General features: G+C 37.3%; 10 protein-coding genes, 1 long non-coding RNA gene, 1 other non-coding gene and 2 pseudogenes across 15 annotated transcripts; 4 read left to right on the forward strand and 10 right to left on the reverse strand.

Annotated features, from left to right (window-relative positions):
- The first annotated feature begins 24,279 nt into the window (after positions 1–24,279).
- Positions 24,280–25,186, forward strand: LOC147507711 (uncharacterized). The gene is made up of 3 exons (XM_086596401.1): positions 24,280–24,379; positions 24,478–24,673; positions 24,820–25,186. Exons 1-3 carry the CDS (start codon positions 24,280–24,282, stop codon positions 25,184–25,186), a joined length of 663 nt encoding a protein of 220 aa, XP_086452527.1.
- A 5,833-nt stretch (positions 25,187–31,019) lies between these two features.
- On the reverse strand, positions 31,020–37,750 carry LOC147507712 (putative polygalacturonase At3g15720). Its single transcript, XM_086596403.1, has 10 exons — positions 37,442–37,750; positions 33,020–33,166; positions 32,781–32,915; positions 32,497–32,661; positions 32,329–32,349; positions 32,028–32,235; positions 31,815–31,896; positions 31,621–31,726; positions 31,420–31,536; positions 31,020–31,302 (listed from the first exon to the last, which is right to left on the reverse strand). Exons 1-10 carry the CDS (start codon positions 37,748–37,750, stop codon positions 31,075–31,077), a joined length of 1,518 nt encoding a protein of 505 aa, XP_086452529.1. The 3' UTR covers positions 31,020–31,074.
- A 1,148-nt stretch (positions 37,751–38,898) lies between these two features.
- Positions 38,899–40,087, reverse strand: LOC147507713 (uncharacterized). Its single transcript, XR_015216219.1, has 2 exons — positions 39,721–40,087; positions 38,899–39,358 (listed from the first exon to the last, which is right to left on the reverse strand). It is a non-coding gene; the product is annotated as an uncharacterized LOC147507713 (long non-coding RNA).
- Positions 40,088–40,130: 43 nt separating this feature from the next.
- TRNAP-AGG (transfer RNA proline (anticodon AGG)) lies at positions 40,131–40,202 on the reverse strand. The gene has a single exon. It is a non-coding gene; the product is annotated as a tRNA-Pro (tRNA).
- Positions 40,203–51,699: 11,497 nt separating this feature from the next.
- LOC147507715 (SPX domain-containing protein 1-like) lies at positions 51,700–54,470 on the reverse strand. Its single transcript, XM_086600412.1, has 3 exons — positions 53,912–54,470; positions 53,618–53,744; positions 51,700–52,277 (listed from the first exon to the last, which is right to left on the reverse strand). Exons 1-3 carry the CDS (start codon positions 54,203–54,205, stop codon positions 51,865–51,867), a joined length of 834 nt encoding a protein of 277 aa, XP_086456538.1. The 5' UTR covers positions 54,206–54,470; the 3' UTR covers positions 51,700–51,864.
- A 3,821-nt stretch (positions 54,471–58,291) lies between these two features.
- On the reverse strand, positions 58,292–60,034 carry LOC147507716 (kinesin-like protein KIN-14I). Its single transcript, XM_086600413.1, has 3 exons — positions 59,592–60,034; positions 59,193–59,431; positions 58,292–59,079 (listed from the first exon to the last, which is right to left on the reverse strand). Exons 1-3 carry the CDS (start codon positions 59,700–59,702, stop codon positions 58,650–58,652), a joined length of 780 nt encoding a protein of 259 aa, XP_086456539.1. The 5' UTR covers positions 59,703–60,034; the 3' UTR covers positions 58,292–58,649.
- Positions 60,035–60,592: 558 nt separating this feature from the next.
- LOC147507717 (COP9 signalosome complex subunit 5b-like) lies at positions 60,593–62,057 on the reverse strand (annotated as a pseudogene). Its single transcript, XR_015217753.1, has 4 exons — positions 61,962–62,057; positions 61,597–61,795; positions 61,174–61,515; positions 60,593–61,036 (listed from the first exon to the last, which is right to left on the reverse strand). The product of XR_015217753.1 is annotated as a COP9 signalosome complex subunit 5b-like (transcript).
- A 7,879-nt stretch (positions 62,058–69,936) lies between these two features.
- LOC147507718 (uncharacterized) lies at positions 69,937–71,639 on the reverse strand. The gene is made up of 5 exons (XM_086596408.1): positions 71,583–71,639; positions 71,445–71,504; positions 71,295–71,363; positions 70,173–70,393; positions 69,937–70,084 (listed from the first exon to the last, which is right to left on the reverse strand). The coding sequence occupies exons 1-5, from the start codon at positions 71,637–71,639 to the stop codon at positions 69,937–69,939; spliced, it is 555 nt and encodes a 184-aa protein (XP_086452534.1).
- Positions 71,640–71,743: 104 nt separating this feature from the next.
- Positions 71,744–73,341, reverse strand: LOC147507719 (uncharacterized). The gene is made up of 5 exons (XM_086596409.1): positions 73,229–73,341; positions 73,067–73,126; positions 72,076–72,333; positions 71,917–71,979; positions 71,744–71,836 (listed from the first exon to the last, which is right to left on the reverse strand). Exons 1-5 carry the CDS (start codon positions 73,307–73,309, stop codon positions 71,744–71,746), a joined length of 555 nt encoding a protein of 184 aa, XP_086452535.1. The 5' UTR covers positions 73,310–73,341.
- Positions 73,342–73,350: 9 nt separating this feature from the next.
- On the reverse strand, positions 73,351–81,924 carry LOC147507720 (uncharacterized). Its single transcript, XM_086596412.1, has 5 exons — positions 81,744–81,924; positions 76,772–77,080; positions 76,461–76,673; positions 76,250–76,342; positions 73,351–73,578 (listed from the first exon to the last, which is right to left on the reverse strand). Exons 2-5 carry the CDS (start codon positions 77,072–77,074, stop codon positions 73,351–73,353), a joined length of 837 nt encoding a protein of 278 aa, XP_086452538.1. The 5' UTR covers positions 77,075–77,080; positions 81,744–81,924.
- LOC147507721 (protein NRT1/ PTR FAMILY 4.6 pseudogene) lies at positions 81,591–83,877 on the forward strand (annotated as a pseudogene).
- A 5,915-nt stretch (positions 83,878–89,792) lies between these two features.
- LOC147507722 (RNA-dependent RNA polymerase 6-like) lies at positions 89,793–95,776 on the forward strand. The gene is given in 4 exon segments (XM_086600414.1): positions 89,793–89,930; positions 90,298–93,101; positions 94,602–95,442; positions 95,445–95,776. Coding segments are annotated over 3 exon segments (3,609 nt in total). The 5' UTR covers positions 89,793–89,930; positions 90,298–90,371; the 3' UTR covers positions 95,483–95,776.
- A 3,249-nt stretch (positions 95,777–99,025) lies between these two features.
- Positions 99,026–101,549, reverse strand: LOC147507723 (uncharacterized). The gene is made up of 5 exons (XM_086600415.1): positions 101,421–101,549; positions 101,223–101,336; positions 100,508–100,587; positions 99,669–99,793; positions 99,026–99,325 (listed from the first exon to the last, which is right to left on the reverse strand). The coding sequence occupies exons 1-5, from the start codon at positions 101,471–101,473 to the stop codon at positions 99,254–99,256; spliced, it is 444 nt and encodes a 147-aa protein (XP_086456541.1). The 5' UTR covers positions 101,474–101,549; the 3' UTR covers positions 99,026–99,253.
- A 119-nt stretch (positions 101,550–101,668) lies between these two features.
- On the forward strand, positions 101,669–105,650 carry LOC147507724 (uncharacterized). Of its 3 annotated transcripts, XM_086600416.1 has the most exons (9): positions 101,669–102,006; positions 102,317–102,409; positions 102,731–102,835; positions 103,007–103,159; positions 103,246–103,344; positions 103,460–103,588; positions 103,862–104,038; positions 104,250–104,366; positions 105,196–105,650. In XM_086600416.1, the coding sequence occupies exons 1-9, from the start codon at positions 101,719–101,721 to the stop codon at positions 105,358–105,360; spliced, it is 1,326 nt and encodes a 441-aa protein (XP_086456542.1). In that variant the 5' UTR covers positions 101,669–101,718; the 3' UTR covers positions 105,361–105,650. The 3 variants fall into 3 exon arrangements, with proteins under 3 accessions (XP_086456542.1, XP_086456544.1, XP_086456543.1); XM_086600418.1 differs by lacking the exon at positions 103,862–104,038; XM_086600417.1 differs by lacking the exon at positions 102,731–102,835.
- The last annotated feature ends 38,529 nt before the right edge of the window (positions 105,651–144,179 follow it).

A 144,179-nucleotide genomic window follows, 5' to 3' on the forward strand; every position in this document is an offset into this window, starting at 1 on the left:
GCAGTGTCAGCGTCAAAAGCAGCCTCGGAGCCTTCTGGGCTGCCCCTCTAGAGAAGTTGCTTTAAACCCCATCCCCCTATAAGAGGTCGAATTGCTTCTACAGCTAACCCGCTACCTCTCTAAGAAATCTGAGTACTTAACATTTTCGATCCCATATCGAGGAAGTGAGCCAAAAATGAGCCATCAATTCCTAGCCCAAGCCCAAAGGCAATAGTGACCGGGCTCTACATGTGTAAGGAGATGCTTACACAAAACTAACGTAACCTAACTCTACTTTTGTTTTTCTTTCTCCCGCTATATTCTCAACATGTCGGGCTTAATATCAAGAGTGGATAAAAGCGAGTAGTCCCCTCGGGTCATCGTTAGTAGTTGAATAATCCTCTTCCTTAGCTGAGTCAAGACTTAATGGACCAAAGAAAGTGCACCAAAGATTTCACATCGCAGTCTAAGCATATTATTGGCCTAACAAACTAGTTTGCAATCTTCATGCTCATCTGGTCCAGATTGTCAAAAGACACGGGAAGTATTAACATTAAGAGAACAACCGAAAAGGATAGCTAATTGACTATTAAAGCTTTCGTAGGGTTGACCTTGTTTATGGACTCAAATATCGACAAAAATTCTTAAGATAGACCCCTGGGCCTCATCAGAGAGCCGAAATATATGATTCTCGTCCTCGATAAACAATTTTAACACAACGGCTTAAGAGCAGAATTTTTTTAAGTCACTACTGACCAATACTCACATATAGACACGTTCCAACATTCAATCCAATGGTGTGCACAGAAAAGAAAATGAAAGAATGGGAATGAAGGTATCAAGGGAAATACAAAGGAGGTGTAAGAGTAAGCATCTTTCACATGCATCATGCCTGTCAAAAGAACTATTGTTTGCAAATTAGAAAAAGATTTAAGTACCGAAACGTAGACTCAAAAACAAAACTTTGATCAGATTAATTTTGAATAGCATCCAAAACATCACACAATTTCTCAAACTAAGTTATCGCAAGAGATAAACTAAAATTAAATAAAAACGAAAAACAATATTACCTTTATTTTCTTGCTCGCGAGAGAGAGACAACTGGAAAGGGAACTGGGACGGAGAATGAGAGACCATTGGGTGGGAGTGCGCGCGTGGTGTTAGAACGCCAGTGAGAATTAGTTGGGACTTGGGAGGAAGAATGGTGAGGTCTCTTCAATTACTTCACCGCTCTTTTTTTTTTTTTTTTTTTTTTTTTTTTTTTTTTAACCCCAAGTGTTCTTTTATTTTTAGGTTTAATAAGTTAATTCTTTTTGGGAGAGAACTAAAAATATACCCGCACGCCCGACTTTCAATTTCGTGACATAAGGCAATTACTAGTGTCACTTATTTATTTCGATAATTTGTTAATTTTGTTTTTGATTTTTTTACACCCAGAAGTGACACAACAAGTCAAACCACTAGTGTCATGTTCAAATAATGGGACACATAAAATAAAATTATTTGTGTCACTTTTCCTAGAAGCAACACATTAGCCCTCATTCCATAAAAAAGTGACACATCAAAACTTTGTGTGTCACTTTGTTTTAATAAGTGACACTAGACCAAAAAAATAAGTGACATAAAAAGCCCTTCTTTTAGTAGTGATTATTATTTGAGGTTAGTTCAGTGCAATTGCATCCACTTTATGATTTCCCGTTAGTTATTCATTAAGGTTAATTCAGTACAGTTACATCCAGTTTTCGATGTTTCGTTAATTAGTCTTTGAGATTAGTTCATAGCATTTGCATCCAAATTCCAATCACCCATTAATTACTTTTTGAGGTTAGTTCAATACATCTGCATCCAGTTTCTGATTTCCCGTTAATTGTTGGTTAGTTCGATAGTTTATAATTTCTATACAATTTGCATACATGTAAGAGTCTGTTTTTATAAACTCACTTTCGTTTTGGGTTCCTAATTATTCGTAATTACTCATGTGAGAAGGCTAAAAAAATGGACATTTATGCTTTGATTGAGGTCAATGCGATGTAGTTACATCCGACTTCCGATTTCTAGTTAACTATTTTTTTAGGTTATTTCAATGCATTTGCATCCAATTTCTGATTTCCCACTACTTAATCTTTGATTTTAGTTTAATCGATTGCATCCAGTTTTGGTTTTCCATTAATTATTCTTTGAGGTTAGTTCAATGCGCTTGTATCCAACTTCCTCGATTTTATGTTAATTGTTTCTCGAGGTTAGTTCAATGCATTTGCATCAAGTTTCTGATTTACCGTTAATTATTTTTTTAGGTTAGTTCAATGCAGTTACATCAAATTTATATTTTCCCGTTAATTATTAATTTAGGTTAGTTCAGTGCAATTTCATCCATTTTTCAATGTTTCGTTAATGAGTCCTTGAGATTAGTTCATCAGATTTGGATCCGGTTTTCGATTTCCCATTAATAACTCTTTTAAAGTTAGTTCAATACATCTGATCTAGTTTCGATTATTTATACGCCGAGGTTAGTTCGATACAATTATATCCGGTTTCTGATTTCCCGCTAACTATTCTTTGAGGTTTTTCAATACATTTGCATTTAATTTTTGATTTCCCACCAATTATTCTATGAGGTTAGTTCAATGCAGTTACATTCGGTTTTTTATTTTATGTTAATTATTTTTTGAGTAAAGTTCAATGCATTTGCATCCAGTTTCCGGTTTCCCATTAATTATTATTTGAGGTTTGTTTGATGTATTTGCATACCGTTTCCGATTTTTCGTTAAATATTTTTCAAGGATTTGCATCCAATTCCTAATTTCCCGTTAATTATTCTTTGTCGTTAGTTTAATGCAATTTGTATAAAGTTTCCGATTTCCCGTTAATCACTCTTTGAGCTCAGTTATGTATTTGAATCCAATTTCTAATTTCCTTATAATTATCCAATATGGTGTGTAATACCAATTTCTACTGATCCATCTGTAGTGTCATTGCAAACATGACATAAAAAGTAAATTATGCTTAATTTACTATGTGAGATCATCGAAGATTATCCAGTTCCCAATTTCTCGCTAATTATTCTTTAAATTATGCATGGCTCACTATGTGGAATTTTTAAAGATTATCTACGAACGGGTGTTGTTATATTAATTATTCTGAAAAGTATTTGCAAATATGCAGAACTATTATATATATTAACATTATATTAATCACTCAACCAGATTTCTTATAACGTGAAAATCTCACTCTCCATTAAAAAAAAATGAACTCACCTTTGATAAAACTCTTCAACTTCATTTTGTTGTTTAATAATAGAAGTTTGATTGAAGTTTTGTGATATTGCCTAATAAGGCGAAGTTCATGTTCATATATATTGGACTACTTTGAATAGCAAGGAGTTCCCAATCATACGGAAAGAGATAAGATAAACACCATTTTAAGTGTAAAACTATACTTATCGAGATATTCCCACAACATATAACCCAACACTACTACAGAATGACACATATACCACGGTCAATAAGAACGTTTATACCACGGTTCTTTAAAAAACCGTGGGAAATACTTATATACCACGGCGGAAATTTCTTTGGTTATTGGTTTACTAGTATATGTCACAGCTTAGATGAAAACCGTGGGATAAGTAAGTTGGGCCATATACCATGGTTAGTTTTTTCCAAAGATGAGAGTACTCCACATCCCCACTACCTTAAAACATACAAGTGGTATATAAATTTTTCACTTTCTATCTGTGGTTTATGACTTTATGCCAAATAGTCAAATACGCTGAAAAAAAAAAATACAAGATCTTAAACTCATTCAAATTGATTCCCGCTATTCTCTCGGTCTCTCCCCACAACTTCTACAGTTCTAATGACTCTTAGGATTCCCCAATAAGTGAGAAACCCACCGTCACTACACCATCACTACACCATAAGGGCCATTTTGTAACAGGGCAAAATTTTCATTTGTAACAAATATATCCGTTACTACCTTTCTAACGGATATAACTGTGGAGCTTTTTGGTTTCCGTTAGTATATTTCAATTTATTTTTTCAATTATTATCAAAGCAGTATTTTAATATTTTGTAACAGTGGTGTCCGTTAGGAAACAACTAAAATAATAGCCAAAAGGGTATATTCGAACTAACGGACTAAATTAAATTAAATAGAAAAAAAATTGTGCTTTTGGTCTTTATTTTCCATTTTCCATTCGTGGTCTCCTCATTCAAACCCTCACGAGGAAGAAGGAAATAAACCAGGTATGCTTTCTCTCTCACTCTCTCACTCTCCGATCTCCTTTTTTTTTTTCTTCTACCCAAACCCCATCTAGCAAATTTATAAGTGTTTTTAACTCTCGCTCCAAACTTCATGTATCTATCAATTCTTATCTACTTTACATTCTTATCTCATCCAAAACCTTTGAGTTCAATTAGTATTTAACTTCCTTTTATTACTATTATTACTAAACTACTCCTACGTTTAATTTCAACGGTCTAATCCTAGTATCGCTTATTCCATCGCACGCATCGTCAAATCAACTTTCAGATTGTTATGTCATGAGTTTGGTACGGTTTTCGCAATCAATTTCTTTTGCAATTTTATTTATGTGCATCTTTTATTTTTTCTGTGCATTTTCGCCATCTTTTTATTTAACTACGTCATCAAGTCCCCGTGATACATTTATTTGACATTATTTCGTTTAGATAATTCGTTTTTAATTTTTCCCGAGTATCTATTTTCCTATCGTTACGCTCACACCACACTTTGTTATACATTCTTTTACTTTTTTTTTATTCCAAGTTTTCCTTGAATTTTTCTTCTTCTTTGCCATGTGAACTTTGTTCGCATGACAAAGAGGGGGTGGTGTTTCGACCCCATCTTACGTGGCAAACGTCCATTAGTAGGGGTCTCTATTTTATTCATTTAATCAATAGGGCTAAAGCCCAATTTGCAATACCATGGATCAATGTATAGGCCCATTAACTCATGTGTCTAAGGCTGAACCTTAGCCACATGGCTTGCCACTAATGTACATTGATTTATGTCCAGATTCATTTCTTATCAAAAAGATAATTATCAGTTGAGAGTTATATAGTCTATCACAATTACTCAAGCTACAAGATTACTTAAGCTACAAGGACTCTCTACTCTACCTATATAAATATCACATTATTTTTCATAAGGAACTACGTGGAAACTTGCTCCCTAGAGAATAGATCTTGGAGGGGCATTAGGCAGCCATTATCTTGGTTTCGGCCATCTCCCCAACATCAAATTCCTCTCGCTTCTTAGTGTTTTTCTTTACCATTGCTCTCACGTTGGTTGAAGCGGTTTATTGCCTAAAACACATACATTGAAAAGAAATTTTTGATAGCATTGATATTGAGTTGATCTTACAACGCTTTTAAGATGAAGAAGGATAAATAAAAAGAAGGCCGAGGACAACTATGAACAAGTACTTGTTTAGATTTGATTATTATTATTTTTCTAATACATTAATATATATATATATATATATATATATATATATATATATATATATATATATATATATATATTATTATTATTTGTATGCTTGGTTTTTTTCTGGGCCGGGCTCACCCTCACTTCTTACTTTCCTCGGCTCGCCATCAGATCCATCGGGATGTGGTGCATCGTTTCCCGAGACCACCCATTCCTAGACACAACCCTCATAGGGGTCGAGTAGAATATCACCTACCAACATCACCAGTTTGCTATACAAATTAGCAACTCTCCCCATACAACCACACACTGCATCAAGCCAAACAATTTTCTCCACGATATCTCTCCCACCAACAAACCACCATCTCTCGGTAACCTAAACAATTCTCCACCAACTAATACAAACTTCCACCAACATAACCACAACGCCACTTCTTATTCTTCCTTATCTCTCAAAAGAAATACAAATAACCTACTACAAAAACTACTTCACCAACACCTCAACACTTACTACACTACAAGTCCAAGAATTTCTATTAATAACCATACACAATGCCAAAACAAAATGAGTATAGAAGAAACACAACAAAAAATGACAACAATTTTTGGCAAAATTTCACCAAGTACGCAAATGACAATGATATGACTTCAAATACCACTTTATATAGGCAAGCTCACTGCCTCCCAGCCCTCATATCCATATCAGCCTCAATGGCCACGATCTCCACAAAATTTATGCAAAATCTCAACCGCATATGTCAAGTCCAACTTTCTCGATCTCCATATCTCAACATACCATCTACGGATCTCCCTTTTCCAATGACAGCTCACCGCCTCTTGAGTGACACCTTGCAACTTGGCTTGATAACTCAAGTCTAACGTAACTTCTGCATTTAACAACTGCAAGTTTCGAAGTGACAGTTACACTTCTCAAAAACAGCAATTTCTAAGAATGACCAGATACAACTCACCCACAAATATGGCAAGACTCCAAGGTTACTTTTTTTACTAACATTCCTTATGCTTACAAGCTACATGATATGCAGATCACATGAAAACAAGACAACAAAAGGCAAGATGCAAATTCAAAGTAACAATCAATCTAAAGGCATCCTACAACGAGCCCCACTGGGCCTCCCCAAGTGGAAAATGACTCGCTATTTCTACCACGAAAAAAGAAAGACGAGCAACACAAGACATACTCTATTGTATTAGGTTACTTAGAGCCACATCATTCAAAAATCATCACCAAACACTTGTTACACAACAACTTCAAGGCGACACGAGCCCCGCCTCACCATCACCTACATCTTTCGCTGCCTCCTCGCCAATCGCGTCAGTCGCTTCCACTACTTCCACTACCTGGACAACAACCACAGTCAAGGCTCCAACACTTGTCCCTTCAATTAGTGCATCAACATCCACCATAACTTTCCCCTTCCATGCATCAGAGCCCACATCTACCACAACCGCAAAAAACATTTTCGCCTCACCACCGCGGTTGCCTTCTTCATAATCATCAATACTCGCATCATCACCACATTTTGGGAAATGGCCGCAATTTCTGCACCAGGTGCCACCACTAGTTTCCCATTCGCAAGATAACCAACTAGACGATTCCACTTCGAAGTATGCCTATTCATCAGCCTCTGATACTTCGATCTGCACATCTTCATTCACAAACTCCAGGTTCTTCCTTAAATGCTCCAACTCTAGTCGTTGCCCATCATACATCTTCCTTAATTATGCATGTAACATCTTTTTAGTATTGCGTTGAAAATTTACTCCAGCCAAATCTTTTAACGCATGCATCTTCGCTGCCTCAACCGCATGCATGTCCCCACGCACAGTGTTATTCACAACATCCACCTCCTCAAGACGCGCCCTCAAATCAGCAATCTCAGCAAATTTCGACTGCATCTCCATATCGGATGAAAATGAAATCGACGCTAACACATCCAGCTGCTGCACAGTTAGTATATTCTACACCAGTACAACAAGTCAAGACACAGTCAACTACAAAGGCACATCCAAAATGACTTATGAAGACAGACAAATGATTTATATTTACCCGATAAGCGCTCACCAAACTCTGCTCCCACAGTTCTACAGCCGTCATTCCCTCCACCAGCTTGCGATCGACCTCCAACATCATCGAGTCCACCAAGCCTCTCGCCATGGGCACTCGATTATAGGCCTCATTCGTGCGCCACACTCGACTCACCATTCGACAGTCCACGAAGGTAGCCTCCCCCACATAATCATCCTCTTTTTATCTTTTAAGACTGCCATCGGGTCCGGTTAGGCCCGACCGCCCTACCACTAGTTGACACACAACCCTTATCAACCACCTTTTTCGCAAGCACAGTCAAAGCCACACTCACACCACCCCTATCATCACTCGGCACCAAAACCCCTAGATCACTCGCCCTAGTCGGTATAGACACCTCACTACCACTCACCACAGCCCCCCAACCGGATCTCCTGCTTTGCCAGATCCCTTTCCTTCAATCAAATCAACCACCTTCCTTTCTCTGAGCTTTGAAAAGTCGGACCCCGATTTTAACTTCTTACGACCACATTTGGACAACTCAGCTCCATCTATGCCCTTCCTTTAGTCCCCAACTCCCCATCCATATCTTCGGATGAGTCCCTTATCAAACTAACTGACCCCCTGCAGCAACTCCTTGCACGATCCTTTTTCTCGTCCCTCTTCTCACGAGCGAGAATCGACTCCCGCTGGTCAAAATACTCTGCGATCGTTGTCAACAAAATTTTTTTCTCCTCCCTCCCCAAACTAGCAAACCATCTATCCTACCACTCCACTCTGCAAGTGGAACTGTGTGCCTTGGAATATCTACAAAACACATACAAATAAACCTATATCAGAAACCTTTAATCTCACACAAAAACACACACCAATTTCAAACCCCACCTGCTCTTACCTCCATTATTACAACGACAACAGTGTAACACACTACCTGGTTCACAATACAACCCTGTAATCAGAACCAGATGCTCCTACCAAGCCTCCCGGTTCGGTAACACCATCAACTCTGACGCCCCCGCCCTCAAGCTCAGTGCACACGTCATCACTGTCATATTTTTCGACCAAGTAACCCTACTTCAGAGTTAGAATACTCCATACATATTTGTCATATTCTTCACATACATATACTCCATAATATCCTTCAAAGTAATACCATAACCCTACTTCTCATTCAATATATCAAAAACCTTCAGATACCTTCAGCTGTTACTCGTAAATTGGCATAGACTCTTCTTACAAAAATTTAAAAAATCAATTGTCAAATTTGTAAAAGGTATCCTCAATCCCGCCTGTATTTGGCTAGTACTCACTATTATTGTCTGCATTGGCAATTAGGTACTTTCGGTGAGTCCTACAAGCTGGAAAATCCCTTCGCAAGGCAGCAATCACTCTAAACTTCAACTTTTCTAACCCCATAATTTTCCTCATTGTTTGCTCTAACGACTCCACACTTCTCGAGCTGCAATGCACTTTACCAGCCAGCGAAGTACCCACAACTCCCTGGTTACCGCTCGTGCGACTGCCAGATTCAGTCCTTTCCTCACTACTCCCACTACCCTCCTCCCGGTTCGATGACGACTCCTCCATATCCAACAATTCTTTCGCACAAACACTACTCCCAAACTTCACCAGCAACAACACATCTTCCAGACAAACACTTTCCTCCGCACTCACAACCTTTTCTTCTCCTACATAAAAATGTCATCTAACAATCCCTACACACAATTACAACAAAAAAGAACCTCTCATTTTCCTCACCAATTAAACAACATAACTTTTTCCCTTCCTAACATAAACAAAAGACACAATTCAAACCAGAAAAACAATACCAACAATACTAAGAAGTCCAAAGTGTACATTGTACCGTAAAGATCACAATGCTCCAAAATCTGCTCTTAACGACCTTCAGTGCAATCCTCTCTATTGGTCTTCCGAAGTTTTTCTTCAACTTTACACAAACAACAACAAAACATTTTTTCCACCAACTCTTTCTACTTATATATCACACCCAGCCACTCCCCAACCGTCCAATCCCCAAAACCGCTATAGCCTTGTCAATGTTCCACAAAATGCGACTTTTTGCTTACCCTCTTTTAAGCACCAGTTTTTTCATATCATCATCCCAATCAACGATCCACACATTTTTCATCCAATACCCATCCGTCATTACTACAGATACAACACCTACCCCATGCTTTGTCTGCCACGTACCCACCTTGAGCTCCACAACCGTCTCTTCATACACAAAACAATCATAACCATAGTAGTTATTAGCCCATTCAGCCCACCTCACTTTTCGTAACTGTCACATCACGTGCCTTCAGTTATCTTTTTTTTCTTTTTCTCGTCAACATGCTCTTTTCAATGACATGCTAACGAGAGAGGGCTCTGTAAGGGACATCCTACCAGTCACATGATGTGCACATGCAATGACTCCCCCAATATAATGCGACCCCCAGACGTATGAACGCCCATCACACTTGCATACTCAACAGCCCAGTGACTTGTCACTCGACTTTATCTCGTGACATCATCACCTACTACTATCATCATTATCAACTTTATCTTTAAGCCAATTACCCGCCGTAATACATGCACCATTACAACCATCTACCATCATTATGGAGAACATCACCATTACACTTTATGCCAACTCAGATAGACCTAAACACCTACAACTGCTATCCGTGTGCCTCTCAAAGACACATGTCATTCATCACGACCGCACATTTGTACTCATTAGTACACGTGTTACACCGATGCCCACTCCTAATGACTATAAAACCTACCATCTAAAAACTACGTGTGGCTTGATTCTAGTCTCCCTAACACTGTGCTGGATACGTAAGCATCTTCTTACTCATGAAGAGCAGTCATTAATGTAAGGGTTAGTTAGACTTACCCCCGTTTTCAAAAATATTAGTGATACCCCCCCAATTGCAAGATCCAACGGTTACGAGATGATTTTTTTTTCAGATGAAGAAATCTGACCGTTGGATCACTCAAATGGGGGGGGGGGGGTATTACTAATATTTTTGAAAACGGGGGAGTAACACTAATTGCAACTAGTAATGGCGGGGGGGGGGGGGGGTAAGTCTAACTAACCCTTAATGTAAATGAGTGTTTTAGTTCACCTTTACATACAAGGTTGGAGGGAGAATGCGGGTTGAATATGGTAAAGACGTAGTTCGTTGATGAGCGAACTGCCTACGTATCTTCTCTTGATTTTGGGGGGAGAGAAGAATCAGGTCTTACGTAATTCATGTAGGTGGTATTTATAAACATAGGGAGGTGTAGATCCACGAGACACATGCACTGACATGTACATATGTAGGGTGGAGATTGAGAATGAGTGTTAGGTTGGTTTTGGTAGGAATTATGTGATGATTGAGAGTGGGTGCAGTAGTTCATATATCACGGTGATTGAAAGTACATGTATGGCTTTGGTGATGATTACATCTGGATAGGGGATGATGTCATCACTCGAAGCGTTCTGCTTGAGGTCGTCTATTCAACTTGAGGTATTCTAGAGCAAGCTGAAGTGTACCACTTACATGAAGCGAGCTGCTTACGAATCGACCTTAGAGGTCAATGATATGAGTTCGTTATGATCTCTGCTTATGCTTAATGCGTGCTTAATATTTCTCAGTAAGAATATTACTCCCTTACACAGCCCCCTCTCAGTAGATTGTGTTGTACATTGAAGCAATATGCTGAGAGAAAATAGTAGTACGTGTTGAGCATGAGTAGAGGAGTGGGCTGGTGTGAACGGAACTGACTATCGTACCGTAAGGACCCCCGACTCGTGTTGTATGACGACTTGATGTGAGGTGAAAGTTGACACGTGGTTGGCACGTGACATAATCATAGCAGTTGGTGAGGAAACGTGCTACCGCATTTTCAGAAATCTTGAAAAGACAGGTCCTTGAGACACGTGTGCGGGCTAGGGCGTAGGTTGTAATCATAACGCCTTGGGAATTGAACGGGCGGTTGCACAAAATCAAATTTGGGAGAACTGAAAAGCTATTTTATGTTTTCTTTTTCAACAAAACTGTAGGCTAGGGTTGCTCAGGTGAGTGCTTTCGCTACCACTGCTTTTCCATTTTCAGTTTTCTTTCTGCTTGTGCAAGTGTTGTGTGTCTAATAGGTAGGTCGGTGTCAGGTTTTATTGCTTAGGTTTGGGTATTTGATAAGAAGAAAACACAAAAATGTCTGACTCTGACGACACGCGATCGAAAGAGGTTCAGGAAGTATCTTTAAGTTGTGGTGAATATGAGGAAAATAACGAAGAGTCGATGGGTTTTAGAAGTCTTTCTAAGTATGGTGAGGGTGAAGTTAGGGAAGATGAAGGTAGGACCATATCTGGCTCTGTGGGTGTTGTAGCTAGCACTTCGGGTCATGATGAGGGATCGTCCTCGAGTAGGTTGCCCCCTAGGATGGTGGATTGACTTGCAGTGAGTGTGTTCCCCGAACTGAGGGTAGCTTATGGGATAGAGGTAAACGACCTGGAGATATACGAACCAGGGCCGAGCGAAAATGTGCAGAGTGAGGAATACAACCCTCCGAACGGTGGGATAACTGAGAGCGCATATGCGAATACCATTCTCGAAGCTGGTTTGTGACTTTTTAGCTCACTATTGGATATCCCCTTGTCAGTTTGTTGGTAACACTTGGCGGCTGTTCAAGGTGTTCGATCTACTGAATGCTAGTGGTGAATACCACATAGGGGTATCTAACATTACTGGGCACTTCGTTGTAAAGCGATCTAGTAATTTCAATTTTAGCTTGCAAACTTTGACGAAGCGTTCCAGTGTGATGGATATGGTGTAAGCAACGAGGCTTGGAAAAAGAGGTCGTTCTTGTTAGTTGGAAACTACTGTGCTAGAGGATGTAGGTTGCAAACTAGGGTTTGCAATATCTCCGGTGGGTGGGAATGTATTGCTCATATTGTTTTGATGGTTGGGTTACTGTTATTTTAACTGACTCATGTTTTTTGTTCTGTTTGTCGCGTTTGCTGTAAAGACACGGACTAACTGGAAGGAGATAGAGAGGTTCGCAAGGTTGACTCGGGCCCAGAAACAAGCGAAACTGCCTGGAGTTGCTCATTTCTTTGTGGAGAAAGGAGGTCCAGTGATCAGGGAGAAAAGGAGAGATCAAAAGAAAAGGGCTCGAGGTCAAGCTAGTGAAAAAGTGATGGAGAAACGAAAGAGCGATTTGGTGACGAGGGAGGATAGGAATTGAGGTCGCACTGGTCCGAAGCGATCTACTGGAGGTGCTGGTGTGTCTGGGTAGGTGAGTTTAGTGGTTCGCTTGTGGAGCTGGTGGAGGTAGTCTTCAAGCCTCGCGATCGGAGCAGCTCGTTGAAGAGGAAGGCTGATGCGCCTGAGCAAGACGCTGCCAAAGCTATCAAGGCTGCGAGGCATGTGCTTGGGGATAGCTCTGGTGCTGGGAACGTGTCTGGTGGGGAACGAGCTAGTAGTTATGCACTGCGCAGTTCCAGGTCAAGGCCTACAACACTCATGGACCTGGTGAACTTTGGGGTCGCTCAGAGTCCGCCGGCAGCGTTCTAAGTGCCCAGCCCGCCAGCGAAGTTTAAGGGCCCTAGCAAGGTGAGTGGGAAATATGTTGTGGCTAGTGAAGATTTGGAGTCCCAAGTGGTGTATTTGGATGATCAGGGGGTACGTTGGATTGTGAAGTTTAACCGACCGCGCAACTTCAGGTCGAGTAAGGTTTCAACGAGTCTGCTTGAGCACATAGCTTTGGATGGAAACTGCAAAGAACTGGATGCCAAGGGGCTTGCTGATAACCTGAGGCGAATGGACATAACGCAGTGTTTGGTAAATGGGATTCAATAAACTTGGTTTGGCTGTTTAGTTATGATAATGTTGCGAAATGATTACTGTTGTATGTGTGTTAATGCAGCTTGTGAGCGGGTACCAAAAGCTGAAGGAGATCGCCCAGTTCACTGAATCGGATAGAGAAACTATGATGAAATTGAAGGACGAGCTGAAGAATGTTTAGGACGCATCTGGCATGGAACGCAAGGAGCTTGAGGAGTTGAAGAAAGTGCATCAGGCTCTTAATTTGGCAAAGATGCTGAAGGATACTGAGGCGGAGGATGCCAAGATAAAATTGCATGTTGCTGAGGAGAGACTTGCTGCATCGGATGCAGAAATTATAAGGTTGACTCGCTATGCTGAGTACTTCCGGGACGTTGCTCAGGATGCTACCAAGCAATATGACGTTCTGGACAGTGACTTCCTCGAGCTAGAAGCAGATTATAAAGCTTACATATAGGAGCATGAACGTGGGGTTCCCAGTACATCCCAACAATAACTGTACTGAGAGATGCATGTGATGCTCCTCCTTTTTTGGTGGTACCTGCTCAAGAGGTCGTTAAATCTCGAACTGAAGATGCTGTGTCAGACGTGTTTGTGAATGTGGGTGCAGATGGTCTCTCAATTGTGGTGGAGGGTGGTGATGCGGAGGTTGAAGTAGATCCCTCAGCTGCTGAAAATGTTTCTAGCCTTCCTGGACTTGGAGAGTTGTGAGGGTATTATTTGGTTCGATATTTGTAAGTTGTGATACAATATAAATTTGGTTTCGGGGTAACCTGGGCGGTTCGCTTTTCTTGTTTTATGTTTGTCAACACACTGAACGACCTGGTGCCCTGTATTGGTCTGAGGTGCCAATGTGATGATGAATGGTGGTTAGTCGAGCTAGATTTCCTGAGTAAACTCAGCAACTTGGCTAAGATGCGAGTCGTGGTCTGGGTTTGTCCGACTAGTTCTTCTTTTTGCTTATATGCCATGTTTGTTATTTGCTTCTCTGTTCTCTTTATCTCCCGCATGATTGAATGTATGAGTATTGATATTGTTGTATTTGTTTAGTTGCGTAGGCAACTCCTTATAAGAGTGGGTGAAGTTAAATAACTTGTGGTCATGAGTGAGCGTCCTGTCCTTTATTTGTCTTTAGCGTTGTAGGTCGCGTTTAACGAGAATTAGTGACTCTGTACGAACTGTGTATATAGTAGGACGTGTGTTGTGTCTTTCATTTTGGAGAGTTGAAGTACTTCTGCACGTGCGTGACACGTGTAGGAATATGAGCGGTTGGAGATGTGCAATGATGGCTGCCAGGTGGCCTGACGTTTGGCGTCTCGATGTCATTATGACGTGCCTAGGGAAGGGGCGTTACATGAACATAATAGGAATGTGACTAGAATTTGAAGAGCATTTGCTCGTCTTCGTCTGCAAGCTTCTCGGTTCTTTTCCAAAGTTCTTGCGTTTCTTCCTTTGTTAATCAGCTCAGGTACGTGCTCTTCCTTGTTGGGTTTCCATTTGAACTAGAAGGTTTTAATCTTCTGTTAGTTCATTGATTGTTAGTTGTGTTTGCTAAGTTTGCTATGGCTCGGAGACGTGAAACTGCTGCTGGTAATGAAGGTGTGAGGAAAGCCTCTCCCCTTGTGATGGAAGAGATGAGATTCCACCCTCATCGCCATGATGACCATGGCAAAAGGAAAGTTGTTGCTTCAGAAGCTAAGGGTAACAAGCGACCTAAAAGTGCAGGTTACCCGACTAGTGGCATTGTGTTCAGGTCTCCCCATTGGAAGGATGAGGCCGATCTGGCTGTTGAGGAACATAGCGGCCAGGGTCAAGGCCACAATGTTGCTGGTGAGAGTTCGACCCAGCGTCCCGGGGACGTAGGGAGCGAATTCTTCTATGTGGGGAAGACGGGAAAGAAGCGTGTTGTGAAACGTTCTGATTGCAGCTTCCACTCAGCACCCATAGCGACCAGCCTTCTGAAAGGGATCGTACTGGATGGTGATAAGGCAGAAGTTGAAGACGAAGATATGGGGACGCTGTTAGGGACCATGAATATGGCTTGTTGTTTGGTGAGCTTTTCATCTGTTATGGTTTCCTTTTGCTTAATGGGCGACTCTAATTTTGGTACTTCACCTGTAGTTTCTTGCGGGGTACGACAAGCTGAAGAACGCTGTGCAACATGCTAGTATTGATGTCAACACGCAAGTCGAGCTGGGATGTATGCGAGCTGCATGGGGAGTTGACAAGAAGAAACTGGAAGTAATGACCAAAAAGTACCGGGACGCTGCTGATGAGAAGTCTGTGCTAGTTAACGCGATGAAGGATCTACAGGGAAAGCCGGCTGAAGTTACGGAGTATGCCAAGCAATGTCAGGGGGTTGCGTGCAAAGCACAAAATGCGTACGATGTGGCTTGTATCCAATATGCTGAACTATATGAGAAGTATTTCCAGTTGAAAGAGGCGTGTGATTGTGGGGCTCAGGGTACGGGTATGCACGTGGTGTTGAGAGATGTAAGGCACACTCCCTCGACCAGTGCTGCCCCAAAGGATAAACATGTTGTTGCTGCTCCTTGATGGTGATTTCCAATCTTGTCTTTGTAAGTAATGAAAATTTGTGAGTACTTTGTCTGTTCTCCTCTCTGTATGAAAGTTAAACAATAGCCGAAGTTCTCGGGCTTGCCCGAAGTTCACTTTTGGTACAAAGAGACGCAAATGAACCGGTTTTCACGAAAGTGGCAATTCGACATTTTACAAAAATTGTAAGAAATACCGATCTAGATTTCCTGAGTAGACCCCACAGATCGGTGGATTCGTGAACTGATTTCCTGGCGTTGGTCGGGCAGTTCCAGTGATGAATGTGTATGGAATGCATGTTTTTGCTTATTCTCGATTGCTTGTAGCTAGTTTTTCGCATATAATGCTTATGGTATATAGTGGCTAAGAAGTCTAAGAGCTAGCTTAAGGACGTGCTTTGCTTGTAGATAATGTTTTTATATGTAAGTTGCTTACCCGTAAGAACCGTATAGGTTGTGGACCCTGGTAGCTTAGGTGAACGTGCTAGCTTACTATGGCGTAAGGCTCGCTGAGAGCGTTCTCGTTAAGTTGATCCTAAAGTTAAAGGTATTCAACTGAGGAGAATTTGAGAGGCTATAAAGCCTGTGAGCTCAAGAGAGCAAGAGGCTCGCAGAGAGCGTAGTGCGTGTGTAAGCGTACCGCTCACTAAGAGCGTTTTGACTGAGTTGATCGTAGAAGTATAGGTCCTCAACTTAGTGAGAATCGGAGATACTCTGGAGCCTATAAGCTCAAGAGAGCGTGCTGCTCGCGGAGAGCGAGTTAGCTTATGAAAGTGTATTGCTCACTGAGAGCGTTCTCACTGAGTTAATCTTAGAAGTATAGGTCCTCAACTAGTGAGAATTGGAGAGGCTATGGAGCCTGTAAGCTCAAGAGAGCGTGCTGCACGCGGAGAGCGAGTTAGCTTATGAAAGCGTACTACTCACTGAGAGCATTCTCACTGAGTTGATCCTAGAAGTATAGGTCCTTAACTAGTGAGAATTGGAGAGGCTCTGGAGCCTGTAAGCTCAAGAGAGCGTGCTGCTCGCGGAGAGCGGGTTAGCTTATGAAAGCCGTCATCGCCATCGAGAGCGTTCTCACTAAGTTGATCCTAGAAGTATAGGTCCTCAACTAGTGAGAATTGTAGAGGCTCTGGAGCCTGTAAGCTCAAGAGAGCGTGCTGCTCGCGGAGAGCGGGTTAGCTTATGAAAGCGTACTGCTCACTGAAAGCATTCTCACTGAGTTGATCCTAGAAGTATAGGTCCTCAACTAGTGAGAATTGGAGAGGCTCTAGAGCCTGTAAGCTCAAGAGAGTGTGTTGCTCGCGGAGAGCGGGTTGCTCGCGGAGAGCGGGTTAGCTTATGAAAGCGTACTGCTCACTGAGAGCGTCGAAACTCAAGACAATGCTAGAAGTATGCTTATACTAGTAGTGTTCTCATTGCGAGTTCAATACTTTATCGACGAGATTAGGTAGAGTAGGTTGTAATACATAAGTTAACTAAACTTGAATTTACAGTAAAAAAAAAACATGGAATATACAACAATGTATTTTTATTGATAAAATTTCTTTAACAAATAGGTGTTCCAAGGCATGGCAATGATTTCCCCTATTGGGTTTTGATCCAGTACGCTCCATTGCCTACAACTCGTTCCACTATGTATGAACCTTCCCATGTTGGTGCTAGTTTGGAGTCATCTTAAGTCTTTTTCAGAACTAGATCACCAGGTTGAAAAGATCGAGGATGTACTCGCTTGTTGTAGGACTTCTTCAGAGTTTGTTGGTAAGATGCCACTCTGATGGTGGCTAGGTCGCGTTGTTCTTCCAGCAAATCGACCTCTCGTGCTAGGACGGAATCATTGTGTCCAGACTCGATGAGTTCTGATCAAGTCGTAGTAACTGTCAGTTCGGTGGGGATAACGACTTCTGTGCCATAGCATAAGGAGAATGGAGATTCACCTATGATGGAGCAAGCTGTGGTGCGATGAGCCTACAAAATGTTCTCTAACTGATTTGGCCATTGGCTTTTGTTATTTTCAATCTTTTTCTTCAGATTTTCTAAGACTGCTTTGTTGCTAGCATATGCTTGGCCATTGTTTTGAGCGTACTGAGGAGTGGAGAATGCATGAACGATCTTCCACTTGGCCAGAAACTCCTTGACTATTTTCCCCTTGAATTGGGAACCATTGTCTATCACCAATGTGTGCGGCAAGCCGAATATGGTAATGATATGAGTCCAGATAAAGTTTCTGATGTGAGATTCCTTAACATGAGCTAAAGGAATTGTTTCGACCCATTTAGTGAAGTAATCAGTTGCAACTAAGACGAAGCGAAAATCGGTACTCTTTTATGGGATGAACGGTCCCATGATGTCCATGCCCCACATGTGAAATGGCCAAGGGCTCGCAATGTTGATCAACTCACGAGCTGGTTGTATGATGTTATGGCCAAAGGTTTGACATTTGACACACTTGAGAACATATGTTTTGGCGTCGATCTGCATTTGAGGCCAAAAGTATTCTTGGGAGATTGTTTTGTGATCCAAAGAGCTACCGCCAGCATGGTTTCCGCACTCTCCCTCATAAATTTCAGCAAAAAATAATTGGCCTTGTTCTGGGCTTATGCACCTCAAATGAGGTCTGCCAGCAGATTTTCAGAATAACTTGTTATTAACCAAGCAATAACGGTGAGCCTGATATGGCATTTGTCTGGCTCTGGCATGCTCTTCAGGGAGTGTACCGTGCTGAATGTATTCTATGATGGGCTGCATCCATGTTCGACTCATCTGATCCTCATAGAGTGGGCACAGGTCGCTGATCTCTAAAACATGCTCAGCTTGGTAAGCAGGTCGGTCAACTACTTCAATGAGTAACTGTCTAGGGGCGCAATTCGGTGTTTGGGTAGCCAAGTAAGCTAAACTGTCCGCATGACGATTTTTGTCGCGCAAAAAATGATGTATGGTGGTTTTCTTAAAAGCCGGAAGTAACTGATAAATAACTTGAAGGTATTTAGAAAAGTTACCTTCGTGGGTCTGGCGAATGACCAGTTGCGAGTCACTAAAGACGTAGAGCTCTTGTACACTGAGTTACAACGCCATGCGAAGCCCCATGATTAACGCCTCATACTCCGCTTCATTATTGGAAGTCGCGAAGTCGATGCGAATTGATTTCTCCATCATTGCTCCATCTGGGGATACTAAGACAACTCCGATTCCACTTCCTCCAGGGTTGCTAGATCCATCTACAAAGAGAGACCAGACGGCCTTGTCATTCTTCTTTGTGGATGGAATATCTGTTTCTGGTTCCTAATTTAGGTCGTCGACAGGGAAGTCTGCTAGGAAATCTGCAATGACTTATCCTTTCTATAAGGTACGTGGGACGAACTCGATATGGTGCTCCCCGAGCTCTTCGGCCCATACTGTCATGCGAGTTGTCTTGTTCTCCTTATGAAGGTTTTTCTTCAACGGAAAGCCGGTGAGTACTTTGATTGGATATGCTTGAAAGTAAGGCCTGCACTTTCTTGTAGAATATAACAATGCGAGTATTGCTCTTTCAATGTAAGAGTAATTCTTTTCAACTGGAGTGAGAGTCTTACTTGTAAAATAGATCGGTTTCTCTGAGTTGTTTTCCTCTTTGAAAAGAACCGAACTGATGGCAAAGTCTGATATTGCTAGATACAGCCCCAGCGTTTCGCCATCTGTTGGTTTTGCCAGGATGGGAGGTGTAGTCAGGTACTCTTTGAGGGTGGAGAACGCTTGGTGGCACTGATCGTTCCACGAGAACTACTCACCTTTTTTAAGAAGTTGCAAGAACGGTTGGCATTTGTCTGATGCCCTGGATATGAATCGGTTTAGTGATGCAACCATTCCTGATAGCTTTTATATTTGCTTCTTCATCTGTGGATCGGGCATGTCCAAGAACGCTCTGATTTGGTCTGGGTTAGCTTCGATCCCTCTTTGTGATACTTGGTACCCTAGAAACTTCCCTGAGGACGCTCCAAAAAGGCACTTTTATGGATTCAACTTTATTCTAGTTCGGCGTAACCTGAAGAACGCTTTCTCAAGATGAGTGAGGTAGTCACCTGCTTTCTTGCTCTTGACAACCATGTCGTCGATATAGACTTCCATGATATCCCCTAACATGTCCTGGAATATGTCAGTGACCATCCGTTGATAAGTCGCTCCAGCGTTCTTGAGGCCGAACAGGAAGACGTTGTAACAGTAAATTCCTTGTTCAGTGATGAATGATGTTTTCTCTTAGTCTTCTTCAGCGAGTGGGATTTGATTGTATCCACTGTATGCATCTATAAATGACAGGAGCTCGTGGCCATAGGTCTGGTCCACAGGTCGGTCAATTCTAGGCAAAGGGAAGCTATTTTTAGGTGTTTCTTGGTTAACATTGGTGAAGTCAACGCAAAGACGAACTGTGCCATTCTTTTTTGGAACTGCTAGTATGTTAGCGATCCAGTCTGGGTAATCGACCTTTCTAATGAAACCAACTTGCTTGAGTTTTTCGACCTCATCATTGATTGCTTTTTGAAATCTCAGAGATAACCTTCTAGGTCGCTGACGAACTAGCCTAACATTAGGATTTACATTTAGTCTATAACATGCAATATTAGGATCTATACCGGTACATTGATATACCACTGCTTTAAAACATCTTTATTCATTGCCCCATTGCTAAAAAGCTTACAAGATGAGCCTAAGTGTAGGGTCTAAGTTAGCCCCTACATATACTGAACTTAGGGTCATCATCTTCATTCCTAAGTTCACTTGCTCTCATGCGTAGGTTGGGATGTCGCCTTTGACGATGATGCGTCTTCCGGGGATTGATTTTGGCGACGCTTTGCCATTCTCGAGGGACAATGGATTTGGCGTACCGGGTTGGAGTGACCTCTATGGCGGCGACAACAGGGACTGAAGTGGCCTTTGTGGTCATGACAACAGGGGCTGGAGTGACCTCTGGAATCTGTATCTGTTGTATAACGCATGATGGAGCGACCTCTTGGGTCGTGACAGGTGGAGCAACTACTACTAGAGCGACCTCTGGGGTCTTGACTGGTGGAGCAACAAATGCTGGAGCGACCTCTGAGGTCCTGACTGGTGGAGCAACGACTTCTGGAGCGACCTATGGGGTCGTGACTGGTGGATTGACAAATGCTGGAGCGACTTGTAGGGTATGTACAGACAAATAAATCTTCTTGCTGGATCCCCCAGCGCTCTATTTTGGTAGGGCTGTCAACGGGCCGGACCTGAATAGGACACACCTAGGTCCAGGCCCGACCCAAATCATATTTGATATTTTGAGTCCAAGCCCGGCCTAAGTCCTATTGGGCAAGTTCGGATTTGGGCCAGGCCTAGGTCCGTTAGCAATACATGGGAACTATTATTTTGTCTAAAATTTAATCAAATTTGTAAGTGGGAAGAATCGAACCCACAACTCTTGTGTGGCAGGCACAATACTAACCAATATGGCTTCCAATTTTCTATGTCAACTTCTAATAAATGTAATAGATATATTAAGGGTTATTTAGGGATTGGTCCTACTTATTTAGGGGTATTTAGGGATAGGTCCTAAAATTATCGATTATTAGGGATTGGTCCTACTTCTATCGATTGACCTTGAGTCATCTCAGTTGACCGTGGTCAACCCATTTTATAATAATAAAATTTTCGTTTTTTTATCAAAATGGCCAAACTACCCTTCAGCGTGCTTGACACGCTACATTATATTGAATTGTTTGTGAACACCACGTGTCGAACAGTGAGGAATGAAATTATGTAAGCCTTTCGATCATTTCGTATTCGTATCTCGAGGAAATAAGTGAGATAGAGGGGGAAAAATCTACACACTCCCCCCATTTTGTCCACTTACGAATCTTAGTTACAATAGTTCGTCTTCACTCACGAATCTTAGTCTTAATCTTCTCCATTATAAATGATAACTTGAAGATCTCTCTTGTTTGCTACCAAACGCTTAACCTTCACTCACGAATCTTAGAAAGAAACTTCAACTGTAATTGTTTGCTTTGAAAAAACTTCAACTGGAAATGTTTGAAAAACTTCAACTGAAATTGTGAGTGTTAGCTAGCTGGTCGTCGAATTTTGTTCGTGGACATCTCTCTTGTGGTAGTCGTGGATTTTTTTGGAGTTGCTCATTGTAAGTCAGTTCAAACTTTGTACGTTTACATGTCAAAACATGTGTTTTTAAAGTGAAAAGCATGGATCTTTAGGATTGTTTAAAAAATCGTGTTTTATTCCATTATTTGTTTGTATTGATTGAACCCTATGTTTAAAAACATTTTTGTAAGAAGATTGTTGTGTGGGTGGTTGGGTGGATATATATGCATGTATTTTGTTCTTAGGGTACTCTTTGTTATTGCATGTTCTTAAAAGTAGGACTATTTTATTGTGATAAGTGTATAATGTCAAGATTTTTGTTGCTTTGTTATGTCCAAGTACTATTATGAACTATGGCCAAGACTGGTGCTAGGTGTAAAACAGTTTGTTGTACATTATGGGGGTTCTTGGGGACAACTACCCCAGGAAGATTTAAGGGTAGTGATTACAAAGGTGGTAGGAGAAGCAGACTATGGAATTTGATGGGGATGAATTTCGTATGTTTGATTTGAAAAAGGATGTGCAAAACTTGGTTGGTGTGGGAGTTGAATTTCAAATGGCAAGTATCATTCAAGGGTATATTTGCGGGTTAACAAAAGATGAACACCTATTACATATGTGGCATGAGCTTAAACCCGATAGAGACAAAAAATACCACGTATGTCTTTCCCGGCCCAACAACTTCTAAACCCACTAGAGCTCCTATAATCCCCACCACCGCCCGACTGTGATCTCCACCAATGAAGTCACCAAGAAAGGCCCAACCAAGAAAAAGCCCAACCAAGAAGGCCCAACCAAGAAAAGCTCAACCAAGAAAGGCCCACCCAGTTAAGTCCACACCAGTAAAAGCCCACCCATTACCCACTACCCCCAAAAAGAAAAGTGTCCAAGTAAGTGCTAGTGTTAGAAAATCCCCTAGATTTACTCCCACCACTCCTATACCACCACCAAGTCCTATACCACCACCAACTCCTATACCACCACCAAGTCCCATACCACCACCACCAAGTAAGACTATCACCACTTCTCAGACTTCCAACAACCCCCAACAAAAGTATAAAAATGGGTGAGGCGGGTTAGAGTTAGAAGATCCCCCAGGGAACCCAAATTCCCTGTATACAACCAAAGTTCTTCAAATAATGTCCAACCTCTTGAGAAACCCCTTACTGAGAAACCCCTTAGTGTGAAACCCTCTACTTTGCGGAAACCCCTACCAAAAGCAAGAAAAACCTTTAAGAAGGTCGTAATTTCTTGAAGTTGAAACCACTTGTAGGCCCTAATGGAGAGACTTTGATGTTGGACCTTGTGTCTTCTTCTGATGATGAAGTAGAGAAAATAGTTGAAGTTGAGCATGTTGTGGAAGTTGCTGAACCTGAAGTTGCTGAACCTGAAGTTGCTTACACTGTCAATGATGTTGTGGATGATTGGGAACATGTATTGGGTTCACTTGATCCAGAAACATTTGATGAGGTTACTTTAGGTGAGACTTTTACAGATGGTGATGGTGATGCATTAGATGACAAGGATAGAAGTGATGATGGAGGTGACAAGATGTATGAATATGGTTATAGTTTTGGACCAGTTTTTGGTACTGTCACAAATAATGATGAGTGGAGTGTTGAAGATGAGGATGAAGAAGATTACAACTACAATCCTTCAGATAGTGACTACTCAGTATGTGGTACTGATGATGAGGCCTTGGATGACATGGAGCCAATGGAGGAAGAAGTACAAAATTTAGAAGAAGAGATACAAGGTAGTGACTCTAGTGTTGTTGTGAGGGTCAGTACAAACATATTTGAGGCAGGAGGAGATGGCTAAACTTGCGGGACCAAAAGTTGAGAATGTTTTTGTGTGACTTGAAGCCTAAACTGTCTTGGCCATGATTGAGGCTTGTAGGGATTTTTTCATAAATTTGGCAATTAGAAAGAAGTTTAGCTATAGACATCTGAAGAATGACAAGGAGAGGCTCATTTTAGAATGTAAAGATTTCAATTGTCGATTGGAAAGTAAGTGCCTCTGTTACCAAAAAGAGACAATCACACATTCATTCTTAGGAAGTTTTGGACCAAAGATACATGTGAGGTGATGATGAAAACAAGTATGCACAGGCTACATCACCATGGGTAGCTAAAACACTTGTTGACAAAATGAGAGATCATCCCGATTACAAACCAAAGGGATATACAGAAAGAGATTTTTTTTGTGAGTTTGGAGTTAGTATATCTTATTGGACTGCCTGGTCTAGTAGAGTTTTGATGCTAGAAAAAAATTAATGGAAATTATGAAGTTGGGTATCAAGTAGTCCCAAATGTGTGTAGCGGATAGAGAAGTCAATCCTGGTAGCCTTGCTAAATGGTTTGTGAAAGATAGCAATCGGACATTTGTTGGTGTAGTCATTGCATTCAAGGGTTCCTTTGGATGGGTGGGTGAGGTGTAGACCCGATGATTGGGCTTGATGGCTGTTTTCTCAAAGGTAAGTATGGTGGGTGTTGTTTGACTGCTATAGGACTGGATGCCATGAATGGGCTTTTCCCTATTGGTTTTTATGTGTGCAAAGGTGAGAACAAAGATACATGGAGGCTTTTTTTGTCTGAATTGAAGCCACATCTCATCAAGCACAAGGAAAAGTTGACATTCATTAGTGACAGGCAGAAGGGATTGGTACCAGCTGTTGCAGAATACTTCCCAGATTCTAATCACAGGTTGTTGTTTTAACTTATACATGCATTTTGTTATAAATCTCATCAAGCCATATCTAATGTTTCAGACATGTGTATTTCTTGTTGCAATGTTGTTTCAGACTTTGTTATAATGTTGTTTTAACTTGTACATGTATTTCTTGTTGCAGATTTTGTTTCAGACATATGTATAAAAATTTTAAAGCTAAGTTTCCTGGTGAATTATGGGAGAGTCTTGCTTGGGAAGCTGCAATGACATACAAGCTACCAGAATTGACTAGGATCTTAGGAACCATAAACAAAACTGATAGTGCAGCATTGGATTGGTTAGATAATGAGCCAAGGGAGTGTTGGGCTAGAGCACACTTTGATTGGACATCAAAGTGTGATGAGTTGACTAACAATTTCAGTGAGTCTTTCAACTCATGGATTTTGAAAATAAGAGATAAACCTTTGGTCCAGTTTATAGACATGTATAACCTGCTTTTGTTGAAGTCCATCTATGATAGGAGAATGTTGTCAATGAAGTCTTTTTGAACATGGTGTTGTTCCAAATGTTTTGTACATGATTAAGAAGAGAGAGGAGAGGTATAACAATTATGAGATCAGAGGTGTAACTGAGACTCAGTATTTAGCAATAAGCCACCTAACTGGGAAGAAGTATAATGTGGAAATCCAAAAGCAAGAATGCTCTTGCATTGAGTGCAAATGTCGGGAGTGCCCCTGTGTGCATGCGATTCGATTACTTTCAGTCAAGGGAGGGAACCATGGTCTAGGTAAATCACTTGTGTCTATACTTGTGTCTATATGTGCATTCTCTTGGGGTACTTTCTTTACATTTTTTTTCATTATATGGCAGGTATTGTAGTCCTTATTTTAGTGCTGAGGCCTTCAAAGCAACTTATGCAAGTTATTTGTATCCACTTGATAATATAGAGGATTGGCGAGAAATAGTGAGTGATGCCCCTTTCCTAATACTTTTGTTATTTAGCAATTTATTTATTTTATTTGTATGTAATTTGTAATGTATTTTTCTTAACGGACCTTGGACAAAGAATTGGTATGCGCCTGCCTCGAAGTCTCCCACACAACCGGGAAGACCAAGAACCAAGAGAATTAGGGCAGATGATGAAATGCCCAAGTCAAAAAAAGAAATGTGCAAATTGTCAAGAAGAAGGTCACAATTCCGGATCATGTGATGCAAGGAAAAAAGGAGAATTTGGCAAGAAGAAGAAAAGAAAAGGTATCCTTCAATGTCTAATGATACTCATGATGTCATAATTGGTTATAATGTGATTGTGATGTATCCTTCAATGTCTAATGATACTCATGATGTCACAGCAGCCCAAGTGCAAGATGGACTGCAAGATGGACCTCAGATGCAACAACAAGCTCCTCCAATGCAAGAAGATGCACCTCCAATGCAAAGAAAGAAAAGGGAAGAAAAGTAAGCGGTATGTTAGTTGAATATTGAAAGCAAAATGCATGAGTATGGTTAGTGCATGACTGCATAAACCTTACCTTATGCAAACACTAATTCAATAAGTGAGCAGGTGCCCAAACAGAGCAAGAAGTAAGTCAGCAACAGCCACCACCCCAAGTACAACAACAACAAGAGGCACCAAAGACAAGGTGGGGAAGGAGAGGGGGAGGGAAAGGAAGAGGAGCCCGGTGCAGAAGCAACTCCAGTGCAAGAACCACAAGCAGAACAACCCCAGGCAGGGAGGTAGAGGAAGAGGAGCCCTAGTGCAAGAGGTAGCTCAAAGGTGCAAGAACCACAAGCTCCAAAAGGGTGGGGAGGAGAGGAAGACCAAGAGGAGAGGTAAGAAGGAAGAGGGAGGGAATGGAAGGGGAAGGGGTAGAGAATTCTCTGGCTTGTATGGCTTGTTGTTTGGTGATGACAATGTAGAAACTCCATCAACTCCTCCAGTGAATGCAAATCGAGAGAGCGGGGAGAGCCACTTACACAATAGTTGGTTTTGAATCATTTTGGGATTGTCGGTGAATATTTGTCCATATTTTGTTGTTTGGGTTGTTTTTGTGTTACATATACTTGAGAAATGGTCTATATGATGTTGTTCATTTTGGGTCAGGTTTATGTATGTGTCCATATATATCTTTTGATTGTTATCAGATGCTGACATTGTTTTGGTACCCTTGTGAATATTGTCTGAGTGACATTGCTGAGTTTAAGATTTAGATTTGAATTGTTGTAGGTAAATCTATATTTCATAACCAAGAACTTTTATTTCATAACCAAGAACCTTTATTTGAATCCTTTTCAATGAGGCCTTACATCAGATAGAACCTCACTTGGGATACCCTATTCAATAACACAACAACACTCATTGCCACACGCATTACAATCTAGGACAAGTGTAGTCTTGTTTTCAGTAGGCAGCATAGGTTGGTTGCAGTCAATGTATTGCATCTCCCTACTAAAACATCCAACCCAGTCGCATTGCAACCACATTCCAATGACTTTGCCTGTTGTTTTATCCCAACTCTTGAACAAATACATGATCCCCTTGCAATTATCCTCCCTGCATCTCCTATTAAGGTAGGGACAAGTTGGAGCAGTGTGGCCTTTTTGCTCACATAGCTGACAGATCTGTCAATAAACCAAGTTAAAAAAAAGTTAGAATTTGATACAACATAGAATTAGTCTTTTAGGATTTAACCCCTCCTGTATTTGAGTTAATTAGGCTTTCATCCTACTTTTCTGCCATTAAAGGAGTTTCAATTTAAGTTCGTGAAATACTTTTGGTGAATTTACCATTTAAGTTGATTTCATACCTTTGGTACAATGAAAGTTTGAGCGGGGAGCTCCACCCATGTTTTGCTTCCAAGTGTTCGGGTTGTTGAGTGAAAGAGTGTGAGTGTTGAGCGCCTTCTCTTATAGTACAAACAAAGAGACAACTTCCAACGACTCTATAATTTTGGCCATTGGATCAAATGCTTGATTTTTGACACGTGGCCATTTTAAACGTCTCTCTCTAAAGTCACATGCAAAGCACATGTGAAGGGTAGTTTGGCCATTTTGATAAAAAATGAAAATTTTATTATTATAAAATGGGTTGACCACGGTCAACTGAGACGACTCAAGGTCAATCGATAGAAGTAGGACCAATCCCTAATAATCGATAATTTTAGGACCTATCCCTAAATACCCCTAAATAAGTAGGACCAATCCCTAAATAACCCATATATTAATAACATTAAATATAAAACACATAAACTATTATAAATTTCGGGCCGGACCATTATCGGATCGAACATAGGTATGTCCAGACCTGGCCCAATAATCTTATCGGGCTAAATTTAAAGTCTAAGTCCTTATCTTATCGATTCGGATTCAATCGGGCTTCAGACTTGTCCCGACCCATTGACAGCCCTATGTTTTGGTGCTTTGGCTCTGACCTCCGCGACCAAGTCTTTGGCCATTATCTAACTGGTGGGCTCGTTCCTTGTGCCGATGGGTGAGTCGGCGATCTTATTCGCTGAGAGGATTTGGTTGCAATGATAAGCCTCGAGCTAATTGCTTCGAAGCTCCATCATGCCCCTAGGGCCAAAAAATTGGAGTACTTGATGCAGCGTGGATGGTATGGCTTGCATTTGACGAATCCAACGTTGTCCTAGAATGGCATTGTAGGACGACTTGATGTCTAGAACGCTAAAGCGCGTATTGAAGTTGACTTTGTCCTCTCTAGATCCCACAAAAACTGGGAGTATGATGTCACCGATTGGGTTAGTTCTGGAACCGTTGAACCCGTAGAGAGGAGCGATGGGGTCTATGAAGACCGACTTGGGTAAATTCATCTCTTGAATAGTATGGTAGAACAGAATGTCACATGAACTACCGGGATCTATCAAAACACGCTTGACTGTCCAGTCGCTGATTTTGACGTGGACTACTAGTGCGTCATTGTGTGGGAGGCAAACCTTGTTGAGGTCGGCCTCCGTAAAAGTGATATCACCTGAACTGCAACCGGAACTGCGTGGGGCAGGTGCGGCCTGGGAAGAAAAATGGTAAACTTCTTGAAGGGGGCCTACACGCCGTCTTTTCTCTTTGGATGATGTTACTGAATCATCTGGAAACGTTATCATGTGAATGGTTCTGTCATTGTCTCGATCTGACGAATGCTGACGACGCTCGTGGCGGGAGCGATCTCTTGGTCGTCCTCTGCTACGGGAGCGAGCTTGGACATTGTGACGATCATGGCGAGGTGGAGATTAACTGCGCACTCTGCGAGCCATGAGTTTATGGCGCAGATAGCTATCAGTGATGTTGGTGTACTGTTTGATATGCCCTGCTTCAATGAGGTCCTGGAGGTAATGCTTTAGTCCCCAACATGTGTCAGTCTTGTGACATTTTGCTCTGTGGAATGCGCAATAAGGCTTGTTTAGTCGATCTGCTGGTGCATACATCAGGTCGGTAGTATGCAGCCCGCTTGATCTTGTCCAATATATAACTGGGAGATCGTGTGAGGACAGCGAACTCGCAGTTGTTGTTGGTTCGGTTCCGCGGCTACTATTCCTGCGATTTGGACTGCTTTTTAGTAGGTGGAACGTCATCAGAGATCGCTGCAACTTCCTGTTCTTCTGTTAGGCCGTGATGTTTCAGAGCTTCTTGCAACTTAATGTATTTGTCTATGCGAGCGTATAGCTCAGACAACGTTTCTGGACGCTCTTTCATCAACGACCTAGAGAGGTCTGTGTTGCGTACTCGACAGGCGTTGGAGAATGCCAGTGTGGCAAAGGACTCTTTGAGACCACTGGCAAAGGACTCTTTGAGACCACTTTCCATGCATAGCAATTCGGCTTTGAACCGTCCTAGGAATTGGCGAATGGTTTCATTTTCGCCAAATGAGAGCTGGAAGAGTGAATCAAGATCAACTTTTTTACGTCTATTGTGGACGTACTGACTAGTGAACAGATCGGTGAGTTGCTCAAAGGTCTTTATCGAGTCTGACTCGAGTGAAAAGAACCAATCGAGCGCGCCGTCTTTGAAACTGGCAGGAAAGAGACGACAATGAAGATGATCGAACTCTGGTGCACTGTAGAGTGCAATGCTTTGAATGTAGCAAGCCACGTGTTGACCAGGGCACGTGCTGCCATCGTACATCGAAAAATATGGCTGGTCGAAATCTTGAGGAGAGGGTTTACTGAGTACCTCAGCAGTGAATGGGGATGCGCGGTACGTCTTGAGCATTTTCTGAACGATCTGGGTTGCGTCTTTTCGTACTGCACTCTGGCCGATCCTTTGCGACCGTTCGTTAATCTGTTAATTAACTTCGTTGATGCCATTCTCAGCGACGTTACCAACTGGTTACTGTTGTGCGTCTACTTGTGCACGTAGAGCAGCATTTTCTTGCCTGAAAGGGGAAATGCTCTCATTCGTTAAACCTAGCTGGTTTGCATGGCTTTGAACTTGAGCTTCGAGGCTTGCCATGCTTCGTGGGCTTGAGGTTTTTGGTTTTTGTGAAGGTGGTTTCTCAAGTAATCGAGACCACAGACGGCGCCAATGTGAAAGAGTGTTTAGTTCACCTTTACATACAAGGTTGGAGGGAGAATGGGGGTTGAATATGGTAAAGACAGAGTTCGTTGATGAGCGAACTGCCTACGTATCTTCTCTTGATTCTGGGGGGAGAGAAGAATCAGTCTGACGTAGTTCATGTAGGTGGTATTTATAGACATAGGGAGGTGTAGATCCACGAGACACGTGCACTAACATGTATATATGTAGGGTGGAGATTGAGAATGAGTGTTAGGTTGGTTTTGGTAGTAATTGTGTGATGATTGGGAGTGGGTGCAGTAGTTCATATATCACGGTGATTGGAAGTACAGGTATGGCTCTGGTGATGATTACATCTGGATAGGGGATGATGTCATCACTCGAAGCGTTCTGCTTGAGGTCGTCTATTCGACTTGAGGTATTCTGGAGCGAGCTGAAGTGTACCACCTACATAAAGCGAGCTGCTTACGAATTGACCTTGGAGGTCAATGATATGAGTTCGTTACGATCTCTGCTTATGCTTAATGCGTGCTTAATATTCCTCAATGAGAATATTACTCCCTTACAATTAACACTAAACAAAACCATCATCTCTTTATTATTCCAACTTAAGAGTTAAGAACGAACCCTTACTTTTTGGTGTAAATTTAGACATTTACAATGAACATTTCATTTGCATACATTGATGAATTTATATGGAATGTCAAACAGAGACTAATTCATATACTAAGCTTGTTCTCGAGATCCCACTCGTGAACAAAGAAAAAATAATTTCTCATGGGGAATAGGGTAAACAACTACTTTTACTTTTCTTATGATTGAAATTGCGATGGATAGTATACATCAGTTAAATTATCTAATGCTATTGCCTTTGGTAAACAAAAAGACTGAGCTTCAATTTTGCACCCAGCTAGTTGTCGAGACAAGGCACGTCTGGGTTAACATCTGTAGATGTTCCTTTGACATTTAAACAATAAGCCTTCACTTCGTTAGATTCAGGGGTCTTTAAGTGAACTTGTCTTAGATGAATATCCGTGCAGGCAACAGTTTCACTGCAAGCCAGTTTAATTGCGGTTTTGCTACTTGAAGTCCCCTGAAAATTAATGAACTTTACATCGCTCACTTCTACCGCAGATGTCTGTTTAATCATCCAAAACAATGTATGGGATTAGTAAGTACGTTAGATTCAAAAAGATAAAAAATCTTTGTTATTGTGATTGTAACTTGTAAGACAAAATTGAATTATCGAACTTACATTATTCCCACAATTATGGTTGCCGTTGCAATAGTATTGATCAATGACAATAGGATTATCAGTCGAGTCTATTATTATGTCTTCAAATGTGATACTCTTAGCAAAACCAGATCCACCCTACACATTGTAAGAAAAATTAGAGTTAAATGTAAAAAAGTACTAGTACAAGTAAACTTAAAGAATGCAGTACATCACACTCACCTGCCATGTTTTAATCCTCGCTCCGTACATCGTACTACGCAAGGTGCAATTAGAGACATGAATTTGCTCAACAGCAGCAGAGTCGTGTTTGCCTAAGCTTCCAACACTGAGATACAGTAACATACTCGTTAACTGATACTTTCCAAAGGAACTATATGGCAGATACTAGATGGTAATAGTAATCGATGACACACCTTATCCCATGACCCGGACCACAAAAAACTTTACTAATATTAACGTTAGAGGTGGCAGTTCCAATCGAGATGCAATCATCTCCTGTGTATATAATTGCACAAGTTAATACAAAAATGAGATTAAAAATATATGTAAACAGTATACTATTTCAGTAATATCAATATAATAATAATATTAATTTTAAAGCTAGAGATGTCGTATCATATAATTACCTGTTCCGATGACTGAGTTTGTAATTTCAACATTTTTGCAACGTTGGAAATGTATACCATCAGTGTTGGGACTGTCTTCAGGGGCACTTATCTCGACATTAGATATTTTCACTCCATTACATTTATTTAGGACAACATGCATCCCTTGGCTGTTAACAAATTTTAATCCATTGATTTGGAAGTCATCACAGCCATTGACTCCAACAGCCTGATAAATTAATAACAAAAGTGATTAAGCATTGCAACTTTTTTTGTTCCAATAGAGAGTTGAAAATGTATTATAAGTTGGTACGATACTTACCGTGGGTGCTGAAGAGCATTTCTGCAGGTAAAATAGAAAGGAAAAAAAAAAAAAAATTACGTCTAAATTTTTTATTTTTTTTCGATAATCAATTACGTCTAAATTTTTGAAACGAAGGAAATTAATTAATTCAAATGATATGTGAGCATTATAACAAGATCTATTTACTGCTTCACTTTTGCATTCCCACCAAGATGAACCTTGTCCATCAATTTTGCCGGACCCCGACCCATTGATAGTAAGCCCCTTGATTGAGTCGAATAAGATCCAAGTTTCTACATGTTTGCTTTCCCACGATGAAATTTCAGAGGGCGCCAATATATGTCCTAAAATCTGCACAGCCAGTAACTTATAATAAGTAAAAACTTGTACCAATAATGATGTATGTGCGGAAATAAATATTTTAACCTTCTACATGTAAACACAGATTGCAGGATGAACTCCTCAAATACCTGAACATTAATACTATCAGACTCGCAGGGGCCTTCAAAATTTGTTGAACTCAATAAAAAAGATTTGTGTGACGGTATTATCAAAGTCGAAGGAGTTAGCGATCTGCATGCTTTATCCCATGCTTTCAAAAATGCCTGTTGAATACTAGTTTAAAATAATTGAACATAACACGTAATAGTATTGGTTTTAACCCGTGTACAAAAAAGATGAATAAATGATATAGGGATTATAGGCTAACTTGTGAATCATCAGTTTCGCCATCTCCAACAGCTTCAAAATCCATAACATTGACATGACTCGCCGAAGTTTCATCCAAGTAATTCCTTGGCATTCGGGTCCATCCAAATTGAGCACAACATAACAAGAGAGATAGAATAAAGAACTCCTACACACACAGGCACACGTTATTATGAGCTTATAAATCAGATATTCAACTAAATGATTGTTGTTATATAGATACATGTCTATACACACACCTTCAAGTCCATGAAAGCCTCTGCAGATTACAATAGTACACTTTCTTCTTCTTCTTCTTTTATGAAAAAAAAATAAAAAGGTGCACTTTCAACTAGTCCCAGACAAGAAGTTTGGTTATGGTGAAATTTTTACACAAAGTGTGTGATTATTTATTTGCAAAATGTGAAGTTAAATATAGTAAGAAAATATCAGATTATCAACTAACATATCTGCACTAAAGCATTCTTTATATAATTACGTTTGGCAGCTTTTAAATGGAACCTTTTCAGTTAAATCGTCTGGCAACTTTTAGTTCCTATATCTTTACCAAAAAAAAAAAACTTGGCTCCCATATGGAAATTTAGACACCAACATTCCTTTAACGTAGTAGAATACCCAATGGATTTTATTTTTTTTAGTGGGCTTTTAAAGTTTTAATAAAATCTAAACCTCTTTATATTTATATGCAAAGCCAAATAAGTCACAAACTTCCAACAGCCAGTGTGATGATACTGTGAAAATTGTGAATAGGGTTGTCAATGGTTTCGATAGCCTGATAACCGATCCGAACCAAACCGATAAAAAACGGTTTGGATTTTGATAATTTAGTTTGCTTTCTACCGACCCAAATCGAACCGAACCGATAAGATATTGGTTTGCTTTTGGGTTTGCTCTCCACCGAACTGATATGAACCCGAACTGATAAGATAGCATTTTAGTAATATTTATGATTAATTTTGTATATGTTTATTAATTGTGTGGTTAAAATTAATTAATTTAATTTAAAAATTAATTAATTTTATTGTTTTCGGTTCAGGTCAGTTCGGATTCGGTTTGTAATATATTTTATCGGTTTGGTTTTGGGTTCCCAATTTTCTTATTGGTTTGGGTTCAAATTTTCCAAAACTTGATCCAAACCGATCCATTGATATCCCTAAGTGTGAATAGCGAGCACATTATCATCACACTAGTGTGCTCGCCATTCAACTGAAAGTCAGATTGCAGGTACCCACTTAACAACAAGTTGTACTCAATAATCATCTTGTTAATGGTAAAAAAAAAACCCTAGTCATACAAGGCCATAAATAAGAAGGGATGGGCTTTTGCTTTTGCTTTTCTTTTTAATTTTGAATAGGGGATTATGTTTTTGTCTTTCCTTATTTGTTGTAAAAGAATTAAGGATTTTAAAAGACAAATATCAAACTAAAAAGGAAGCCAGGGAAATAAACAATTGTGCCATATGCGGCATATAGGTCGTCTGAATAATTATTCCGCAATCAAATCTTCTCAATTTGGTATAGAGCCATAATTAGAGGCATACTCAAGTTAGTTACTAAAGTGTGACATAGCTTTTTACGGAAATACTTTGATAGTTGAAAATTTAGAAGATTGTAATATCCAATTCAACAGTTAAACCTGTTATTAACCTACTATTATTAATTACCTGCAATGAGTTTTGGGCTACTGTGAGTGTGGAAACAATCTTGGGCTACTGCGAGGTTAGGCTTCGATCCAGAGTTTGCACATTTCTATAGGTGAAGGCCGTGAAGCCCAGAAATGCTGCCCAATATAAAGCGAAATCGTCCTAACGGACCCTTCAACTGGGCTTTAGCAACCTGAGGTTAATCTGCCCAAAATTATCTTTCCGCATTGGAGTCCAATATTTTAATGGTCCTGTATTCTACACCCACCGAATTTGATTGGGCAGCCTCCAATTCAAGCCCAACAAAAACACACACCTCAATACATAAGGGTTACAAGTTTTTTGGAACCGTTCTAATCGGTATCATCTCTCTCGCGAGTTTTGAAACAAAAAAACTCAACTTTTTTTTTACTCTCTTGCTCTTATCTCTTACAATTGTGGTTAAATAAACTTTTGTAATATGTCTCAACACATAGGTAGATTTGGATTAGTTTAAATCGTCTACAAGCAAAATGAGTTATTATGATTTGTGAAGACTTAGGTGGTTTGATAAACATCGAAAAATGTTTCAATACATTATATAAAGCCACGAATGACAAATTTTGGTTGGTTTCAGATCATCCACGATCAGAACGAGTTATTGTGATGGGGGTGGGTTGACTTCATTCTCCGTGTCAACATCTCCTCTAGTTCCCCACAAAGTTACAAAATTATTGTAATCTTGTTGAATGTGGAATGGATCTTCTTGGCACTAGGGATTTTGAAATTAGAAGAGGAGTACGTGGAAGATTTGGAGTTTGTGTTGTGTTATTTTGGTGAGTGCAAGGTTGTTTGGAAGTACCAAACCGAATTATTGTTTGAAAAAGCCCCAAACGACCTAGTGAGATCGTTTTCAATTAAGGTGCCCCAAACGACTCAATGAGATCGTTTCGAATATGACCCAAATAACACAGTAAGGTCGTTTTTAAGGTGCCCCAAACGACTCAGTGAGGTCGTTTTGTATATGGCCCAAACGACATAGTGAGGTCGTTTGAATATTTTTATTTTATTTTTTGAATATTCTTTGTACATTAGTGAGGTCGTTTTGTATATTAATACAAGATTTTGAGTTATTTGAATTGTGCATGGAAGGATCGTTTTGAATGATTTGAGAGTTATGTTGAGTGTTTGAAGCTAGGTTACATAGACACGCCATATTTTGGGGAAAAAAAAATCCGATACGAATTATTTGATTTGATTAAACTTATTATAGTTACTTATTATTATTATTATTATTATTATTATTATTTAGTTTGTGTTTGGTGTTTATGTATAAGAAAAGTGGAATTTGTGTTTGGAATTGATCGTTTAATCAGGGATATGAAAGTGACCAAAAAACAAAATGAACTTCTCAATTTTTGTAGTCCAAACGACTCAGCCATGTGGTCTTAGAGACTGCCCAAACGACCCCGTCATATCGTCTAGCTAAAAACCCGAGAGCTTTGTCTCAAATGACACGCACAAATCGTTTGAGTGTACACTCAAACGACATGGCGAGATCGTTTGAATATACATTCAAATGACCCGGTGGTTTCAATATGGCGAGACCAGTTGGACTTGGTTGTTGGGCTTGAGTTGGAGACTGCCCAATACAAAACATTTTTTTTTAGAAAATGACAAACTTGTAATATATATATATATATATATATTACATCAGTACCCTTTTTTTTTTTTTTTTTTGGGGTTCCCATGCAATTTCATCAGTGCCCAATTAAACTACCTATATTAAACTTGGATATGGATGCAATTCAAGTAATTTGATGCATTAGTGCATTACACATGTAGACCTCCTTAAATAAATGGGTTAAGTAGTATTACCCCCCACTAGATAAGCCAATTAGGATCCCCCCCCCCCCCCAAACGACATAGTGAGGTCGTTTGAATATTTTTATTTTATTTTTTGAATATTCTTTGTACATTAGTGAGGTCGTTTTGTATATTAATACAAGATTTTGAGTTATTTGAATTGTGCATGGAAGGATCGTTTTGAATGATTTGAGAGTTATGTTGAGTGTTTGAAGCTAGGTTACATAGACACGCCATATTTTGGGGAAAAAAAATCTGATACGAATTATTTGATTTGATTAAACTTATTATAGTTACTTATTATTATTATTATTATTATTATTATTATTATTATTTAGTTTGTGTTTGGTGTTTATGTATAAGAAAAGTGGAATTTGTGTTTGGAATTGATCGTTTAATCAGGGATATGAAAGTGACCAAAAAACAAAATGAACTTCTCAATTTTTGTAGTCCAAACGACTTAGCCATGTGGTCTTAGAGACTGCCCAAACGACCCCGTCATATTGTCTAAAAACCCGAGAGCTTTGTCTCAAACGACAAGCACAAATCGTTTGAGTGTACACTCAAACGACATGGCGAGACCGTTTGAATATACATTCAAATGACCCGGTGGTTTCAATATGGCGAGACCAGTTGGACTTGGTTGTTGGGCTTGGGTTGGAGACTGCCCAATACAAAACATTTTTTTTTAGAAAATGTCAAATTTGTAGTATATATATTACATCAGTACCCAATTTTTTATTTTATTTTTTTTTATTTTTTTTTATTTTTGGTTGGCAAGCGGGGTTTTTAACGAGGTCCCCTACCCCTTTATTGATAATCAAACTATAACTCGAGTCACTTACATCTTGTGTACTTTTTTCCACTAGCATCCTCAATTACAATATTCCTAACTTCTAATGAGAATGAGCTAGGATCTAAGTTCAAAACACTTACTGCAGGTACATTTGATGCTAATACATCTGCCAGTCTATTAGATTCTCTAAAAACATGAATTAACTCAAAATACTCTAATTCTTGAATCATCCATTGGATCTCATCCATAATCTGATTGGCTTGCCAAGGGTGGCTTCCTTTACTTTTGACAAAGGACACCACATTCGATGAGTCTGTCTGTGCTTGCAGCCTTTTTATGTTTTTCCCCCTTGCTATTTTTAGCCCTTGATGCAGCCCCTGTAGTTCTATTAAAGCTATAGAATGGTACTTTGATTTTCCATGGCCGCAACAATTACCTCTCTGTATCATCTCGAACCACTGCAGCCCATCCTCCTATCAAGCCTTGTATCGTTCCATCGAGTTTAGAATGTAACGCATACCACTTCCAAACTGTTCCATTTGCGATATTGTATCTCCTCCTTCCTTATTTGGTGCTTGCATTCCAAGTCTCCATGAATTTCATCTCTCCGGTCCTTCCTTCATCTTGTACCTTGTTCCTTGTATCTTGATTTTTACATCTCCAATGATTCCATGAATGAGCTCTTGTGATTGTCTGGTCTTTGATTCTTAAAGATTCTATTGTTCCTTTCTTGCCATATCCGAGAAGAATGCATTCACCATCGCTTTTAGTGAGTCTTGTTGCCCACCTTTCCCCCATTACTTGTTCAAAGACCCCTTTGGAGCTCCTCCCCGCCATGTAAATGCAGTTTGCCTTCTATAACTGCGAAGTATAAGATATTTTGCCATATATACAGGGAGAAATTACAATAGAAGAATAAGTGTTACTCTGTTTCATCCTCTTTCCAACAGAGAACACATGCAATTTCATCAGTGCCCAATTAAACTACCTATATTAAACTTGGATATGGATGCAATTCAAGTAATTTGATGCATTAGTGCATTACACATGTAGACCTCCTTAAATAAATGGGTTAAGTAGTATTACCCCCACTAGATGAGCCAATTAGGATCCCCAAAAAAACACATGGTTAATTTGGTTTGACTATTAACTTTTAAGTCAAATAACTGAAAATGACACAATTGCCCCCACCTAATTAAAATTGAACATTTGTTTTTTCAAAATAATGAGAGCATTTATATAATTTTCAGTTGCTTGACTTGAAATTTAACGGTCAATCCAAATTGACCGTTAAAATCATATGATAATATACTTGGTATAACAAAAACAAGAAAAATCATATTGTTGCCTTGTTGGTAATCATTCATAAGATCATGTAATCACGTATAATACACAGTTGGTTTAGAATACTTTTCTAAACCAATTGTGTATTATATGTGATTACATGATGTTATGAATGATTACCAACAAGGCAACAATATAATTTTTCTTGTTTTTGTTATACCGAGTATATTATCGTATGATAGGGGAAGTTGATTGCAAATCTTTAGAATAATCGAAAAAAAAAAAAAAGATTGCAAATCTTTAGAATAAGACAGAGGCATTGAACTCTTCTTTGGTTTGACTACTTTTTTTTTTTTTTCGATAAATTGGTTTGGCTATCTAACCTTACAAAGACATGAAGAAGAGTACACTGGTCATTTAATCAACTCAACTACTAAAGTACTGAACTAACAAAGAACTAACAAAGAACTAAATTATGGTCTTGTCGCGAACCTACTAGTCAGCTACTACATTGAAGAGATCATTGACTGACTATTACAAAAATCAAATCCAAACCACACTCCATAAGGTATAAATGTGTTGTAATAAAATGTTGCTGGCTGAGAATAATAACCGTTGATCGTCACGGACTCTGGTTTCCAACCGTCAGATCCCATCCTCAGAAGATATAGGTAACAAATGTTGTACATACATGGTCCAGATATCTGGTAAGTATCTGTGGAACATCGCTCAAATGCCCTCGAGTATGGATCATCTAGTCTTGGCACATAGACCTGCTCAACATGGACAAAAGGTTAAAAAGTGATTTGATCAACATAGGCCGGTGTGTTTGATTGATCGGAATCATCGGATAACTTTTTGTTTCTTTTTTTGGCAGTTGGGATTAATTTTCTTTTCGAGAACATAGATTTTCTAGCATTGTTTACACATACTAATTCAATTTAAATATACAAGCCAGACAATCGTCAAACAAGAAAGAAGAGACCCACAGTCTAGTGTTCTTCAGTAATTTGGTTACGTTATTATGCCAGTTCCATAAACCTTACAAACTTGATGATGAACCAAGAATCAATAATCAGTTACTTAAATAGGTTTGACTTAGATTATCAAATTCAGGTCTAAAATTACTACCAACCTGATAACCATAAGCGTCACCAAATGCAAGACCGATCATGTCCCGAGTGAATCTTGTGGAAGAACAGCTTGTTGTTATGCGTACTGTGTATGAACATCTACTTCCAACTTGAGTGTTTTGAACTGTTTTCAAAGATTTGAGTATTTGAGGTTGTGGGTTGATAGAATTACTAGCTTGAGTGACGATGAAAAGCAAGGCAAAAATCAATAGAACTGATGCTACTTTGAGTTTCACCATATCTTTTGGATCTTGGTTAGCAGATTAGTTTGAATCGTGAAACCTTTTGATTATGTAGTCGGCAAGAGGGTTGTGGTAGCTGAGGAAATTGCAACCTTTCACCATCATAAATTTTTGGCCCATTGATGACAACTTTTAAAATAAGTATATGGGGCTTCAAAACATAAAAGGCTGGGGCATTCCGAGAATTGAACTCGGGACCTCTTGCACCCTAAGCAAGAATCATACCACTAGACCAAATGCCCAATTTGCTAGTATTCAACAAATTATTAATGACAATAACGAATACTATTAAGTGCAGATTTAACAATTACCACTATTTATATCCACCCTTTTTTAAGGCTTAAAGAGTTGAGGAATAACATTTATTTTATGATTTTTTTTAAAAAATAAATGATATAGTAGAATTAGTTAAAAGAGTAAGTTTTGTTTATCACACTTTTTATACTATAGTTTATACTACACTCCTCTACAAAATGAGTTAAGTGTTAATAAGTTGTGGTTATGATCTACTAACCTTAGATAACATCCCTATAAAAACTCATCTCATTTGAAAATATCTAACCTAGTTAAATATCTTTGTCAACTTTGATTTTTTTTTAACAACTCAAATTTTTCGATTTTGCAATAATCTTTTGATAGAGTTAAACATTATCAAATGAGTTAAAATTTTGTAGAGATGATCTACTTGGTTAGTTGAACACATCTACAAAAAACTAGATTATAATTCATGTTATAGACAAAATTATGTGGTATGGTATAAAAAGTGTGGTATACGAAACCTACTCGTTAGTTAAAATATTGTAAGAAATGTTTGGATCTACAAGGGTTTGTGCTCCCCACAAGCAGAGCGGATCGGCTCTGAGCAAGTGCGGTAGCACAGGTCCCCATTTATCAAAAGACCCCGAAATTTTAATTACTAACTTAGAGCATCTCTAGGTGGTGGTTGTCACACCCCGAATTTCGACAGAATTCGAAAAAAACATTATTTGTTCCCGACTCTTCGATCTCCGAGGTGTGACACACTCTCCACTCCCAAAAACCCATAAACAGTTTAAAATATGCGGATAATTAAAAACCAATAAAAATTTTAACTTAAACAACAGTCATCTTCATTACCAAAAACAATTTACAAATGAAAATGCAAATAATCTTATCTCAACTGAAAATCTATATCACCTCGAGGAAAAACAAAACTTATATCGAGATAACGCCTAACGCTTAAAACCACAAGCAAAGAACCAATCTTCTTCATCACTAAACCTGTCAAGACTTATCAACTATGTTCATTTAATGAACACACCCGATAAGCAAACATGCAAATCGGGTCAGCATTATAAACAATGCTGGTGTGAGTAGCCCTAAAATACAACATATAATATATATATATATATATATATACACAAACCATACGGCAGTTAGTTCCTCCATCGAGGCGCCTTAACTTTCAACGACTAATATAACATCCTTAAGAATAATAATTAAGGCAGGTAGTTCCTCCACTGAGGCGCCTTAACTTCCCACTAACCACACAACAAACTATACACATAATAAATAAGGCATGTAGTTCCTCCATCGAAATTTTAGGTTCAACTAAACAAATAACCAAACAAACATATTATATAATGCATTCTCATTTCATGCTCAATCACAGAGTGGGTCGCTCTCGCCCAAGTAATTAGTTTGACCCACCCCTTCGCAAAACCATATATGATCATCTATCTACGGATACATCATTAACAAACATATTACCATAATTATATTAATTAAGGTTTTCTTTATGCGTGTCCCTAAAATCACGCCGTTATCTATGTCTTACCTAGTTTCCTGGTTACCACAATCGCTACCCCGAACATGTACATCCACATGCCTCCCCCTTACATAATGAACCACTCGGCGTAACCACCTCGGCGGGATGCCGCGACACCGTAAATCCTCACACGGAAGCAATTATGTAAGTAATGCCACTATTCGCATAAAATATTAGCGATCATCGTTCTATTTTGCTTAACGGAATAATCCAGCCACTATTCGGCTACGCCAGAGGGCCATTCAAATTTTTTATCGAACTTTCGTATGGTCGCCCAAGGCCATTCAGATTAATCAAACGCCAGGGGGGCCACCGAAGGCCATTCAGATTGGCGAAACGCCGGAAGGGCCAATCACATGAGTTGTGGTAGTCGGGGTTCTAGGATTTTCGTTATGTAATTTATTCAGGTGTCATACATTAATGACTCATAAACATTCCACTATATCACGTGCAGGTCAATTACCTTATTGCCCTAAGCCATAATATTTAGAAATATCTCAATTATATCTCATAACCACTTTCATACTTTCACGTGCCAATATATTATTTGACTACACCACACTCCAGGTAAGCAAATATTCACCAATACTATGCTACCTCATAGTAGCATCTCACATATAAAATAATAGAGTATTTATACATTTATGTCTCTAAAACTATTCCATTTAATATATATATCCCAACATATTATCTCATGTCACAATGCTTCAACGTATCACATACATTTTTATTATAACGTATTAGGAATATAATATCTCATAATATCTCAATATCGTCATGTGTCAAAAATACACAACATCAAGGTCAAATCTTTCTTAGATAATGACCACCAAATTATACAAGCTTCCACAGCATTTTATTACTATATGTGTCCATATAATATACACACAAAACGTAGACAAATAAAGCGGTCAGTCCACAATCAAAGCCCAATATATATATGCTTTTACACACTACTCACGTCAAATCTAAATTAGATAATGACCAACCAAGTTATATAATATCGACAATATTTTATATAATCAAATATGTGAAAAACTAGAAAAGTCAACATTCCACAGTCAACGGTCAACAGTCAAAGTCAACGGTCAAAGGTCAAAGGTCAACACCTCATGGTCAAGGTCAAACTCAACATGTCAGGGTCAAAGTCAAAGTCAACCGTCAAAGTCAACGGTCGATTGTCAAAGCCAAACTGTCATCGTCAAAGTCAACATATCATGGTCAAAGTCAACATGTCATGGTCAAAGTCAAACTATCCTGGTCAAAGTCAAACTGTCGTTTCCGTGTTCGACAGGTCCAGGGTCATAGCCATGGTTCATGGCTAAGGTCAAAGGTGCATGGCTAATGGGCTCATGACCAAGGTTATGGTTCGGACCCAACTGGCCAAGCCCAAACCTTAGAACCCAAAAGTCTAAAACCAATTTATTAATTTTACCCGACCCAATTGGGATCAATGTTAAGTCCTATGGACTGGCCCCAAACAATATTAGAAACTGGCCCAAAAACGTTAACTTAAACTGGGCCCAAACTAAACTTAATTAAACTGGTCCAAAGATTACAAAACAAATAGAAAAGGGCCCAACCACCATCAAAATTTCGGCCAAGCCACTAATAGAATTTGGGCCCAAACCAAACACTTAAACATTTCGGCCCAACAATCTAAACCGGCCCAAACAAAAACCAACAAGCAAAGCCCATGAGAAACCGACCCAGGCCCAAGCCCAGCCGGTCATCTCCTTCCTCCAGCAGCCACCAACCACCCAAAAATCCGGCCACCACAATTCCAATCGACCACCTAATTAAACTAATCGGTTTTAATCCTTGCAAAAACCCCTACAACTTTGTCAAACACAAAATCCCCTAATCATTCAATCCCAATTCTTCCAAACTAGATCTAGAAATTCGCAACCGCCATTAATGGCTTCCTGGAGCTCTCCACCACTCTCAAACTCCCCCCCCCTTTACCACCATTCATCAAACCCCAAACAACACTAACCAAAATAGTTCAAAACATTGAAAAATAAAGACAAAAATCGCATCTTTCAGTAACACAGTAAACGCGATCGGCGCCATTAAAGCTTCCCTCAAAGCTTTGGCAGCACCTCCGTCCAGCCCACAACCACCAACATTTCCATCATACCTCGACAACCAACCATACCACAACAAAAAAGAAAGTTCACACAAGCCAAATATGATTTCGTTCAATCACATGACGCCATTAGCGACTTCTTCAGAGCTTGAACAGCTCATCCAATCACCGACAACCACCCTCCAGTACTTAACCCCTGACCTCCATCAACCAATTATACCGACTAACACACCATACATTCAACCTAAGACAAGTTTAAAAGGCAACAGAGACGATCTCTCTGTTTTGCGCCGCCATTGTCAACTTCTCGGAGCTTCGACAGTTTAAGGCTCAGTTCAACAGTCTTTCAAAATACCGTTTAAACACATTTTAACAACTACAAAACTACCGGACGATTAACAATAACCGAATAAATGAACAGAAAAATCTAGTGAAAACATTGGACAGTACAACGGTTTCTGTATACCGGTGAAGTAGAAAACTAACTACTCACCTGTATGAACAGTTCCTACGAATTTCTCCGAGTCCGAGCTGTCGCGCTCCACCCTCCAGAAATCCAGCTTTCATCTCTGCCTCCATTTTTAATATTCTATTATTCTCTGAACCCTATTTTCTAGAAAAAGTGTTTATATACTTGGGTCCCAAACCCAAGCCCAGCCTTCAGGACTTCGGACCCAAAACCGGGCCCGTATCCCGAGTCCAATCCAAATAATTTTGAAAATAAATAATTTAATTAATTAATTAAATAGAAAAATACGTATTTAAAAATACGGGCGTTACAGTGGTAGTATCACCTGCAAGTTTGAGGGCGAAATTTGAAGAAAGTATCATCAAATTTTGACCAACTCTAGATGGTCGTAAATATCGATCGCAAATTTGTATGTAGGGTCTACCATGTGCGCCATTACCAATGTCAGGTGCTAATGTAGGGTCTACCATACACGCCACTGGTACTGTTGCGCGTCATTACCAATGTTGCGTGCTATCGAGTAAAAAGACGCAGATTTCACAAATTGCTTCATTCTCACCCCACACTCCAAAACTATCTCCAAAACTATTTTATTTTACCATGACTTCTTCTTCATTATTGCAAAAAACTAGTCAACATACCGACGTTGACAGATCAGCTCAACAATCATGTTATTTTGATACACTCGATCAAGAGAGGTGCCAAATTTGCACCTCAAGGAAACACTTTGCATTATCATGCAAATATCTGAATGCAAGGTGTCCTAAAGCACCACATTGCCAAGGTTATATGCTCATATATAGAAGCTATAACGAAGATGGTGAATAAGTAAGATTTTTGAAATGGATGTATGATATATACCCTAGTATGAAATCTATAATACAAAACAACTCAGTTTTTAAGCAAAGTTATAAGGGCTTAAGTGGTGGTTCTGATTTCCTTGGGATTTGTGCTAAAAAAATACTTTAAAAGTCCTATTTAGGGCATCTCCAATGGGGGGTGTAAAATTACACCTCCACCTAGGCTTCACGTAGGTGCCATTAGGATTTTACACCTCTAATTGTATAATATTGTATAGCTTATAAATATCCACACTCTATACTCTCCAATGGAAGAGTGTAAAAAAAAAAAATAGATTTTAAACTCGGACGTCATTCCAAGTGACGTCCCTCTTTAATTTAAACTGGGACGTCACTTGGAGTGACGTCCGAGTTAAAAAATTACTTTAGAATTAGAAAGGGACGTTACTCCAAGTGACGTCCGAAAATTATTTCACTCAGACGTCAGTTTGAGTGTCGCCCGGGTTTTTTATTAACTAATAGCAAGAGGGGGAATTCCCCACCCTCTCTATTTGCTAATACATTATTACCTACGGTATATCACCCCCATTGGAGAGAGTTTTTTGATATTTGGAGTGTAAAATTTCCACTCTATACGGTTTACACCCCCCATTGGAGATACTCTTAGTACTACTAAAAACAACCAGAGCAGTCCTTCCAAATTGAAACTCTTCCTACCAAAAAAGGAAAGCTAAATTAAACCCAACAAAAAAGACTTTTACATGTAAACATTTTATTTCCTTCTCTAAATATGAAATTTGATTCGATCGGTTTCTTATGAAAAGAAAAAACCTTCTTGATCTTCAGGTGTTTCGGAACCTTAAGTAGAAATTGATCAAGGCTTTATTGCCGAAAATAACAGGTTTCACTGGAGATATCCTTCGAACCTTGGCTTTCGCAAACACATGTAATTTGATTTATTAGCGAAAATGTTTGAGCTTGGCCTAAGCCCATGGTAGCTTTTCCCAGAACATGTCTTCCTATCAATCTATAATACAAAACAACTCAGTTTTTAAGCAAAGTTATAAGGGCTTAAGTGGTGGTCCTAATTTCCTCGGGATTTGTACTAAAAATACTTTAAGAGTCATATTTAGTAATACTAGAAACATCCAAAGTAGTCCTTTCGGATTGAAACTCTTCCTACCCAAAAAGGAAAGCTAAATTAAACCCAACAAAAAAACCTTTTACGAGTAAACATTTTATTTATTTATCTAAATATTCGACTACTTACAAAGAAATTTCATTTGATCGGTTTCTTATGAAAAGAAAAAACCTTCTCGATCTTTAGGTGTTTCGGAACCTTAATTGGAAATTGTTCAAGGCTTTATTGCTAAAAATAGCAGGTTTCACTGGAGATATCCTTCGGACCTTGGTTCTGCAAACACATGTAATTTGATCTATTAGCAAAAATGTTTGAGCTTGGCCTGAGCCCATGACAGCTTTTCCCATAACATATCTTCCCATCAATTCAAATACCACGATAGCTCCCAATATTAGGGAGACTATTCCGATGATTTCTAATAGGGTAAGAACTGTTTCACTGATTTGTTCAAGGCTCTATTGCCGCAAACAACGAGTTTCATTGGAGATACCCTTCCACCAATTGGTGATTCAAAGATCGCGGTATGTTTGTGACTGCGTTTTAATTATCAATGTTAGATCATTATTTGGTTTTTATATTTTTTATGTACCAATTCAATCAGACTATAGATGTGTGCGATCATTAGCTACCTAAGCTATCTTAGCTTCGGTTATGCTTTGGCTGAAAGGTTTTAACCATCAAAATTTGCAGTTTTTAAACAAAGTTATAAGGGCTTAAGTGGTGGTCCTGATTTTCTCAAGATTTGTGCTAAAAAATACTTTAAGAGTCCTATTTAGTACTGCTAGAAACAACCAAATCAGTCGTTTCGGATTGAAACTCTTCCTACCCAAAAAGAAAAGCTAAATTAAACCCAACAAAAAAGGCTTTTACGAGTTAACATTTTATTTCCTTCTCTAAATATTCGACTAATTACAAAGAAATTTGATTCGATCAGTTTCTTATGAAAAGAAAAAACCTTCTCGATCTTCAGGTGTTTCGGAACCTTAAGTGGAAATTGTTCAAGGCTTTATTGCCGAAAACAACAGGTTTCACTGGAGATATCCTTCAGACCTTGGCTTCCGCAAACACATGTAATTTGATCTATTAGCAAAAATGTTTGAGCTTGGCCTAAGCCCATGGTAGCTTTTCCCAGAACATGTCTTCCTATCGATTCAAATACCACGATAGTTCCCAATATTAGGGAGACTATTCCGATGATTTCTAATAGGGTAAAAATTGCTTCACTAATTTGTTTAAGGCTCTATTGCCGCAAACAACAGGTTTCATTGGAGATACTCTTCCAGCCAATTGACTGATTTGAGTATCGTGGTATGTTTGTGACAGATTTTTAATTATAAATGTTAGATTATTATTTATTTTTTATATTTTTTAGGTACCAATTCGATCAGACTATAGATGTGTGCGATCAATAGCTACCTAGTTCCAATAGTGACTGGACTGTATGAGCACTTAAAAATTATCGTGTGCCCATATACAAAGTCTCTTCCACCCTTTATGCAACTACCAACTCCCCACACTTCCCATCTAATTCAAGAATAAGCCATTATAGACATTATATTAGTGCTAGAAGTCTTGATTGAATCCTAGCGCGCCCTTCCTATATACTAAAACCCTCCTTGTAATCGAAGGGGCAACGACAATTGACAATCTTTTATAGAAGTCATAAAAAGCCATTTAGTAAAAGTCATATGGAAGGAGCACTCACACATACCTTTGTTGATATTTGATGTGGACGGAGCACTCACACATACCTTTGTTGATATTTGATGTGGACGATCTGTTGAATTGGCAACCAAAACAATTGATAGTAGATAATCACTATAACATGCATGGAGGGGGTTAGGAAATGACATGAGCAAAATATATATGAAGTCATGTCTTGTTTAAACAATAGTGTTGATTGTGTCATGCTCCTGTGGATTACGGACCAGTTCTTGTGTCAACGTTTCCTGTCAATTTGTATCATCACATTAGGATTCAAATCCATCAGATTTCAGAGTACAATTAAAACGAAGTTAAGAAAAACTTGATTTATATAAATGTCATTGATATCACTAAAATGAAATTCAGTGGTATTGACTTTATTAGCGTTTGGGCAATGATTCACCTAAATACACTAATGAAGTCATAAGGGGTGTTGATTGTGGTGGAGGAGAGACTGAACCATGTCGATGACTGCCTACGTATCTAGAGTATTTTATGGAATCAAGTCTTCATGTGCGTAGTTCTTTGTTGAAATGAAATAGGTGAGCAATAAGTGAGGTTTCTTATTGCCTAAGAAATATAGTTTCCATAATAGTCAGAGTATTTTCTTATTGAGTAATAATAGTAGGCTAGCATAGTGGGCACTAAAAGTAGGCCGCACTAGTGGGCAATACAAATCGGCCGCATTAGTGGGCAATGCATGTGGGCACCTTAATAGACACGCAAGTAGGCCATGCTAGTAGGCAGTGCTATTGGGGTGCCCAATGATAGTCGTATGTAGGGGTACGCATAGGTACATATAGGGCTGGTCATGAGACTCGGTGCTCGTGAGTTTTGAGATCGGCTCGTGCTCGCTCATGAAAAAATATGAGTCAAATATGAGTTTAGTTTTAGGCTCGTTTCAAGTTCGAGTAGCTCGCGAGCTACTCGTTATTTTATTATTATTATTTTTTCTATATATCATATATGATACAAAAAATACCCAGGCCCATAAACACATTAACCCATAAGGTAAAACCCTAAAAAATAGTCAAAGCACCAAAACTTAGAGGCGGCTCTCAAAAACTGAGATGTTTTGTGCAGCAAAACTGCAGAAGAAGAGGTATTTGAATAGCACTAGTTGTCGATGTAGGAAAGAGTATGTGAAGCCTAGAGCTCTTCGTTTGTTATACTCGGGTTTGTTATACTCGGGCCATAGCTCATTTCTTGATTGTATCAGTGATTACTCTTGTCTGTAATTTTTGTCAATCTCACATTGGGAGGATTCAAGTACAGAGTGTAATTCAAAGTGATCGGTGTTATTCTTTGTTTGGATTGTAAATTAGCTCTTTTTATTCATGTACAAGTTATATGCAGGCGCAACTTAGTATGTTGTAGTTGTCGGGGACTTTATGAGTCACCGATAATTGATATATCTTTCAATGAATCAGTTTTGAGCAGAATTGTGGTGTTTCATATATGATTTCTCAACTGCGCGTCTTGTGTTTTTTCTCTTTTTGTTTTGGATTCAGTCACGAGCTACGAGTCTCGAGTTCACTCGAGCTCATTTTGTAAAACGAGTCGAGCCGAGTCGAGCTCGAGCTTATTGTAATTCAAAACGAGTCGAGTTTGAGCACAAAGTGGAGCTCGACCTTGAGTTTGAGCTCGGCTCGAACTCGACTCGAAAACTCACGAGCCGAATCTGAGCATGCCAATACTCAGCTCGCTTGACTCAATGACCACCCCTAGGTACATACACTCATAAAGGAGTAATAATACATACTGTAGGCCATTTCAACCTAGAATAAAAATGAAATATAACCCCATACCCCTTGATACACATAAACAAAAAGTTATAAGGAACCAACGACCCATACCCCTTGCTAAAGCAAAAATGACAATCTAATGTATTAGCTCAACCCTTCTTATATGAAAAAAAAAAAACCACACATGTTCATATAGGATGACTCTAGTTATAATACACTGAATATTAGCAGTGTAAAGAAGCAACAATATTATAAATATTTATAGTTTCCTTGAGTGTATTATTAGCAATCCTCGAAAGTGTCATCTCATCCACTACATATAAAAATGTGGCCTCGCGACATAAACAAAAGTAAACCAACCAACCCATTAGTCCAAAGCTCATCCCAGCTTCACTCAAGATATGGGATTTGAAGAAACTTCATCTTAGACTCCAAAGCTTATAACTATTCAGAAAGATTCTTGGTTGTATTTCCGTCAACTGGCACCGCAATCTTAGAATTGGTCTTCTGTTTCTTACTTGGGTTAGCATTATGCTCATTACTTTCTATAACAGTTGAGAGCACAGATGTTATTTTTGGAGTCTTAGGTTCCTGGTTTCCCAACCAAATTCGGAACAACTGAGAGAGTTGCTCCCTTCAAAGTAAAACACAACGTGTTTCCATCAGCAGGGGTAGAACAAACCGATATAAGAAATCCAAAACACTAAGCAGAAGTTCAAATGAATGGAAAACTGAGCGTAACAGTTTGCAAACATCAAATTTCAGTAAACACACAAACACCGAAAAAGAAAAAAAGAAACCAAACGAAGATGCAACAACAACATGGTAATCATAAACCAATCAAAAATCTAAGTTTAAAATTGAAAATGCTTACTTGTTCGATCCAAAAACTTTTCAATGTTGTAATCGATTGTTATCAAACTCGTTTGCACGCGGAAATGAATCTCCAATTTCAGTTCAATCCTCCAAAAATTTTAATCCCTAGAAATTTGGGTTTCGAATCTCGGCTATTTGATGTAGAGATAAATACTGTCAGATGAGAGACATTTTTTTTTAAGTGGGGTGTTTCACGAACAGGGGTTTTGTTTCTGTCAAGAAGAAGAAGAAGAAGGTTAGGTTACGATTAACGAAGGGTTGGGTTATTTTTTTTATTTGATAATTACTAAAATAGCATATGCGTAGAATTGAAATAACGGAAGTAGTTTTATTTTATATTTTTTTCAACACACATAAAAAGACAATTTTGACTTATATTAAATTAGAGAGGACACCAAATTCAGGGTTATTTTGATAAGAAGGCAAATAATTATTGTTCAAGTAGCGACTATTTTAAAATTTTTGCTGACGTGACTCACTATGAGCATCCTGAAAGAACCGTTATTAATGTAGGTAGGATAAGGGCGTGCACACGTGCGCCTGCACCAAGCCGAGTTAGCCCTAGCTTGTAGCTTTTTTGCACCGTTCAAAAGGGGTAAGGACAATGTCTAACACGCCTGAGTAGTTGTTCTAACAGAAATAACATGACATTTATCTCATTGCAGATTCTATCAATGGGGACTCTTGAGATAACTATAAAATGTTAATTCAGATATCCCATTGTATGTGTGTCCATAGGGTAAGATACGACGAGCAAGACATGACGAAGCAATGCCGTTCATTATCGAAAAAGAAGAAGAAGAAGCAATGACATTCTTATCAAACTCTTGATGTAGCACAGAAGCAATGACAGTTTTTTTAACATATCAAATTCTTGATCGATGTAGCTACGACCAGTCAGTCCTTCGTTAATGCAATGGAGTCCACTTTCTGTTTTCCGTCCAGAGTATATTATACCAAACTCTCGAATACAACTTCAGATAATCTTATTCCTTTTCTTGTATGTACGTAGCTTAAATTCAATGATCAAATGTGGTTGAACTTCACAGAATAATACATGAAGAAGCAACAAGTCATTTTTTTAATATGTGCTCACTATATCAGGGAATTGTAATAAACTCAAAACAATTTTTATAAAAGCTGTAGCACTTATACATTTGTATTTATCCGTATCTATAACGTGTCAAGTAAAATTACAAGGGGAACAGCTCAAGGTTAACGTAAAAAACTCTGTTTTTTGCCTAAATAGCATATGCACCGATCATACACGAGACTATTTGGCTACTCTATCTTTAGTCCAAGTATCCTCCAACACACCACTCTGCAATGGTGGCAGCGAAAAGACGCTTACAGTAGAACTTCCACTTCTAATCTCCTTCAAAATTCGCAATGCTGATAGAGCACTCTTCATGTACAAGCTCTCCATGTACTCAATTTCTGCGAATTGCTTGGGTGCACTATTGGTGGTAACAGAATTGGGATCGTCTCCATCTCCATCCCTATCCGCGGTCAGACTTGATGGTTCGTCGATAGGAAAGAGGTGATCGAGCATAATTTCACATTCCTTGATGAGCTTGTAAAGCAGGTCCATAGTGAAGAAAGGTTGTTGCAATACCTTCTGGATGAAGGGCAAGCGAATTAGAGCACCGGTTCTTTTGTCATATTTCTTTAGTATCTTCACCAGACCTGCTTGAAGGTTGTTATCAGTTTGAAGCTCAAAACAGTAGAGTTCTATCAAATAAAACAGTAATAGGTTTTCCCATATGAAATAGTTCTATTGCCTTACTGCCCATTTAGGTTTTTACGAGAATGAAGATTTGAGAGGCCATTTCCATTTTCACGCATTTCAAACAAATCTGTCGAACTGATTTTATTTATTTATTTTAATTTATTTGGCAAGTTCAACAAAAAGATGGGCCAAAATTAAGGTGAGTCATGAAGAGTTCAAAAGATAGCGGATGTGCTGCAATTGCAGAGTTGCTCTCCCGGATTAAACCTCCCATTTCTAATTAAGAAGTCCTAGTCAGTAATCCATGTACCATTACGTACAAGGAATATACGTACAACATGTACCATCATGTACGAGGAACCTGCGCATGGAGGAATAATCCAAGAAGTAACTCTTTAAAAAGGTACATTCAAAATGAATGACTCAATGATAACTTTTTTTTTAAAAAAAAATCTTGGGAGTGAATCTATGTCCCAAAACCTATGTTTACATTGACACAGATAGGTGTGTCCATATCCGACACGGATACGAAGTGTCGACAAAACATCAAACATTGAGGTATATTCCATACAATGTGTCTGATATATGTCTAACACAAACACGTGGATACGTATACGACATGGATTACTTTTGAAATATGGCGTGTCCATATTACATAGCCCAAAACAAGATCTTGTAATTCAGTGGGGGTTCCCTAGACCCTTTTAGAGAGTTGCTTTAGCTCATCATGTATAAACATCTATTATTCTGTAATGTGGATTCAATATGCTATATAAGCTTAATTTTGAAGAAGCGAACTATACACAAGCTTAAACCAACCAACTTACCAATGTCAAACCAAATCTATCAGGACTTAAAAACGTAAAATATCAATTAGATATCATGTATTTGGACCACTCAATTAAGTTATCCCCTTAAGACCACAATCGTGGCAACATACAAGCACCAAACTGTGCCATAGAATGTATTGCTGAATTAGAAATCATTCTTTTACTTAAGTTTCCCTTTTTAAGGTCATAAGGCGGCATAAAAGCTAATGACACATTATGATACCTTAGGTAAGGGTGACAAATCAGGATATCGAATGTCATCAAGAAGTGGAGGACTATTTTACAAGATATGTCCTGTTAGATAAAGTGTATACATCATAGGCTGGTGTGGGGATTCATGACTTTTGAAATGTCGTAGAATATCATTTTGAAACACAATAATTCTTAGTGGTGTCAGCTGTATAGAAAAACAACATGATACACTGATGACATACTGATACTATTTCAGAAAGAAAATAGAACTATACCTGTATAGTTAAAAGCACTATAATTTTCCAACAAAACCATCTCTCCATGAAAATCTACAATTTCTTTTCTTATTCTTATCAACTCGTCACTTGATTCTGTAGCCTCTGCTACACTATCCTGCAACTCCTGCACCCCAACAAATATAGTCCATTAATCCTGACATACTTACAAACATAACAATTACCAGATTAATCAAATCTATATCAATTAAGAAGACCTGATTACCAGCAAAGTTGCACCAAACACTCTTAAGGTGTATTATATCATTAAATGCAAGAAAGAAAGATGTATACCTTCAATCTGATGATGTAATCTTCTTGTTTCTCTTCAAAAAACCCATTGAACTTTTCAAGTTCAGCTTCTAACAACATAATGAAATCAATCTCTTCACTTGACATAACCCTTCCTCCAACTCTCACACCCTCACCATCATTCAGTCGAATTCTTTTATTTGATGATCTATCATCATCACATTTTGGTTCAATAAGTTTCAATCTCTTCTTCAATTCTTTATAAGAAAGAAACTTATCTCTCCATTCAGGTAACGTTTGTTCAATCTGATTGCTCAAACTCTTGCCAAACTTCATACCCACTCTCTAAAGATTGAGAATATGAGAAGAAATGAAGAAATGAAGAAAAATTGAGGTTGTGAGTGCAAGACAGGAAGGGAGAGTGTGGAGTACATATAACGGTCTAGTTAGCTTAGTTTATTGAAGAATATTCCAAATAAGAGTGTTAGAATATCCGCTGAATTTAAACGGATATTTCTGGTTTTATTCCTTTGGTGTGAGTATACGTGAAGAGAGAGAAATAGAGAGGGAAAAGTAAGCGAAACTGTTGAAACTGAAGCTCGGCTTCGGTTTACAAATAGCTAAGTATATAATAAGCTGTTTAACTGCTTTTTGTTTTTAGTGTGAATCAGTTTATGAATCTCTTTTGAATTAGTATATGCTTTGTGTTGACTAAGTGAACCAAGGATTTGACTTAGTTTTTACCTCCTAATTAATTTTATTGTTTAAACATCATTGTCCTATTAAAAAAAGGAAAACTACCGAACTAAGAATTTGTAATAGTACATTTGTACATACAAACAAAAATAAGAAAAACAATTAAAAAAAGGAAAAACTAGATTAAAACTATGTGTTTTTTCTTATGTGATTCACAATATTCATTTGTACTGCATTTTCTTTGACAACATTTTATGCATAAGTTTATGACTCTATGCATAACAGCATAAGTCTTTATGGAAATGCAAAATACTCAATATTCAAGTAGTCATATCATAGATATAACAGAGAAGATTTTTTTAAGCATTTTGATACTTTTTTCTTTTTTTTTTCCCATAAACTCATTTTGATACCTTTTGGAAGTTATAGAAACATTTTTTTTTTTGTCGAAATGTCATGTTTTCCAACTAAATCCGTTACTAAAATTAAATGTAAGTATGAGCCGGCCACACCCATGATTTTCTTTTGATACATCATATCTTGATATATATAATATATGGATCGCTGTCAACGAATAAAGTTTTGCCTAAAATGGCTAACTTCGAGCACCACGTTCCACATAACATCTCTCATCTCAACACGTGTTTGTAAGAATGGAACGGCTGAGCAGATCATTTAACAAAAGAAGAAACCACTTTTAGCTAAGCCGAGCCAAAGAATATACTAAGATATCGTATGATTCGAAAACGACTAAAAGAATATGCTTTTGGCTTTCTCCATTGTTTTGCCCTGCAAGGAAAGCCAGGTGACCACCCTAGTCCCTACTCCCTACTAAGCGTCAATTTGAAATGGATATTTTTTTTACAGTAATGTGCTAACGTCAGTATGTGTGACAAATTACGACATGGCTTTTAACAGGTTGTTGGATTCAATGATAAAATTGTATGACTATTTTGTCCTTTATGTATAGATCCGGATATTTCACAAGAACATTCATGGGTCCTTAATTTGGTATCTAGATTCTAGAAATTCTTAACTTACACTGTTAGGCTAAGTCCAATGGTTTGGTGCGCCATCACTCCAAACCACAATAGCATAGTGTATACAGTTAGCGGTTTAGCGTTTCCCAACCCAATGGTTATTTTCACAACCGCCAATGGCGGATAGATTTTTTTTTTTTTTTTTGGGACTCTCCAACCGCCATTCCCACAGGCGTGTGAGAAAAAAAACTTTTTTTAGGACTCTCAACCGCCAGTGCCTATGGCGGGTAGGATTTTTTTTTTTTTTTTTTTTTTTTTTTTTTTGGGACTCTCCAACCGCTATTCCTACAGGGTGTGTGAAAAAAAAAAAAAAAAAATTAGGACTCTTAACCGCCAGTGCCTATGGCAGGTAGGATTTTTATTTTTTTTGGGGACTCTCCAACCGCCATTCCCACATGCGTGTGGGGAATTTTTTTTTTTTTTTTTTTTTTTTTTTTTTTGGACTCTCCAGCCGCCATTCTCAAAGGCGTGTGGTTTAGATTTCTTTTACCCGCCGCCACTTTGAGTGGCGTGTAGACTTGACGCTATCTCGTTAAAACTGGCGCTATATATAAGTAAACTTATACCGATAGCGTTGGCGGGTTAGCGTTTTGACGCACCATTGGATCAAAATGTCCGTGATATTTGGTGTTTTGCCGCACCATTGGACTTAGGCTTAGAGATGAATTTACTCAATATTTGAGAGTTGGGACCAGCCCTGTATTGGAGAGAGTTATATTAAGCTTTTAGAACATTCAAAACGCATGAGTACGTGGACTAATTCATAATAATCAACTGCATGAATGATTAGAAAAGAAGGAAAAATTATACTTTAGCATATTTTCTTGATATATATAAAAGTTTGTTTATGTCTAAACGACTAATTCAATGATGGTAGGTACTTCGCAGATCATGAGTTTCATGACATTGAGGCTGCCACGAAGTATTTCAGGCGATAACTGATGAGACGTGGTCAATTGCAGCTGTTCATTTTGCTAAATGGTGCCAAGTAAGGTAAGAGCATCTCTAGTTGGTGGTAACATACTTTTTATATTTGAAGAATGTAACCACAGAAATTGGTCGCAAATTTCGACCAACTCTAGATGGTCACAAATTTCGACCAACTCTAAGTGGTCGCAAATTTCGCCCGCAAATTTGATCGTAGGGGCCACCAACCGCTTATTATTAAGACCGGGCGGCCAAGATTAATGGCGTGCTATTGAGTACAAACTCCGACATTTTAAGAAATTGCTTCATTCTCATCCAACACTCCAAAACTATCTCCACAACTATGACTTCTTTTTTATCATTGCAAAAAACTAGCCAACACACCGACGTTGTCGAATCAACTCAACAATCATGTTATTTTGATACACTCGATCAAGAGAGGTGCTAAATTTGCACCTCAAGAAAACACCTTGCGTTATCATGCAAGTATCTGAACAAAAGGTGTCATGAAACACCACATTGTCAAGGTTATTTGCTCATACATATAAGTTGTAACGAAGATGGAGAAGAAGTAAGATTTTTGAAATGTCCAAATGGTATATGTCCCGGTATGGTATATATATATATATATATATATATATATATATATATATATATATATATATATATATATATATATATTTTTTTTTTTTTATGAAGACGGTTTGTTGATATGCGTGTTGTTGTGGAGGATGATCATTGGTATAGGTATTGCCCCTATCTTTGAGATAGCATGTCCAAATGGTTGTGATAGTGTTAGAGAGCTGAAAAAGTTTGAGAACCTTGAAGAAAAAGGTCTTGATCTATTGAAGTGTTTAGTGTGTGGAAAATGTGAGTGGTTAGGTGCTGTAATGGAAAATGTTAAGAGTTGTTAGAGTGTTGTAATATGAGTGGTTAATGTTAATCATTTTATTTTCTATGACTATGTAAAATAATTTTTTTTTTTAATATGAATAAATTTTAATTTTATATAAATATATATTAGTTTAAATTAAACACTACTAAAAAAAGGGCTTATAAGCTCAGCTAAAAGGTGAGATGTTAGAGTTTTTATCTCGGTTTTCTAGGAAAAAACAACCGAGGTAAAATCCACCGAGGTAATAGAGTTCTACAAAACCGAGATAATAAGCTACTAAATTATCTCAGAAGTCTGACATCTTATCTAAATATATTATCTCGGTTTTCTAAATAAAACCGATATTATATAGAATAAAACCGAGATAAATTGTTGATTGAAACCAATTAGTATTTATTGAAACCGAGATAATATCAAAAAATAACCGTGATAAATTCTTTTGGAAAAGGAGATTGTTGGACAACTTTTTATCTCACCCTTTGTCATTTTTTGTTGGTATTGCTTATAATAATTAACCAGAAAATAAAAACCTGTCCCAAACCACCACATTCCCTTTCATATTCATAAACATCAACACCAATTAACAAAAGCAACCCAACATAAATAAATTCTTTGAATAACTTATTTCATAAAGATAAGAAAGAACAATGTCGAACATGAACATAACTTTCAAAAAGTACTAGTGATCAGTCAATTATTTATAGAAACTCAAATATTGTATTAATTACTATTCTTGAACTATAATAAGACATTTTTAACCTTTTCTATATATGCGGGGAAAGGAGACGGATGGTTCTATTTGAATTTCCTACTAAAAAAAAAAATTTGAGAATCCACAACTCCCAAGGTATATATTCACGTCGGTCATCAGCTGTGAAAAGTTATAGGCTCCAAGACTCTCTTCATCAACTTTAGTAAGTGGAGACGAATATCCAAGATGGTCCTGATCCATAAGAGAAACATCATTTCTAACAAACTCATCCTGTACTAACTTCCGAAAGAATGACCAATGTTTATGCTCAATCCAGTTCCATCATTGTACAACAGACTTATGCTAGAGGAGTCTTCAGTCAATCTTTCCTTTGAAAATATATCTGACAGGAAATCCCGAGGGAATCGGTCATTGATGTCAATAAGAATATCTCCACGCTTGGCAACCGAGGACTCAACTTGAGGTGCATCTTTAGTGGAGGCCCCTGCCTGAACAGAATTATTTGATTGCTCAAGAAAGCACTTGTTGAAATTCAGCAAGTCTGCCTCTAGTATTGAGAGATACAGTTGCTGTTATCACGGTTAAAAATACAGCAAATGCCAGTAAAAATACCTCAACAGCGTCAGCAACAGTAGCTGCCATGTCATATGTAATTTCTTCAAAAGTCTCATCCAAGAAAAACACTATTGTTGTAAGCTTTTTCCCAGTCAAAAAAGCTTCAATCTCCTCTCGCCCAGGGATTGTATGCCGAGGTCCAGCCTTAACGGAACGCTTTAAAGCATTCAATGTATTCAATGCAAGGACTTGGACTTCAGAATCAGTATTGACCTCATGAGCTACATAATGAATATACTCTGATAAGTATCCTCCAATATCCTTGCTTGGAGGCATGGAAGATGCACAAAGATGCATGAGCTCCCATGCCTTAATCAAGCATTGCCTGTAGAAATGAAACCAAACATAAATGCAATTATCAGTAATAGTACAAAATCAAGGGAATGTCACCGATGTTATATGACATGAAACCTCATATTGACGAAAAAACATGCTTACTTATCAGGGTTATTTCGTGTTTGCTTTGAGATCTGAGCAAAAAGTTCATCTCGGAGTTCAGGGCGCTTTAATGTTTGCTTATACAATTTTCCAATAACCTCAACTCGTTCTTCTAAACTCATAGGAGCTACTCTATCTGATGAGTCAACTCCCATATACTTCAATATCAGCTGGAACAACTTTATTGCACGATTTATCATATCACTGCTTATTTTAAGTAAAGAAGTCGGAATAGGATCCTGTCAAAAACCCAGCATCAATGCCTGATAAGTTCAATATTGAAGCAAAAGTTCACAATCTAGAATTTTGAAAACAGTAAATTGCTGCTTTTTTCTCCAAACACTTTAATGCCTTGCAGAAATATAACCTTACCTATTCTCACGCTTAACAATATATTACCTTTTGAAAGCATAGCATATCCTCAAAAGTGAACTTTTCCCGAACTTGAGGACCCACAGATCTTTTGGAAAAAAATCCACGCTTGCCTGAAGAATGGATCTGCTTCTGCATACACCTCAGGAAACCTTCTACCTAACAGGGAGAATCAAGCAACAATAGGGTGAAAATGTGGAAACAAACGTTATATGGAGCATATTTGTGTGTTCACTTTTCCGTCAGTGCCCATCTGGACAGGTGACTGAACGGGAGCGCACTTACGGTGTGCCCTAAGATGGGTCATGGAGCATGTGACTAAGACATAAGCGGCTCCACATGCGTTCACCACTGAGATAGAACTCAGTTACTCAACTTAAAAAGAACCGAGCCAACCAGCCCTGGACCTGGTCTAGGGCTGGGTCAACTCAGTCTCCTCAGAATTCAAGATGTCTAGAAGGCTTCTAGGGTCTGAAAGGATAACATATGAAATCGCATCTTTTAGGAAGATAACTTCCATGGCAATGGAGATCCATGTTCCAGAAAGAAAGAGGATCTCTGCCTATACATAGCTGAGCTCTATCATTGATCAACCTCCGGTCGAACCTAAAGCCAGAAATAAAAACTGGGATGTTTTCCATGAAAATAAGAACATCACTGTATACATTCCACCCGAAGTTTGGACAATTACCAAGAACCTCTTGCAGTTCCTTTGCAGTACACGCAGCCTGCACTGGACTGCGCCTCCCAACCAAATATACCTTCCTATAATCATATAATTGAACAACAGCTTGAGTCCTAAGAAGGTAAGTTTAAAAACCACTGTAGTTGCTATTAACAGTGAGAAGAATTACCTGATAGAGCTCGTTTGCAAAGAAGCCAAAACATGATCTGCAATATCTATTTTTGCTAGTTCTGTGGTTGGTCGTAGAAGAATGCGAGCGACATCAAGAGCTACATTACCCTGAAAGTTGAAACAATTTATACATGAATGAGGCACACATACTATATAAGTAAGTTGGTCATTTAAACTGTAGGTGTGGAATGCAAAGTCCACAAACAAAGTCTTGTAGTAACATACCTACACCACTATACAAACACTGGCCTCTTACTACTCTGACTGCCTATTACTATCACGTTCACAAAAAAAAAATCACAATAAAATTGGAAAAGGAAATAAAAAGGTACACCTGTTAGCAATGCACACCAAAGTCTTCAATCTTATTCAAAGGAATAGTCTAATACTCCGAAACAGGTTCAGCTGGAGGCTTGTACCCTTCAGGATAAGTCCTAAAAGCACCAATTTCAACTTTCCCAGCAGAAACAGTCCTCGTTGGATCAATAACAACAGCTAAAAATGGTTCCTGAAATTGCTGATTAAGCATCTGAGTCGAAACATCAATACCAGACAACCAACACCCATATCCCAGATGCGAATGATACCAACCCACAACATTCTCCAGTCGCCCGGCCTAACATAAAAAACAAGTATGTATCTTAAGATTAACCAAATGAGGAAAAGGCAAACAAGTAGTAATCTTTTAATTGGCAAAATATATATATATATATATATATATATATATATATATATATATATATATATATATACCTGTTTATTAGTCTGAATAATCAACCATATACTCATAAGCATCGGCTTGAGCATTAACTCTAGTTCAAAGTCCCTTCAACAGGTAAAGCAAAAGCATCCATAACAATAATAGCTTCCCCATCCGTTTTCCCTTGCATTAAACCCATTATCTCAATATTCCCACCAGATCTCGCATGAACAACCATCTTTAACAAAGCAAGTGCCGATATTTTGACACGTTTGAAATAATGTGGGTCATTTGTCCACGGTTTTTCTTTCTGGAATTTGGTCTGGGCTGATTCGTCGTAGTGGTATATTCGTCGTAGGGAGAAAGCCAGCTCCTGGTACATATGCACAAACAACCTTCAAAACACAAGCGACTTATTAGGAAAAAGTTCAGATATATACATACCTATTGTAGTATAGTATCAAGAGAATCCTCACCCAGTAAATAATTTGTGCATCATGTCCTTGTTCTTTTCATTGTTTAACGTCTTTGCAGCAATATCTCGTTGTTGATCAAGTGAGTTTGAAACTTTTATGAGTAATGTGACAAGTTGCAGACCCACCAAAGAAGCAACCTAACCATAGACACTTGGAGGAGAGCTGCAATGGTTGCACAGGACGTAGATTTATCCTCTTCCTCAAAATCAGAAATAACAAAAAGCAAACAATTCTTGTCATCTCCTTTAGTTTCCTCTCGTTAGATGGTAAACTACAACCACAGCCCGACTAAAGTGATTTATTTGTTAATTTTTCTAAAAACAAGTACGATATCCTTTTCATTGACCAGAAAAAAAAAGGTGTACCATCATGAATTCGGAATAACTTCCAAAAGTCATAATCACGGCAGGGATTCCTACTTTCAAGTCAGTAACTGAATCACCTAATGCAGCAATCACCCCACGTACCGCAAAATGTGTCATTTCAACTCATCAACTGAAGCACCTATTTCAAAGACACCGAGAGGATTAAAAAGTAAAGTGTGTGTAATATTGTAAAAAAACTTTCCGAGTGTGTAATAATCTGAATGCAAAACCCTCAAGTTTGTATAGACAATGTTTTTTTTAATAAGATAAATAAACGAGTATGCACTTGAAGTTCTTGATTGCTTTTCGTGGTTGTGTTTGAGAACCAAGCTCACCAGTTCCATAAGACTAACCATTGGGTATCCGATATTATTGCTTTAGCTAGAAATATATGGTTTTAACACTATACAACACCTCAAAACCAGCATCAAATGGTAGGCGTGAGGACGGTTCTTGGTCCTTTGCCACCAAAATAATGACCGAGCTGAAATTTACCAACACATATTTATGTTAATAAGAAAAAGAATCATTTTAGCAGCCAAATACCTTAGAACGAAAACAAAATTAAAATCATGAGCCAATGTCAATAAAGAATAATATGTACCATGAGGTAGGAATCAAGAAACTTACATCACTAGCATTTACACCAAAGATAAATGACTTTTGAGAAGGACATGATGTGGTTCAATCGGTAATTTTAACAAAGTCGCGCACAATGCTAGTTGCACTTTCGAAAATTGTGGCTCGAGAGTGTGAACAACCCTAGCCAAAGACCAAAACCAAAATAAGTCGACAATCAACCATACAATGCCATAAATGGATTTGAAGCCAAAAGTTGAAATGAAATATCGATGGCATGAAGCAGATTCTAAACTAAAGTGCCATGCTTAACTAACCGATCATAATTAAGCCTCTATGGATAGTATGTCGAACAATATGATGAGACTTTAGAAAGAGAAAAGATAAAGTTGGACAAAGCAAACAAGGTTCAGTGGTTTTACTTACGCTTCTTCTCATAACTTTGGGGGATTTGAATATAAGATTTTTCTATGTTTGAGTATACTTTTCTTGCATTTGGTCTGTTTAGTTCGGTACTTGGTTTTCTTCGTTGGTGTAGGCCAATACTCCATGCCTCTCGGTTAAGTGATCCATAAACATGCACCAGCTCTACGCTCATCTTGTATAAGCTCAAAAGCACCTAGACAAATTAGGAGCAAACGTATCCACAAATCCAGTTATCACCAATTCAACTCTTTTTATAGAGATAGGGATGAAAATATTGAAATGGGTAATTAATATCGAACTCGCACATGAGCATCACCCACAAATTCTTTATGCAAACTGTACTTTTTCCCAAATATAAGTAACACCAATTGTTAGATAGGAGGGTAAATGACTGGTTAAGACCAACAACGCTACATCTGCCTATGGCATCTGAGATTCTTTTCTTTTTCCTCAGAATACCATGAATTACAGAAATACAAGCATCACCAAAATGTCAAGAGACCAAAGAAAAATGGAAAATTAGTTTAGATCATTTATTATTCAACTTATAAAGATGATTTGGGAGGAGAAGGGGATCAAAGTAGGGTAAAAATTAACGCCTATCAAGACAAATGTGTAGCATAGCTCTAGTCTGTAAAATCTGTTGGTATGTATTTGAAAAGTAGATGAAAAAAATGAGAGCACATGCCATAACAATGTCATTATAGCATATGTAAACAATTGAAGTACGCATCTTGAGTTTCAAAAAAAGGTCATATGTAAACATTTCTGGTATCCAACAAAGAAAGATACGACAGATGGAGTAATTAGATCGTGTGAAATTCAAACAATTACAAAACAGAGGCTTGTCGCTAGCAACAGATAAGAAGTAGAAGAGATACTATTATTTACACAATAGCATGCGGATTATGCTGAACCAGAATTCAATTCCTACAAGCTGAATACAAATTTAAAAAATGAAAAGTTTAACGAGTTGACCGTAAACCGATTTCACTTTCGTAAAAGGCATTTCTTGACGTTTGTGCGTAAGAAGTGATATAAGTAAATAACACCACCACCTATGGTATTACCATACCAAGGAACAACGATCGTGCAGCGAGAAAAAGTACAAGTATGCATTCATAAGTGAATAGCAACTAAGCAAAATAAAAGAAAACACACCTTTGGAGCCGGAGTATATGGTCGGAAGCATTGGATAAAGTCCCGGCGACGCCATGTTTATAATCACACCACCGCGCGGATAAAGTCCCGAAGCAGACGCCATGTTTATAAAGCTTCGATTTGATCTATGATTCGATTTGTATTCCTTGCTTGAAAGACAATGCTACAAGACTAATTCCTCTTATTTATCCAAAGTGCATAGGAAGCTAATCTTTGATACAATTACGAAATTCTAGGCGAAAGAAGCAATTACCACCTTGGAAGGCGGTTTCTTGCATAAAACCCACAACAACAGGAAAGCTTTCGTTCGCAAATATGGTCGAGTTCTCAAGAATACGAGAGCCATCTTTGGCGAGAAGACTTGTGTCGAAGTCATCGTGGTGTGCTTAAAAAGGATTTGGCCGATGAAACCATCAATGGATGGGAAGATTGTGCAATACAGACATCGGAGGTGGTATTAGACATTGAACATTTCGATATTCAAGAATAATCAATTAATCATTGTGGCTTGGGATATTTGAGGTTTCCCAAGCTTGGGATATTATTTGAGGTTTCACATCTAAATATCCCCAAATGGATTTCAATGTCTCATTGGAAAGGTAAAATAAAAGTCCGCGAGTGGGTATTTCGGAAAAGGGACAACAAAGCGAGGCAAAATAATCAATTGTTAGACATCGTATCGGTTCAATTATGATGTTCATCGAAGGCGATAAAACTTCACCTTCAATCATTTAAATTGATAAAGTTTGAAAGAAGAGGTAAATGACACAATAAAAAAGAAAATACATGAACACAAAACCTTACTTTGTCGGTCAAAATCAATGACCATGGCCTCTCCGTATCTTTGAATGAGATCATTAAAATGGCGTTGAACGATTTTAGGCTAGAAATAAAAGATTACTGCATATCATTATAGAAGCACTGTGTTGGAAATACTACAACATTCATATAACAACAAAAATAAATAGTCACATACTGTTTATTCATGATTGACGATTTTGATCCGTGGCTTGTAGCTCAAATCCACGATTTGCTCCCAAAGAAGTGGAATTGACCCTCGAACCTGAAACACATATTCTCAGCATCCGTTATGAAGAGAGGAACCTGAAACTCGATTAGCTCTTCCAAAAAACTCCTGTTCCAAACAAATCGAGGATCAGCCTGGTATGATACCAAACGTTAGCTCCTCAAGCAAATCAATAAATGGTGAATTTATCATGTGTTAGAAGTGAGCACGGATTGTCGGGTTGAATGAAAGAAATTGTGACCGACTATGAGACTGTTGCAATAGACTATACCAACAGACTGTTTCCAAAGTGGTTTCCTTGCCCTTCCTTACGCTAACTTCCTTGTTCACGCAAAGTTGGTAGACATCGAAGCCGCGACACCATCGATCGCTGCAGGTTTGACACAATATACGACGAGAATCTGAACCTAATAAGTGAAAATATTCTCATACTAGTTGCAGTCTACTTTTAAAATACTGCTTAAAGGACTCACTCACTTTAATGTAAAGGTCTGTTTCATATGAATAATACAACCCGGTGTTGATTCCACTTTGTCCTTAATGAGGCTCATAAAGTAAGCCTCATCTCTTTTATGCGAAAAGCGATGCTTTCGCTTCTTATTCAAATAATTGTCCAATCAAACTACGAGAACGATTGAATATAAATGCACACGAGAATCACGATATAAACCTAGACTTTTGTCTCCCCTCTTACGAAAGGGAATTAAACCATGAAGTATGAAGTGGAAGTAAGGAGGCCTTTTTCCACAAATACAAAAGTTCTTACTTCTTGACAAGATGAAAGCCTCAAAATCCCATTGCAGGCCATAAACTTCATAGACATTACTTTCAAAACGCGGAAACCAAGATAAGTGCCAACCTCCTTGCGAGAAGTTATTACAAGTAAATATGTTCTGTACAAAAATATTATTAAAAGTTCTTTTTCAATGACTTCACCAATATGACCCGGGCACATATCACCCCATCCATCTTACTAGCATAATAGCATAAAGAATCTAAAGTAACAATATGGCGAGAGATTGCATTAATGTAAGGCGATAAGAACTATAATAGCACACTAGCCTAGTAGTCTCCCATTATACTATTGCAATTTTTCCCAAGTGGACTACAAGATAAAAATTAACTAATATAAGGAATCCATCCAAACTTACCAGCCAAGATTAGTCTAATTGTTCCAACCACACCATAAATTATAAAACTTTAGTAGTCCCTTTGGAAAGCAATACTCATCCATGTAGTTTTTCTCTAGGACCTTCTTGTACTGGTCCTCTGACAAGGACTTGCATTGCTTCCTGATACGAACACGGACCTGGGAAAATCAAACATCATGTGATCAGAATATAGTATATATAGAGATATCACTAAAGAATTAGGGAAAAGAAGTATGCGGCTGTACTTGGGCAGGAAATTGAGTCTGGTCAGAACCTTTATTTGTCCATGCATGTGGGTTGATGTTTAATCAGCCATGACTAGTTGCCTCGTAAATACAGATTATGCCGCTTATTCACTTCTCTGTCTAACAAATAAAATACAGTTTGAAGTGATCAAATGAACTATTACGAATCTCAGTGACGAGGGTACCAACATCGACTAATGAGCTTGTCAAGAAGCTTTCAAGCGCAGAGTGAAATCAAACTAGCATGACTCCAGCTGCAAGGGTGTGTGCCGACTGGAAGGTCATTGAAGAAATAAAAGGCCTTCAACTTCTATTGCCTAAACCTTGATCATTTCCAACTTCGGATATTCCGACAAACGTAAATACTAAATGTTGTGTAACTTATTGTATGATGGTCCCGGGTCTACCAAGTGCACTTTATTGCAGTTAAGTATTGGTTACTGAATGAAGAGATGCTCATTGTTATCAACTTGAGAATGCTCCAAGTATTGTGTGCAGGTGCACACCTCATGTAAGACTAAGATCGAGGTTAAATCAAAGGAGCTTTGAGGTTCCGGTGTGAGCTTGAACCATGCAAATTATAGGCCACACCTGAAATTTTTTTATGTATAAGTAGACTGTCCCTTTTGAAGCATATGTATTGAATAAATTGAAATTAGAAGTTTGAACAAAGAAACTGAGTCTACAAAACCCTACCTGATACCATCAGCCTCTCGGCGAGTATCGTTAGTTCTATGCACACCACAACTTGTCTTTTACTCTCTCTTTCTTTGACTTCTTGCAGGCAGCTTTCTTAATTCGGACAAGAATCTTGAAGTCTGTCCCTCTTAAAATGCTCAGGCTTGAGGAACTCCTTGAGAATGCTATAAAATGCATATATCCAAGTCAAGTTCACAATGTATGTGTGGTGGACAGAAAAGAAGATGAGGTTTCTGATATCGTTACTCTGTACAAGTGATTTCTCATTTAATCCGAGTCCGTTAGCTGTAGATGGTTAGTTCAAGAGTGCTACAAAACTATATTTTGTCTTTGGAACGAAGAATCCCTCAACCAGAAATGGTTGTGAACAACTTCAAAGAGAACTCGATACTTCTCTTTTAAACAGAAGAATCATTCTACTAGAAACGCCAATGTATTGTGTACACAAGAAGCTTTTTACGTGTTGCCTAACCGTAAAGCTTGGTGGGTTAGGTTTTCTATCCGTCATCATCTCTCTTACCCTTTAAACATCACTTCACCTTCACGCCAAAGCGCATAAGTGTTTAATGAAAAAAATGCTGATTGAAGAGAACTTTCATACTCAGATGATGATAATAGGATCAACTAATGAGCTAGTCTGGAAGCTTCCAAGCGCACAAAAAAGTAGGTACCTCCCACATTGCAATGGTGTACGTGGCTGGAAGATTATTGAAAATATAAGAAGTCTTTTTAAACCGTCATTTTCCAACAATAGGTAATCGAGAACGAAATACCGATGTACCTAAGCCAAAAATTCTCATGGACCCAAAGACACGCGACTTCAAATGCTATCAATATCACGGGCCACATCTCATGCAAGGCGAGATCGGAGGTTAAATTGACGGACTTCCGGGCTCAAGATCGGCTTTGAACCATGCAATTATAGGCAACACCCGAAAAGTTATGCATTAGTATCTTTGCTTTTAATACCAGTCTTTGTGAAGCAAAGAGTAAATTATTAGATTAGGAGGATGCTAGGACTACAACAACATACCTAAGAGGCTGAGACCTCTGCCTGTTTGGTAGTATAGTTCTATGTAGGGCTCCATGAAGCTGAAGGGAGTAGAAGCCATATGGGGTGCGGCAAAGCGCTTTTTCAGTCTTCCTTCACGCCTGGCATAGCTTTCTTGTGCTTTTTTGCAGTCTTCCTCCAAGGAAACAAAAGAGAGAAGAAACTGAGCTGTATCAACATGCCATGTCCATGTAGTATAACGTCCAACAATTTCTTGACATTCCCGCATAGTTTGCATGGACATAGTATAGGATTTCCCTTACCAGCATCACATTGATCATCAAAACAATTAATACAAGCAATACGGCATACATAAATTCCTTACAAGAATTTATTTACTAAGAAAAAAGTCTTATATGTCGAATACGAATAAAAGTAATAACTACGTCAAGTAATAAAAGTAATCACTAGCAAAAAAGGTGATTTCAATAACATTTAACCTAAGAAAACTAATAGAATCTCCAAATCCTTGAAAGCTAGCTATCTCCGGAATCTTCTAACGAAAGTGATGATCCAAAACCTACAAAGCCAAAATGAACACCTTAAAGAGTTTGACTTTATCATTTTTCCATAATAGGTTTGATTGTCGACAAAACAAATGCATACTATTTAGCAAATAATTTCTAAAAAAAAAACAATGTAAGAAAATACTCACCATGCACCAAAAAGTCTGGCTCCCAAATGCCTTTAACCACTTCAAGTTGTACTCAATGAGAATTGTTGAATAAAGTCAAGTAGAACCGAGCGAAGGTCTCTTATTTCATCTTTGGTATATCTTTGCTATCTTCCCCAACTCTTGGATCTAAATTAGAGAAGGAAAGAAAACGTAACTAATATATTATAAGGCATTAATATTCTAATTTAATTATATGACAAAAGAAGTATATATGTGTTTACCTTATTTGTTAAAGATTGAGAAGGATCCCTAAGAAAGTGTCTCATAAACATCATAATGTAGTAGGCACATTCTACACCTCCTGGTTGTTTTGGGCACTACACAAGACAAATAATAAGATTAGTCATACTTACTTGGAAGGAAAAAGTAATAAAAATATATCTGAATTTGCCTTTGTTTACCTTGACCACTTGCCAATTTGGTCCAGCCATCATTCTTTTCCCTCCAGCATAAGTGAAAGCTCTAATAGCACTATAGAAAAAGAAATTAAATTGGGTATACACATATTCATATAAGACCTTGCTGCAAACATTTTGAGATCCAAGCTCACATTGCATTCACTCCGGTGAGGGCACACGCGATTAACACAACATATACTAAAGGAGGATGCTAGCGAGAAGCATCATGTAAGACAATACGAGTTTGAATATGTTTATAATAAAGTCGAGAACTTAAAGGGTTGGTATTTTAAAGGAAAAAGATTATAATCATACAAGAAAATACATGAAACACATAACTTACTTGTCAACAAGAACTTTTATTCTGAATATTGGAGTCGGTTCAGGAAAGAATCCAACCATAAACTTGTTGTGATGATATATCAATAACAATCAATACCCAATGCCTCCTACAATGAAATAAATAGATAATAATTAATCCATAATGTATAGGGTATAGTCATTTAAGTAATAAATATGATTAAGAGACAAACAAAAAACACTTACCCCAAATTGTAAGGAATCAATAGAATTTGATTCCTTTTACATAACCTAATCTGTGTTGCAAATGCTGAATTTTCTCCCCATCATCATTCCCATAGTTTGTGAAGTTAGAAGGATTAGCAAATGTGTATCTTTCTTGAGAACTCATGAAACTCCCATAAAGATATCTAAAAAAATTAAAAATTAAAAATGTTACGATAATTGCATCTACTAATCAAATACAAATGTTTAAAGCAGCATGCAACTTTAGCTCACTTCATGTATGTAGTCATGCAGCTGACACTTAGCCAATCCATTCTGCAAATATCCAACAAATCAGATTTTTCAATGGAAAAATGGCCTAGCTCAATCTCTTCCCCGAAAAGCTCCCTTTCTATAGGGATGACAATATTATCAGACGATTCCATCGTGTTGTCAAGCATATCGCCATATTCTCTGATACTACATTCCATCTCATCAAGTGTTTCCTCCTTTTCCTATGTGAAATAATCAAAATATTGACGGGCATAACATAGATATGGACTTATATCACTAACGCTACTAGAAAAAAAAAAAAAAAAAAAAAAAAAAAAAAAAAAAAAAAAAAAAAACTATACAAAACAAATTGAAATTGAAAACCCAAAGAAATTGAAGAGAATAAAAGGACAAGGGCACAAATTTAACTTGAATAAGCTAATTCACATGGATAGAACTTCACAACTTATTATTATAAACATCATCGCTAAATCTAGAAAGAAAAAAATCAACGCATACTTTCAAATCGATTGAAGTTTAAATAATCTAAAGTCTGCTTAAAACTAGTTGCATCTGCAAAACCATTAGGTTATGAGGATGAAACTTAAGTTAAGTTAAGATCTCAAAAAAAAAAGAAGTTTACAATGCAAAACACTAATATAATTGACACAAATGAAAATGTTAAAAGTGGTTGGAAACTTGTCAAGTATCATTCAACTTTAAAACAAAGATGGGAGTCACTGTGATTTGTTTCGAGAATAGCGGCAAGATAAAACTCAATACTACCCGGGAGGCACAACAACCCGAAGTTTATACAAAATGAAATAACTTTTTCCTCCTAGTCGTCCTAGAACCAATTTAGATTGTTCACCAAACTCTAATAATAATTACGGCACATAGTGTTTGATTACCAATGTACTAGTTTTACTTATTTACTAGATTAACCTATCTAATGCTATGAGTGCAGTGTGAACATTTCCCCGCCTTTCATTGGTACCTTCCTCTATGTGAATTTACTCTTTGTACTGGGGAATGCTAGAAATGAGATTGTTCCTAGAAAAACCAATTCTTCTTTATGCAAAAGTCTATAAATAACAATTAGTAAATATATGGGATTATGATCATATGAAATAAGCTAAATACCTGTGGAGTACTAATTTCAAAGTTAGGCAATGCCTTCTTACTTTTAGCCACAACACCAAAATCTTTTATCTGCATGAGTATAGTAATAAATCTAAGTCATATATTAAAAGTACAAAATGCATATAAAAATACAATAATGTAAACTTTGACCTGTTTGCCTTTGTTATCCTTTCTAGCCTTCTCTGATCCAAGTAAATCATGTTTTTCTTCCTACATGAATAAGGAGAAAAAAAAATTAGTATATGCATGTCAACACCAATAATCATTACTTTTTGTCTAATAGTTTACCACATTGCCGATTATCACAAATTCTTTTTGGCCGCCACACAAAACTATGCCATGCATCCTTAACAAATCTCAAGTCACCAACCGGTACTGGGAGAGGGAGGTCAGGTTTGATTACAGTGTCAATTTGTACTCGAAAATTGGCTTCTCCTAAGGGAATATCATTAATATTTTCTTGAGTCGAAAGTATTCTTGAAAATCGAGCCTTTAGCAACGATGTTGCTTTTCAAAGTCAAAGCCAAACTACACTTCACACCCTACAAAAAAAAATAGTAAATCAATATATCAATATATGTACACTAAAAGTATGAAGTGTTAAGAAGATAAAAATGTTGACCTGTTTATTTGATTTTTTATCGTTGCTAGCCTTCTCGGGTGCATCAAAATCACCATCTCCTTCCTACATAAATAAGTAGGGAAAACAACATAATCAATCAAATGAATGAACAAGTGTAAATCAACCAAATACGTCATTAATCTTTATATGATTCTTTACCACATCGCCAACTATGACAAATTCTTTTGGCCATGCCACAAAGCTGTGCCATGCATCGCTAATAACGCTCAAGTCACCACTTGGTACTGGTATTGGGAGGGGGAGATCAGGTTTCATTATTAAGTCAATCTGTACTCGTACATTGTGTTCTCCCAAAGGAATGTTGTGAACTTTTTCTTCTGGTCCAGTCTTCTTGAAAAGTAAACCTTTAGCAACAATGTTGCCTTTGGATCTCAAAGCCAGAGAACACTTAATAGCCTATAAGAAACATGGATATGAGTTAGAGCTTATGCATATATCGTGATAAGAATTATATCAATTTAAAGGATAAGTACCTTGGGTGTACTGAATTCATGATTGGTCGGAGTCTTCTTCATTTTTGGGATAGCATCTTTCACCTGCATATTTAATAAAAATAAATCAATATATGTACACTAAAAGTACTAAGTGCTAAGTGTTAAGAAGATATCGGTGAAAAACATAAAATGTTGACCTGTTTCCTTGATTTTTTATAGTTTCTAGCCTTCTCGGATGCATCAAAATCACCATCTCCTTCCTACATAAATGAGTGGGGAAAACAACATAATGAATCAAATGAATGAACAAGTGTAAATCAACCAAATACGTCATTAATCTTTCTATGATTCTTTACCACATCGCCGACTATGACAAATTCTTTTGGCCATGCCACAAAGTTGTGCCATGCATCGCTAATACGCTCAAGTCACCACTTGGTACTGGTATTGGGAGGGGAGATCGAGGGTTTCATTATTAAGTCAATCTGTACTTTCGTACATTGTGTTCTCCCAAAGGAATGTTGTGGACTTTTTCTTCCGGGTCCGGTCTTCTTGAAAAGTAAACCTTTAGCAACAATGTTGCCTTTGGATCTCAAAAGCGAGAGAACACTTAATAGCCTATAAGAAACATGGATATGAGTTAGAGCTTATGCATATATCGTGATAAGAATCATATCAATTTAAAGGATAAGTACCTTGGGTGTACTGATTTCAAGATTGGGCAACATCTTGCTAAATGTATCCCCATCTTCTACCTGTATGTTTGACAGATCTAATTAAGTCCCACAAAGAAAAAAGAAAGAAATCGAATGCGTAACACAAACAAGTCATAATCAGATGCAGAACTAAGTTGATACCTGTTGGTTTACTCTATTATCACTTCTACCACTATTAGATCCAACATTCTCAGGTGGTGGCGACTTATGCATCTCTTTCATCCTTAATGCACTTTCCTTTTCTAGAAACCTCACCCTTTTTCTTACGCTTCCATCCTTCTTGCTTTTTCTTCATGTAGTTGGGTCTCAAGCTCCTCTCTATTTCTCTTCCAAGTACGTCTAGGAAGTTTAAAGTATGTTGTTGGAGTTACAAACCTCCCCTCCCCCCTAACTCTACCACTATGCTCTGGGGTTCCTAAAGCCTGAGTAAGTATATCATTCTTTCCCTTAGTTACTAAATTCCCCTCCTTCTCCTTCAGTTTCAATTGAGCCTACATGACAGAATTATGTTAATACATTTCAATATTTTATATATAAAAGTAAAAAGAAATTAACAAAAACTTCAAGAAAACCGACAATTCTTTTCTGCAATTTCCATAGTAGCATCATTCACAAATTCACCATTCTTCTTTTGACAAGCCCTTAGCCATTTGACACTCCGATCATCATGTTCTCTTGAGGGAACCGAACTCTTCTTTCTATTAAACATAAACAAAAACTGTATTAGACTAGAGTATATTCATTGCTACAAACAAGTAACATATAATAGGACCTAGAGTATTGGACAAGAGGTGAGGTGATAAACCTTGAACCTCAGACCACCTAATCGGACATACTAGAATTGATTTGATAACCGGACACAAGAAGAAAGCCTCATGTTGATCCAAAGGTCTCTTGGATTCCTAAGCCTCATCGTTATGTTGTTCGAAAACCTCACAGCAAAGTGAATAGATTTCAAGCTCTAGCAGTAGAAGTGGAACATGATAATGCTAACACTCTTGAAGGACAAACAGAAAATCAAAGGAGCTCACAAGTTCTTTGAATGCAAGAATGCTAGGGAACTTGCTCGATGGTTCACCTTGGGGTTGTTGATGCACCTAGACATGTGGTCGATGCACCTAGTTACGTGGTTGAAGATCGAGTTCAGGTGGCTTTGCACCATAATGATCCTAGTGTGACGAAGCACCACAAGTTGTTAGTGAAATGGATAGAGAGGGAACAGATTGTTGTCTTTCTAGAGTCAATTGAAACAAATATTTTCAGCTAGATTGTTAGAGAAGAAGTTGGTCCCCTGCATCTGATGATGGTGGCACTAGCTCGGAGAGCAAAAGTGAATGAAGAAGCAGATCACATTCTCCACCTTGCGGGCTTACAAGCTGGGATGCCAAATCAAGATGCAGAGCCACCCGATCCTCATAAAGTCAGTGAATTCTTTGCATTGAAATTTGGGCGGACATGATTGATAGTGATCGACAAGAAGCAAGCACAGGTAACAAACACCTTTCTCACAAGGCAAAGAAGAATTACCTTCCCCTTGAGGTCCAAGGCTGGTGGGGAAAATATCTCACCGAGCTCGCTCAATTTACCCAATAAACTCTCTAGTTTCTAATGAAGTGCTTTTATTGGAATCTTAGAGGTATTTCAAATGAAAACCATAAATAGGTGTCTAAGCTAATAAAAGATCATGATCCGACTTCATAGGGATTCTTTGAGCCTTTAGTAGACCCTAATCAGTTTCACTTGCATTTCTTTACAAATCCGGGATCTGATGCTAGCCTTCATGTCAATCAACATCCATCTCAATTGCCAAAATATTTTTTTTTTGTGGAAGAGCAATATACCCCGCACCTAACCTCATTGTCCAATCTCCTCAAAGAAATTACGATTGGAAGTCAATGGTTGTCGATTACAATTGTTCATGCTTATTCTTTGTATCTTGGTAGAAGACAATTATGGAGAGAACTCACTCTCATTAATCGGTCCTAACTTGCCATGGCTATTGATTGGTGATTTCAATACTTACTTAAGCCCTCTTGAAAAGAGGGTGGCCTCTCGCCCTCTAACAGAGCAATGACTGAATCGGACAAGTTATAAATCACAATATGATGCTTGAGGCCCCAAACAAAGGGTATCATTTCACATGGTGCAATAGGCAACCGGGAGGCAGTGAGAACTTTGGGGTAAGCTAGGACAGAGCATTCATGAATATAGCATGGAAAATTTCCAGGTTGGTCATATAAAGTTCTTGGTAGGCTTTGCTCAGATCATTCTCCTCTAGTAGGAAGACAATTTGACTAACAGAAAATTCCTTCATCAGCTGGATGGCATTGAAAGGAGGGCTCAAGACGTTGCAGAAACTAAAAGAGTGGAAGAAAGTAGCAACTGATGTTTGTGTGCTGTGTTGGCAGGAAACTGAAACCGTAGATCATCTCTTTCATACATGTACAGTTGAGCAAACATTATGTAGTATCCGCCGAGGAAGATAGGATTCAGCAGGCCCATGGCCCATATGTGGCAAGAAGAGGTACAATGGGCTGAAAAAATTACACGAGGTAAAGGCAGCATACAAGATAGTCACAGGTTTACATGGAATGCTTTTGTATACGATTGATTGGAAAAACGAAATGACAAGATTTTTCAGAATAAGCAAGTTGGCCTTTGACCGGTTAGTAAACTCAGTGATCGGAGATGTAAGAAGAGGACTACTGGCTCTTAACATAAGAATGGAGCAAGGACCGGAAGCACATAATTTCATGGAAATGTAGGAGATAGAGGCTGGAGTAAAACAGAAAAAGTATGAGTACTGTAAGTGGATGAGAGCAGAGAAGGAGATACACAATCTGAATCTTGTGGGACTCTACAAGGAATAGAGGGAGAATGGGCAGCAGTACTACGTAATGATAGAGCAAGGAATGAGGATGGCATTAACACAAGGAGTAAGTAAGATAGCGGTACAAACAGACTCAACAAATGTTATAGCGTGGCTGAAAAAGAAAACCAAGTACCCATGGGCAGCAGAGAAGATCAGGAAAATTCAAAATATGAAGGAAGAGATGGAGCAATTCAGCATCAACCATGTATATAGAGAAAGTAAAAACCTCGCTTACCGACAAAAAAAAAAAACAAATTAATAACAGAAAATTTAGAAAACTAAATGATTACCATCTCTTCTTCGAGACCAACATAGCCTGATCTACTGAGTCGGTGGTTATACACATTCTTCTTTCTCCTCTCAGATTGCAGCTTGCTATACTCCTTTGAATTCAAAAAGACAACAATAACTAAGTATAGTAGGGGATGAACATACATAACTAACTATCACTATGCAATTTGAATTTCATTCATCCCGAGTTTAAACAATTACTATACATACCTGAAACTCATCCGTCAATCTTGACTTCACAAACTGTTCCCAGTCATTTTGACGAATAAAATCATAAATTTTTGGTGGTTTCTCCAGTAGGCTACGGTCATTTATGTAAGGAGTAACATATTTCCTAGTCAAATTGGTCTTGAAAGTCCTCCATCTTTCCCCAATGGATGATATGACTTTATCCATACAATTTGGATCAATATCAAATATTTGCTAGACATAAAAAAGCATGTAAGACATCAGCTTTAGGAAGAAGAGCAAAAAACAAATTGTTCATAATATAAAGTGCATAGAATTATACGATTACGTACCTGCATTGCTTCCCATAAATCATCTCTCAAAGGTTCTGGTAAATCATGCCAAGTTTCAAATTCACTCAATGGTACCTTGGACCTTGCCAATGCACCTTCCATACCAGCAAGTTTTCTCCGTACTACCCGATTATTTGGCCTTCCTTTTTCATCATAGGCAACTCTAATTTTATTTCCATCCCATTTCTTGTTAAGCTCAATCATTATTGTTGTTCCTCTTTTCGTGTTTCCCTTTTTCGATTTTTCAGTTGCATCGTTCCTTTTTCGGTTGTCATTTGATTGGCCATCTTCTTCTGTACCCATGATAACCTACATGGCAAAAATAAAAATGCACAACACATGTTAAATCTATGTAGAAATTTTAGGGTATGACAGATTAACGGTCAATTTTCTAATTTCGAAGAAAATGGATGATGAATCAACAATCTAAACAAAAATATAGGAAACTAATGCATCCCATAAGCATTTCCAACAGCAAAGGCAGAGACTATCTTTACCAAAAAAAAAAAACAAAGGCAGAGAAGTGCAAAATTAAAAATAAAAAACCTGCTTTAGAATTATGACCAAGCAATGACATGAAAATAACAAGATAAACAAGACAATTGAATATAAACAAAGGCCTGAAAGCTTTATTAGTTTTATTCGGATCATCTCAAGATTCTCCTAAATACGAAAATTCAAGCTACACTATTAGAACTACCATAAAAGAAAAAGAAAATAAAAGATACAATAATCAAATAAATAGAGCTGAAATGTTTCATTTATGGGCTTTTCTTTTCTTTGAAGGCTTGTGAGCAATCCAGATCCCCACAATCTTCCGTCCATACATTGATTGTTCATCGTCATTCACATCCGGAGATTCCATATCCGGAAATACTTCATTGCTAATGTTGTCTCCAATACCATCATCAATGAAGTCATCATCTTCATTCTCATTATCATGATCATAATATCTCTCGAGGAGTTGCTAGGGCAACTGACCATTTAGGATCGATCGATCCGGTACATAGAAAACTTGCTTCACTTGAGAGGCAAAGACGAAAAGAATCAGATTTGTACCCAATTCTACCAAGATCAACCAGTATAAAACCCAAGTCATCTACCTTGATGCCATTCCGATTCTCAACCCAATCACACTTGAATACTGGGAGTTTGAACTTAGTGTAATCAAGCAACCATATTTCGGTAATAACACCATAGTAGCAACTTTCTAAAAAGAGTGGATCTTTATCTCTTGCACTTGTTATCTGCATTCCACTGGCAACTAAACTCACTCCACTATTCTGATTGACTCGTGACGCATCACGATCCTTTGTGGAGAAACGGCAACCATTAATCACATAATTGTGATATTTCAATACATGTATATGAGGACCTTGAGCTATCCAACGTAAGGTTTTGAGACATTGTTACCGGGGATGCTCCTTTCATCCTAAAAACTGTGTTCTTTATAAAATTAGTTACGCTTATTAGAGTAGTAAATAAAAAATTCAAGTTGTTTAGTAACTCACCCTTTTTCTTAACCAATCACTAAAAGTGCTAATATGTGCATCATGTAACCACTTTTGGCTTTTTGATTGGCGGGGATGGTTTTGCCTTAAGTAGTTCATATGCTCCCTACAAATTATGAACACCAACTCTGGTTAGATATGACAGAAAAATTAGAAAAAAAAATTGAACTCCTCAAATGTATTTGAAATGTCATTACTCGATATAAGGTTCAACAACATTTGTATTGTGCAACACATAACCATGTGCTTCCTCTAAGGACTTCCGGTCGACAACTACCAAATCACCACCTGATGGAGGCTTTCCAGAAATAATCTCCTTGGCTGTGTTGCTTTCAACATGTGGAGTACCAACAAAGCACCCAAATCAGATAAAAACTCACTACAAAACTCAATTGCTTCTTCTGCAATATAACATTCAGCAATGCAACCTTCTGGACGATTTCGATTTCTTACATAGCCTTTTAAAACCTTCATGTACCTTAACAAAAAGAAAAGGAATATTGATGGAATTTCCTATATTTAACTTGGTATAATTTGAACTATAAATGATATTCAGCAAACTTACCTCTCAAATGGGTACATCCATCGAAAAGAAAACTGGACCACAAAGTTGGACTTCTCTCACAAGATGTACGGTTAAATGAACCATAATGTCGAAGAAAGATGGTGGAAAGTATTTCTCCAGAAGACATAATGTGATTACCAATTCTTTCTGAGTTTCACGTAATTTCTGCAAATCGACTACTTTCGCACAAATGGCATTGAAGAAGAAGCAGAATCTAATAATTACATATCTCACATGCTTTGGCAACACAGATCTTATTGCCACTGGAAGCAATTGTTGCATCAGCACATGACAATCGTGGGATTTCAGACCACCTAATTTTAAATCTTCCATTGAAACAAGTGGCCTGAAATTAGATGAGTAACCTTCAGGAACTTTTAGCTCATGCAAGGTTTTGCAAACTCGTAATTTCTCCGCTTTTGATAATGTGTAACAAGCTGGTGGCAGGTATGTTCTCAATCCTTTTCTTTCTGGTGCCAATTCCTTTCTCAAACCCATCTCCTTAAGATCACGACGAGAAGCAACCCCATCCTTCGTTTTCCCCTTAATGTTAAGCAAGGTCCCAATAATGCTATCACAAACATTTTTCTCAATATGCATGACATCCAAGTTGTGTCGGAGAAGTAAATGTCTCCAATACACAAGCCCGAAAAAATCGACCTCTTCCTCCAACAACGTGTAACATCATCATGAACAATATTTGCTCTTAACCTTTTTGACTCGTCACTTTTGCCCCAAAAGTTACAAGTGTTTTAACCTTCTTCCGTGATATCGACACCGGTGAGTGGTGTTGGTCGCGGATCGAAACTCACATTTACCATTAAACGCCTTTTTTTTTGCTTTTCGATCACGGATGCTCTTAGGAAGATATCTTACGTGAGCCATGTACACATTCTTCATGCAATGCTTCAATCTGCAAGAAGAATTGTGTGTGTTCACCACATATCGGACAAGCGTAATAGCCTTTAACACAAGCACCGGACAAATTACTAAATGCGGGGAAAATCGTTAATTGTCCATAAGAGAATAGCCTTTAGTGTAAATTTTTGTCGTTGAAAGCATCATAAATCTTAACCCCTTTCTTCCACAATTTTTCAAGTCCTCGATCAAAGGTGCTAAGTATATGTCAATGTCATTTCCAGGTTGATGTGGACCGAAATCAACATTGTCAACATCATAAACTTCCTTTTCATGCACAACCACGGAGGAAGATTATAAGTGACCAATACAACAGGCCAACAACTATATTTACTACTAAGAGAGCTATGTGGGTTGATTCCATCTGCGAAAGTGCTAAGCGAAGGTTTCTTGGTTCGCTCGAACTCGGCCACTTATCATCCACTAGCTTCCATGCGGGTGAGTCTGGCTGGGTGGCGTAGTTGCCCATCAACTTCTCTCTCATTGGCATGCCATGTTAAATTTTTATTTGTCTCTGCTTTGATTGGAACATCTTTTTGAATCTAGGGATCGGTGGAAAATACCACAAAACTTTCTTGAGCGAACCATTACTTTGCTCAATCATATTATCCTTCAACTTATATCTTGAAAGTCCCACGTGGGGCATGTCTTTCTGCCACTAAACCCCCTTCCGATATAGTATGCAATCATTGGGACACGATCTATCTTCTCATATTTCATTCCATACTTTGCCAATGTCTTTTTAACCTCACGCATATTTTTGCAAGTATATTCTCTTCGCTTGGTTGCATGTCTCTCATCATTTGTAACATCTTTGTGAAGCTTTTGTCGGACCACCCACTCTTGGCTTTCAGATTGAACAAGTTAACGATTGGCGATAACTTCGTATACTTTGAACATCCTCTATACAAAGGTTCCTCAAAGCATCTTCAAGCAACTTCTTAATCATTTTCGGGTTACCCGCGATATCGATCTCGTATGCGGCTGAACCAATTTTGTCTGTTTCAATTTGCATGATCCTCTACAGGCTCCCACTCAAAATGATGATGGGAAGGCTCATCTGTATCCATATACGAGGGAGCTGCACTTGTTGTTCTTTCCCCATGCCATGTCCATGTAGTATAACTTTGGCACATGCCATTGAAATACAAATGATTTTTAACGTCGAGTTCCATCAATTTCTTGACATTCCCGCATAGTTTGCATGGACATCGTATAGGATTTCCCTCACCAGCATGGCCCCGTGCAAACTGTAGAAAATTCTGAACCCCTACTTGGAATTCAATAGATAACTTATCCTTGGACATCCAACCCTTATCCATTTTGAAGGTGTCAAAGAGTAATCTGAATGTAAACAGTATTGTTCAGTTAACAAAGTAATCAAAAGGCATTTTTTAATCCCCCACAAATATGCCAGATATGAAATCTAACAAGAACACTACATGACCAGTCTTTATTTCTAATAAAACATTAATAATGCTAACGTATTATATGGTCGGGGTTGCTTTCGATACTAGCTATTTAATACATACGGACAAATAACGAGGTGAACAAACTAGAATTCATGCGTAACCATGTTACTTCTTCATTTTATAGCTTAACTAGGCGTACAAAAACAGGTTTTTCCTCTTTTTTAAGGTAAAACTATATATCAACATCATTGAAAGTAAAACCTATGCTATGAGAATCAAAGTTAACTTACTTGAATTAATAGATATTCGGGCATATACACGATAAAGTAACAATACTTGAATTCAATAGTGCAACATTTTAAGCGAAAGTAACAACTAAAACTATAAATGTATGGACTATTGACCAATAAAAAATGGTTGTACTATCCAAAAACAAAGGTGCATAACAGAAAACATGTTTCCTCACACTCATGTACACAAAACAAAATTGATAAAGTCATATACACATGAACAAAGGTTAACCCAAAAAGATTAAACTTAATCAGATAAAGAAGATAGAAGTGTACCAACTCTAAAAGCAACCCAAGTTGGAGCAAAGCAATCAGGACCTTCTCTTGTCCAATTCGATTCTAACAAGGACTGGGAAGTGATAAAAGATCTGCAAATAAATAAATAAAATGTTTAGCCGCTAATTCACTACTTAGGATATAACAATGGCAATAAACAAGCTGAAAAAACAAGAGTGAACCTATTTACAATTGAGAAAGCATATCAAATGGTTCTACTACCCAAATACAAAATTTCATGACGAAAACCTTGCATTCTCAACTTACGTAAAACCAAGTTGCAAGGGCAGAAGTTTACCCTGAAAGCTAAACTTATGAGGGTTGCAATTTTAACAGATTGCAATAAAGTAACATAGATTGCAAAGCTATGAATTACCAAGCAAAATGAGGTAAACTACCGATATTCCAATGAGAAGATTAATGAAAGCAAACATATTACGAAAGGGTAATCTTCTTTGCTCCCAAATAAGATGTTCATCCCCTCTCCTTTGTCGACTCTCGGTTCCGGTGTTTATCCCCTCCTACCCAGTTCATGTGGGCGTGGCCCTGCTAGAATGCCTACCATTCCACCGTATATCCTATTTCGGATCCATCGACGCCGGACCCGGTAATCACAAATTGGGTTATTCTGATGAGCGATAACATTGGTTGTATGGATTGAAGACAATAAAGGATGGGAATGGGGTTTTGAATCTCAACTGTGACAATATTGCTGTCAATACCTATCTTCCTTGCTGGCTCTACTACTTACAATAATAAGATTCCTACAGGAAGTCCTTTAACAACCATAGCCAAGGTAAGCCTCATTCAAAGCTAGTACTACATCATGTAGTAAGAGTGTAAGACTACAATACCGCCTTTTATTACTAACGTTTGAGATAAAATCGAACAAATCTTGCTCTTCTACTAAGCTCTTACGAAACTATTACCATTTTGTGCATACCATGTTGCTTAAGTTGCATCCTTCTTCAAGTTCTAATGATGCCACACTTCTTTGGAATAGGTGTTACCGCAAGCAACTTCCACAACATGCTTAAGTAGGAGTCCAAGTAATGCAATTGGAAGCATGAACACACACCTAATGTACCCAACACAGGCCACGAAGGGGAAAGAAGAAGAACGAAAGACGAAAGAAAATCTTCAAACTCACTCCCTTACCCAAGGTCTCAAGTTTTTCAAAAAAGCAGGAAAAAACAAGCCTATTTACCAGGTACTAGAATGCACTGTGGAGGATGTAGAAGAGGTTAAAGTATTGGTCAAAATTCTTCCCATCTTTGCTTGCACCATCATGTTTAACTGCTGTCTAGCCCAGCTATCCACCTTCTCTGTGGAACAAGCAGTGACAATGGACACAAAGGTTGGATCCTTGAAGGTTCCACCTGCCTCCCTTCTTGTCTTCCCTATTCTATTCATCATAATCCTCGCGCCGCTCTATGACCATCTCATCATCCCATTTGCTAGGAAAGCAACGAAAACTGAGATGGGAATATCTCACTTGCAACGAATTGGTACTGGGTTGGTACTATCTATCATTGCAATGGCAATCGCAGCTTTGGTTGAAGTCAAGCGAAAGAGGGTGGCTACTCATTCAGGTCTACTTGACTCCAATGATCCATTACCAATCACATTCTTCTAGGTGGCTTTGCAGTACTTGTTTCTTGGTTCAGCTGACTTGTTCACCTTGGCTGGGTTACTGGAATTCTTCTTCACAGAGGCACCTGCAAGAATCAGGTCTTTGGCCATGGCACTGTCATGGGCTTCATTGGCAATGGGGTACTACCTCAAGCTCAGTTCTTGTTTTGGTAGTCAAAGACATCACGAGGTACCTCCAAGAACACACCATGGCTATCCGGTAGCAACTTGAATCATTACCATCTCGGCGGTTCTCTTTGGTTAATGTGTGTCTTAAGTGGATTAAATTTCTTACACTATCTCTTCGGCAAGAAGATGGTACAGGCATAGGTCTCTAGCAAGTATGAACCAACTGGAATTATGCTTAAGATTTACCATTGGGGATGATCTCATAAGTCAAATTTCCATCTCAAATATAAGTTTTCAATTTCTGATTCAAACATTAATTTCTTGGAAGTACTTAAACCGATTACTACCATATAATGAAGATTTTTATGTTTGAAATCCATCATTGATGCTACAATAAAACTATTCTGAAAAAAAAATCAAATGTAAAACTGTTACCGAAATGACAAGTCCTACAAGTAGTTTAGAGTCAAGTTCGGGATCCGCTTCCCCACTTTGTCCGAGCCTATATATAAAAGTATAATCGAGACATTAGAGTTGTCTTGAATATCAAATGAAGGGGTCCGATACTTGCCAAAAAGAACCATAGCCTCATTGTGTGGTCGAAATCCAAGACCACATAAGAAGACTAGGGGTTGTGCAAAAGGTAGCTTTTCGACATTTAAAAGTAGTATTTGACTTTGGGTGGCGAACTCTAAATTCTCGAGGGGGACCCGACCATTTGTACATCAATGCCTCATTGCTTCCACTAGCAGCCAATGTTTCTTAATAATCATGTTATTAGATACAAAGTTAGTTTTCGATCTTATGGAGGGCAACTCGTTAACAAGCTTATCGATAGCACTATTTGTTCTAATACTACGGCCTGGATCTATTCTTAACTCCGGTGGGTGTTACGAAACTGCGAGTTCAAATACCAAGGAAAAGGCACATTTGGAATGGAAATAGAATGAATGATTCTTATTTTAAATAATGAAGACAATCCGGCCCGATGGAATAAGTTCAATTCAGTTAATCGGAAGAATCTGTTTGGTCTCATACTCTCATCGCCTATTTGTGTGCAATCACGTTACCTTAAATAATAACACTAGCTTGATATAGTAGCTTAAATAATAACACTACCTTAAATAATAACACTAGCTTAAATAATAACACTAGCTTGATACAAGAAAAAGCTCGCTATGTACAATAAGGCCTTATCTGAAAAAGATAAGAGTAATACACCTTTCAAAAGCAAATCAAGTTGAGGCAGCAGACCGATTTAACCTCCTCGGATCCAATTTGTTTTAACAAGGAATGAATAGCTGATGTAAAACTGCAAATCAGTTTATAAAGGTTAGGCACTAACTTATTTATACATGAATTTTCAAAAATCGACTAGTTTTGAACACTATATAATCTCCTAGCTTAATCTAGCTAAGATAATTTTAGTACCGAAAACCCGTAAGAGTTGTTAAACCTGGCCGAGTTGAAATGGGTAGTGGAACTTGAATTATTTCGAAGTCGATGCGAGAGGTGAAGAGGGCAAAATACACGGATAGTGGAGAGCTACGAGATAATTTGGATTAAAAAAAATACAATTGAAGAGATATATAGTGGAGATCGGCGAGATAGTTAGCGAGATAGTTGGGATTAAAAATAAACGAAACGGATAGCAAAGAGCGAGATACTTGGGATTAGAATGGCAGTTGCCATTATCATGAGTTCGTGAATGATATCGATATTCCCGATCGAGATAAAGAAAATTTGTAGAGCGGAGTTCAATTTTTTGGACTTCTTTTTTTTTAGATTTTCTGTTTTCTTTAATTTTATTCGAGATATTTGGTATATAGCTATTATATCATTTTAGTGCCGAGATATTTGGTATAATAGCTATTATATCATTTGAGTGCCGAGATATTTGGTTTAATATCAATTATATCAGTTCAATGTGAGATAAATTAAATTTCCTATTATATCAGTTTTAGAATGGTGAGATAAATGAAATTTCCTATTATATCTATTCCACAATGGTGAGATAAATGAAATTTACTATTATATCAGTTCCTATCCACCAGTGGTAAAATCCATATATTTTATCTCGGTTAAGTAAGAGGTGAGATAACAGATTTATACTCATAGTTAGTACCTAAATTACAGGACATATTATCTCATTTACAGGACATATTATCTCTCTTATCAGCAGAACCGAGATAAGGCTAATTTTAGAACCGAGATAAAAACCCTTTTTTTTAGTAGTGAAAATAAAATATAAATTGATTAACATTGTTTATTGATGATTAAAAATAAATATGCATATACGAAATTAAATTACAACAATCAATGTCGGTCACCCCTAATGCTCCATTGATGCTCGACAAGGTCGCTTTTAAGTCTATCATGCATAGTCTTTGATTGAACTCGTCGAGTCCCTTCAATGTAGTGTTTCCGAGTAGGTGGGATCTGTGGTTGCCCTTCTGGATCAGGAATGTACCTCCTCATTTCATAATTTTTATTCTTAGTTCCGATTACCATATTGTGCAATATGATACATGCTCTCATAACGCATACCATTGTCTCCACATGCCATAATTTGCAAGCTTTCTTCAAAATCCCAAATTTAGCTTGCAAAACCCCAAAAGCTCTTTCAATATCTTTTCTTGCAGCTTCTTGCATCGTTGCGAACCACTTCGTCGTTAGAGCATTAGGGTTTGAAATTGTTTGTATAAATGTCGCATAGTCAGGATAGATACCATCAGCTAAATAATAACCCATATTATAGCTATGCTGATTTACATCAAAATAAACAGGTGGAGAAGTACCATTGATCACGTGCTCAAATATCGGCGAGTTGTTCAACACGTTGATGTCATTGTGTGACCCTGGTATCTCAAAGAAATAATACCATATCCACAGGTCTTCGGTTGCAACAACTTCGAGAATAACAGATAGTTTTCCAGAACGACCACTGTAAGCACCTTGCCATCCAGTTTGACAATTATGTCATTCTCAATGCATACAATCAATGCTTCCCAACATACCCGGCCATCCATGTGTGGCAGAATGTGCAAGCAAGCGTTCTGTATCTGCAATATTTAGCCTTCGCAAGTAGACTGAACCGTACAATTTGATAATTGCATCATAGAAATGCCTCAACGCCTGGTTTCCACTTTACTCAGAAATGTATAATTGATCGTCAAGTTGATCAGACACCATGCCATAACCAAGAATACGCAAAGCTACAGCCACCTTGACCAGATGATCTATACCAGGTTTACCAGCATTGTTAACTTTAGGCTGAAAAAACTTAAAATGAGTCTGAATATCGTTGAAGATGTGAAGAAATAAAAAAAAATTCATACGAAAGCGCCGTTTGAAATCCTCTTTCGGAAAGACAGGACGATCGACGAAGTAGTTGTTCTTCAAGATTTCCAAAGTCAGAACATACTTTCTATGTTTAATTTTTTGACCCTTCTTTGAACCACCATGTGGTGCCTTCGGAGCATGGACTTGTGTTTGTGTAAGTACAGCCAAAGTGTGCTTCATAAGGGGCATGATGTTAACAAATTCTTCATCAATACTATCTACCGAGTCTTCCGTTGGAGGAGATGAAGAAGACGACGACGATGAAGATGAAGACAAAGATTGAAGGGGAAAAATCTCATACACTTCATTATCCATTTTTTCGCAATGTGTGTGTTGTTTGTTAAGGATTGATGTGAAATTGTTGAGTTGTTTGATATAAATGTTTGAGTTGAGTGTGTGTAAAATGAAGAAGGAGATGAGTATAGATATAGGATGTAGAAATCCGACCGTTTTTTGCTCGTTGGAGCACGCGACATTAGGAGTGGCGCGCGACAGTACAACTGGCGCGTAGTGGTGCTGGTCAAAGTCAAAAAAGATGTGGGGCGACATTTGCAATGGCTCGCGACAGTACCAATGTCGATTCGCATCCAAATTGCCAAATTTGCGAACAAACAAGTGATGCGACCACGAATGCGACCACCTAGAGATGGTATTTCGGGAAATTCCAACGCATTCCTTCAAATTTGAAGGATGCGACCATAAATACGTCCACCTAGAGATGGTCTAAGGCAATTGGTCGCAAGGAAGTAATATTAATCTTTTAAATGATTCACAAAAAGTGGCACATCAAGACCACAAGAGCCAGCTTCTTAAGGATCAACTAACTCCAATACTAGAATATCTGATTATCGGAATTTTTTCCAAGTCCGAACAAGTTGGAATGTATGACTGTATGATCAGTGTGTATGACCACCAAAGGAAGAAACTGGCGTTGTTTTGTGAGAAGGTCTAAAAAGACTGAGAGATTCCTCTTTCAAGCTCAAATTACTCATCCAGTTATCCCGAACTGCTATATGGATGTCCTAGCTAGTTCATTTGATTCTTCTCCAAAAAAGGTGTATTTTCTTAAACCTTCAAAACATGGAAAAAGAAAAATGGTTTAAAGAGGAAGACATAACTGCTCAAAATTCAGGTTTGGCTTGTTCCTGTAATTTGCTAGTGAGTATTGGTAAGGGAAATTTTTTGCTGAATACAAAATCATCATATATTCACTACTATTATTCTTGTTGTTAACTTGTTAAGCTAATTATTCTTTAATTTTCATTTCCTGTAGGGCAGATTGCAGAAGAATGAATAGCAAATTAATTTGGATGTGCTGCCAAGTGGAAACATCTAAAATAACAAAAACTTTTAGCTTAATAATTGTTTCTTACGAAGAATTAATAAATAATGGAGGTCCATGAGCACGATCGGTAATAGCCTAATAGGTGTTGATAAGTATATGGATAAGCATATTCCATTGTGCTGATTGTGTTGGTGGAACGGGCTCTCTTCTAAAATAATTTAAATCCCAATCTCATAATCCCAACCCTCTTCTTTGTTCCCTGTTTACTGACTTTCACATGTTACAATCTTAGACTATGAAACTATGGATTGATTTATAATAGATCAGGAGAATCAGTCAGATTATGTCAAGAATAATCCTTATTCATAGATTGATACATTGGATAAGTACATTGGAAATTAAGTAAAAACAAAATTTATTATTTTAAAGATTTGTCTCTCAAGGAAGTTCGTAAAATCCATTTATGTGTAAACACAAAACACGTTTGTCTAGTTGTGTGTTCGCAAAACAAAAACAAAAGTGATCAATAGGGCTGGAAATGGAGCGGGTTCAGGTCGGATCAGACTATATCCATGCCCAGATCCATTTTTTCAATACAAAACCAGATCCGGATCCATGACCCAAATGGATCCAAATTGGCATACCATATCCGAACCATTTCTATAAATGGGATAACCCGACCCGACCCGACCCAAATTGCGAACCACAAGTTCTCAATCACCCACATGTCTACAAACACCACATGTCTACAAACAAGACATGTCTACAAACAAGAGAGACCTATTATTATTTGGAAGATATATTAACAAAATTTTATATTTTGGATTCGGATCTAGGAGGATCCGAACCGTTTAGAGTAAAACCATATTTGAATCGAATTAAAATGGATAATCCATATCCGACCCATTTTCTTATTAGGACTCATTATTAAAGTCCAAACCCGTTGAAATGGGTTTGGATCGGTCGGATTCGGTCAAAACACGCGACCATTTCCAGCCCTAGTGATCAACTGAGTGAACTGACTATCCGGGCTTGGTCTGAAGGGCCGATCGGACAGGCCCTCTCATAGTTGTATCTATTCCAATGGGGCCTTTATAAGTCTCTCTATCTTTAAATTTGAGAGACCACTGTAAAAATGGGCTTCCAATGCAGCCCCTATATGGGCTTTTATAGTTACCAACCTGGAAAGATGTATTTATTTCTATCACAATTTTAAAGGATCTGGTCCGTTTCGCAAATACGGCCCATAAGAATTTCAGTTCAAGTAGTCTTTGTTCGAACTCCACATCAGCAACTTTTTTAGTATTTTAAGTTTTTTTTAGACCAAATTTAAAAGGGAAAATGAATTTCGGATGATTGCTACCACAGGACTCGAACGGAGGTCAAACACACTTTCACTATACCAGTTTCACATTAGCTGAAAGCTTATGCCAGATTTACCATTCAATATGAAAGTCTGCATTGTATACACTAAAATATAAGGGTCCTCTCTGTCCCTTGTCTCCTATAAACACTATTTTGAGGGCATGCATCGGTGATGCCCTTAAAGTTCTAAACTCTAAACTTGATATATATCGTATATATGGGGAGTATGGATATGTCGAGACTTGGTCTGAAATCTGAAATAAGGAGTCTTCTCTGAGAAGGCAAGACCGTACAAAAAAAACACTTCCCGCGTGACCCCACTCTCCCACTAACTCACTAATCTTTCATTTATAGACTGAGAGAGATTTTGTTTGATCAATTTTGTAGAAATAAAGATTGATGCAATTTCAACACAAAATGGGAATCTAAGCAAGGTATGACTCGTAACTCTATTCAACTATTTTTTTATCCTAAGTTGCAAATACAATAGCAAAAGTTTTTTTCAATTTGGGTACAAATTTTATAGAAATGAATTTTAAAGTCGTTGTAAGAATAAATGAAGAAAATATTGTATTTCCATAGATGAGGCCCCATCTGATGAATTTCAGTTTCGTATGATAATTAAGAGAAGAAATGTGCTCATCAAGGTCTCAGGAACTCTAATAAAGTTTTTGTTCCTTTCTCATTGTTGATTGCTATATGTTACTTCAGTCTTTAGGTTCTTTATATGTGCGTTCTTGTTGCTAGCCTCCTCTGCCTTTCGAAATATATGTTTAAAATGTGCGTGTATATATATATCAGTCAAATAACAAATGCAGGAATGTGTTTCAAGTGATATTTGCCAATTCAGACAAAAAAGGAACCGTGTTTAGAAAATGGGGTCAGTGGGAAGTGAAAACGAAAAGGAGAGAAAGGAGATGATCGTTACTCAAGTTAGCTTCGGTGGATTTGGTAAGGATGTTGGAGCAAAAGAGCTGGCAGATTTCTTGGAAGATGAAATCGGAGGAATGATTTGGAGGTGTAGATTGAAGAATTCGTGGACCCCACCTGAGTCTCTCCCGAATTTCCAAGTTCAAAACATTGCAGACGTCCAGAAAACAGATGATTATGAGAAGGTAGAGCCCCATGCTTTCGTGCATTTTGCGTCACCCAACTCAGCTACAAAGGCAAAGAATGCTGCCGGTCGGTGTGAGCTCTTTTATAACCGAAATCCTCTGTTGGTGAACTTGGGGTGTGAGCGCTCATTTCACTCTAATCAGAAGAGAAGGAACACAGACCCTTTTAAATTTTCGGAAGTCTGTGCAGAGATTGGAACACTAGCTAGTCTCAATGAGTTTCTAGTTGGTTGGAAGGGACCTGCTTCTGGGGTTGATTTCGTGGTTGATCCATTTGATGGGACCTGTAAGATTCTTTTTACCAAAGAAACTGCTTTCTCATTTAAAAGCACTGCTAAACAGGCTGTATTAAAATGTAACTTTAAGTTGGAATTCTTTATTGGCGAGATCATTGAGGTCAAGCAGTACAAAAACATATCAGCACTGATAATGCTGGTCCAACTTTCTTCAGCCCCTCGTGTGTTCTACCGAACTGCTGATGATGACATCTATGATTCCGTTCCTTTTGATTTGTTGGATGACGAGGATCCCTGGATCAGAGCGACAGATTTTACACCTTTTGGGGTGATTGGTAGGAGTAATTCTTACCTGATCTCTATGTCACCCCGTTGTGGACCTAAACTAAGTAAGGCCATGAAGTATTTCGAAGAACGGAGGGTTCCATGCAGGTCCTTTTTGCAGCTGCTTAAGGTATTAGAAGAACCTTCTGCCCACGTGCCTCCAAATTCTTTCTTTTGTGTTCCATGTGGAGATGATATAAGCTTTGAAGTAATATACATGGTGAATGCAGTCATGCACAAAGGCATCATTAATCAATTCCAATTGTCAGATAAATTCTTTGAATTGCTGAGAAGCCAGTCCAAAGAGGTCAATATCAAAGCACTGACTCACATGTATTGCTATAGGCGCCCAGTGTTTGATGCTTACAAGAGGTTAAAAATTGTTCAAAACTGGCTTCTGAAAAATCCGAAAGGTATTAAGGGCTCCAGGGTTTTAGATCATAACGTTGAAGTTCACAGGTTGATAATAACCCCCACCAGAGCATACTGTCTTCCACCAGAGGTCGAGCTATCTAACAGAGTGCTACGGAAATATAAAGAATCTGTGGATAGATTCTTAAGGGTGACATTTATGGATGAAGGATTTGATCAACTCAATATTAATGTCCTTTCATATTATGTTGCTCCAATTGTGAAGGATATTACATCCAATTCATTTCCCCAGAAAACAGCAGTGTTCAAAAGGGTGAAGACCATTCTATCTGAGGGATTTTACTTGTGTGGCCGGAAGTATTCCTTTCTAGCCTTCTCATCTAATCAGTTAAGAGATCGTTCTGCCTGGTTCTTTGCTGAAGACAAGAAGATTAACGTGACAGATATTAAAAAGTGGATGGGGAAGTTCAAAAACAAAAATGTTGCCAAGTGTGCAGCTCGCATGGGTCAGTGCTTCTCATCCACCTACGAAACAGTTAAGGTTCCAAGTAAAGAGGTCAACTTTGATTTTCCTGATATTGAGAGGAACGACTTCGTGTTTTCAGATGGGATTGGCATATTAACACCCGATCTTGCAGCAGAAGTTGCAGAAAAATTACAATTGACAGAAACCCCTAGTGCCTATCAAATAAGATATGCTGGTTGCAAAGGGGTCATTGCTTCTTGGCCAGGAAAAGATGATGGGATCCGCCTTTACCTGAGACCAAGTATGAATAAATTTGAGTCAAGCCACAATATCATTGAGGTTATTACTTGGACTCGGTTCCAACCAGGCTTCTTAAATAGGCAGGTAGTGACACTCCTATCATCCTTGGGTGTTCCAAATGAAGTATTTTCGAAATTGCAGGATTCCATGGTTCACAATTTAGACCAGATGCTCACTAACCCTGACATTGCTTTGGATGTTATTATCTCATCGTGTGGGGATGAAGGTAACACTGCTGCATTAATGATTAGTGGTGGTTTCAAGCCTCAGATAGAACCTCATCTGAAAGAGGTTATTTCCTGCATCAGAGCATCCCAGCTAGGTGATCTTCTGGACAAGGCCAGAATCTTTGTTTCATCGGCACAATGGTTGATGGGATGCCTGGATGAACTAGGATTGCTTGAACAAGGACAATGCTTCGTCCAAGTCTCAAGCCCATCCTTAGAAGATTGTTTTGTAAAGCATGGGTTCAAGTTATCTGGGCCGAATAGTAATTTAAAAGTGATTAAGGGAACTGTGGTAATGGCTAAGAACCCCTGTCTTCACCCAGGCGATATTCGGGTGCTGGAAGCTGTAGATATCCCTGCCTTGCACCACCTTGTTGATTGTTTGGTTTTCCCTCAAAATGGAGATAGGCCCCATTCGAATGAAGCATCCGGAAGTGACCTGGATGGGGATCTTTACTTTGTGACATGGGATGGAAATCTTATACCTCCAAGCAGGGAAAGCTGGCCTGCAATGGATTATTCTCCTGCAGAAGCCAAAACATTGCCACGTGCAGTCACTTATCAGGTAACAACTTGAACTGGTTGAATGTGTGTGTGTGTGTGTGTGTGTGTTTTTATCAATTCGTTAATGTTAACATATTTGCAGAAACAGTCTAGTTTATGAACAATCCTCTCATCAAGTAGCTTTCTTTTTTTAGAATGAAACATTTTGTTTAAAAGGAGTGATAGGAGATTCTATAAAACTTTTCTGTAAACCGATTGGGCCTTTTGTGTAGTGATTGAAACAAATCTAACGTGCTTATGTTGGATCTTTTGAAATCGTTTTTATTGCTTAGGTAGGCCTCTTTATTCTTTATTAACTTCCCATTTTCTATTTTTCTCTTTGTACTTATGAATTATTTATATGCCATTGTTGTTCCTCTGGCATTCCTCGATAGAATTTTTTTAGCTTACTAGCCTTCTATTATTTGGCAAAATTAGGAATGCTGATCACACATGGAAAGGTTTGGCCCTTTGGCATTGTTTAATTTCTCCAATCAGAGAAATGTATTAAATGAACCTTTTTTTTTAGGGAGGGGTTCTAGGGACATATCTTATCTTAACACGTAAACAAACTCAAAATCGTTAGGGCATTTATAAGTTTTGGATTAGGCTAATTTTTTGTAGATATGATTTCCTAACTATTCTAAACATTGTCACAAATAATTAAAAAAATAAAAAATTTCTAAACTTGCCAAATATAGTATCCAAAATGGTGAAAATGAACGGTCTATAATTAGCCAAATTTTGTAAATTGTTAACTACATTTGGCAAGTTCGGAATTTTTTGATTATTTGTGACAATGTTTAGAATAGTTAGGAGATCATATCTACAAAAAATTAGTCTAATCCAAAACTTATAAATGCCCTAACGATTTTGAGTTTGTTGACGGTTAAGATAAGATATGTCCCTAGAACCCTCCCTTTTTTTAATCTCCAAAGGGTAGGGCTCTTTAGTGTGAGAATTTCTTGATGGAGATGTTTAAGGCACTAGGCAGATCAAGCTTATCAATTCTTTATCATGAACTTGACGGATTTTGTAAATGTTGTAATATATATTCTTAAAATTTGAAAGAGATTACGTAGTTTGGTTGAATTTGATTGATTATCCTATTTAATAAATGACATGTCAAGGACACTTGTAGAAAGGGTGCACCTATTGCTGGTTCCAACTAAATGCCCTAGGTATGGCCTGAATGGAGTGTTTCTCCCACATTCCATACTTTTCTTGCCTCTTATTTATTAAGTTAACTGTTCTTTGTGTAAAAGTAAACTTTGCTTTGTGTAAAGTTGTGGTAGCGATGGGTATGAAAACTACGCGCTGATGTGGATGAAATGTTTTAAGTTATTGTTACTGTCATTATAGTTATCATTTACCGTTATGAAAATTATAATTAACTGCTAGTTTAGAATCCTTAGAAATTTCAGACCTAATATAACTCCCTTGTGTCATAACATCTTGCATGTAGAATTTACTTATACAACAAAACAAGTTAGTATAGCCCTAATGTTTCCTTGTTGAACAGGATATCATTGAATTTTTCAGTAGGAATATGGTGAATGAAAATCTAGGCGTTATATGCAATGCCCATGTGGTTCATGCAGATCAAAGTGAATATGGGGCCATGGATGAGAAATGCATCCAGTTGGCAGAGCTAGCAGCCACTGCCGTAGACTCCCCCAAAACTGGCAAGTTCGTGATTATGCCACACTTGCTCAAACCCAAAATGTATCCAGACTTCATGGGAAAGGAAGATTTTATGTCATACAAGTCGAAGAAGATTTTGGGTGTGCTTTACCGCAAAATTAAGAACGCTTATGAGGAGGAAGTACTGTCATCGTTAGACTCACCTTACGATCCTGAAGGTATTCCATATGACGCAGATATTGAGATAGCTTGTTCTAATGATCTCATTCAAGAAGCCTGGATTCACAAGTGCTCCTATGACGGGAAGTTGAATGCTCTTTTAGGACAGTATAAAGTTCACTCCGAGGCTGAGGTTGTATCTGGGCATGTATGGTCCATGCCAAGATACAACAACAGGAAGCAAAGAGAGCTGAAGGAGAAGCTCAAGAATGCTTACAATGCCCTCAAGAAAGAATTTAAAAACGTTTTTGAAAATGTTAATCCAGATTTACTGGAAGCGCAGGGAGATCAGAAGATTCAAATGTATGAACAGAAGGCATCGGCCTGGTACCAGGTGACATACCATCCTCAGTGGGTGAAGAAGTCTTTAGAGCTGAGAAGGATAGAGGAAGATGATGATAGAGTTCCAGCATTTCTTAGCTTTGCATGGATCCCTGCTGAATACCTGGTTAGGATCAAAATCAGACAGCTGGGCATAGACAATCTCAATACTTGCCAGCCAAAAATTCTCTTGTGAGTTACTTGGCCAGTCACAAATGATTGCAAATGGGAAACTGTTACTACTGTGTTTTCAAGTTATGTCTTTTGTTCTGGCTGCAAGGCCACTCTGCCATTGTTTTCCCCCAGCAGGCACTGCACTTCTCAAAATCCATGGTTGGAAATGAGTGAAAGTGTAACTTTGTTGTGGAGCTGTTTCTGGTGCTCCGACATCAGCTCCTGAAAGATAGTAGAATGTTGAACGTGCTTCTTGGTCATTACTACTGTAATTCTTAAATCCTTACTTCAGAAGTCATGCTGGTAGTGAAGTTTACATTTTCTTTTTTCCCCCTGCTATCAACTTTGTGGACTGCTGGTATGAAATCTGAGTCTAAACTCTTCATAAAATTTGAGCCAAAATTTAATTGCGAGTTATTTCAAACCCAAACTGTGAGCCCTATAGCTGATTCTTATAATACTGACGGGAACTTTGATGCCTCTATGCATTTCCCTATCTCAGTTTGTTTTGTTTTATTTTATTTTGTGTTCTTTTTCTTTTGGTGTTGGTGTTGTTTTTTGAGTCATGGATAATAAATTATAGGGTTAACGAACATTACCCTCCACTAGATGAGCCAATTAGGGTCTTCTCCCCAAATTCACACAAAAAAAACACGGTCAACCCAAGTTGACATTTTTTTTTGTGTAGGGGAGACCCTAATTTCCCCATCTAGTAAGGGGGAAATCCTAGTTGGCTCATCTAGTGGGGGGTAATACTAGTTAACCCTAAATTATACTAAGGAAGAGGACAAGTGTGCTACAAATTGCGCGGCAAGTCCTTGCAAAAGTTTTGAACAATCTTATTGTTTACAAGGAAAAAGATTATTAGTTTGTTGCTGATATTAAGTAACAGTATTCTTGAATTAGTCCTTATATATGTACAACCCTTTCTAAGATAATGTATTGAGTTGTGCCCGGTTGACAGGAAGAGTGAAGAATTAATACGACTGAGTGCTGGTCTTACCTATAAACTGAATTTGGGAAAATTATAACAAAGGATATACAGTGCAGGAACCAGTAGGGAGGAAAAGTGTTTGGATAGAGATATGGAAGAATGCCATTAAAAATGGTGTACTGCCCTCTAAATTCGATGTTACACTTAGGGTATTGCACGTTCACTGCTAAAGTAGAACTCAGAACCATCATCCACTATTAATTCCACGATAGATATGGTTTCCGTTGGTTATGGTTGAGGAAAAAACTATCAGAAGTGCAAATATAGTTTCCATCGATTATCTGAATCACAACATGTACTATATTTCTGCACACTGATACAACTAAATGTCTTTCTTCATAGAGATTCTGTAGAGATGAAAAGGCAAAAAAGGCATATTACTACAAGCTGAAGTTTTTACACATGGATTGTGCCCAAAGAAAGTAAGACTCTGAAATAAGTGTTAATTTACCAATTGCAATGCAGATTACTCCCACTTTCATCCAACTAACAGACAGGCGAAAAGAAATTATATTTTTTGTCCTAGAAATAGAAATTCTTGAACGTACATCAGGTCACCTACATCCTGGAGTTACGACCCACTTCTCTGCTTTATTTGTTCTAGTAACTGCTTTGCATAGTGTGAACATGAATAGAAAGTTGTCGTTGATGCTATCTCGCTGGTGTAGTGATCTGCTTTCCTTCTTGCTTGTGGACACCTTTCAACCCCAAAAAACAAACAACGGGGGAGAAACTAGTAGGACTAGAAGTGGGGGTGAAAAAGAAGCAAAAAAAGAAAGTGAGGCAGCACTGGAGGCATAGAAGTAGTAGTAAGGATAGGTGTAGTTACGCATTGAAGCAGTTGGTAGTGGTGGCGTTGAAACAGAAGGAATTGTCTGATAATTTGGTGAAGGTGGAGGGGGTGACGACTCTGAACTTGACGATGAAGGGGGAGGTGATAAAGGTGGCGGTGGTGGTGGTTGATGATTATGGGTTGATGGAGGTGACGGCGATTTATAGTAAATAACAGGCGGTGAATAAGATGGTGATGATGGTGTCGGTGGTGCTGGTGAGCTTTGAGATGGTGGTGGTGAACAAATGACTGGACAGCTTGTACATTCACTAATACATAGCAAACCTTGTGCAGGTACCTCAAATTGACCTTTTGTCACTTGCCCCAGTAACATTATACCAATAATTCCAATCCTTAGGCATCCAAGCGACCACCTTAATTTTGCGTTCCGGTAGTTCATTTTTGCCGCACTACAGTTTCGAGTATTCACAAACCAATATACCATGCACTAGAAACAGGGAGACAAAACCGAGGGTAGGTTGTAGCACAGGAATGGAAAGTCAGATTCTTATGCTTTTATCCGGGAGACCACCTCGGATTAGAAAATAGAACGAGTCAGACAGCCAGATATTTCCCGGAGATTCTGTAGAAGGCTCCCATGGTCTTGTCTGACAGACACCCAAGTAAAAGAGGAGCTAGTGAGACAGACAAATCTTTTTGAGTTTCACCTAAACGAGCGCGCTTTTCTGTTGGATCAAGAACTAATAATATAAACAAACTATGCGTGAAAACTAGGACTTGATTTGTTTTGCTACTTAAATAGGCACAATGTGAGCCTTCCTTGATGCCTAAGTACACTCGCACCGTCTCTTTTAATAAAGTGTCATTTTGATTCTTCTTTTCATAAAGAGAACAAAGTTCTAGTGGTAGCTGTAAAGAAATGGTTCATATCGTTTTGCCTTTTGAGCTACAAGGAGTGGAGTGATTCTATAAGTTTTCTCCCAAAGTAAAACGAAACTAAAAGTGGATACGGGTAGCACGCAAACATGGACCTTCATTAAGGACCCACATCTTGCGTTGGGTGCTTGTTGGAGGAAGGTAACATCAGCAAGAAAGTATTAGATACTAAAACAATAAAGAGAAGAGGGACATAGAACAACAGCAGTAAACAAATGACTGCTCAAGATTAGCCGCACTAGGGTAATTTGAAGCAAGTAAGATTATCAAAATGTCGCAAGGAACATCTGTATGACGATGACAATCGTAATTATTTCAAAATCCTCAATGAACATTAGTATGGTGATTTAATTCTTCAATTGTTGTCTGACACTAGACAGACCCAAGCGACTAAATATCTGCCACAGTGAGAATCACAGCACCTGTGGCGCGATTTCAATTTGCAAGGAAGGAGTCGGGAATTTTTTTTATTAACTAAGGTAAGCAACACAAAATGTTTCAAAGCTAAGCTAATCTTGTTAAAAAAATGTAGGCATTTCAACCACAGAACATATGTATGAGTTCCTATCCTCTTCAAGGACCAAGCCTAAGCGTGTTTCACACTTTCTATACCTTTTGATACCACTCCCCCAAACACAATCCACCTTTTGTGGACTTTTTACTTGATTACTGCATAAATTCTCTGAATATAATGTTTTTATCTTTGAATGAATACAATCAGGCAATTATCGAAAAAAAGAATTCCTTTTGTTGAAAGTTCCAGGGACTGTGTTTATTATTTATCCATTAAGTAACGCAGCATTCTGTCCTTAACCACTGGTTTTGACCATGCGTACATAATGGTTGGAAGTTGGAACCTTCATAATGAATGCAAGAAACTTATAAACTGGAAAACTGGACCCTTGAAATATTCTCAGCTTCATACAATAAATTTAACACCCTACAGAAAACTTATGTTTACCAAATAAAACAGTTACAATACAGATGCCTTGCCTCGAAAAGGCAATGGGGACAATGGGGAATAAAAGAAAATCCAAGTAACTGAACTGAAATGTGCCTCCGCGGAGCTTTTAAGACAAGCTTGTTGTCCTGTTCAGACATCAGTAGGAGGTTTTAGCCTTATCAATCTTCTGATTCTGTCTTTATCTGTGTTCTCCAGCATTCCCTTCATAATAAAAGAACAGGGGCATTAAGATGATTAGAAAATGTAAGGCTAGAACATCAGGTGATGAATTATCAAGCTTCAACTCTGATCCATATAATGGGCCAACGATAAAGTTAGCACTTTGGATTAAGAAACCGAACTTTAGGCAGTGCACTTTTAAGTATTTTTTACTCTTTTTGTCACAACAATTATTTTGAGGCAGAATGCTATTTTGGATCCAGTTGATGTTACTTTACAATCGTTCCGATTAGAGACCATTTTTTATTTCCAATGAATTCAAGTGCTAATAGTATAACGCTTGGAGACTAAAAACAACAAAAGAGTGGCCTGTTCATCCCATTACCTTCCAGACGATTTCATCCAGGCACAAGCATATCCTTCCATACTTGTCGAGAAACAAACGCTCTGTTGGTGGTTTCCCACATACATCCTTTACCGCAGAGGTTATAACAAAGATCACTTCAGACACTACAGACAACCAATACAGAACAAAGAAATTCACATTAGTAGAGAATGGCCAGCATTGGAATATTAAAGTTCCGATACCAGACCAGTAGATAGCTACAAAGAAAGAAGTGGTAGTAAAACAAATAAGAGCAGATTGTTTAAGGAGATGAATACAAAAGCCAAGGCAAGCCTAGAAGATAGGTGGGGTACATGGATGATCGTTTAACCAGTGGTGCTATCTTATGTTTATAATGAAGTATAACCACCTCAGTGTATAGAGTAGAATTTACAGGTAAACGAGGTATACTAGTTTGATACAAATCCCCTATGGATGGAAATGTGTCTATATTCCAACAATTTTTTCTATCTAACAACATATAAAATAAGATTGTGTGCATCTCTGCTAATATATATTTCAATAAATCAGACTAATAACATTATATTAGCATTTAGCTATGTTACATGGCCACCATGTTTTAAAAATAATCTGTGGCAGATACATAACCATGTGTCTATATCGGAACATATTGTATGTGATATACCTCAATTCTTCATATTTCGCAGTGTCAGAATGTCAGATACTTCGTATCAATGTTGGTTACGGAGACACCTATTCGTGTCATTGTAACTTAGGTATTTAGTGTTGGGCTCCTTGCCTTGCTAAGCTGGCTTCTTTCATCATGAAATACCTCTTAAACAAGCAAATTTTAAATGTCTCAATCGTACATTACTTACAAGCTAGTTCGTCGTAATCATCCTTGCCCACGACATATATGCAAACGTCTCCAAGCACCGTGTAAACAATATAAACTGACCTGAAAAGTGAATTATGTTAAAAGGAATGGTCAAAATATAAATTCTCTAAAACCCAAACCTAGTGCTTTGGAACAAGGTATATAATAGTACAGTCTTTTCAAGTAAGACGTTAGACTGAACATCAAGAAACATTTTCCTCTTTGCACATTATGGCTGAGTTAGGATGAGAAGAACATGCAAATTATGGTAGTCCAAAAGAAGCAATTGTTGACAGAAAACACAACTGCAGGCGGACTGGACTGGTAGTGCAGATTTCGCATAGAGGAACAGGAAATGCTAGTGGTGATGACAACTTCATAACAAGCTGGTGGCATGAACTTATGCACATCAGCAAGTTTCAATTTTTATACTAGAATTATAATGGTACAGATCCTTCCAAAATGCTATCTGTAACCAAAATAATGTCATATAGCATCTCACATACAGCCAATGCGTTCATCACAAAATAGTGAACTCTGATTTTTAAACTGTTTCAAGAATCATCCTATGAACAACAAAACTTTGTACATCAGGAAGTTGTCATGCATATTGAAGCTCATTTTGCTTGGATGTTATCTCTTCACTCATAGAATTAAAAAAAAAAAAAAGATACCAACAACTAAAATTAAAGTCAAAGGGATTACAAATTACGTACTTGTGTGAAGCAACAAAGAGCTCTTCATTTTTGGCACCTTTTAGATTATCCGCTCCCAACTTCACCAAGAAAGACCGCCAATGCAATCGTTCCTCAGATGGAACTCCATGAAATCTACACCATAACATATAAATATTATTACTGTAGTTTCAAGGTTCTAGCTAGTAGATCTAGTTGTGAAAATATAAATGGACGTACCGTTCAACAAGGATGTTGCCTTCCGAATTAGAGAAAAGAACAGCCAGTATCATTTTTTTATTTCTTCAATCTCGAAAGCATGCTTCTTTGGAATATATATTTTGTTTTTGTGACCGTGGGCTTTTTTGTATTGGGCTTTGAGACTAATAATGGGTGCCCGGAACATAACAACCATTCAAACTTACAACTGTTTTAACTACCCTTCTTTTCAAAGTAACAACTAACAGCTACTCGCGCCATGAGTCAAATATAGCTCAAGCCCGAGCCAATTTTTTCATTTTTCTTGATCAATGCAACAATGCTGAAAGGAAAATTTAAGATTTCTCATCGGCTAAGCAGCTTGGTAGTTAATAGATTTGAAAATAAGAAAGAAGAAGAAGAAGTAGAAGTAGATGGTTTGGATTTCCAGATTATGGAAGAAGAGCTTGAAACGTTTCATTTGAAGGAATTAGGAGAATATATAGGAAACGGGTATGAGAATTTCGATATAGAGATTGTGAGTAGATCGATGAAAGAGATTCCGAAGCAGATTTGTGGTCCTGTGATCCTTGATACAAATGACAAACAATCTGAATTGGATTTTTTGGTGAGTTTTTTTATCCAGTTTGGTTCTTGTTTTAGTGATTGTTGAGTTTTTTTGTTTAAATTTGGGAAAAGTTTATCCTTTTAAATTTGTGCTTTATAAGATTGAGAGAAAACTTAACCAAAATAAAAAATGATGATGTACATGAGAAATAATGAATGGAATCGAAATTATCGAATGTTAGGGGTTTCTTCATGTCTTCACAGTTGAGATTGGAAATGTTTGTTTAATTTGTTTTCTAAGTTTGAACTCTCTTGAATTTTAATCTTCACTACGGCGTCTCATTTGCTTACTCTTATCTTTCGTTGGTTAGCTTTCTCAGAAGACTATAAATCTAGAACGACTGCAAAGGATTGCTTCTACTGGTCTTCCTCACGAAGGAGGATTGCGTGCTACAGCTTGGAAGGTTTATTATTACTAGTACTTGTGATTGTATCCACGCATATATATGGTTAGAAACTGTGCAGTTAATAAGTAATAATAGTGAATTGCAGTGGATATTGAATGTCTATTGTATTAGATAGATACCCTCAAGTCACGCAATTTTAGAGTGTTCACTTCTTACTAATTTTCCCTAAATAAAATATATTTCCTATCTGGAGTTACTCCATTTAGTTTGACAGAAACAACTTTTTGTATAAAGATCTGGAAAATTCAATGGCAAGTCTAAACACTGATGTTTGCTGCAACTTCACTGATAGTTGTTTGGTGTTTTTTAAACTAATAGCTACTCTTAGGTTACTTGCCTGCTTCTCAAGACTTGTGGGAAGGAGAATTAGCTGCGAACCGATCAAAATATGCTGCTCTAAAAGATGAGCTTCTCTCTAATCCTGTAAGATTATTACTGCCTTCACATTTAGTGATTTAGATCAGACTAACTTTCTGACTCGACCATTTGTTATTTGCTGGCCTACTTCTCTTAGTTCTCTCTTTACCAATATATAGCTATCTCCAGTAATTCACTATGAATCCCAGTGACCAAGTAAATTTTTAATCTAGACAGTCAGAAGTCACGAGAAGAAAGGATGAGTCTCTGGTTTCCAGTGAGCAAAACAAGGTCTGTGGTGCAGCTGGACTTCTACGGAGGCATGAGATTTTACATTCAGATCACCCTCTCAGTGAGGGAAATACTAGTATCTGGCATCAATATTTTCAGGTAAGAAGATATTTTACCTTGAACTTTCGGAAACCTTATAATATTCATGGCCCTCCCCTACAAACTATGACTGATGTCTGTTTTAGGATGCAGAGATAGGGGAGCAGATAGATCGTGATTTGCAACGCACCCACCCAGGCATGAAGTTCTTTTCAGGAAATTCATCTTTAAGTTGCAGAAACCGGGTAGCTAATCCCAAAATTCTCTTCCATGCCTATTATAAATGTACTTTTATCAGTTTCGATCTACACAAAAATAATATGCACTGAATGATAAATTTGTCGTTGTGTTTGATTACAGCAATCAATGAGAAATGTTCTTCTCCTATTTGCAAAACTAAATCCAGCAATTCGTTATGTGCAAGGAATGAATGAAGTTTTGGCCCCACTGTACCATGTATTTTGCACTGACCCTGATGAGAAAAACGCTGTAAGAGACACTTAGTTACTTAGATTTTCTTTTTATCCATATCAGCTTTATTGTAAATGATGTCAGAAAATCAGCTAGTAAGGTAAGCGCAAATGTTGAGTACTAGTTCTAATCAGAATAATCGTGTCATGCCACTTGCTTCTCATTTTACTTGTGGGCGTATATTCATTTAGAGACCTCATTCATTTATATCAAATGGTTTGCCTTAATTTCAGCTATTTTCATATATATGATCATATGCTAAAATCAAGTTAACTCTGGTCCATCGTGCAGTCGAATGCAGAACCAGACAGTTTTTGTTGTTTTGTGCGACTGTTGAGTGATTCTGTGGATCACTTTTGTGAAGCACTAGATAATAGTTCAGTGGGGATCCACTCTACCCTTTCCCACTTGGCAGAATTATTAAAAAATAACGATGAGGAGTTGTGGCGGCATCTTGATATAAACAAGGTATACGTATAAACTCGTGAGTCATTCAGTAAGAAGTAAAAGGGCAATATAGCTAATGATTGTAGTTTGTAAGATTTTGAAGTTGCTGTAGTACTACAATCTCAACCGAGTTTAATTACCTGCATTAACGGATTTTCTATCAAGCTAAACTCTCTAGTACGAGTCACCATTACAAGTAGAACTCGCAGCTGATTTTCATACTCCTATGCAGGTCAATCCCCAGTTCTACGCATTTAGGTGGATCACATTGCTCCTAACTCAGGAATTTAAGTTCACTTCCATTTTGAGAATATGGGATTCTCTTCTAGGTTCTCCTTCTGGAGTCCAGGTGTATATCTCTTTCATGCATCAATGCCCATTATCTTTGCCAGTTTAATTTATGCCAAAGGGAACACATTTAGGTAGCTGCCCTTGTCCAATTATGGATATGGTCCTTCATACGATATATGTGTACTTCACACTCCTCCTCCCCTTGCGTCCAATTGTGCCTTTCAATAGTATGAAATGATCAAATGAATGGGATTCAAGTTGTGACAGCAGAGGAGATAGTGTTTGTCCTGTATCTTAGTGTATGACCAGTAAATTTTGTGCCTCTACCTAGAGATCGAACTGTCTGTCTTATAGTAGGAGGGTTTGTATATTAGCAAATGTGAACGGTTCTAATAGCGCTTTATTACCAGTGGCATTGGAGAAGTTATCGAATAACATGATTTTTGGTATTCTACTATGAGGACATCTAGGGTGCGCAGGGTGTACTCGTGGGCAGGTTTTTAGGCCTTGGACAGTACTTTGTGGAGCAATACACCAGTATGAGTGGCCTAAATTCAATACACCACTCTCTCTCCTAATGCACACTAGCTTTGCTCTTCTACTATTCTAGGATTTTGATGTATAGGGTCGTTTTAGTTTACATATGTTGAGATTTATAATCCTATATTGGGTGTCTAAAGCATTGCGTTCAAATATACAAATCTTAAGGCCTCTTCACTTATCACCAATTGGAAGATCAGATGTATGTATACTGAATAAGTTGTCCATGACTTGTCAAATGGCTCAAATATCCCCACCAATAATTTATTGCCTGTTTTTTCTTGCTACGGATAATGATACCCTTTTATCGCTTGACTGATTTCGATTTGGTAACATTGTTGGGACAGGAAATGCTGCTCCGAGTCTGTTGCGCAATGCTTCTGAGTATGAGAAGTAGGCTGTTGAGTGGGGATTTCACTGCTAACTTAAATCTTCTCCAGCATTATCCCGAAGTCAACATGGAGTACCTTCTTCAACTAGCTCAGGAGCTCAGTTCAATCACATCCTCATAATAGCCCCTGTATCAACCTTGCATGTGAACACATGGATCAAAATGATTTTTGTTGCGTCAGTCCAAAAAACTAAAGGCCTCCCATTGTGCATGACTTCCGAAATTGGATAAAACTTTACATTTTAGCAAGGGCCGGGCTGCACCAGTAAATACAATCTGTATCAGATATTCAGATCAAATGAGCATTGAGTCAGTTACCAAAAAAGAAAAAGAAAAAGAGCATTAGTCACAAAAATATGAACTGCCCGTGAAAATGACAGTGATTGCTGAAGTGAACACAGTACACTTGAACTTGGCATATTCACGTACCTCTTCCTGGCATAACCTATAATTCCAATATAAGTTCTGTATCTATGTTTCGTATGTCGCGTGTTATTGGTTCATCCGTGATAAAGCCAATGTGGATGTCTTGATCTTTGGCAGTGATTCATCGGTTGAAAGTCTTGTCCTAAAATTTGTAGGGTAGCCAAGGCCCCCCCACTGTATGAGTGTATGTATGATTACCAAAATCTTACTATATCTTATTATTATTATTATATTAGAAAAATATAATAGAATGAACACTATTTTGGTGTAATTTAGTATTTAAAATATTTTTTTTTGGATTTTGTATAGGCAAAATCGTAATTTCATCGTTTATTCTGAAAAAGTTTGAAAACGTTGCCAAACCACGTGCAAAGAGGCCAGCATTTTAGCAAGGACCAAACTTCACCTATAAAACCAAGTACAGTGCAGAGCTGTTAAATTGGGCTACTACAAGGTACCACACAGGCTTTTTCGCTTGCCCAGTCAAATTTGGCACTCCAAAATTAAAAAAGCCAATCCAATCGCATTTTCTATTCTGAAGTGCTAAATGATACAGATGACATAGTTTCTACCGTCTGTCCATTATTTTATAACTTAAGTTGAATTTTTTTTGGACGGACGACACAATTTCTGCCATCCGTCGAAATTTAATACACGGACAGTAGAAACTATGTTGTCCGTCTCCCGAACTTATTATAGCAGCTGCTAGCGAAGATCTTAATTTTAGCTGAGTTTTTTACTCTTTCCAAATTTAATACCCTTTTAGCAGCCCCATTAGAATGATATTTTTGTGGTTGGGGTAGCAGCCTATGTAGCCCCCCATTGGACTTGCTCTAAGATGAATGATGAGCATTAAGTTAGAATATATGGCCTGCTCAGGAAATGACAATTGTTGGTCGCTTAAGTCTTTATATGACTTTTAAAGAGTCCTGCATTGGGCGCCACAGGAATTGGATTGAGCAGCCTCCAGCCTAAACCCAAACAGTGAAGTCCAAAGCAAGCCCAATATACCCCTACCTAAATCGCGCATAACTGGGAATAACCTTTTCAACCGGTATCATCTCTCTCACGTACTCACCAAAAAAACCAAAAACAAACCAAAAACAAAACTTGATTTTGTGCATTCACACACTACACACACTACACCTGCATTAATGGTTAACGAAATAGAGACTCCTTTCTTTGACTTTTACAAAGCCCTAAATGATAGCCCTAAGCCATGCATCATTCTTGCAGACCCAGTGGGGGATTTTTGAATTCTCCCGAATATATTTAATTTGTTACCGGTTTTTCATAGGTTAGACCACGAGAAGCTTTATCAGCATATGTGTAGGATAGAACAAGTTCTTACCATATTTCATCATCCTACCGTAGGTTCAGAACAAATTAAACTTAGGGTGTTTCCTTTCACCCTAGTCGATAAGGCGTCTTGGTTAACTGCCCAAACGCTTAATTCTGTGAACTTATGGGCCAAACTCGTTCAATTGTTCATGGAACAGTTTACCCACCACTGAAGACAGATGAAATGTTTCAAAAAATTTATTTCTTCTGCCAGAATCCTCATGAATCCTTTTCAGAGGCCTGAAATCGTTTCACTGATCTTCTCATCAAGTCCACATCATAACCTTGTGAAAGACACGCTTGTTCGTGTCTTTTTCAAAGGGCTTTTACATCACCATAAAGAGGTTCTTGATATAATAACTGGGGATAGTTTCTTTAGTAAAGGTGCCTCAGAGACTTATAGGTTTTTAGAAGATCAATCTAAGCATCAAAATAACTAGGGGGGTAATGACATCCCCCGCTCCACTAATTCTTCTTCTACAGTTAAGGCTGCCAGTATGTTTGAAGTTAAATCTGATCCCGAGCTTAGAACTCTAATCAAATCTCTCACAAAAAAGGTAGAAGTCATTTCTATTCAACATAAGTTTACTCCTGTCATGAACATAAACTCTCTTTCATGTAATTTTTGTTACGGCCTTGAGTATACCGATTCCTATTGTCCTCTCCTCTATGAACAACCACCCGCACAGCCGGATAATGTTTGCTCCGTAAATAGCGAACCTAACACACCTTGGAGACAACACCCCAACTTCGGTTGGCAGAATAACCAACAAGTTATACCTCCGGGGTTTAATAATCAAAATGTTAGGCTAGCAAACAATTACAACCAAGATCCACCGAGACAAGAACAAGGTAATTATAATAATTATAATACTAATAGAGATATCATTCTGGTTAATAACAACTATCGCGAACCCCACTCGTTAATAATCAACGCGGAGATAGTTCCAGCACACCACCGCGGGCCACTACACCTTCACAACCGAATTGTTTGAAGCCTACATGCAAGCTAACCAACGGATATTACAATCCATATAAAATTCCATACAATAGTTAACCTAAGAAAGCCCAACCGAAAAGGTGTGATTCAGATTAAGCTATACCAAATTCGAAAACGCCAAACACATTCTTTGAAGTAACCGGTAATACTAATAATGATAATTTAACGTAGGTGAGTTAAATGTCATCACCACTCTCCGTTCTGGCAGAGTGGTTGATAACGTCATAACTATGCCTGTTGTTACCCCACTAATGGTCATTATAACTGAAAATTTACTAGATACCGAAGTAGAAACTGAATATCCTACTCCCGTAGAGGTACCAATTAAACCGTAACCTAAGAGGAAAGTGACTAAGGTTAAATCTCTTTTTGATCCTTATGCTAAATATAGAGAGAATCCACCGTTTCTCCAGAGACTAGCAATGTTAAACAGGGATACAAATTTTGACAAGATTAGGAAAGTTTTTAAAAATCTAACAATAAACCTATCTTTTCTTGACGCTATTAAAAAATTACCACAACATGCTAAGTTTCTAAAAGAGTTGTGCACTACTAGGCAGAAAATGAACATTCCAAAAAACGCCTTTTTAACTGAACAGTTTCCTACACTATCTGAACATAATAAAATCGTTAAGTACAAGGACCCTGGTCATCCTATTGTATAATGCACCATAGGGAATACCGACATGACGACTGCGCTATTAGACTTGGGGGCGAGTGTTAACTTACTCCCTTATTATCTTTATAAACAAATAGGTCTACAAGAGATACAACCAACTAAAATGACGTACGACATTGCAATTAGCTGGTCGTTCTTTTAAGTACCCTAAGGGTGTGGTTGAAAACGTGCTGGTTAAAGTTCAAGATTTTTTACTACCCAGCAGACTTCGTTATCCTAGACACAGAAGTTGCTAACGACTCTGTTCCTATTATTTTAGGACGTCTTTTCTTGGCAACTACCAACGCGCTCATAAACTGCCACGATGGTTCAATGTCCATGTCCTTTGGCCATATTTTTGTTGAGATAAATATTTTCAAAATAATGCGACAGTTACTCGATACGACTATCAATGGGGAAGTTAGCATGATCAAGAGTTTAGCTCAAGATTATTTCAACAATACATTTCCAGAGAATCAGATGCACAAATTCCTTTCCTTCGGAAGTTCTGACTTCGATGATGACTCCTACTTAGAGGAAGTCAATGCCCTTTTCAAGTCTACTCCTATCTTAGATCCTTTTATAGCTATATCTTCCGAGTTTGAAGACCTTTTACCTAAACAAGTCTTCATTACTCAAGACGAGGACCCTCCGAAATCCTTTTTACCCATTCTTCCCACCCATGTGCTTAAACATCTTCCTGTTGAGTTGAAATATATCCAGCTTTATTCGGATGGTAGCCATCTGGTGATCATATCTTCTCAGTTATCTGCTGATGAAGAGGCACATTTGATTAGGGTGATTAGGGAACATCGTTCAGCGATCGGTTGGTCCCTATACGACATTAAGGGGATTGACCCTAGTGTATGCACGCATCGCATACATTTGGAGGATAATACGAAGACTTCACGCAAATCTCAGCGTCGCTTGAACCCTGCCATAAAAGAGGTAGTCAGAGAAGAAATCTTACGGTTACTCGATGTGGGTATCATATATCCCATCTCCGATAGCGAATGGGTAATCCCCATTCACGTAGTTCCTAAGAAATCGGGGTTACCGTTGTTCATAATGTTGTGGGTGTATATGTTTCCACATGAGTTCTTATAAAATGGAGGATCTGTATTGATTACAGACGCTTAAACGCTATGACACAAAAGGATCACTTTCCTTTATCTTTTATAGATCGGATGCTCAAACGCCTTTGGTCATGCTTATTATTGTTTTTAGATGGCTTATTCGGCTATTTTCAAATCATTATCGATCCCTAACGACCAAGACAAGACTACCTTCATATTTCCTTTTGGAATATATGCCTATAAACGAATGTCTTTCGGCCTTTGTAATGCTCCCCGGTACCTTCCAAATGTGTATGCTTCATATATTTAGTGACACATGGTGGAGCTTCATGGAAGTTTTCATAGATGATTTTTCTATCTATGGAGACTCTTTCATGAATGCCTGTCTAACCTTTCCAAGGTGTAAACTTGGTGTGAGGAGAATAATTTGGTTTTAAGTTGGAAGAAATGTCATTTTATGGTAAAGAAAAGAATAATGTTAGGTCATATTGTATCTAGTGATGGCATAGAAGTAGATAAGGCCAAATTAGATAAAACAGTATCTCTACCTATACCACGGACTATTTCGTGACATTAGAGCCTTTTAGGCCATCTGAGGTTTTATAGGCGTTTTATCAAGAAATTTTCCAAATTAGATAGGTCTTTAGCTAATCTGTTTTTAAAAGATGTCATATTTGATTTTAATTATGACTGCAAACAAGTTTTTGAAACTTTAAAAGCCGCTTTAACATCTGCACCGATTATATAACCTCCCAATTGGTCTAAACCTTTCGAGCTTATGTGACGCTTAGCGATTATCTGCCATTGGTTTCGTGTTAGGCCAGAAACTAGATGATAAGTCCATTGTTATTTATTATGCTAGTAAAACTTTAAACGATGCTTAAAGAAATTATACTACTACAGAAAAGAAATTTTTAGCTATGGTTTACGCTTTAGATAAGTTTTGCCGTTATTTGATTGGTTCAAAGACCTTAGTCTACACTGACCATGCAGCTTTTAGGTACCTTCTCGCCAAGAAGGATGCTAAACAAAAATTGATTCGTTGGATTCTTCTCAAGAAATTTACCCTATAAATTAAGGATAAGCGATTGGGTCAAAAATGTAGTTGCCGATCACTTATCTAGACCGACCAATGGCGGTGATAGTGATTCCGAAGTTCATACATTTTTTTTTTTTTTTCCTGATGAGCATCTTTATTCTATTTTTTTTACACCTTGGTATGCCGACATTGTGAATTATTTAGCTTCTTATATTTTTCCTGATGTTTGGTCACGAAATGAATGTAAAAGAGTTTTTGCCAGAGTTAAGCTATACTACTGGGATGAGCCCTACCTTTTTAAGTATTGTGCGGATAAGATTATTCGTCGTTATATTCCCTAGTGGGAATATAATGAGGTTTTATCTTTCTGCCATGACAAAGAGTGTGGTGGCTATTTTAGTGGTATGAAAACGGTAGCTAAAGTTCTGCAATGTGGTTTTTATTGGCCTACCCTTTTTAAAGATGCCCAAGTTCACTGCAAGATATGTGTTCATTGCCAACAACTTGGGCGTATCACTAAACATAATATGATGCCTTTAAATCCCATTATGGTTGTAAATTTTTTTGATGTATGGGGACAGTTGTGTTTTTTGTTAAGGAATATATTTTCTGCCGTTTTGGTATCCCTAAAGCTATCATCAGTGATGGTGGAACGCATTTTTGTAATAGAGTTGTTGCTTCTTTAGTTAAGAAGTATGGAGTTACCTATAAGGTGGTTACTCCTTATCATCCCTGGACTAGTGGCCAAGTAGAAATCTCTAATAGTAAAATTAAAAATATTAGAAACAATGTCAATTACGATCGGAAAGATTAGTCTAAGCATCTAAGCGATGCTTTATGGGCATATCGGATGCCTTTTAAAACTCTATAGGAATGTCTCCCCTTTAGACTTGTGTTTGGAAAACCTTGTCATTTACTGTTGAATTGGAGCACCATGCTATGTGGGCTATAACAAGCATTAACTTCAATATTGATGAGGCGGTGTCAAACGCAAATCACAATTAAATGAGCTTGAAGAAATTTGTAGTGATTCCTATGATCTCAAAAAAAGAATTATAAAGCTAACATGAAACGTGTTCATGATAAACAAATTTTGCGTAAAGAGTTTGTGGTTGGTCAAAAGGTTTTGCTTTACAACTCCTGTTTGCATATTTTCCCAAGAAAATTAAAAACCCGTTGGTCTGGTTATTTTATGGTTACTGAAGTCACCCCTTATGGGGCAATCACCTTGGTAAATCTCAAGGACAACAGTACCTTTCAAGTTAATGACCAACGATTAAAATATTTTCATGAGTTAATGTCCCCAGACGTGGAGGATGTCCTTTTACAGGACCTTGTCTATAAGGACTGACCTTTGCTGTTTGGTGTACTTCTTTTCATTTTCATATATTGGAGAGTGCACCATTAAGGTAACGGGCTCTCCTTTGGAGTGTGTATGCATGAAAGTACGGATCCTAAGTCCACATTTAACATAATTCACGCTTTTCACTCTTGCATTTTTTTCTCAGTTTTTAGTCATGTTTCTCTATGGAGTAAGTTATGTCTTTATTGTTTTTATTGTTTTCCTTTATATTAAACTTATTCATAAAAAAATTAAATATATATATATATATATATATATATATATATATATATATATATATATATATATATATATATATATATATATATATATATATATATATATATAGCCACATTCTTATCTTTACATTATAGCCACATTTTTCACATACAAATGAATTAAGGTCTAGTTTCTGATGGAGATGATCTCCCCACCATAAAGATCATTCTCACAAAAAATTATAATATTTGGATATGTCTAACTATGTAAAAATTAGTGTTCATTTTTAGCTTTTTATCTAACGGTCCAAAAATTTTGTGAGCATGTTCTAAGGTTAGATTTCTTTGAATGAGCTGAATTTTTATGAGCATGTTCTCCATGGTGGGGAGATTATATCTACAAAAATTCAGCATTCAATTCAACTTTTAAGTCCACGATTTTGCTTGGATTAATTTATAATGTGGCTAGAATGTGGCTACAGTGAATGTGCCTCTATCCTTCCCCATATATATATATTAAAACCCTATAAACAGTAATCTAGTAAGTCTCGGGAATCTGACTTTAAAAGACCCACGTTTTTAAAACAAATTTTCTAAACTATGTTTTCAAAAAAAAAAAAATTGGGGTGGGGTGTTGGTCTTTCCCTTTCTTGATCACTCAACTTAATATTCTTGTTGTTTATGTTGTTTAGTAAGTAATTTGATTTGGGTTGGCACTATCTATACATTTAGATTTCTTTTGATCACATAACTTATGTCATTCACGACTTCAAGAATTTTCTATCTTCTTATATGTTAACCATGGTTAGATTTGAGTTTTATATAGATCATTGAATTTCATTTTCTATGAAGATCGTTTTCATATAGCTCATTTGCAAAAAATCGGACCGTTAACTTAATCAGGGAATTTTAGTTTTAAAATTTTACGAGGCATAAGACAAGATGGGCATTTTTGAATTTGTTTTGGGCTTGGGCCCAAAAGCGGTTTACGTACACTCATATGACTTCATGACGTGATTTCCAAAAACAAAAAAGAGAAAAACCCTTCTTCATGAAGTTCTTCTTCTCCTCGCCTCCAAGAACACCCAACAAAAAAAAAAAAAAAACCGCGACCTAACCTCCACTCGACCTCACTCCAAATTTCGATAGAGTTTTAATTCACTTTTCTCCACCTTGCATTCACCCTAAATTCAAAATCCAAACCCCAATGGCTCCTCAACCACCAAAGATTCTTCCAGAACAGGTTTTTGCTCAAACATAATTTTCACCCTTTTTCGGTGCCGAAATGGTTATTAGGAAGTGGCATGGATTGTGGTATTCTTAGGAGGATTTTTATCAAACTGATTTGGTGTATGATTTTTATAAGAAGAGGGAGATTGATGGTCGTCATGTTTTGTGAAGGTGAATGGTAGTCGGAGGAATTGACTACTGGTGAGTATTGTCTAAGATTCGGCATTGACCGAAGACCCATTGTACTTCATGATGCGAGGAATCTCGGTTTGGTGGAATTGGTCCATTAATGGCCGGAGACTGTCTTGGAAAGAGTTTACAATGTGAACTTGCATTGTGTTCGTCAGACGTCTCTGAGACGAAATCAGCTGGCTGTGGCTCAGTGAGTTGGTAGAAATATGATTGCCATCACGAAAGTAAGTGACATCAATTTGAATTGTCTGCACATTCTCTGGATCCTCCAGAACAAGAGGTATGAGTTTTTCATCATACCTTTTTCATAAGTGAGATTAGATCGATTGGTAAATTTACCGCAGCCTTCCCTACATTGATTACGAAGGTTATGATGCATTGGGGATGTGTTCCGAAGACTGGTAAGATTAATTTGAAGTTGCATGAAAATTGTAACGCCCGTATTTAAAATACATATTTATTTATTTAAAATTATTTGAATTGGATTTGGGATATGTGGGCCTGATTTCTGGGCCCGAGTCTGTGTTGGGCTTAGGTTTCGAACCCAAGTATATATACATATTTTTCTAGAGAATAGGGTTTTGGAGATAAAAATAAAATAAAAAAAATGGAGGCGGAGATAAAAGCTCGCTTGCTAAAGTGTTGGAGTGCGACGATTTAGACAATAAGGATTCGTGGAGCTTTGGATTAATATGAGTAGGTTAGTTTTCTATTTCACGTCTAACTTTACTGTTAAAGGTTTCTGCTCATGTTTTCGGTTCATTATTCTGTTATTATTATTTGCCATGTAGTTGTTAAAATTGGTTAAACTGTCTTTTGAAACTCTGTTGAGACTCGAAAATCGACATTTGAACTGTCGAAGCTTGATGGGCCGTTAATGGCGTCGCCAAGCCCAAAAGAGAGAATCGATCAGGTCTAGTATTTTGAACTTTCCTGGTTGTGGTTTTGAACCCTTATTGAGGTGGTTATGATCGAATGATGTTAGGTGGTTGTGGTGAAGTGTTGGGAATGTGGTATTGACGTTGGGTTGAGTGAGTTCGAAGCTTGAAGGACGCGTGGCGGCTCACTCAAACATAATCCTGTAAAATATTTTGAACTATTTTTCGATTTGATTGTGTTGGTTGATTTATGATTGATTGTAGGGGGTATGGTTGAGTGTTGTAGAGTGGGGGGTTGAAAGCTTTGAATCCAGCGTTAATGGCGGTCGCGAATTTCAGATCTAGTTTGAGGAAGAGTTTTGATTTAATGATTTTAGGTTTATGCTTTTGTTAAAGTTTAAGTGGTTTTTATGGGGATTAAAACCAGTGGGTTAAAAGGGGAGGGCAGTGGTGGGCCGATTTGGTGGCTAGGTGGAGGGATTTGGTGGTGGGTGATGGAGAAGATGACATTGTTGGTCGGTTTGGGCTTGGGCTTTGGGCCAAAGCCTTTGGTTTTGTTAGTTGGGCCGAAACCTATTAGTATTCTTTGGGCCCATTTCATTTTAAGTTGTGTTGGGCCAGTTCATTTCTTTTTGGTTTGGGGCCAGTTTCTATTTTTATTCTGGGCCGACCCATTTGACTTAAAATGGGTCAAGGTGAGTCTTTAAGGGTTTTAGACTTTTGGGCTTGGGCCAAAACTAACTATTGTTTTCTTTGGGCCAGTTTCTAAGTTGGTTTTGGGGCCGGTTCATATAACTTAATATAGATAAAAAAAATGAGGTCTTTAAATATTTAGATTTTTGGGCTTTGATTGTGGGCTGTGGACTGTTTAATTGTGCTACGTTTTATACTGTAAATTGTATGGACAAATCAAATGATAGAATGTTGTGGAAGCCTGTATAAACTTGGTTGTCATTATCTAGGACCGATGTGACGTTGATATTTTGTATTTTTGACACGTGACAAGAGTGAAATTTTAGGAGATATAATATTCCTAAAACGCTATAAAAATGTTATGCGATAGGTTTGAAGCAATTGTGACATTATATAATATGTTGGGATATATATATTAAATACAATAGTTTTGGAGAAATAAATGTATAAACGCTCCATTATTTTATCTGTGAGATGCTACTAGGAGGTAGTAGAGTATTTGTGGATATTTCTCACGGGATTGTGGCTTAGTACAATAATATATTGGCACGTGAAAGAATGAAAGTAGTTATGAGATATATTGAGATATTTCTAAATATTGTGGCTTAGTGCAATAAGGTATTTGACCTGCACGTGATATAGTGGAATTATTATGAGACATGAATGTCTGACACTTGAATAAATTACGTAACGAAAATCCTAGAACCTAGCTACCACAACTCATGGGATTTGCCTTTGTGATGGGCGTATGTGATATGATTGGCCCTTTTGGAGTTTCAGTGAATCTGAATGGCCCTTTGGGCGTAAATAATTTGATTGGCCCTTATGGCATTTTAGTGAATCTGAATGGCCCTTCTGGCGTAGCCGAATAGTGGTTTGATTATTTCGTTCGCAAAATTAGAACGAGCCGTGCGATATTTTATGTCGTATAATGACAGTACTTACATAATGGCTTCCGTGTGAGGGTTACGGTATGCGATATCCCCGCTTTAGGGTAGCTTTCATATGAGTGGTTCATTATCTGAGGGGAGGCATGTAGATGTACATGTTCGGCGTTGGGAAGCGATTGTGGTAGTCAGGGAAACTAGGTAAGACATAGATACGACATGATTTTAGGGATACACAAAGAAAGTCTTAAATAATATAATTATGGTAATGTGTTGGTTAATGATATATCTTTAGATAGATGATTGTATATGGTTTTGCAGAAGGGTGGGTCAAACTAATTACTTGTGTAGGGATGACTCACTCTGTAATTGAGCATGAAATACGGTAAGTATAGAATATGCTTGGCTGGTCATTAGTTTAGTTAAAACTTAAGGCGCCTCGTGGAGGAACTAAATGCCTTTTTATTATGCGTATGGTTTGTTGTGTGGTTAGTGGGAAGTTAAGGCGCCTCAGTGGAGGAACTATCTGCCTTACTTATTGTAGTTAAGAATGTCGTACTAGTTGTTGGAAGTTAAGGCGTCTCGGTGGAGGAACTAACTGCCTTATGGATTGTGTATGTATATGTATAAGTATATGTTGTATTTTAGGGCTACTCACATCAGCATTGTTTATAATGCTGACCCGATTTGCATGTTTGCTTATCGGATGTGCTCATTAAATGAACATAGTTGATAAGTCTTGATAGGTTTAGTGTTGAAGAATGTTGGTTGCTGTTTGTGGTTTACGTTAGCGTTTCATTTCAAGATAGGTTTTGCTTTCCCTTGAGGTGATATAGATTTTCAGTTGTGAATTTTTGTAATGAAGAGGACTTTTGTTTAAGTTAAAAAATTTATTGGTTTTTAATTATCCGCATATTTAAACTGTTTATGAGTTTTTGAAAGTTGAGAGTGCATATCACACCTCGAAAATCAAAGAGTCGGGAACAAATTTTGTTTTTCCGAATTCTGTCGAAATTCGGGGTGTGACAAAAATGCACGTATCTATCGGGAATGTATTAAGAGGGATTGGCGATTGCCGAAAGATAGACGTTTTGAGACGGTATCGAATGAGGACAACACAATGTGTTTTGACGCTGATGCTTTGGAAAGGGCTACTACGGATGTGGCTCGCATCTCGTTACTTCATCATGGCCTGCGAACTCTCCATACTCAGTATGAGATGATTCGTACAGGCCAACGCTCTCTGAATGACCTATGTGAGTCTATTCAGACTAGGCAGGGTACCGTTCTCAATAACCAAGCTAAGCTGCAGTAGAATATTCAATTGCTCAGTAATAGTCACCAGGACATCCAGGATAACATGGAGACTCTCGTCCAGAGAAATACGGAGCGTTGGGAAGCTATGGATGTCTTGATGGAGCAACATCGTACGTTTCAAGTAGAAATTCTATGACGCCTGCCACCTCATGAGGTTCTTCTTCTGCTGACTCTGGTAGGCATGAGCATCGTCAACGTAGGACGGATGGCTCTGGCCCATCCTCCTCTCGTGGCTAGTTGTTGATTAGATTATTGTTGTTTAGAAAATTTTCCTATTTTTAGTAGAATTTGATTCCCAGTTGTTTAGTTAAGTAGTTAATATTGGATTATGTATTTGGTTGTTATTTAAATTTCAAGTTAATTTAAATTTTGTCTAAGCATGCTATCTATTTTTCATGAATCCCACCTTCCCGATTTGTTTAGGGGTGACATTATTTGTTTAGCATTGTATTTTATCTTATCCACCTGTTTTGGAAGTTAATATTGCAAGGTTGTGAGAATATGGTTTATGTGAGCATGTTGCTAAATATGGTGTAACTAGAATTAGCTATTCTTGGTTTGCATGTGCAACCTCAAGGATTAGAAATTGGATGATTGCTATTTTAATTCCAGCCAAAAAGCTATTGGTTTGATTTTGGAGTCTGCATCTGGTCTGTTTCTATTTTGGATTTAGAAATTTTCTTTTTCCATCATCTTGCCTTAACAATTTGGGCAATTTGTGGAACTTAGATTAAGAAACTAGTCCTCTATAAATCCTTGGTTCACTCTAAATTTAACACCACACCTCTCACCTTACACTTCTCACTTTTACTTTCACTTTCACTTCAGAGCACTTCCAGCACCCGGAGCGCTCCTGCGCCATCTTTTCCCTATACACAGAGCGCACCCGCGCCTTTCCATAGGCTATTTTAAGCATGCCAGTGCCTTCACCTCAACACAACTTCAGTTCTGATTTTTGGGTTCTTCCGCAGTCACTTCCAGGAGTTTCGTAGTGTGTTTGTTTGATATGAAGTCTCCTCAACTCATACTGGAGCAGTCCTTCGAAGATTTGTTCGCGAGTAACACCTATGGGTCTTAGTTCCGCGACTTATTTATACAGGCAGGATGGCAACCTTTAATGGTAAGTGCTGATGGATTTTATTCTGCTGAACTTACTGCTTATTTCTATGATCATTGTAAGTTCTTTTATCGACCGGATGGGGAACAAGTGTTCTTTGTCACCGTTAAGTTGATGATGAAACAATGGACTTAACCAAGTTCTTATTGGCCTTTACTATTGGACTTTTTCTATCTGCTGAAATCCAAAACTCATGGGGCTATTTGGTTGATAATATATATATCTACAATTATGAGTTTTTGCATGAGACCTATGGGGTAGGGATTTTTCGTGTAGAGGACCAAGGGCAATATAACGTATCCCTTGGTAACTTGTCCCTTAACGTGGGAACTGTTATGTTTTTTATCATGCTGAATATCTTAGGGGAATGACGTTTTTCTTCTGCGAATAACGCCACTTGTACGTCTTCCTTGCTCTAGCTGAGGGACATATGCTCTATGACCTTCCCCAGACCTTAGTGTCCAGTTTAACGTGAGCCCATAGTATGAAGCATAAGTGTCTTCTTATGCCTGTCTTGGTTTGCCGCATAATGTTATGTTTCTTTCCTGAGTTATGTACCCGTTTCACGGATTGGGTTGGGGTTCACATTATGAGACCCATCAATTGCATTATACGCTCATTCCGTGCAATGACTTGGCTGGGGTGGAGGTTACAACCTAATTGGGTTGCCCCTTACAACCCATCTGACCAAGTGGCGCTTAACAGGTTAGCAAAGGTAGATGATAAATGGCATAAGGCCTAACAAATTGTCATGGTGTGGCAGGATGCAAAGGAACCTCACTTCTTCCTAGAAAAGGAGGACAACGCTTAAATGATGGATATGAGGTAAGTTTTATTTTTTGTTAGTGTCTGCTTATGTCCCAAGCAATTTAATTTATGTTATTCCCATAACGGGTGAAACTCATATAGAGTTGCGTCTGTTTTTCTTTATCTATACTAGTATGTTTTTAATTTGTTTTGCAGGTGTTCTTAAAATTTCACGCATTTCTATGGTATTTTCTATCATTTTTATTTCCTATCCTTTGAGGACAAAACATGTTTTTGTTTGGGGGTGGCATAGAAACACGTAATTTAAGACACATATTAGGATATATATATATATATATATATAAATATATATATATATATATATATATATATATATATATATATATATATATATATATATATATATAAAATGCACTTGTTTTCTAGTAAAAAAAAAAAAATATAAAAATAATAAGTATTTATACTATGCACTTAGGAATATTGGTATTGTTTCCTTCTCCATGATGATATTAGTCTAAAAGTTTCACGTTAGTTTTTAAATTAGAATAGTTTTTAGAAATTTAGGTTAATATGTAGGTAATAATCATTGCATCTTTCCATAAATATATTGCATGAGCATCTATATTTGTATTAGCAGTAAGTTTATGAAATCTAGGCTAGAGTACTTATTCTACAAATCCTATGAGAATATAGCCTAAAGTCTTATATGAGTGAAATATCTGAGTAATGACACAAGGGAGAAGTTAATTCCGAATAAAGAAATCACATGTCCACTTACTTGATCACTATACCATATCCTAAGCGAGAATTTATACCCTTTTTGGATCAATATAGCCAGAAATTCAAACCTATATGAAATTATTTTCCGTTAGTCTCCCCTTTAAGCCTTTCTTTAGCTTTTCATAAACCACAAATTCTTTACCATTTTACAAAAACAAAACAAAATAAAAATCAACCTACCCATTTTTGAATAAGTCTGGGAATAAAGATGAAATGAAGAAAAGAAAAGAGAAAGACCTGTGGAACACCAAGAATTTGTTAGTTGCTTCAAATAAGAAAAGAAAAGAAAGTTTCCATCCAAGGAAAAGAAAAGAAAAGAAATAAATAAAATAAAAAGTTAGAACTCCAAAAAACATAATCAAAGGAGTCAAAAGCCAAAAGAAAAAGAAAAAAATGGCTAAGGATGGAAACAAAGTGTAGAAGCAAAGTAAGAACAAGGTTTTATCTAGTTACATATTTTGAAGACTATATTATCTCAGATTTATCCTTTTGAATATCTATTTCCTTCATTCTTAAACCATCGCCTAAACCCCGTAACACCTAATAAAGACCTCTAGCTCAATTAGGAATAGATTAGTGTGATAGTAAGTGGCAGATGTGTTTAATCGACTTTGATTTCCTTGTACGTCATTGAGTTTGTAAGGTAAAGTGTGCCCACTGCGCATTAGAGTGAGCGAAACTTGAGTGGAAAAATCAGAGAGTTTTTGTCTTGATATATTTGTGAGGACCTACTTAAGGACGTTATTCCAAAGTTTTATAAACATACATGTTATTGCATTTCATAGCGTAGTTCATTATATATATGTTTATCCGTAGATGATTGATTATTATGCCCGTATTAGTTTAGTTTTCGAATTGATTATTCTGTATTCATTGCTAGTGAGATGTATAGATATCTAAGAATAAATAAGGAAACATTAATTTTATTTCTTAGTCGTTATAGTATAAATGAAGTTTGTGATTACCTTCTCTGAAAAACTCTCACGAGGCTATAACTCGTCCACTAGGGAATTCTTAGTGGTTTAAGGCCTTATTGCATATGGTCGATATATGCAATCACACTCGGTGAAACGAGGTTAGTTAGAACTCCATTTTGGTCACTTATTTTAATTTCTCATATTTGTTTGAGGACAAGCAAAATGTTGTTTGGGGATGGTTTTATATGAGCCTAAAACTATAGTTTTAACCCCTTAATAATATTACATTTAGACCAATTATGTGTATAATAAATAAGAGTTAGTATTGTTTACGTATTTTTGTGTATTTTAGGTACTGGAGTCAAATATGTGAAGAAGTATGTCACTTTTGCAAGAGAAATGAGCAAAGATTGGTTGCTAAGAAGTTATATGATTAAAGGTCAAGATTCAAGGAGAAAAAACCTTTTTTAAAGCCCAGTCAAAGCTGAAAAGTCGAAGTCAACGCTCGCAGAAATAGAGCATAAAAGTCAAAAGAACTTCCGCAGGCCGTATCTTTGGACTCAGACCTCAGAATTAGGCCTATTATATGTCAAAACGACCGACTCGGAAAGAGCTTTCTAAAGGTTTAAGCTCTGACCCAATAAGAGGAGTAAAAATAGACAAAAAATCTGTTGCAGTAATTTCCAACAAAAAATACTTAAGTAATTAGGTTTTGGGCTTGATTTAATGGCCCAAAACATAGCTCCAAAATCCATGCACAAAATTGTAAACTTAGCCCTCTTCTATATAATTAAAGAGGACTAATGCTAAACTCAAATAATCCCTTCTTTAGTTAATAAATTATATAATAAATTAGTTTTCTTCTTAAGTTAAACCCTAGTTTATGTTTTATTAGCCTAATCACCATTAATAAAGCCAAGTTATTTATATTGTTTTAATTATGTCTTCTTCTCTTTATTATGCTTATGATAGCCTCATGATTCATAGCTAAACTTCCATTAGAAGGAGTTGATGAAGCTTTGATGTGTTTGTGTAGAATAAGTTATAGTAATTTGTTCCACTTTAGAAGGTAGTTAATTCACCATGAGAATGAGTTTAAATTCCCTCACATGCTAATTATTATTTGGTAGAGATTGACATGAATAATTAGGGATTAAAAAGATCCAACCTTTATGTGAAAACATAAAGATTATAATTACAACAAATATATACTAGCATATTAAGTTTTAATCAAGGTGGAATTAAATCCCCCTAATACCTCTTTTCTCATTCACATCTTATAATCAAATTGCCATAGTATAAATTAGCATATCATAATTAGCTATTTTTCACCATATTAGTTTAATTCAATTATTGCTCTCGTTGATATTATAGAATTGTTAAGTTAGAGAAACTGTTACGTCAAGTAAATTAGGAGTAGAACGAATTCTTTACTCTGCCATATCGCAAGATAATCGAGAATAAAAACTTTGATATAAAGTAAATACACAAGCTTTTACTTATCCTTAGCATAATTAGTTAAGAGTAGGTAAAACGATAATTTTTACATTTATCAGCCACCGATACCTGTTAGTTTTGTAGGGAGCATCTAACATGAAAACTGTTGGAAAAGTCTGAGTTAACTTAACACCTTTTGGATGGGCCCATAACAACCCCGTTATCTCCTCGGTATTCTCATCCTCTCTCAACTCCTCAAAATAATGTTCTTTTGCTAACAACTCACGCAATCTCTGCAATTGTGTGAGACCGTTCATATCCAATCTTCTCACCTTCTACCTTGTAGTGTAAACTTAGGATATACTAGATATGTTTTCATGATACCTATTTTTGATGAAATCCAAAATTTATTTAGGCTTTATTCCACACTTACTCATCTTTGACAAGTACTCGAACTCTGAAATGGTCAGACGAGTAGCAAATGCATGTCCTTCAAGGGTCTTTGCCAATACATGATTGTGAATACAATTTCTAACTTATATTTTCCAACTATCGACAATGCCGCATTGGAAAACACCTTTTAACTTAAATGAACATCTTGATTTGTTGCTTCCCGACTTTCTCTTATTAGTCCTCTCTTCACCTTTCTTCTTGTGTAACCGATACACACCCGAGCACTCGCAAGCCAAATTCAATCTTGCTACTCGGTTTCCCTTAGCATACTCCGACTTTTCAATTACCACAACCACATTAACTTGTTTTCCTCTAGCGGTTGCCTAACTAATTGCCTCGCTACGTGTATGAAAGACCTAAACACATAAAAAACAACAACTATTATTAATACACTAATAAAATTACATTTAGAAAATAAAAAAAAATGAAATCAATGCTTACTCCATCATACCTCTTTCGTAGTAAATCCTTTTGTAATACTTAAAATCGGTTGACAATCCACGTCATTTGAGTTTGTAGAGGATCGGTTCTCGGATCGCGGCAAATGATCCTACATATAGAATAAAACAAGAGTCTAAAACAATTTGTGTAATGAGGGATTTCAAAGTCACAAAAAAAAATGAACTTCTCACTAAATTTAGTCCAAACGACCCAGCCACATCAGCCAATAGGGTTCCTAAACGACCCAGTCATGTACTTCCATAGAGGGTCCAAACGACCCAGCCATGTTAGTTGCTAGAGTCCCCAAACAACCTATAGGTGTCGTTTGGGCTCGGGCTCTAAATGTTGTTGATTCATTCATTCAAGTGTTTTGCATTCATTCATTCATTCAATCAATCAAGTATTTTGCATTCATTCTAATCAATGCTCTCTTGCAGATTCATTCATTCATTTAATCAATCAAGTGTTTTGTATTCATTCTAATCAAGTGTTACCTCATTATTTAGGTTTGGTTGTCTTTGTCGTCGATGATTTCTCGGCATCTCATTTGCTCGACTAGTCGCATCTTCTATTTCTTCAACTTCTTCACCTTCACCTTTACCATTTTTTGTCACTTCTTCACTTTCTATTGGTTGTTCTTCACCTTTAACATTTCTTTTATTTTCTCTTTCTCTAATTTGTTGTTGCACCTCAAGCATTACTTCAAATGCTTCTTCTTCATCTTCGTGTTCCATTTAGGATTTTGATTGAGTATGAAAATAGTAAAGAGTAAATGAAAAACTTGAGTATTTGATTGAGTATGAAAAAAGGAGTAAGAAGTAAATGAGAAACTTAAGTATTATATATAGAGATATTTGAAATTTTGATATATTTCGAATAATTGATTGAAATATGTTAGTAAACCCTAAACCCCAAACTAGTTTATTATTCACAATTGAAAAAAAAAAATGGAAAATAACAAGTTTAGATATAAAACAAATTATTATTTTAGATTTGGATAATTGAGTGAAATATGTTTGAAATTAAATTTTTTTTTATGTCGGTATAAAATTTGTAAACCCTGAATCCTAAACCTTAAACCCCAAACCCCCAAACTAGTTTATAATCCACAATTTAAAAAGAAAATAAAAAATAACAATATTAGATATAAAACAAATTATTATTTTAAATAATTGAGTGAAATATGTTGGTACGCAATTTGTAAACCCTGAACCCTAAACCCCAAACCCAAAACCCAAAACTAGATTATAATTCACAATTGAAAAAAAAAATGAAAAATAATAAGTTTAGATATAAAACAAATTATTATTTTAGATTTTGGCATGTTTGATTATATTATTTTAGATTTTGTCATGTTTGATTACATGTTTTAACTTAGTTATATAAATATTATGTCATAACACACTACACCAAATTGGCCAAAGAGCGATAAACGACAGTTAATAGCTGTAGTAATTGAACAATGGCCAATGGCCGTCATAGTGTAACTCAAAGTCCGTCATAGCGTGTCTCTGAAAAATTGGGCTCATTCCCGCTGTAGACTTTAGTGAAATATTGAGTTGTCCCGCTTGATTTTTCGAGGCCAACCAAAATTTTTAGAGAAAACTACTCAAAATTTAAGTTCTCGATCTCTCTTCACCTCACTTCGAAAGCTAGGTAAGTTCTTTCTCTCTTCTCCTTCACATCAAGAATTAGGGTTTCAGGTAAATTATCCTTCCCTTCGTATCAAGAACTCGGGTTTCAGGTGATTTCTCATTCTTTTCTCTTTTTTGCTTTCAGTTCTTCATTTGGATCTTGTCTCTGGTGGATTTCTCTTGATAAGGTGTCGAATTAACAGGTAATTTAAACCCATTTTCTTCTTATTTATTTGAGTAATGGCTAGTATTAGTCAAAAAAATAATTTTTTGTTGCTGTTATGGTGCACTCGATTCTAGAAATTGGGCTCTGGACACTTTCTTTAGTGTGCTTTTTGTCTAAAGAAAGACCAATATTATCTTTTGATTCTACTCCAATTTTAGCAACATGTCACTTTTTGGGTGTATTAACTGTTTTTAAAACTTCTTATTTCTCCCTTTTACCCTTTTATTTGTAACTGTCAATTTCTTCTACAAATAAATAATACAAAAATCTAATGTGTGCAGGCTGTACGTGTGTGTGTCAATCGAGGCCACTCATCAAGCAAGGGTGCGTGTGTATTGTTCCAAGATGTACTGCAATCAAATAATACAATTGTCTTATAAAAAAAACTATTTGTTGTTTCACAATTTCACAATTTGAATTACATCAAGCTTAAACATGCTATTCAAAATTATCAGAGATACATTTTAAATTGTTAAAATTGTATTGAAATTAGTTGTAATTAACATACATTTTTTCCATTTTTGAAGTTTTTTCCACCTTGTTTTGGTCTCTCCAGAAATTCATCTCACTTTTAATTAGAATTTTATAGATTTTGGATGAATTTTAATTATTTTGATTAACCGACTACACTTTTGGTAACTAATTTAGTACGTAGTTTTATTTTTGTTGGTAGTTGGCTTATTTAGTTGGGATTGATAAAAGAGGTCAAAATTGTAAAAGTCAGTCTAAAATTTGAGACAGATGTCAAATTTCAGTTTTTATGGAGGAAAAACCAAAAAAAAGTTTGCTATTTCCTATGAACTTAAAAAATTTGTGTCTGTGTACCTATACCCAATTTCCTGGCACCCGATTGCAGTGACGAAATCTCCTGTTCTTCTGGTAATCTCTCTTTTATTTGTTAAGAAATTCATAAAATTTTCATAAGGATTTCTTTTCTTCTTCAATTGTGGGCTGATTATTTGATTTAGGATTGTAGCTAAGTTCAAAGGTATGTTTTTGAATTTGAGTGCTTTCAAAGGTATGTTTAATTTCTATCTGTGTTGTTCTCTCATACTGAAAATCTACACCAAATGGTTCACTTTTATCTAAATCAAGTTTCTCACAATTAAAAACTGGTTATTTCATTGGTGGAGAGAAAAAATTAGTTAAAAATACTACCTTTACTCATAAAAATTCACCAGAATAATTTGTTTTCCGTACACAAAATGTTTATAAAACTAACTTAGATGGTGTTTTATATGTTGAAGTGTCTTTGGTGTTTAGAGTTGGTAGTAAGTTTCTTATGGGAAGTAAAGTTTCATTTGAAGGAACAAAGTAAAGTCGATTTAAGACTAGAAGGCGTAGATTTCTTGTTAGGAGGAATAGAGTGAGCATTAACTTGAATGGCTTTTGGTCGATGATTCTAGAAAGCTTTGTATGGTTGGAACTGGTGTAGGCTATTCAAAAGAAGGTAATTTACTTGATCTTTTACGCCGTTTTAAGCTTAATTATCCGAATAATGGTTGAACGGGTGTAGGCTATTCAAAAGAAAGTAATTTCATTGATCTTTTCCGCCGCCGTTTTTAAGCTTAATTATCTGAATAATGGTTGGGTAGTAGGCTATTCAAAAGAAGGTAATTTACTTGATCTTTCTGCCGTTTTTAAGCTTAATTATCCGAATAATGGTTGGAACTGGTGTAGGCTATTCAAAAGAAGGTAATTTACTTGATCTTTCTGCCATTTTTAAGCTTAATTATCTGAATAATGGTTGGGCGGTGTATGCTATTCAAAAGAAGGTAATTTACTTGATCTTTACATGGGTTTGTAAGCTTAATTATTTGAATAACTTCATTTGTTTTTACTAGTTTGGTTTGTGGGAGTTTAGATAGTGTGGTTAGTGGTGATAGTGTCAATTATTTTGAACCGATATCCGTGTTGGCGTTTTGCCTATAAATTATGATATGTGTATTCACTTGTTGTTAATGATATTGAGAGTGGGTTTTTCGGAGGGTGGTGTTGCAAAAGATTCGATGCTTGGTTTAAGGTCTCGGATAAGTATATGTTCGAACTGTGTAAGTGGTCTCGTGTGTTTGAATTGGAGATATTGCAAGTTGAGGATTCAAACATGTTGTTCTAGTTGAATATCCCCATTCTTCTTCAAGGTTTTATTTTTTTGAAAATTTCCCTATAAATTTATCTCGACGGTCCAGCCAAAAGAAAGCAACATCAACAACACTTCCATCATTAGGCTTCACTTATCGGTATTTGGGAATTGAATTGAATTTGAAGTTAGATATATTGTTTAGACTTGAATTTTTGTTGTTGTTCTATGAATGGCATTATTGTTTTCTGGTAATTCTAACTGTTGCTTGTATAAGTCTACACTTTCAATTTGAATTATTAGCTATGTTTGTTTTCTTTTTCTAATATTAAATGGTTCAAAATTTGGATAGTTCGAATCAATATGATTTGCTTGTTGTTTCCTACTAATGTGATTGAACTTATTAATGTATGTGATTGAATACAATGGTGGACTGATTTGTGAAATGTAGCTCTTCTAGCTAAGCTTAATTTTCTTGTGTTTTATTTGTTGCTTAAGAGTATCTGGAAGCATCCATGAATTTCTTTGTATATAATATAGTATCTATTTTCACAGTGGATCTTAGTGGGGTTATATTGCTTTCTTGCCTGAAAGTGCTTTTTGTCCAAGGTTAAGTGTGTTCTATCACTTTGTTGCTTATGAATTTTGAAGCCTTCATCAAGTTGGTAAAAGTAGGTTTTAGTGTATTTTTGTTTGTGTAGTTAACTGTTTAAGTGGTTATGGCTATATGTAGTGAATGTTTGGGCAATATGGAAATAATGTGTTTAATATATTGTATCATTATCATTGATGAAAATAATTTGTTTGAGGTTTAGTTTAGTGTGTCGTTTGGATTTTGGCAGCGGCGTGGGATTTGAATTCATTATAACTTAACACCAGAAGAATTATGTACAAAGATTTTTCTTTGTGATGCTTTGATTGTAAGAAGTGGGTCTAAAGTTAATAGGGAAGTTTTTGAGTCTAGTGTTGGGAGATTAATATGATAATATTGTCCAGCTTGTGTGTAGCTTTGTTCAATTGTTTGATATGGATTATAAGGCTTGTTGGCTGGACTCTTATACTTGGTATCTGATCACATTGTCATATTTGTTAGACACTTGATTTGTATAAGTTCACATATGCCTTTGTTACCTTCTCTCCTGTTGTAGGTAGGCCCTGATCTTGATATGTTGCGGCTGTATAAACTTATTATTGACTAAAGTTGCGCCTGGGGGTCAACAACTACTAGTGCGCCTGGTTTGGATTCAAATGCCTTGACCTTATTTGTTTCTTAAGCCTCAGCCCATGATACCTATACTTAATGTATTGCTAGATTAAGAAGCACCTTAGGTAAAAGTAGCATGAGGCCCCTCAGGGAGGAAAGTGTGAGTGACTCCATCCCTTGGCCCTCAATTTATGATCCTCTTCATTTGATCAAGTCACATTCATCTCCATGTTGCATCAAGTCACATTCAAACCTTTATGCTCTGAAAGGTTTACTTTCTTATGTGTGAGTCTTTTTCTTGTACTAATGTAAGTTTGATCTTAGGAGTTTAAGAAAGTATAGGTAAGTAGTTGGTGAGGGGTAGATTATATGTCTAGTACATTGGATTTTTTCCTTTTTCTTTCAGTGTTTGGGTTGTTGTAAATGACTTGGTTTTTTTGCTTTAATTCCCTCTTGCTTATATATAAGTTGCCAAGTTTACATGTTCCTTATTGAGTCTACAAGAAGTTATCAACTATAAATATGTAATATTGCTATATATTTGTTATACAACTCCTGATTTTACATTTGAATCTGCTAGTTGGCATGTTTGCCGTATTGAGATTTTCTTATTACTTCATATCTTGTTCATTGCAGACAACAGGTCATTCATTGTCTAAGTGACCAATGATATCACATTCTGTACAAACATGTGAGTTGCAAACCATAAGGGTAGAGTGGTTGCCATTGGAAGAATGTTTGGTGATCGAAATAATGTATATGCGAATGCATATCGGTTCATAGTGGACGAGATTTTGGAATTTAACGTTGAATTGTTCGGTGCTAAAGGACAGACTTTTGGTGACATTGATGTAGGATCTACTATTACATGGCCTAAAGCTTTTACTAATGTAATCTAAATTACTTTTTTAAGTTATCGTCAAGACTTGGTTGTGTACAAAGTTGTTGGATGGGATTTGTTTTGTTGAAGTTCCAAGTATTCAATGGAAATATTTTGATTTGATTCAAGTTCTTGTCTTATATTTTGTTAATGTTCTTTAGTTACAGCCTTATAGTAATATGAATACATGCTTTTCTATCAGGTATAGTAGGAAAAAATAAATGATACTAAATAAATAAATGACAATGAGAACTATTGAAAATTTTCTCCCATAAACGACGGCTAAAGTCTGTGGTTCTATTCTAAATATACATGAGACCAATTTTAAAAGAAACATGAGCTGATGGCCGTCGTTAATTTACAAGTGTTAAAAGTTGTCGTATTTATTTAAACATTACAAGTGCCCCGGGCTGTCGTTTTACAAAAACTACAGTAGTTTTTATTACGGCCCTAACGACAGAATATAGCACATGTTTTTCTTGTAAACGACAGCTATGGGCCGTTGTTTTTTGACTGTTTTTTTGTAGTGACAGATAAAGAGTGCAGAGTGCATGTAATTGTGTTGGTGCAATTAATTGTGTTGTTTCTAACCCAATTTTTTAAATCGAATTTCAATTTTGCTAATTGATACAAAATTAGTCAGTCTAATTAAATAGACTAATCTAAACCTAATTAAACCGCAAGCGCACAGCTATCGTTGAAAATAGTTGCGGCAAAATGTTCGATCCACGAGGGGATTGCTACTTGAACAGTTGAAAGTACTAACTAATTATTTATCCTAATACGACAATGTTGTTTTATAGAAATTTGAATTACTACTCACTAAACTATTTAAACTACGAAAGCTATAAACTAAATAATTAGGTTTTATCAAATAGAGAGAATTCTAGGATTTGTTGAATCCACCTTAGACTTCTGTTTATATTTCTAGGAGTAATTTTAATATTCCAGATTTAATACGAGTAGCACAAGGGAAAGGTAACCCTTGCTTTCTCGAAGATATGATCGTGACAAATCTTAACTAAACATGTATCTTCTAAAAGTTCAGTACTAATGATCAAACTCAAAAGATTACTTTCGTCTTTTCACGTACGAGTAATATCTAAACTTGATACAAACAGTTAAAAGCGGGCTTAATCAATAAGCGGCGAATGTCGAACTATATCGCGTCGTGACATACTATATGAAAGATAAATTCTTGCTATCAAATTACGAACTTAGAAGAATATAATCAATATTAAACCAACTGGAAATTATTAAAATCAATCCTAATATACAAACAGTAATCTAAAGTTTCATCAAAGTCCTAGAGCGGAGTTTAGTTACACATGATAATAGTAGAACTAAAATTAAAGTAAGGTAAAGAAAAACTTCATGTCGAATGATGGGTTCGGCTTGGCCTTCTTCTTCGGCTCCAATTCTTGCTCTTCGCTCTTTTGGCTCCTGTTTTTACGTGTTATGGAGTAGCCTTTTTATTGTTTTAGAGAGGTTTGTTTATATATTGGGCCGGTCACCAAGAGTTTGATTCCAATTAGAAACTTTGAGTTAGGTGGTGACTCGCAATCAAATTGGAAACCTCAAAATTAATTTGCTCACGGCTCTTCATAAGAATCGGGTCTGTTTTCTTTCTCTTTCCGTCTCTTGTCTCCAACTTCGTCCTCCTCCGAAACCCCGAGGCTCTCTCCTGTTTTCGAGATTCGTCGAAGATTTGGTGCAATTTGAATTGGAAAAGGCGTCCTTTCCCTCTGTTAGGTGAGATGGAGAAGGAAAGATATTGGTGTGGGCTTTAATGCATATAGGCTTTGTTATTTGGTTATTGGTTGAATTTGAAAAGCTTGAATGGAGGGATGAGAGATGAGAATGGAAGGCGATCGAGGAGGGAGCGATTCCTATTCATGAGAAATGGGAGAGAAACATAAATCTGCTCTACGGTGCATCTCGGGTGGACTTGAATGGTATGGCCTTTAAGTGTTAAGCTGGTTCGGTCCAACCTTTTAACCCCTCGGTTCGGGCTTTGGTCACTTGGGCTTAATCAAGCTAGGAAATAGAGAAGCCCTCTCTATAGCACAATCGGTCAACTTCCAAAGACTTTTCAACCTGTTTCACGATTCATACCATTTCTGCAAAACCAAGGAAACACACGATAATCAATAGGAAATTATATAAAATAACTGGACTAACTTCATATAAAATTGGCGTGAATATGTAATAATTCTCAAGGCTTATCAAATACCCCAAACTTACATTTTGCTAGTCCTCGAGTAAAACTAAATCTAGACTAATAACAAAAACAAAAATCCTAACTCACTTTCGTAGGAATCACGATTACACTTAGCATGTGTAACAAGCCTTTTAAACCCCTAGGTTACCCCTAGTGGACGAGTTTAGTCTCGTGAGGGTTTTCAGAAACGGTACCCACAAACATTAACAGAGAACAACCAATGGTGATATAATTTTCTCAGAGATAAAAACTTTTTCTAACTGACAAACAAGTTCAATAAACATCAATTACCACAGTTTACATCATTATCACTAAGACACATCACTACTTCCAAAGATAGAAATCATTGACTAATTTCCTAAACCAAAGCGTGTGTGTGTGTTTAGCCAAACTAATACAATCTCCTATCCAAGTAACGGAATTCCTAACTTACTATCCAAAGAATATATCAACCTCAATCCTTACCATTCATACACTCACAAGAAAGTCTCTCTTTTAGATAAGGTTTCAATTTTACCTCTGTATGTAGGGAAATGAGTAAAATAATAGAACATCCCACATACTTAGCCAGAAAAGACAGACTTATAAAATTTCAAAAACAAATTAGTCTCATGGAAAGAACATCAATCACATGTGAAGTGTCGGGTCCTTTACTTTAGCATCCTCTCGCCTATTCTACACTTCATATCATACTTTTGTGATAAGTCTGGATATTAAGACGGGGCTTAGGATAGGTTAACAAGAAAATGGTAAAAAGGAATCAAAAAATTTCTGAGAATAAACTAAAGACCATTTTGTACTTGACCTTCATGGAAAATTTCTTCACTTTGTAGATCACATTACTTGACTTTCTCACTACTTCTGCTCAATGATTTTTTTTTTTTAAATATATATATATATATATATATTTTTTTTTTTATTTTATTTTATTTTCTATTGAATCACTTTGAGCAAAAGGAATGATTTTCTTCATTTGATTTTGGTAAGTTTTCCTTCCGAATCTTCTTTCTTCTAGCTTTCTCCTTAGTCTTTTAGAAATTCTCAGAAATATGGGTAAGGCCAATAATATGGGTTTACACTCCTTATCTAGAGTTGGGTTAAGTATAGTTGGTTTGAGAAGAAAAGGCTTAATATATAAGGCTCAAAAGAGTTAACATGAAAATCCTACTAGGTGGTATAGATAAAGGCTAATTGGCTTACTACTTGACTTATCAGTATGATATTCCACTTCGAATAGACTACAAGACCTAATGGCTATCTCCCCAGTTGATGTCACTTCGTGATTGACCAAAATAAGAAAAAATGAGACCATACAACAAATTTCAGCACAGAAGAATGAATGAGTCAACTTGGACTCTGAATTTACGTAAAAACTCTCCAAGAAATTCAAAGGCTCAAGTCTCACGGGTTAAGTCTCTATATTCCTCTTCTAGTTCACTAGGAAATTAAATTACTCTTCAATTTGACATGTATCAGGTGGCTAATAGTGCATATTCCACTTTGGCTTAGACTTCATCAACAAAATCTATTTCTAGAGGTAGAAAATAGTCTAAAAGCAACAATAACTTCAAAAGTGACTCTTAACTTCATAGATTCCTTGAAAATCAGTAGCTTTAGAAATCAATTTTTTTTTAAAAATTTCTCATCATAGAAAATCACCATTAATCATACCATGTTGGACATTTATTTTTCGCTAAACAAACATTTTGTTTCCACCCCCCAAACTTATCCTAGACATTGTCCTCAATGTTAACATAAATGCGCAATTTAAAAAATAACAACATGGACAAGTAAAAGTATATAAGGAAAGAGATTACCAAGAGTTCGAAAAACGAAAAATAATATCTTTGAGTCTCCTGTAGAAATTAGTACCTCACAAAAAATATAACAATGATAATATAAAAGAGGAACCAGGTTACTACAATGACAAAAATGTGTCACGTGTCTCATCCCATAGAGTTACATGTCTCCAAAAAGGCAGAGAAAAGGTGCTAGAGTGGAATGCATGATACACGTGCACAAAAGACTCAACAAAAATAAAAACATGGGTTGCCTCCCATAAGCGTTACAGTTAACGTCTCTAACAGACGAATGCTTCGCACACCCAATTCTAAGATTAGCACTTTGTCTACCAACTAAACACAAAATAAACGCCCCAAAATTCAAAAAATTTCGACAAAGTCTCCTCTGTATTTTCGACATTTCATAAATATAAAACCTGTCATAACCTAAAAATCACAATAATATGTTTCTCATTAGTTAACCTAAATGGAAACTAGGGGCTAGAATGAAATATTTGGGAACAATGCGAAGCGACTCTTACCAAAGAAGAACAAAACCTAAAAACAACGAAAAACAAAACCTAAACTACGAAAGTAGAAACATACTCATCAGATATCACTCAGATTATGACCTAATAATAATCAAATATTCCAATCTCAAGCAAAAGATCATGTGAAGTTCAATTTAACTCTGTCACCCCCAAACTTGTGCAAAACAACACTTAAACATACCATGTATCACCTAATAAGATATGCCAATGCAGTGCACTATAGGCTAACATAGGACAATGCACTTAACAAATAGTGAAAATGCCATGAGATCTTCGCAAATCTGACAATACTTTCAAGTCATCTTTTCTCACCCAAACGGTACGTACATTAGTTGGAAAGTGTCTAGGGTATGTTTGTTTAAATCTTACTTTTTTTTTCTTAGTATGAGTCATAGGTAGACTATAGGCAGATTCCAAAGAAGAGTTAGGAAGCGAATTAGATGTGACAAACTTACTAGGATGGTCATGAGGTGAAATACCTGATTGTGGAACTTGGTTCACAGAGTTACCCTGGTTTACACTAGTATTAGATTTATACCAAAACTGAAATGCTCGTTTTCTAACCGGACAGTGATACTTAATATGCCCTTCACCACCACAATAATAACAAACAACAAGAGGCCTAAGACGTTCAATATGAGTAGTGGAAGGGCAGTGGTTGAGACACGTTCTAAAGAAGATGGAGCTGACTTAGAACAAGTAATAAGACTATCGTGATCAACTGGAACACTCCCCAACACTTGGGATTTTATCCAAAATTTCAACATCATTACAGGTTTGGAAATGTCATATTCGAAGTGAAATTCTTCTTTAAAAGATCAAAATCAGTTTCAATACATTTTTGCCTTTCCTTGATCATGTCAAACTCACGTTCCAAAGATTTATTCATATCACTAAGAGTTTCATTCTCCGCTTTCAATTTATTAGCAATATGCATAAACTCATTAGCTTTGGAACTCAAAACAATGTTTCCACTCTCAAGAGATAGCATCCGGTCAGACAACTTCTCATTTTCCTCAAGTAATTGTTTATTTTTCTCTAACAACTCAAAATAATCCTTAGCAACTTTCTCATGAAAGTCATTCACTACAACAACACAACTAGGGTCAAAACATGGAGTGGAAGTACTAGAGAGGGGGACGATGGAATTAGGACATGAAGAGTTAACTTCAAGAGTACTATCAAGAGAGAGTTCATCAGATAGAGTATGCACCACCGCTTTTAGTACATCATCATCATCACTATCAGACAACCAAAAATCATCATCCAAAATCGAACTAGCGTCATTATTAGTGCTTAATTGTTTGCTAGCAGTCTCGACCATATTAACCTCATATATATTCTCTAACTCTCCAAGTTGTTTGCTCACATCAAAAACATTAAGCTCGACTGTCATATTACCAAAAGAAACTTTCATGACACCATTCCTACAATTTATAATGGCATTAGCTGTAGCCAGAAATGGTCTACCAAGAATCACAGGAATATTTCCTTTAGAATTTTGGACAGGTTGAGTATCAAGAACCACAAAGTCCACTGGAAAATAAAATTTATCTACTTGAATCAAAACATCTTCAATAACACCACGAGGGATTTTAACGGATCTATCGGCCAAGTTGTAATGTTATCGGAGTGGACTTAAGCTCTCCCAATCCTAATTGCGTATACCACGAATAAGGGAGTAAATTCACACTCGCTCCCCAAATCAACTAAAGCTTGCTCTATCCTATGACTTCCTATAACACATGAAATGGTGGGACAACTGGATCTTTAAACTTAGGTGGAGTTTTGTATTGAATGATTGAGCTTACTTGCTCTGTGAGGAATGCTCTCTTACGCACATGCATCTTACGTTTCCACAAGTACAAAAATCTTTTAAGAACTTGGCATAGGCAGGGAACTTGCTTAATAGCCTCAAGAAATAGAATATTTATATGAACCTTTTTAAAACATCCAAAATTTCATTAGATTGTATTCCTTTTCGTTACTTGAACCAATCTTTGAGGAAAAGGAGCTTTTGGTATATAATGTGGCACGGGGACTAGACTCTACAGGAATAGAAGGTTGCCTAGACGCTTCACTAGCATGAGGACCACTAATATCACTCTCCTCACTTTCACGTTCTCCTAAATCAGACCTAACCTCTACCCTAGGCATCTGACTTTATTATCAACATGTTTACCACTCATAAAGCGTAGCAATCGACTTTTACTTGCTCATGGTGGTGCCGCTTGGCTCAAGTTAGAGCCTACCTCATGTTGACCATTTGGATTAGCTCTTGGTTGACTAGGAAACTTACCCTTGTCCCTCTCATTCAAAATATTAGCAATTTGACCCATTTGAACTTCCAACTTGGCAATGGATTGTGAGTTGAGAACAATTGTTGTTTGACATCTTTTGAAATTGAAAATTGGTGCGTGTTAAGCTGATAAATGGTTTCCTCCATAGGTGAAAGTTTAGGTGGTTGGGGGTACATCTTTGTTGTCTTTGGGTTGGAGTTACTAACTGGACTTCCCTGGTGTATCCCTTTAGACCAAGACAAGTTAGGGTTATTACGCCACCCTTGGTTATAACTATTATTAGAAAATGAGTTATTGCTTGGGTTCTGGTATGTGTTAAAGGCATTGATTTGTGCACCACGCCGAGGCAATTATCAATAACATGATCAAGACTATCGCACAAAAGACAACCAGGGGTCTCAACATTATTAACTTGAGTGGAGATTTTGTCTCCTTTTCTAGCTCAAGAGCCTCAACTCTTCTAACTAAGGCGACTATTTTAGCATTGGCGTCAAAATCCTTATCAGCGTGAAACATAGCATTCTTTATAGTACTACTAGCCACCTTCTTAGGCTCACGACTAGTTTCCATTTCTTTGAACCTTTTCAAGAGCGTCTTTAAAAGCGACCATGCATCATCCACGGTCTTATCACAAAAATCTCCGTACTCATGGTCACCAACCATGGCCTTAGAATTAAAATCAAGGCCCTCATAAAAAAATTTGTACGGTCTACCTTTCTCAAGGCCATGGTTAGGACACTTTGCAAGAGTATGTCTTTGAATCTCTCCATACACTTCCACAACGACTCACCCTCATTTTGGCGAGAAAGATTAAATTACTTTTCTAAAAGCGGTTGCCTTATGATTAGGAAAAAATTCTTTAAGAATACAATGCATAATTTTTTCAGTCGCGATAGAATTAGATGGAAGAGTGTGAAACCAACTCTTCGCTTTCTCCTTCAAGGAAAATGGGAATAACTTCAATTTTATAGCATCGTCACTAAACTGTTGAAGCTTAAGGTCCCCTGAGATATCCTCAAATTCCTTTACGTGAAGATCACGGATCTTCCTCATCCATTCCCCTAAACTTAGGAAGTAGCCCAAGTAGATTGGGCTTTAACTTTCGAAATGATTAGCATTGGTGGTGGAGGAGCGATGCAAGATGGTCGAGTTGTCCTAGTGGGATAGATAAACTCCTTAATGGATCTAGGTACTTGGGCAACAACCCGTTATTATTGCCTCCTTCCATTTTTATTTTTTATTTATTTATTATTATTATTATTATTATTATTATTATTTTAAGACTACATGGGGGCGACACCCCAACAAAAGAAAACTAACTTAATACCTAAGACTATAATTAATGCAAATGATGCACACACACAAATAATATCAAACAATTTTATTTCAAACCAGATTGAATTTTCAATAATGTTTAATATATTTGCTCCTAAACCAAATAACACGATTCGGTTCTTGTGCAAAAGCATCGTCACTCGATCCGTGTCAAAAGGGCTTTCCTAGTGAGCGGGCTAAAACCTGTCCTAATGCAATATGCCTAAGGCTGGTCAAGATGATTTAACCTTCCTAGATGCAAGAAACAATGAAAACAAGCAAAACAAACAAACAAACAAAGTCCAAGCCCACAAAGGAAATAGACGTACCTCTGGCGTGAGCCTTCGAGGGCTTCTTGCGACGCCAGGTGACGACAAACAAGCAACTTCCCAAAAATCCACAAGAAAATCACGACTATCAGCTTTGTAAGAAAAAAAATCTTTGCTTACTGCCTGCGAAAATCAAAATTAGACATGAAAACTAAAAAATAATAAAACTACGACTAAATTTAAACTACGAATCACGATAAATAAAATTTTAAAACTCAATTATACCACTGCAATCCCCGGCAGCGGCGCCAAAAACTTGATACAAAATTAGTCAGTCTAATTAAATAGACTAATCTAAACCTAATTAAACCGCAAGCGCACAACTATCGTTGAAAATAGTTCGCGACAAGCGGTCGATCCACGGGGATTGCTACTTGAACAACCGAAAGTACTAACTAATTATTTATCCTAATCGACAATGTTGTTTTATAGAAATTTGAATTACTACTCACTAAACTATTTAAACTCGAAAGCTATAAACTAAATAATTAGGTTTTATCAAATAAAGAGAATTCTAGAATTTGTTGAATCCACCTTAGACTTACGTTTTATATTTCTAGGAGTAATTTTAATATTCAGGATTTAATCTGAGTAGCACGAGGGAAAGGTAACCCTTGCTTTCTCGAAGATATGATCGTGACAAATCTTAACTAAACATGTATCTTCTAAAAGTTCAGCACTAATGATCAAACTCAAAAGATTACTCATTTTTTTACGGCACGAGTAATATCTAAACTTGATACAAACAGTTAAAACGGGCTTAATCAATAACGACGAATATCGAACTATATCGCATGCGTGACATACTATATGAAAGATAAATTCTTGCTATCAAATTACGAACTTAGAAGAATATAATCAATATTAAACCAACTGGAAATTATTAAAATCAATCCCAATATACAAACAGTAATATAAAGTTTCATCAAAGTCCTAGACATAGTTTAGTTACACATGATAATAGTAGAACTAAAATTAAAGTAAGGTAAAGAAAAACTCATGTCGACAGTAGGTTCGGCTTGGCCTTCTTCTTCTCGCCTCAATTCTTGCTCTTGACTCTTTGGCTCCTCGCTACGTGTTGTGGAGCCGCCTTTTCTTGTTTTGGAGATTTTATATATTGACGGTCACCAAGAGTTTGATTCCAATTAGAAACTTCAGAGTTCGGTGGTGACTCGCAATCAAATTGGAAACCTCAAAATTAATTTGCTCACGGCTCTTCATAAGAATCGGGTCCTGTTTTCTTTCTCTTTCCGTCTCTTGTCTCCAACTCGTCCTCCTCCGAAACCCCCGAGCTCTCTCCTGTTTTTCCGAGATTCGTCTGAAGATTTGGTACGAATTTGAATTGGAAAAGGGTGTCCTTTCCCTCCTGTTCGTGAGATGGAGAAGGAAAGATATTGGTGTGGGCTTTAATGCATATAGGCTTTGTTATTTGGTTATTGGTTCGAATTTGAAAAGCTTGAATGGAGGGATGAGAGATGAGAATGGAAGCCGTCGAGGGGAACGATTCTGTTCGTGAGAAATGGGAGAGAAACATAAGTCTTTGCTTGCTACGGTGCATCTCGGTGGACTTGAATGGTATGGCCTTTAAGTGTTAACTGGTTCGGTCCAACCTTTTAACCCCCGGTTACGGGCTTTGGTCACTTGGGCTTAGTCAAGCTAGGAAATAGAGGCCTCTCTATAGCACAATCAGTCAACTTCAAAGACTTTTCAACTTTGTTCGCATTCATACCATTTCGCAAAAACCAAGGAAACACGATAATCAATAGGAAATTATATAAAATAACTGGACTAACTCATATAAAATTGGGCGTGAATATGTAATAATTCTGCGCTTATCACTAATTCAATTGGAATGTGTTGATAATTGATCATTACTAATTCAATTTTGCATATCATTGTTTAAATAAATTATTGTACAATTATGATCGATTAATCATTTGTATTATAATAAAAGTGTTTAGTGTTTATGTATAAGAAAAATGTAATTGGTGTTTATGTAATCAATTTTTATTAGTTAATCGGGATAATTATTGATTAATAAGGAATTTCCTTGGTTTAGAACTTTTCAATTATTTTAGTCCAAACGGCTTCCCCATGTCGCCCCATAGAAACTCCAAACGTCCCAGCCATACCGCTTGAATGTGATACAAAACGACATGATCAGACCGTTTTATAGAAAAAACAGATAGCTCTGTCTCAAACGATATGGGCAAGCCGTTTGAGTGTACACTCAAACGGCACACTCAGACCGTTCTATGGAGATTCTAGAGAGTCAATTTTCAAACGACAATCTCATACCGCATGGATGTACACTAGAACGATATGGTGGTATCGTTTGAGTGTATATTCAAATAACATGACGAGACCGTTTGAGTATACACTCAAACGACCCGAAAATTTCATTATGGCGAGACGGGTTGAATTGGTTGTTGGGTTTGGATTTTGATGGCAAACTTATAAAATTTCTTTTTTTTTAGATTGTCCAATCTAGGGGTGGGAATTTGGCCCTAACGACCCTAACCCTACGACCCGGCCGACCACAAAGCCCTATAAAGCCCTCACAACTAAAGCCCTCCAGAGTTTAAAATGGGCCGTCGGCCCTAATGCCTTCTAGTAAGGTGGCTGGCTAAGATTCTAAAACATAGGCGACCTAACCAAGCCCTAACCAAGCCCTAACCGCCCCCTGTTTCATACTTTCACTATAAATACACATACCATAATTGTCCAACTCTTTGTTAAATATTTTCAATTAAAATAACATTGTCCTTTGTAATTTATCACTTACACCCAAGTGGTACTTTGCAATAACTTGTTTTATATAACAAAACTTGTCAACTTAGCGGCCATGAAGAACAATGAGCACTAAATTTAATAAAAATAAAGACTTTATTCCTTCGATCATCAAGTCAAAGTCCATAACTTATTATTCTCAATTTCTTTTCTCACTTATTTCTTATAAATTATATTTTTATTCACATCCAAGCCAAGTCTAAAACTAAAGGTTTCCTTCCACACCATTAAAAGCAAAATCTGAGCGGACATTTGTAACATATAAACCAAAAACACCCTTTCGGAAAAATGACATTTGTAATCTCAAACCTTTTCCATCACTTGTTCAAAAGCCAATATTTTCATTTCCATATCAAAGCTTGAATCACTTTTAAATTAGAAGAAAGGTAATATTATATTTGTTTGAATCTATTATAAAAATAATTTATGATATTACAAATAGTTTAACAACTTCCATGACCTTTAAAAAAACTATTATGTTTCTTCTTTATATCTATTACTTATTCCTTTAAAATGATAATATAATTATTTGTCTACATGTATTTTAATGTTAAATGTAATTTTAGTGAGGTTTGAGTCTGAGGAAACAAATTCGAACTCTCGATGTCTTGATTCGTTAGATTGTGGATGCTGCATTTTAAATTTTTGGACTTATCTGGGATTATTACTTAGATTGGTTGGACTTTGAGTTTGTAGATTATCATGCATTTTTTGTAATATAAATGAGTTTTAAAACCGATGTAGTAAAAAAAAAAAATATATAGTCCCAGGCCCTAAAAGCTCGACCCCTAAAAGCCCTTAAATAGGTCGAAGTCGAGGCTTGAGATTTAGACTTGTGACCGGGCCCGGGCCGCCCTATGCCGATTTTTAGGGCGGGCCGACCCGACCCTAATATCTGAAGGGCTTTAAATGTTTAGGGCCGGGCTAGCCCGACCCGGCCCATTGCCCACCCCTAGTCCAATCTAATTTGGTGAGTGCCCAATTATACTACCCTTTTAAAAGGCGAAATACAAGTAATGCTTTACAAACAAGACAAACTTTACTTGCACTCGGCACTAAACTTTACTTGGCTGTGCTGCCTAGGCATAATAGTAGTTTCCAAATATCAGCTCTGTATGTATGTTTTCGTGTGCTGCGTTTTTGGTTCATTCAATACTCGCTTCTTTTCACATAAAGCCGATGTGGATGTTTTGATTTTTGGTAGTGAGACACAGGCTGAAAGTCTTGTCCAAAATTTTGTGGTTGCCAGCAACCATTCTTTGTCATAAGGTAGAACTCCATGGTCAACACCTTTGATGAGTGGCAGTTGAATTATTCACTGCTTCTCGAACATTGCATTAGTCATCACGATCTCAGCGTTCCTTGGCAGTGTATTGGTGCGCCATCTGTGCTATGCGAAAATGAAAGGAATAAAAGGTAATATATATCTATATCAGTGTAGTTAAGGCGCAAAACAGTGCACGAATAAGGCGCAGAGAGGTGCATTTTAGTGCCTCGCCTCACTCAAGGTGCGGGTACACATATAAAATGTGTGTATTTTGTATTATTATTTGTAGTTTTTCTTGTTTTTTGTACACTTTTGACTATATGTGACACTCGATCCAATAGTTATATGGTACAAGAAATTATACAATTTTAATAAATTTTATATTAGGATATATTCGAAATGTGTATTTTTACAAATTTTTATTAAGATGAATAGATTGAGAGAAAGACACAAAGATAAATTAAATGAAGTTTTATGGGTTTCCAAAATTTAAATCATGTGTTATATTTTGTAAATATTTTTTGGCTCAGTTCAATTTGTTTGCTCTTTTAATTTATTAAAGTTGAACTAGATTACTTTGAGAGATACAATTTTCAATTACTATCTAAACAATTCGTGATTTTTATGGGTGTTGCTCAATCGTTGACAAATTTACTATTCTATAGAATTGGTTTTATTATATAACTATGCAAATCAATGATAATTTATATCATATATTTTGTTTTTTCATTTTTTTTTTTAATTATTGCACACCTCACTTAAATAAGACGCATGCAACACCCCGCGCCTACGACACAAAAATAGTGATGCGCCTTAATGCATTCATTACACTGATCTATATTAAACATTCAGTTGTTTAATTAGCCAGTACTTGTTCTTCACTTCTTCCGCAAATTACAAACCATCTTTGCGGGACTCCTTCACAATTTGCACATGGGTAGATCCTCAAAATGCTGGGGTTCTATAATAAGAAATTAATAATAACATTATCCATGCTCTCTGATTTTCTGGTCCCATATCCACATCTAATCGTATCCTTTTGAGATCAATATCCTTTTTGAGATTTTAAAAAAAAAAAAAACGTGATTGCACGACTAGTTGACTAGTAGAGATTTGTTTAGCGCTTTGAAGGTCTATCTGAAATCTGTCGGCAACCAATCCAACCGTATGCACCTATTCAATTCACATGCTTATTATTATGAAGTTAGTGATATGGGGGTGTTCATGGTCCGATTCCTACCGGTTCTTATAGAAACCGCAAACCAAACCATTTTATCGGTTTTCCAATTTTCAAAACCAAACCAAACTGTTGTTAAGTAGAATCGAATATAAAACCGAACCAACTTAACATTTCGGTTGCGGTTTTGTTATTTGGTTCCGGCTAGTCAATGAGCTTGTCACCAAGTTACATATCCAAAATATTTTAGGCCAATTTAAAACCAAACGCAATATATTGAAATTCATTGACTAATTTAAAATTTAAGCAAACAGATTTGATTACACAAATTCACAATTCCACATAAAAAGATGTGTCTATATTCCTTTAAATATCTTAATATATCCTAATTGATAAGATAAATATTTATTGAGCTTAATATAGTTATTCATATTATTTAACTTTACAGATATTAACTATAGACCAATATATATTCAAAGTTATTATAAGGTTTGGTTTCAGTTTTCACTACGAACCAAAGCCTATAAACCAAAGACCAAACCTAACCCACCGGTTCCTAATTTTTATAACCATAAATCTAACCGGAGTTAGTAGAACAGTAAAAATTGTTCGGTTTGGTTCAGTTCGGTTTCACAGTTCCCATTTGTTGTTGAACAGCCCTAAGTCCCTAACTCATATGTAAATAACACATAATTTAAATTGTTATTGGATTACCCAATTTTTAGTTAACGTCACAAGGACAAAAACAGATATATATTTTTAAAATCAGAATGTGACCAACTCAACACTCTCAGGACTTCCAAGTTCAATTTCGTGTTGATCAATTAAGAAGCAAGACATATATCATATCATATTACTTTGGACCTTTCTACACTCGTGAAGTTAACAGACCAGGCACTACGAAATGTCGCAAACAACCCATTTCTTTTTCAAAGATTGGCATCAAAGACGTTGATTTATTTTTTTTCTTCAATAA

This window comes from Coptis chinensis, chromosome 3, assembly GCF_015680905.1.
Source record: "Coptis chinensis isolate HL-2020 chromosome 3, ASM1568090v1, whole genome shotgun sequence".
Taxonomy (NCBI): domain Eukaryota; kingdom Viridiplantae; phylum Streptophyta; class Magnoliopsida; order Ranunculales; family Ranunculaceae; genus Coptis; species Coptis chinensis.

What these genes read in the sequence shown, in the direction of transcription:
- LOC147507711 (XM_086596401.1), top strand. Translation starts at nt 24,280, where the DNA reads ATGTGTGTAGCGGATAGAGAAGTCAATCCTGGTAGCCTTGCTAAATGG. An exon ending in TGTAGTCATTGCATTCAAGG is followed by an intron (nt 24,380 to 24,477) that starts GTTCCTTTGGAT and finishes TGACTGCTATAG; the next exon opens with GACTGGATGCCATGAATGGG. An exon ending in TTCCCAGATTCTAATCACAG is followed by an intron (nt 24,674 to 24,819) that starts GTTGTTGTTTTA and finishes TTCTTGTTGCAG; the next exon opens with ATTTTGTTTCAGACATATGT.
- LOC147507712 (XM_086596403.1), bottom strand. Translation starts at nt 37,750, where the DNA reads ATGATACAGAGAGGTAATTGTTGCGGCCATGGAAAATCAAAGTACCAT. An exon ending in AAACTCAGTCATCGGAACAG is followed by an intron (nt 31,897 to 32,027) that starts GTAATTATATGA and finishes TTATATACACAG; the next exon opens with GAGATGATTGCATCTCGATT. An exon ending in ACCATAATTGTGGGAATAAT is followed by an intron (nt 31,303 to 31,419) that starts GTAAGTTCGATA and finishes ATGATTAAACAG; the next exon opens with ACATCTGCGGTAGAAGTGAG.
- LOC147507715 (XM_086600412.1), bottom strand. Translation starts at nt 54,205, where the DNA reads ATGAAGTTTGGCAAGAGTTTGAGCAATCAGATTGAACAAACGTTACCT. An exon ending in ATTACATCATCAGATTGAAG is followed by an intron (nt 53,745 to 53,911) that starts GTATACATCTTT and finishes GTTGGGGTGCAG; the next exon opens with GAGTTGCAGGATAGTGTAGC. An exon ending in TAGTGCTTTTAACTATACAG is followed by an intron (nt 52,278 to 53,617) that starts GTATAGTTCTAT and finishes ACCTTCAAGCAG; the next exon opens with GTCTGGTGAAGATACTAAAG.
- LOC147507716 (XM_086600413.1), bottom strand. Translation starts at nt 59,702, where the DNA reads ATGCAGAAGCAGATCCATTCTTCAGGCAAGCGTGGATTTTTTTCCAAA. An exon ending in ATATGCTATGCTTTCAAAAG is followed by an intron (nt 59,432 to 59,591) that starts GTAATATATTGT and finishes GGTTTTTGACAG; the next exon opens with GATCCTATTCCGACTTCTTT. An exon ending in ACACGAAATAACCCTGATAA is followed by an intron (nt 59,080 to 59,192) that starts GTAAGCATGTTT and finishes TCATTTCTACAG; the next exon opens with GCAATGCTTGATTAAGGCAT.
- LOC147507718 (XM_086596408.1), bottom strand. Translation starts at nt 71,639, where the DNA reads ATGCATGGCATAGTTTTGTGTGGCGGCCAAAAAGAATTTGTGATAATC. An exon ending in AGGATAACAAAGGCAAACAG is followed by an intron (nt 71,364 to 71,444) that starts GTCAAAGTTTAC and finishes ATACTCATGCAG; the next exon opens with ATAAAAGATTTTGGTGTTGT. An exon ending in TTGAAATTAGTACTCCACAG is followed by an intron (nt 70,394 to 71,294) that starts GTATTTAGCTTA and finishes TATTTCACATAG; the next exon opens with GAAAAGGAGGAAACACTTGA.
- LOC147507719 (XM_086596409.1), bottom strand. Translation starts at nt 73,309, where the DNA reads ATGAAAGAGATGCATAAGTCGCCACCACCTGAGAATGTTGGATCTAAT. An exon ending in ATAATAGAGTAAACCAACAG is followed by an intron (nt 73,127 to 73,228) that starts GTATCAACTTAG and finishes TCAAACATACAG; the next exon opens with GTAGAAGATGGGGATACATT. An exon ending in TTGAAATCAGTACACCCAAG is followed by an intron (nt 72,334 to 73,066) that starts GTACTTATCCTT and finishes TGTTTCTTATAG; the next exon opens with GCTATTAAGTGTTCTCTGGC.
- LOC147507720 (XM_086596412.1), bottom strand. Translation starts at nt 77,074, where the DNA reads ATGGGTACAGAAGAAGATGGCCAATCAAATGACAACCGAAAAAGGAAC. An exon ending in ATTTATGGGAAGCAATGCAG is followed by an intron (nt 76,674 to 76,771) that starts GTACGTAATCGT and finishes TTTTATGTCTAG; the next exon opens with CAAATATTTGATATTGATCC. An exon ending in GATTGACGGATGAGTTTCAG is followed by an intron (nt 76,343 to 76,460) that starts GTATGTATAGTA and finishes TTGAATTCAAAG; the next exon opens with GAGTATAGCAAGCTGCAATC.
- LOC147507723 (XM_086600415.1), bottom strand. Translation starts at nt 101,473, where the DNA reads ATGATACTGGCTGTTCTTTTCTCTAATTCGGAAGGCAACATCCTTGTT. An exon ending in CTCTTTGTTGCTTCACACAA is followed by an intron (nt 100,588 to 101,222) that starts GTACGTAATTTG and finishes TTCACTTTTCAG; the next exon opens with GTCAGTTTATATTGTTTACA. An exon ending in TGATTACGACGAACTAGCTT is followed by an intron (nt 99,794 to 100,507) that starts GTAAGTAATGTA and finishes GGTTGTCTGTAG; the next exon opens with TGTCTGAAGTGATCTTTGTT.
- LOC147507724 (XM_086600416.1), top strand. Translation starts at nt 101,719, where the DNA reads ATGCTGAAAGGAAAATTTAAGATTTCTCATCGGCTAAGCAGCTTGGTA. An exon ending in TGCGTGCTACAGCTTGGAAG is followed by an intron (nt 102,410 to 102,730) that starts GTTTATTATTAC and finishes TTAAACTAATAG; the next exon opens with CTACTCTTAGGTTACTTGCC. An exon ending in TCTGGCATCAATATTTTCAG is followed by an intron (nt 103,160 to 103,245) that starts GTAAGAAGATAT and finishes TGTCTGTTTTAG; the next exon opens with GATGCAGAGATAGGGGAGCA.